Source organism: Lissotriton helveticus, chromosome 2_1, assembly GCF_964261635.1.
Source record: "Lissotriton helveticus chromosome 2_1, aLisHel1.1, whole genome shotgun sequence".
In the NCBI taxonomy this organism is placed as follows: Eukaryota; Metazoa; Chordata; class Amphibia; order Caudata; family Salamandridae; genus Lissotriton; species Lissotriton helveticus.
The window spans coordinates 19,864,359-20,008,537 of NC_136059.1; the positions used below are offsets into that span (position 1 = coordinate 19,864,359).

General features: G+C 46.2%; 1 protein-coding gene across 2 annotated transcripts; it reads right to left on the reverse strand.

The window, feature by feature from the left end:
- Positions 1-4,945: 4,945 nt before the first annotated feature.
- Positions 4,946-115,043, reverse strand: LOC144819183 (avidin-like). Of its 2 annotated transcripts, none has more exons than XM_078677156.1 (4): positions 114,886-115,043; positions 45,415-45,610; positions 32,484-32,598; positions 4,946-5,197 (listed from the first exon to the last, which is right to left on the reverse strand). In XM_078677156.1, the coding sequence occupies exons 1-4, from the start codon at positions 114,955-114,957 to the stop codon at positions 5,158-5,160; spliced, it is 423 nt and encodes a 140-aa protein (XP_078533282.1). In that variant the 5' UTR covers positions 114,958-115,043; the 3' UTR covers positions 4,946-5,157. The 2 variants fall into 2 exon arrangements, with proteins under 2 accessions (XP_078533282.1, XP_078533281.1); XM_078677155.1 differs by having other exon boundaries at positions 32,484-32,601; positions 114,886-115,042.
- Positions 115,044-144,179: the final 29,136 nt, after the last annotated feature.

The window sequence follows — 144,179 nt, forward strand, 5'->3', positions numbered from 1 at the left end:
GTTTCAAAACACTGACACACGAGTGTAAATGCCACAAACCTGGTGATCCGCATCATCGCAGGAACATACGGGAATCCATATGTCACGCTACCTATAGCATATAAAGCAAATTTAGACACCAATGCTGAAATACATTTTACATCTACTGAAAAAATTGTCACAGCAGTACAGACTGCTGTAGTGAGAGAGAGAGCCCTGGCTCAGGGTAAACGCATAATTGTCATGACCCCAGTGCCGATCTTAGAGGCTGTCATCAAAGCAAGAATTCCAAATGCTAAAGCTACATTCAAGATGGATAAGGTAGGCTAATTCTCTCACTGCAACAGATGTAGACTACAAATGTGATTCTACACTTCAAACGGAAGCATTTCTGCAATATGAACAAGAATATCCTCTGCCTACTTAAATATTGCCTCTAAACAACCATGATTCATCATTTATACTGATGGGTCAGCCCAGCCTCCTTAGCAACAAAGCATCAATGCTCTGCGATGTGCTCAATTTTAAAAGGGTGAATGCACGATGGAGAATTCCATCCTGAAAAGACCTACACACAGTCACTAGGCGACTGCACATTGAACATGGCAGAACTGTTCTGCTGGCACTGGAGAATACGGATAATGGATTCCCCACACTCACAGTGTGTGATACGTATGACTGTGTGCAGCCCCAAAATGAACATCTGCATTATTGCAGCCAGAATGGATTCAGAGATTCAGAGGGTTGCACAATAAAGCACTAGTTGATTTGAAAAAGAGTGGCAAAGCTGAATGAAGGCTTGCGACAAACTCATGTCATTCACATTGAGTCATCAATATGTTGGCATTCACGTTGTAGGTAATTCCATGGCTGATGAAGCCACAAAGCTAAAAAAAATGTAGAGTTTTATATTAGGCGAACTAGACCCAAGACATCAGGTATCAGAGCGCTTTACATAGCACCAGTTTTGTTACAGAAAGACACTTTCATGTTTGTTAGGCACAGGGAGATTAAGTGAATTGCCCAGAATCACAGGATGATTCTCATTGCAGAGACTCGAGCCCGGTTCCTCAGCTTCGAGGTCGACCGCTCTAGCTGTAAGGCTTCATGCTCTCACAGTTCATACTGCTGTGGTAGCTACAATCACTTGTTCTAGCACCAGGGCAGACAGAGACATTATGGTAGCCGTCAGTACTGCTCTCAATGATGCTCACCTGCCAAAAGGTTTTCGATTTGAGTAATACTACAAGTTAGATTACCAAAATATACCATACGGATGTATGACATTACAACGCATGCATTTACATCGCATGCCTTTGCAACGCATTTATTACAACGCAGTCCATTACAACGCATAGTGCTTTGGGGGCTGGATAGTGAATAGTTTAATTTACTATTCCAACTCCAGTCCCCGTGGACACTAGGGAAGGTTATTGGATAGTAAATTAACCTATTCCCTATGCTAGAGCGCCCCCCAGAGCAATGCGTTGTAATAGTTTTCGTTGTAATGGTTGCGTTGTAAAGGCTCTGCGATGTAAAAGTTGCTTTGTAAGTGTTGTTCACCATACCATACACTCATATTACAGGAGTGAGGGTAGAGTAATACCAAACATGGATTGCAGACTGGGATGGATTCTAGCTGCACACGAGGATCTGTGTTCTGTACATGTGGGGTGGGGGCTACAATTTCACTATTACAGCAGCACTATTGGTGGCCTGATCTCCATAAACAGACCAAGGACTTTGTCCTTAAATGCAACATCTGCCAGCAGATGATGTGCTCTACCATGGCGCGCCCATCACAGACATCTCTACTGATTTCAAACAAGCCATTGGCTTGCGTCTATTTGGATCACTCTGGCCCCTACAATCAGCTGGTGTTTACAAGTACATCTTGGTGGCAGTGGATTCCTGTGCTCGATTCCTGTGTGTATGGTCACAGCAGTTGGCTGACACCAGAACTGTTATAAAGGATCTGCGAGTCTTCATCGTGACATATGCAATTGGCAATTGAATTACAATCAGGGTCCGGAGATTAGCACGCTGGATCACCAAAAAGTCCAAGGGAAGTTTGGGTGGGACCTTTTGTTATTTTTCACCTTATCATCCTGAGGGAAATTTGGTGGTGGAGAAGAAATACTGTGTCTTAAAGCAGGCTTTAATAGCAAGGGTACTAGGCTCAGGTCTCAGTTGGGTCTATCACCTACAAGGGGCCCAGAGAGCTTTCATTAACATAACAATAAAATCTCTGGGTGGTCGGACTCCCTATGAACTCCTATTTGGGGTAAAGGTGTGGGTCCCAGACCTCGCCACTTTAAGCACAGTGTGGGCAGAAACAACATTTGACATCAATGAATATTTGGCTGTTTTACAGAGAAATTAATGATTTCCAGGCCAAACAAAGCAATGTCCAAGTGAAACACAGCACAACTGGGGAAGTGAAGCTAGTACCGGCAAGACCTGGCTGGGTCCTCAATGTTGTGCCGCCCTACAGAGAGCCTGTACCTGTCTTGGATGTTGAAGGTACCAGAACTATACTACTTCTGCCCCTTGCCGCCCACCGAGTCAAAAGGTTTAGCTCCATTGATCTGATCAAACCACACTATATGGCCAATTATCAATAGTAAGCCTTGTGGGCTCCTGGATAGCTACCTGCCTCCTCTCACTATAGTTCAGGAAGTTCAGATGGAAAATTTGATATAGTGAGAAGCTTCCTCTCTCCAACGAGAGACAACAACCAACAACAGCAAAGATTATCTTCTACCTATTGGAACACAAACAACTGTACAGTCAACTAGTACAGAAACACAAATTCCAATTTGAAAACCAGACAAAATTAAAGTCTATGTCAAGGTACCACAAATAGAACCATCTCCCAGTTCTACAAAACCTGCGGAAATGCCAAAAAGGAGATTGGACCGCCTCTAGCTATCTTATCGACCTTAAATAACTTCTCATCAGATTTAATTGAGCCACCACTGCCACCGCCCCTCCCCTTCAGACTGAAAGTGTGTGCTTTCTGTCTTTGGCTGAAAAGGACATATTTTGTTCCTCCTTGGTTAAATCTTTAGATTACATTTGGGTTACTTTGCCTGCTCCTATGGATTGGTTTGGTGACAGTCTTTTTCTTGCTTTGAAATGGACACTATTTTCCAGAATACTCTGCAGTACAACTGGTGAAATTGGTATTTGTCCACATGCATCATCACACTGTGAACAAAGAGACCTTTCCCTGTTGTTTGGGACAGGGTACCGTATGATATATACGGCCCAAATGAACTTTTACCAATTCCCTATTTGCTCAGAATTTCTTTTGTAAGATGCCATTACTCCCAGTGCTGTTTCTGAAGATTGGGACATTAATACAGTGCATGGGCTGCTAGAACATCTAAAGCATTCAAATGTGGTTTCCTCTGATGAATTGCACGAGCATACATCTATTTATGATGACATGTTTTGCTTTCAACATTATAGTCATAATTTCCTGCATAAAGCCAGTGTTCCCAGTGCTGTTTGCAATTACACTCAATGGGAACATTGCCTTACATCACCATGGGGTCGTTCACAAACTTTTGCACTGAAATCTGCTTATTTTTCTGGGTATGACACATCTGACCCAGCCCCATATTTTTATTGCCGTGCACCAACACCTGCAAAGAAAAACATGCTAACTAACACCAGGCTGATGTATTCTTCTTCTTTTCTTTCCCAATTGTCTGTCAAGGTTTTGACTTTTGGAAAGAAACTATAGAAGTAAAATATGTTTAGGGGACAAGAGACGGGCAGGTTCAGGGAACTGAGGCTTTGTGTAGAGCATGTCTAATACCACAACAAATGATTTTCCTTAACAAAACTGTGCAGCAAACATCATCTCTGGGAATAGCCAAGATGAAAGATTTGATCACACCCCAAATTTCCACATTCGCATGTTTTGAAAATTGGCAACAATGTACACACTACAATGAGGATACACTGGATGCCATGCTACGTAATGGCACACGCAGTTCCTCTGACTCAAACTTGAAGGGAAGGTTAGTTTGGCCACTGGACTCTAACAGGTGGTAGGCACGATTCCTGGGTAACACCAAGGGTTTCATGCTTAATAGACCTGATGTGTGTTATATGCAGTCTGAACACTTTGGAGTTGCGACAACTTACAGTGCTGGGAAGTTGTGCCTTGATTGGCTACATACCTCACCACTGTCTCTGGTGAAACAACACTTATCCCTTTAGTCTGATGACCTGGATCTCAGGTACTTTCTATTGGGTCCCCCAAAGCCACATCAAAAGGGCTTCCTGCATGTAATATTCAACAACATATGGAAGGATTCTCAGCAGGATGCTGCTGAGAGACTGCAAAAAATGGAGTTAATTTACACTAGGCATTGCCATGGTGAACAATGGTACTACAACCTTATCCTCTATTAGAACATTGGAATGTTGGGAGCTCCATTGCAGACCATGGAGTGCTCCCTGCTTCTACGGGCCGGTAAAGGCCTGCAGAGCAACATTCCAATATTCTACAAAGGCTTATCGAAGTTCGAGGGGATTTATATCCCCTCGAGCTTCGAGAACCCTTTGTTTAATTTGTTAGAACATTCTGCCCTCTAGTGGCAGAATGTTCTAATAGCCTTATATCCCTTCGTAGCAGGGCTATACCGGCTATTAAAGTCCCTCTGTCTCTTTAAAGTCCCTCGCCTTCGGCTCGGGCCTTTAACGATTCAGCGGGCCTTTAATAGCCGGTATAGCCCGCTACGGCGGGCTATAAGGCTATAGAATATACTCTTTGGGATACACAGTGTCATCTGCAAAAGACATGTCCGCTTTGCAACAAGGGCAGTCACATGTGAGGTCTATTATGCTTTTGAGCTGGACACTTCTAACACTATGTGCCTACAGCTATTTTCAGCTCTTTCCTGCTTCCCATCGCACCACATAAACTGAAAGAACTCAGGAACCATGCATCTTCTGGAATAAAAGTATTTAATAATGAATTAATATCTGAATAAAGTGGGCGTGACAGCGCACATGTGCGGACAGTAAATACAGGCTCGAGGCGGAGACGACAGGCAGGCGAGGCACAGGGTTGTGGTTTCTAGCCTGGATTGTGAGGTGACTGCTCGCCTCTGCAGCGCCTTCTTCTGCTGGTAGCCCGTCTTCTAGGCGCCCTCCAGATCTTCATGCAACATAGATTCTGGTGAAGTTTACTGCGGTGGCCCTGGGAGAGAGAGAAAGCAAAAAAAGACATGACGAATGCAACTCTCAGTCCAACTATCAATGGGACGTGAACAAGTGCAGAGCACTTACAATGATGCATGTCAGCCTCACAGGTGCATCCTGAAAAGACAAGCATTGTCAAAGCCAACATGTCTTGCTTTTATGTGGTAACTCGTGCAAACACAGGCACGCAATAATGACGTGTGCACGCACCATCAGGTTAAAGCCCGACCTCTTGGTTTTGCCATTGTTTGTGTGTATATTTCTTCCACATGCTTTACTCAACAAAGCAAGGTTTTCAGCTGCTCTACTTAAACATACACAGCATGAGAAGACAACAGCAGTCTCACCGAAGTGTTCTATTATTTACTCTCTATAGGGCTGTAAACAGTGAAACGTCATCAAGAAAAGACAAGGTTATGTTTGCCAGTAAAAGCATGCAAACAATTGAGATTTTTCAAAGCAATACTAACACATGTCATTTATGCAGAAATGCAATACTTCTCTTTAAATGCTCGTATTAATAACATAAAAATCTGAAAAAAATCTGCAGAATAGAAAAATGCACAGCTGCAGAGAGCGCAAGAGGTAGGAAGACAGATAGAGGGCTGTGAGACAGAGGGGGTGAGCTAGAAGGAATGAGATTGAGAAAGAGACAGACATGAGGGGGAGAGTGGGAGGGAGAAAGAGACAGAAGGAGAGAGAGGGTGCTGTAAGAAACCTCGCTTCATCGAACATAAGCCCGCGTGTCCACTGTCCTCCATCTTGACCCACGTGACAATCGTTATTGTTGTTTACCTGTTCTAAATAAGGAGTTTCAAACTACAAAAAGTAACAAACTGAGAGCTTTCCCAGAGACTTTACCCACAGTGTTCCTAATGAAGGACACGTGGCAGAAGCGTGGCTCAGGGGTTAGAGGCGGCAGACCCGGAAGCTGAGATCGGCCGTGGACCAGGGTTCGATTCCCCGCTTCGGTGGGTCTCGGGCTCAAAAATTCCACGGATTCGACAATTCTCGCACTGGTGCCTACTCAACTCACGGGGTCACACTCTGCGACTCTGGGCAATAGCTTGCTTAATCTCCACAACGGCCCCTCGCGGTGGGATGCCTGGCTTTCACCTTGTGGATACCCTGCCGGGGGTATCTCACAGGGGAATACCAGGACGGGTTCCCTAAGCAAGCGCTTAGATACTGTGTGAAATCAGTGATTTGCGCTATATAAATACATTTACATTTACATTTACCCCAACTGTCCCAGGCAAATATTGAACAATGTCATGTCATGGCATGTGATGCCATTATGGATAATCACGCAGGGGGTATCCACGCGCGAAGGGAGGAAGCAGACAGCATGCCTGTTTTGTCTGGAAGCGCCTTGTCTTGAGCTTCCTTTGGATGTCCATGATGGGGCGGGGGGGCTTCTGAGGTGATTCAGGGAGTCATTCCCGGTCTTGGCTGTGAAGAATGAAGAGAAGCGTCCTCTGCTTTAACCCGTTTACTGCGCCCACGATTTTGCAGAAGTACAGCACTTACGCAAAACAGACGGGGCCGCGTCGGCCATTGGCCAACGGCAGCATGGAAGGGGTTAAGTCTTCTTGATGTGAGGGAGGTGTGCTCTCGCCTGGGAGATCAAAGGTGTCTGGTGGTTGGTAGAAGTTTAGGTGGTGGATGAGGTAAGCTGGACTGGTGCTGTGGAGAGCTTTGTAGGCGTGGGTGAGTAGTAGGGGTGGTGGCAAACTCCTCTCTGCCTGCAGACTTAATAGAGTTTTGGACAGCTTGGAGCACAGAGTTCAGCAAAAAAAACTCTGACAACCGGACAGAGTTTCCAGACACGCTCAGCTCACCCTAGTGTGTTTGTGTGTTTCACTTGCACTCTCTTAGTAGAGACCTGCAAACAGACAATAGACTCAGCTAGGTGTTTTTGGGAAGTTTACCATGCAACATCTCATACAGAGCAGGGGCAGCTCCTTCCAGTGGGCAGAGGGCGTCACCTCATTGCTTTCCTGCAGTGCGAGAAGCAGAAACATAAAATATATTATGAATACCATTTTATGTTTCTGCTTCTCGCACTGCAGGAAAGCAGAATGGTTTGGTTGGGGGTGGGCAGGTAGGTGGTCCTGCTCCAGGCAGGGCAGGAGTGGCTTGCCCACTGTTGTTGGCGCTGACCAAACCAGTCATGTACTCTCTCCATTTTCTCCATGTTAGCTGCATGCACCCTGCATAGAGAAAACAGCCTCCGCATAGACGCCTGTGCGGTCAGAGTTGCCAGCCAATCACAACGCTGCCATTGCAGCATTGCGATTGGCTTAGGGGAGGGGACTGATGCTGCCTGCTTGACTGCTTCCTGTGTGGAGGAGAAGACGCAGGATGAGACCGAAGCAGGCCACTAAGGTTATTTACACTAAAAAACGATATATATTTGTATTACGACATGCGGTCAGCCTCCTCACATTCACAACTGAGAACAATGAAGCCGGCGCGGGCCAGAGTCATTGCGTGTTGTTCTGTTTCCACAGAGCTTTGCTGCTGACTTTGGTGGTTCATAAATGGTATTATTGTAATGTAGAACACGGCAGTAAACCTCTCTGGAAACAACAAATCTAGAAAGAGCCGCAATGCAGCTGAAAGCCAAGGTACAGGCTGGGGCAGGGGACTGTGGCTGGCACTGTAGGCACAGCCAGCTGGCACTGACAGCCCTGCGCTTCTCCAAGTCCCCACCCAGGTTCATCCATGTTCACCCAGTAGCCGCTTTGCCCCACCTACAGTGATAGGCCTGCAGGCTGAAGAGTCCGGCCCAGTGGCGGATTTCGAGGTTAGTCACAAATTCTGAATTCCACAAGGAGCCCGAGACATGAGCTGAAAAGCCACCCACCGCAAATGCAGCCTTGTGGGTGCACCTTTTACACCCCCCTCAAATGCAGCCTTGTGGGTGCACCTTTTACAGACACCATCAAATGCAGCCTTGTGGGTGCACCTTTTACACCCCCCCTTGTGGGTGCATTTTGGACTTGACCCTTTTGGCATGTCCACCCCTGAAATTTTTGCCTTTAATAAGGACATGATGTTAGTTCTGGTCTCTGTGCACTTTAGCACTCTTGCCCAGTGTAAAGTGCGTGCACTCTCTGAGTGTATGTGGTGAGATTGACCTGCCCTCCCATTGGAATGCATGGGGAATATGTGTGTCCATGGTAGTTCCTGATGTGTGGGGAGTGCAGGGGCGAGTTTGGTATGTGCAAACTCGTGAGATTAAATGCTTCGCGATGGTGTGCGTAGATTTAATGTGTCTAATGGAGAAGTGACACTTTTATAACTTGGCATGGCTGTGCAGTGAATGTAAATTGACTGTCTAGCTTGTGATTGGCTGGAGCTGGCTGGTGTGCTTGGCTGGAGGAGTCAGGATGGGTCTGCCCGGTGGTGAATGGGGAGATCTGCATGTAGATGGCAGAGAGGAGTTGCACCTCGGACCTGAATAGGGCTGGGCCTTCCCTCCACAATGCTGGCTCCACCCCCTGTGGTGCGTCTGATGTCCCTGGCCTGTACTGTGAATAGGGAGAGGGGCTGAGCACAAAAAAGTGCTCCAGAACCAGTTGCATCTGGTTCGCCACTTGCCTGCACCTTTCGAAACAAAGGAAATATGTGTATAAAAAGGGGGTGTGACCCCATGGCAAATGTTCTTGTTTTTTGCAACTTAAAACTACCAGGGGCGTGCTGCTGCTGAGGCCCAGGGGAAGGCTTGCCTCCCTGGGCCCTGTCCTGCCCCTGGATGCCTTGGGACCCTTCTGCTTTGCCCAGGATCCCTTCTTTACCTTTGAGGACCTTTTGTTGTAGCACCCTGGGAGTGCTTTATTTTCCCTACCGCCAATCACTGTAATTGCCAGGAGGAGTGTTTTGTATTTGCTTATGGGCAGAGCGCTGTCATATCCCTGGAGGGAAGCGCTCCTGCCTTTTGTTCGCAGTGCCGGGCTGCCATCACTTTTGGAGGATTCCCTGCCCTTCTGCCCATTGCGGGTGCCACTCCGGTTATGTAATTATGTACCTGCACGGGTGCCCACCACGCGACTTTGCTTCTGTTTTATTTTAAAAAAGAGCGGGTGCCCACCCCGCAATGTGACTCTGATTCCGAGGGAGCCTACCTCTCATTTCCTTCCATGAAGGAATTGCCGCGGTCCGCCGCCCGCCTGACTGTGGGCGGGGTCGCCGGACAGAAGAGGAAGTGCGAACGGGGGAGGAAGTCCCAGAGCCTCGTAGGCTCCATTTGAAAAGTCCCGGTCCCGAGACGGGGGACCGGGTGAAGACTGGCGCATCATAATGGCGGGGCTATCGTGGGAAGAGAGAGCCTTGCAAAGCCCCATCGCCTGTGTCCTGCGGAAGGGGGGCGCGAGGCACATTGCTGGAGCCTGCCCCCCCGCCGCATTATGTGAAGAGGAAGGCAGGGCTCTCGTACGGAGAGAGAGTCCCACACGCACCGCCGCCCGGAGGAGCCCCCGCCAGACGAAAAGCAGCCCGTGAGTGAGAAGGGTTGGGGGGCTCTGTAGGGGTTAATGTTGGTGCCTGAGAAAGGCATAGTGGCAGGGGCATTCAGGGTGGCCCAGGATGGCATTGCACCACCCCAACGTTTCATTATTGATTTTCTGAGCCCCGTGGCTCCCACATTTGGAGGTACGTTTTTTGATAGAGCCAGATGGCTCCAAAGCTCTTAAGTTGTTCTAGGAGCCTGTGTGCTCCACCAAGGAGGCAAGTTCCTCGTTATTCGGGGGCATGATTATTTGCAGAGCGATAGTGCGCTCCATAAGGGCATTATTTGTTTCAGAGCCAGATGGCTCCAACAATGGCCCAAATTGCTTCCAGAGCCCTGAGTGGCTCCACCAATGGGCATGTCCTGTTTTGAAGAGCCAGATGGTTCCAGGGGCCACAATCAGTTGTTCCTATGGGCTAGTGAGAGCCCACTTGCCTTTGCTGATTTACAGCTGCCCAGCAAGTAGTGGGCAGCTGCACCGTTTAGGCTTTTCTTTCAGGGGATATGTCCTTTTTAAACTTAGGAGTGAGACTCACTCCTTCACTCTATCTTGGCCTTCCACAGCTGCGCAGTACTTAGTGCCAGCGGCAGCGTTTAGGCCTCCAGTTTATTGTTCTCAGCTGGCCAGCAAGTAGTGGGCAGCTGCAACGTTTAGGTTTTGGTGCAGTGGCGCAACCATGACTTTCGTTGCCTAGGCAGCAGCCCTGACTTTATGGACATAGGGCATTTGAGCCCCCCTATCTGAGATGCCCAGTTGGCCAGGGGGATGTTTACATTTATAGTGCGCAGGCCCTAATGTGATTTATGTGATAAAGTGATTTGTGTGCTAGTGCTTTTGGGTGCTAGGAAATGTCTTGTGTATAGTATGTTTTGCGCACCCTTCTTGATACCTCTACATATGGTTTACGCATAGGAGGCTGTTTAACCTGTTTAGGTTTGTGTTAGGGACATTATACTTCCCTGTGTGCTTTACCCCCCTAGTGTAAGTTTTACTTAGGTAGTAAGGGTCTAAGGTATTTAGATTTATGGGATACTATGTATGATGATGTGTACGTTTTATGGCCTTTTACCAAGTTATCTATTTTACTATGTCTTTTCCAAGTGCGAATTCTGACAGTCGTCCAGGAGGCCCTGTCAGATGTAAATAATCCCTTGTAAATATTGCCCAGTGCCTGTTGGCACAGTGTACATAATGTGTTTACTATTCTAATGTGTTTTGAGAATACAAAGGCTATTTGTGATATAACCTTGTGTGGAGTTCCTTTTTTGGGGGGCCTGGGATGTTGTTGCTGGTGGGTGCGTGCGCAAATGCTTTACACATTGCCTCCAGGATAAGCCTTACTGCTTGTGTCACGTTACCAAGGGGGTGAACAGGGGTTATTCTTGGCGTGTAACTCCCTTGCCCTGACTAGAGTGGTGGTTTCTGCCTGGCTTTGGCGCAAGCCTCAGCCAGCCAGAAATCCCATTTCAAACAGTGCACCTTTTACACCCCCCCTAAAATGCAGCCTTGTGGGTGCACCTTTTACACCCCCCCTTCAATGCAGCCTTGTGGGTGCACCTTTTACACACCCCTCAAATGCAGCCTTGCGGGTTCACCTTTTACATCCCTCTCAAATGCAGCCTTGCGGGTGCACCTTTTACACCCCCCTCAAATGCAGCCTTCTGGGTGCACCTTTTACACCCCCCCTCAAATGCAGCCAGTGAACCTTGCACCCCCTTGTGTGCACCATTTACCCATGCCAGGCGCTAGCAGAATTAGCTCCTCATTACAAGACTACCGCTGTGCAGCGCATCACAGGGCTCTCGGTAAGATTCTGCGCCTTGGGCGAGGTGCATGTGGCAGGCACTATTCAGGGGCAGGGGTGAGCTTCATGCAGCTCAACAGATGGATGTGTACGGATGAGACATTATAGGGTGAGTGCCATGCCAGGTGCTAGCGATTCAGAAAAGGGGGTGGTGATGAACAGAGTGTCTGAATTAAGCAGACCACTCTTACCCAGTCCAAAGATCAGGGCTTGATCCATCACCGTTATTTAGCTCACTGCCCCATCCCAGCTCAGAACCTGGCTATATGCAAATTAGTCTGTCCCTGGCCCAGTGCATCATGGGAACAGGGCAGACCAAACTACCAAGCCAATTCTTCACCAGAAAGGAGACAAGCTACCAGGGACCGGTTTCTTGCATTTCAGCCGTCGTCGGCCCGGCTTGCTTGAATCCTGATGGAGCAGTGAGCAAGGGACTCATGTCTGAGTATACCCTGCCACACCTATAGTGGCCAAAAATGATTCAGAAAAGGGGGTGGTGATGAACAGAGTGTCTGAATTAAGCAGACCACTCTTACCCAGTCCAAAGATCAGGGCTTGATCCATCACCGTTATTTAGCTCACTGCCCCATCCCAGCTCAGAACCTGGCTATATGCAAATTAGTCTGTCCCTGGCCCAGTGCATCATGGGAACAGGGCAGACCAAACTACCAAGCCAATTCTTCACCAGAAAGGAGACAAGCTACCGGGGACCGGTTTCTGGCATTTCAGCCTCGTCGGCCCGGCTTGCTTGAATCCTGATGGAGCAGTGAGCAAGGGACTCATGTCTGAGTATACCCTGCCACACCTATAGTGGCCAAAAACGATTCAGAAAAGGGGGTGGTGATGAACAGAGTGTCTGAATTAAGCAGACCACTCTTACCCAGTCCAAAGATCAGGGCTTGATCCATCACCGTTATTTAGCTCACTGCCCTATCCCAGCTCAGAACCTGGCTATATGCAAATTAGTCTGTCCCTGGCCCAGTGCATCATGGGAACAGGGCAGACCAAACTACCAAGCCAATTCTTCACCAGAAAGGAGACAAGCTACCGGGGACCGGTTTCTGGCATTTCAGCCTCGTCGGCCCGGCTTGCTTGAATCCTGATGGAGCAGTGAGCAAGGGACTCATGTCTGAGTATACCCTGCCACACCTATAGTGGCCAAAAACGATTCAGAAAAGGGGGTGGTGATGAACAGAGTGTCTGAATTAAGCAGACCACTCTTACCCAGTCCAAAGATCAGGGCTTGATCCATCACCGTTATTTAGCTCACTGCCCCATCCCAGCTCAGAACCTGGCTATATGCAAATTAGTCTGTCCCTGGCCCAGTGCATCATGGGAACAGGGCAGACCAAACTACCAAGCCAATTCTTCACCAGAAAGGAGACAAGCTACCGGGGACCGGTTTCTGGAATTTCAGCCTCGTCGGCCCGGCTTGCTTGAATCCTGATGGAGCAGTGAGCAAGGGACTCATGTCTGAGTATACCCTGCCACACCTATAGTGGCCAAAAACGATTCAGAAAAGGGGGTGGTGATGAACAGAGTGTCTGAATTAAGCAGACCACTCTTACCCAGTCCAAAGATCAGGGCTTGATCCATCACCGTTATTTAGCTCACTGCCCCATCCCAGCTCAGAACCTGGCTATATGCAAATTAGTCTGTCCCTGGCCCAGTGCATCATGGGAACAGGGCAGACCAAACTACCAAGCCAATTCTTCACCAGAAAGGAGACAAGCTACCGGGGACCGGTTTCTGGCATTTCAGCCTCATCGGCCCGGCTTGCTTGAATCCTGATGGAGCAGTGAGCAAGGGACTCATGTCTGAGTATACCCTGCCACACCTATAGTGGCCAAAAACGATTCAGAAAAGGGGGTGGTGATGAACAGAGTGTCTGAATTAAGCAGACCACTCTTACCCAGTCCAAAGATCAGGGCTTGATCCATCACCGTTATTTAGCTCACTGCCCCATCCCAGCTCAGAACCTGGCTATATGCAAATTAGTCTGTCCCTGGCCCAGTGCATCATGGGAACAGGGCAGACCAAACTACCAAGCCAATTCTTCACCAGAAAGGAGACAAGCTACCGGGGACCGGTTTCTGGAATTTCAGCCTCGTCGGCCCGGCTTGCTTGAATCCTGATGGAGCAGTGAGCAAGGGACTCATGTCTGAGTATACCCTGCCACACCTATAGTGGCCAAAAACGATTCAGAAAAGGGGGTGGTGATGAACAGAGTGTCTGAATTAAGCAGACCACTCTTACCCAGTCCAAAGATCAGGGCTTGATCCATCACCGTTATTTAGCTCACTGCCCCATCCCAGCTCAGAACCTGGCTATATGCAAATTAGTCTGTCCCTGGCCCAGTGCATCATGGGAACAGGGCAGACCAAACTACCAAGCCAATTCTTCACCAGAAAGGAGACAAGCTACCGGGGACCGGTTTCTGGCATTTCAGCCTCATCGGCCCGGCTTGCTTGAATCCTGATGGAGCAGTGAGCAAGGGACTCATGTCTGAGTATACCCTGCCACACCTATAGTGGCCAAAAACGATTCAGAAAAGGGGGTGGTGATGAACAAAGTGCTAGCAGCATCAGCTCCTCATTACTAGACTACCGTCGTGCAGCGCAGGGCTCTCAGCCAGATTCTGAGCCTTTGAGGCGCTGTGGAAAGTTCAAGGGCCAAAAAGCCTGGCTGCATGTGACCTGCATCTCTCCTGTCAGCGCACAGTGACATGGCACTGTGAGGCATATTAGCAAGGAATTGCGATATTTATCGCAAAACACGTTTAGCGTGTTTATTGTTATCGCTGCCTATCGCTGGATATGTTAGCGGCGAAAACATGATATTAGCAACGTTTATCTCCATTGTGCTCATATATCCAGCGATAGCGGCGAAATACCTGAATATGGCTGGAAATCCAGCAATATTCACGCAATAACGCCAATGGGGACTTAACCTGACAATCCACCTCAAATTGGATAAACAGGTAAGTCATGTTTTTGGCAGGTGTTAGATTCTAGCGATAATCGCACACATTTTTTATCGCTTCGCCTGCGTTGCTAATAGGAGATAGCTGTGTTAGCGACTGCTTTCAGTCGCTAACATGTTGGGTACGCCCACTTTGCATCTCATTAGCGATAAATGTCGCTGACATGAACCGGTCGCTATCGCCTTAAAGCTGTCGCTAACTGCTGTTAGCGACAGCTTGCTGATAGGGCGATAAAAATATTGCCGCTTTAGTGGCAAAAAGTGCCGCTAAAGTGGCGATATTGCCCTTGCTAATATGCCCCCGTGTTTTCCATGCAGGGCAAAGCAGTCAACGGGAAAGGAGAGTTTGCCTGTCTGATGGGGAGCTGAGAGACTTGGCCATTCCACACGCAGTGTTTGTTTGGATACTTGTTCAGCAGGTTCAAGGGTCAGCATTACTTGAGCTCTGGTGTTTTGATTTGTTGGCCACCTGGGAAGATGTATCTAGTTGTATCCCTTAAATTCACACAGCAGAGCAAGGTGGCTTTTTCCGGGTAATATTTAAAACAAGCCGCTTTGTTCCTGGCTCTCACACATTCACCGCTTGGGGCACGCTTTCCAAGATATTGTATCTTTTTTTGTAGATTGATGCCAAATCAATATTTGATTTTGGATTAAGAAACACTTAAAAGCCATTGCTTTGCCACAAGTTTTAATTTTGATCAAGAATTCAGAATGTATGTCCAGTGTAACACTGCCACCTGGTGGAGTACCAAAGTAACTGTTACATTTCTTTTGCAACTTCATTTGTGTAAATAAAACATTACAAACATGCAATGCTCCGCCTGCTCACGGAACTCTGCGGAATTTGCCAGAGCTTTCCAGAAACTCCCTGGAGCTCCTCCCAGATCCAGTGAGAAACTTGAAATTACATCTTTCCTGGACTGGGAGCCAGAGGAAATTGTTGAGGTGTGGAGAGATGTGGTTATTTTATGGTATGTTCAGGATGAGTCTGGCGGCGGCGTTCTGGGTGGTTTGGAGTTGGCGTAAGACACGTGCTGGGATTCCGATGTAGAGGGCTGTGCTGTAATCTAGTCTACGTGCGACAAGAGCCTGGGTGACCGTGCGCCTGGCGTTTAGTGGGATCCAACTGAAATCTTGTGCGGCATTCACAGAAAGTGGAAACATGATGAGGATGGATCAGCTTTTATGCTCAGATAACCGTGAGATCAGTTGTGAAGGTAGAGGTGGACACTTTTACGAGGTTTTAATTTTTTTTTTATTTAGAAATTTTAGGTGGTGACACTTTTCGACCCTTTTTAAAATGTAAGTCATTTACTCTCTGTTTTTACCCTCATTTGCAGTGAAAGCACAGATGATTGGCTGACTCCAGTATCCCAGGCACCAGTTTTAATTCACACCAGTTTGGCAAAAGAGTGGGGTACCCCCTGCAACAGCAGACAGACAGGGATCATAGGGGCCGATTCACAGAATTAACTTAAGACAAAATCCTAAACTTACTACTTTTGGTATTCACAGAATGAACTTACTACTTTTGGTATTCACAGAAGTTAGGATTTTGTCTTAAGTTTATCTTAAGACAGACTTAAGACAGACTTAAGACAAAATCCTAACTTAAGTCTGTCTTAAGTCTGTCTTAAGTTTGTCTTAGGACAAACTTAAGACAAAATCCTAACTTCTGTGAATACCAAAAGTAGTAAGTTCATTCTGTGAATACCAAAAGTAGTAAGTTTAAGATTTTGTCTTAAGTTAGTTCTGTGAATCAGGCCCATAGAGTGCGGTAGAGAGGTAAAGTTACCCCTTTCTACCATAGAGTGGACTCGGAGGCAGCAACACTGGTCAGCAGCCTAGTCGTTGGCCCAACACCATTACATGTAGTCCGGGCAGCGGGCGCACGGCTGGCGCGTCAAAGTCAAGCCTGTCTGCACCCAAACGGGCCCAGGGGCCAGGAACTCTGGCCAAACCACACAGCTGACGTACTCTGGTAAACGACTATACAGTTTCAGCCCCCACATAGCAGGATGTAGAAAGGCCTGGCAACTTCAGCAAACGCAAGCCCAGTTCTGCAGACATTTTAACTTCGAGTTCAGAGCACCGGTCACACCCATGAAATCCAAGCACAGCGTGTACAGGAAAGCGCAAGCATGGAAGCTAGGCCTAATCAATAGCCGCTCACTACCATTGTATGGGATTTAAATTTACTCTTTGAGGACAAGGACCTCCGTAGTGTCAAAAGGCTGCAGCTGGATCTTGAGGGCCTTCAACTCTCACAGCTGGCTCCATCTGCCACACACATCAAGGGCCATATACTTGACGCAGTTATATCAAATTACCCTGATATCGCAGACGCCCTGCCAATACCAGTGCCCTGGTCAGATCACCACCTTATTCTATTCAAATAAGATAACAGACAAAGACAGAAGGGAAAGGGCAGGGAACATCGCTAGAAAAACAGCGATGTTCCGTGCAAAACGCCGATAACCTCGCTATCTCTGGAATTCTTATCGCCCTGGAGTAACTCGTTGTTAATAAAGCGCTACCAGAGCTATAAATTCCAGAGATAGCCTGCGATAATATAATTATCGCTAAGCATGCCCAGCAATAATTATCGCTGGCCGTTGTTATTATGCCCCAAAGTAAGTGAGTGACGCAGAGGAGGGTAGAGAGATGGAGAACGAGGCAACATGGGAGCAGTAGATTGGGAAAGAGAAATGCAGAAAGAAACAGTGAGATGGGAAAATAAAAAGGAGAAAGAGAAAAAGAGGGAGTGCTGCAAATCCAAATATATATATATGAGCTATATCAATTTATAGGGGTGAAGTTATGTAAGGTTGTTGTTATTGAGTTACTCAATATGAATAAGAAAAGCCAATATGTCTGGCATTTTTGTTGCCAATCCACATCTATTGGTTTTACCATTGCTTGTTGCTGCTGCTCTTCATCATCAGCAAAAAGTAATGTTTTGCCAATGCTGCAGAACATTAGAAGTGCATTGATGTGAATGTGTGCATGCTTCCTCGCTCGTGCACGTCGATGCATCGTGACGCTATGCTGGGCAAGTGTGATGACGAATACACACCACGCATGCGCCCACACACAGCATGATGCTGGGGCCTCTTCATTTTTTATTTTTTTATATTTTATTTAATGTATCGGGATGGCAGCAGTCTTGGAACGGTAAATAAGAAAACAATAAATTGTGTACTGAAGGAATGGTCTATCAGCAAATTACAGGTACCAGGTCACCCAAAAAATATCGAACATATATTATTTTTGTATAGAAGACCACACCTGGATCGGTGGGGAGAAATTACGGGGGAGGTGGTGGAACAGCCAATCAAGGGGAGCAATGAAGGGGGAGGTGGGGACCAGCCAATCAAGGGGATCAATGAAGGGGGGGTGGGGAAAAGCCAATCAAGGGGATCAATGAAGGGGGGGTGGGGACCAGCCAATCAAGGGGATCAATGAAGGAGGAGGTGGGGGAACAGCCAATCAATGAAAGGGGAGATGGGGGACCAGCCAATCAAAGGGATCAATGAAGGGGGAGGTGGGGGTGCAGCCAATGCAAGTGGAGCAATGAAGATGGAGGTTGTGGAGCTGCCAATGCAAGGGGAGCAATAAAGGGGGAGGTTGGGGAGCAGCCAATGCAAAGGGAGCAATGAAGGGGGAGGTTGGGGAGCAGCCAATGCAAAGGGAGCAATGAAGGGGGAGGTTGGGGAGCAGCCAATGCAAAGGGAGCAATGAAGGGGGAGGTTGGGGAGCAGCCAATGCAAAGGGAGCAATGACGGGGAGGTTGGGGAGGAGCCAATGCAAAGGGAGCAATGAAGGGGGAGGTTGGGGAGCAGCCAATGCAAAGGGAGCAATAAAGGGGGAGGTGGGGGAACAGCCAATCAAGGGGAGCAATGAAGGGGGAGGTTGGGGAACAGCCAATGCAAGGGGAGCAATGAAGGGGGAGGTTGGGGAGCAGCCAATGCAAAGGGAGCAATAAAGGGGGAGGTGGGGGAACAGCCAATCAAGGGGAGCAATGAAGGGGGAGGTTGGGGAGCAGCCAATGCAAAGGGAGCAATGAATTTGGAGGCGTGGGAACAGCCAATCAAGGGGAGCGATGAAGGGGGAGGTAGGAGAACAGCCAATACAAAGGGAGCAATGAAGGGGAAGGTGTGGGAATAGCCAATCATGGGAAGCAATGAAGGGGGAGGTCGGAGAGCAGCCAATACAAAGGGAGTAATGAAGGGGGAGGTTGGGGAGCAGCCAATGCAAAGGGAGCAATGAAGGGGGAGGTTGGGGAACAGCCAATGAAGGGGAGCAATGAAGGGGGAGGTTGGGGAACAGCCAATGAAGGGGAGCAATGAAGGGGGAGGTTGAGGAGCAGCCAATGCAAAGGGAGCAATGAAGGGGGCGGTTGGGGAGCAGCCAATGCAAAGGGAGCAATGAAGGGGGAGATTGGGGAGCAGCCAATGCAAAGGGAGCAATAAAGGGGGAGGTTGGGGAGCAGCCAATGCAAAGGGAGCAATGAAGGGGGAGGTGGGGGAATAGCCAATCAAGGGGAGCAATGAAGGGGGAGGTTGGGGAGCAGCCAATGCAAAGGGAGCAATGAAGGGGGAGGTGGGGGAATAGCCAATCAAGGGGAGCAATGAAGGGGGCGGTTGGGGAGCAGCCAATGCAAAGGGAGCAATGATGGGGGAGGTTGTGGATCAGCCAATGCAAAGGGATCAATGAAGGGGGAGGTCGGAGAGCCGCCAATGCAAAGGGAACAATGACGGGGAAGGTGTGGGAACAGCCAATCATGAGAAGCAATGAAGGGGGAGGTTGGGGAGCAGCCAATGCAAGGGGAGCAATGAAGGGGAAGGTGTGGGAACAGCCAATCATGAGAAGCAATGAAGGGGGAGGTCGGAGAGCAGCCAATACAAAGGGAGCAATGACGGGGAGGTTGGGGAGCAGCCAATGCGAAGGGAGCAATGAAGGGGGAGGTTGGGGAACAGCCAATGAAGGGGAGCAATGAAGGGGGAGGTTGGGGAACAGCCAATGAAGGGGAGCAATGAAGGGGGAGGTTGGGGAACAGCCAATCATGAGAAGCAATGAAGGGGTGAGGTGAGGGAGCAGCCAATGCAAGGGGAGCAATGAAGGTGGAGGTTGGGGAGCAGCCAATGCAAAGGGAGCAGTGAAGGGGGAGGTTGGGGAGCAGCCAATACAAAGAGAGCAATGAAGGGGGCGGTTGGGGAGCAGCCAATGCAAAGGGAGCAATGAAGAGGGAGGTGGAAGAACATCCAATCAAGGGGAGCAATGAAGGGGGAGGTTGGGGAGCAGCCAATTTAAGGAGAACAAACAGGAGTGGGGTTAGTAGAGCAACATAATAGCTTGAGATGGGAAGGGAATATTAAAAAAAAAGCCAGGCAGGGAGGAGTAAAGGAAGCAATGGACGAGGTGTGGGGGAGAGAGGGAGCAACACAGAGCCCTTGGCAGTTTTGAAGCAACACGAGAGAGAGCAAGAAAAATCACGCACCCCCGTGGAGTAATATCGGCAAAAAGTAGTTCCATGAGAGAGCACTGGAAAGATAGAAGCCATCCAATCAAAAAGATGATAAAGAATTTGTGCTAAAGCTGAGGGATAAACACATAAAGAGAATAAAAGACATCACATAAAAAATAAGCAAATTATGCTGTCAAGAAAGGAAACCAATAACGCCAGCGCTGGGCACTGTTACGGTGAAGCCCACTATTAGGTTTGGGATTGCCCACTAGAGGTGCCTGACAACAGGGAGCTAAAAGCTGTCTGCTAATAAGCCCTAAATAAAACTGGGGAATCTCAGCAAACCACAAACCCTAAAATCAGGTCCCGGTTCTGTGTTCTGAATGTGGCCTTCACGATGTGCAGTAAAGACTGCACGCGCCAGGGCAGGCCGGACACAGCACGTGACCACAGATGGAAGCGCCAGTTCTGCCACGGGCACCTCTGGAGAGGTAAGAGGCAGTTCTAGTGGCCACTCTGACTACAAACAACAGACGTAGCTTTCAAAATGCCTCCTAATGGAATGAACAAGGCCAGCCAGCATTGCAAAGCAAACTCCAAGCAACAAGCACTTCTGGCTCCAGCTCCACCTGTGTCACTGCATGAGAAGCACCAGATCAGCTATTTCAACGTACACACATACGCCAAAAGGCACAACACCTGAATGACACCAAAATATATACCGACTCACAAGATACAGGTAAATATACCAATTACATAACATAAGTGCTTCATTTGTTACAGGGTGAGTGCCCGGGCAGTTCACGGGAGCCTGCACCACGCATCCCCCCTGCCAGCACCGCCAATAGCAGAACCATTGCAACTACTAACCACCGCACGACGGCACGTGTGAAGGGTCACTCTTTTCTAGGCCGTCTACAGCTATGATATTGTGAGTGGCCAGCAAGTCTCTTCTTTAATGTATATTGACTTATTAAACCCTGCTGTTGTGCTCATCTCAATATCAGGCAGACAGCTCCACCATGTGGTAAACTGTCACTAGAGCCGGGGCTGACAGTTAAGTGCCGGTGCCAAGGACCGGAAGCCACTGGCTCAAATTAAGCACTGCATAACATGCGGTCATCACTAAAAGCTGTAGCCATTATACCAAATGCAAATTAGAGATGTAAGTCTGCCAGCCACTTATGGAGAAAGAGGAATTATCAACTCTCCTAACAAGACAGCAGAAGGACAGTGCACTAAATCAACAGAAGTGCTGGGGGTTCCAGGTCACTGGGACTATTCGACTACAAGCACCTGAAGATTGTAAAACCAAAAAACACAAACAACCAATTGATTATCCAACTATAAGCAGCAAGTAATAGGAGATACCAAGCATTGCCAAAGCAAATAGTTGTGCCCTTTGCAAATTAGTGCAATGGTTAAATAATTTTTTGGGTTTTTTGCAAGCATATAATATGAAAAGAAAAGAAATAGATTGCAGCTTAAATACGGTAGTCATATGTTTGCAAACAAAACATGTAAGTTTCAAAATAAATTAACCATCACATGTATTTTTAATGGAGCCGTTTACATGCTTCCCAGCAGGCAGGTGTATCCAGAACACATGTAGGAATTATTTTAGCTTTAATGCAGATCACAGGAAAATATGATTCTTACAGGTACAAATGAGGGACTATTGGATTTGAATAATTCTAACTTGAACACATAGTTCATACACATAACGGTTACTATAAAAAAATATTTTAAAATGATGTAAAATCGAAACAAAACAAACCTTGGCAAAGTCAAGCATTTGCCCCACCATCCAAGGTACTAAAGTGCACTTCCTTTTAGGCAGCGTTTTGATTTGTAATGTACCCTAATATAGTCCTGGGTAGTCACCTAACCTTTCTCCTACATTTATCGTGCAATTGTACTACATAACGGGTTTGTGCTGAACTTTTACCTAGTTAGGTGCAGCATAAATGTTGTGTGGTTATCTCCGAAAACTAGCCTCATTTATTATGCATGAGGATTTTCAGAAAAGCAGCAGGACCACCGTCTACTGCATAATAATTATATATAAGAGTTATCCCTTTCATCATCTTCGGCCAACATGACACAGCAAGATAGAACCCCTGAGGGTACCTTTTGGGTATATAAACACCATATCTTTACTGGGGCAGGCGGAGGAGGAAACTTCCATGCTGACACACTGACCCGAGCTGCTGAGGTTCCTGCTCGCAGACATCCCAGCATGCAGTGGTCTGTCATCCCTCATTGTGTGTCCATCTCAAGACCAAGACAGGGTCCTTCATTCTCTCACACAAAGTAATGTGGTTGGTTATATCCTAGGGGGATTCTTGGCTATACGCATACATACATGCTAGCTACATTTACATACTTCTAGTTAGGGTTAGCATCCTAGGAGTATGCATCATCACTGTCATATGCCTTCATATGTTCATTGTTTTAGCACTATGGTAGGAATCTACCATCCATTTACTCTGTTGGTGCTTATAATATATATCTGTTTCTGTCTTATGGTTGTTGCAGCACACATATTTTATACTAGAACGACGCTGGTTCAATAAATGCTTATTGAAAACGTCCCACCGTTCATTCTGTTGATCTCTTTGAGACAAAGTGAGCACGAGTGACTGAGCGGAGAGTCCTGAACTGTTTCCACGATCCCTGAGGGGACAGGGTTGTCCTGTTCGATAGTTGCCAGAAACTATTTGCTCCCTGGTAAGTGGAGTTCATAGTAGCTCTGTGAGCCAGCTGGTATACAGGTGGACATATCTGGTGGGGGAGTCTGTAATGAGTCTGGACACCACTTCCACAGTATATGTTGTCTTAATGCGCAGGTCCTATACAGGTTGAAAGAAACTACATGACAGCAGAGGTGCACAAGCGATCAGGCCAAATCCTTTTACTGACAAAGGTCAGTGGCTGGAGTGGACTGACCCATTTCTCCATACTGTACACTGTGGCGGGCAAAAACAAAACATGACTGCAAGCTGAATGGAACTATGGATAAAGCGGATTGACCTAAAAATACTCCATCCATGCATTAACATAAGCATTTTATTGATCATTTTTTATCACATGAGACTTGCGTGTAATTACCTGAAAACATCACAAAAATCTCTACCCGCGACACAATACAAAAAGGTTAAGAACGATTTTCAAAACAGGTAAATGCCATGAACTCCAATAACAACCACACCACATCACAGGTAAATGTTGTGAAGTCCAGTACCAGCAATAATATACAACAGGTGAATGACATGCACTCCACTACCAACCACACCGCAGGTGAATGACATGCACTCCACTACCAACCACACCGCAGGTGAATGTCATGAACTTCTTTACCTCCCACACCACATCACAGGTAAATGTCATGAACTCAAGTACCAACAATACTACAACACAGGTGAATGACATGCACTCCACTACCAACCACACCACAGGTGATTGACAAGAATTTCAATATCAACCACACCACACCACATAAGAATGACATGAACTCCACTACCAACCACACCACTGCACAGGTGGATGACATGAACTCCACTACACACCATACCACAGCATGGGTGACTGCTATGAACTCCAATACTGACTACACTCACACTACATGTGAATGCCAAGAACACACTACCAACCACACCACACCACAGGTGAATTATATGAACTCTGCTACAAACCACACCACGCCACAAGTAAATGTCATGAACTCTATAACCATCTACACCACAGGTGAATGACTTGAACTCCAGAACCAATCACACCACAGGTGAATGCCATGAACACCACTACCAACCACACCACAGGTGAATGCCATGAACACCACTACCAACCACACCACAGGTGAATGACATGAAGTCAACTACCAACCACACCATACAATATCACAGGTAAATGCCTTAAACTCCATTACCAACCACCCCGCAGGTGAATGGCATGAACTGCACTATCAACCACACCACCGATGAATTACATGAACACTACCAACCACACCCAAGATGAATTACAGAAACTTCACTACTAAAAACACCACACTACAGTTAAATGACAGGAGCATCTTTCCCAATAAAAGAAAAGGAGCAACTATAACAACCACCTGCATTACAAGAACCGGACTCATTCTCCTCCTTCACTAATTGTAGGATTCACTCTGTCAATCATGTCAGATGAAAATTGTGAGCAGTATCGCAAACTATCAACCACATTTTAAGTACACCACAATAAGCCCCCGTAATCTACGCCCAGGGAAAGCCCTTCCCACTACATCAGAACGAAGACTAGACAAAATGCAAAGGATATAGTTTGTTCCTCATGATCACCAAATGAAGGTCTGTAGATACATTGAGTGCAAAACATGTCCAAAACGTTTAGCTGACCGATCAAATGCACACGCACAAATATAACAGCTTTGCCTACACAGCACATGCATAACACACCAAAAGACCATTAATAACTTCACATAAATCCCTGCATTGAAGTAAAGAGTGTGCAATATGCAACCTCGGATTGTGCAATTCAACAATACCACACACAATTTGAAATGGCACCTCTTGTAAGAAGACCACAATCATGTGACCGAGAAGAACGCAATAGAACAAAGAGGCAAGGATGGGTTGGTCATCTATAGTAAACACGCACAATGAAGGAAGGTGGGCAAAACCCAGTGGCTGGATTGAGCATATACATGGATGTTATCCAACCACAACATAGAGCCAGAAACAGTGTTGGCCAATGCGCACATGAATGTTATCCAACCACAGCACACAGCTAGTAGCTTTGCTGGACAATGCACTAGGATACTATCAACCTCTTCATGAAGCCATAAGCAGTGCTGACCAATGTACAATGATGTTATCCAACTGCAGCATAGAGCCAGAAACAGAGTTACACCAATGCCAAGGCACGTCCAATGTCAGTCCAAGTCTATAGAGTAGGCACTAACCATCATCATAAAAAAGGATGTCCTCAAGATGAGTGGACTTCCTTTTTTATGATAACGGTAAATGCCTGCTCTACAGACTTGACTGACATTGGATATGCCTCGGCATTTGTGTAACATATTTGGGGACATCAAAGGGGATTTTGTCTCCTTGGAGAATCAGTTTGGTCTCCTAAAGGCGGAGGGAGACTTAATGCTTGGAGAGCACCAAAATGTACTAAGTAACTGTAAATTATTTTCCGACGGATGAAATGTGTGGATGTGCATTCGCAATTTGGCAGCTCTACCTTGGTTCTTTGTGCAATAATTCTAGAGCCAGAAACAGTGGGCCCGATTCACAGAACTAACTAAAGACAAAATCCTAAACTTACTACCATTTTGGTATTCACAAAAGGCACTTACTCATTTTGGTATTCACAGAAGGCACTAACTCATTTCGGTATTCACTGAAGGCACTTACTCATTTCGGTATTCACAGAAGGTAGGAGTCCTAACTTTAGGACTCCTAAATGCCTTCTGTGAATACCAAAAGTCTTAAAATTAGTATTTCAAGTTCAAGTTCAGAAATTTATATAGCCACTACTCACCCAGAGGGTCTCAAGGCGCTTGGGGGATGGTGGGGAGCTTTACTTATCGAATATCCAAGTTTTTAGCTGCTTCTGAAGGAGAGATGGTTCTGTGTAAGGCGGATGTGGGTGGAGAGGGAATTCCAGGTTTTGGCCGCTAGGTAGGAGAAGGATCTTCCTCCCATGGTGGATCTATGGATGCGTGGGATTGCTGCGAGGGCTTGGTTGGACGATCGTAATTGGCGGGTGGGGGTGTAGAAGGACAGTCGCGTGTTGAGGCATTCGGGTCCTAGGTCGTAGAGGGCTTTGTGCGCGTGGGTGAGGAGACGGAACGTTATTCTCTTGTTGACGGGGAGCCAGTGGAGGTCTTTCAGGTGAGCGGAAATGTGAGCTTGACGGGGGATCTCCAGTATGAGTCTGGCCGAGGCGTTTTGGATACGTTGGAGTTTTTCTGTAATTTGGCTGTGGTTCCGGCGTAAAGGGTGTTTCCGTAATCCAGTCGGCTTGTGACTAGTGCGTGGGTGACAGTCTTTCTTGTTTCGATGGGGATCCAGCGGAAGATTTTTTTGAGCATGCGTAGGATGTTGAAGCATGATGATGAGACGGCGTTGACTTGTCTGGTCATCGAAAGGGAGGAGTCCAGGATGAAGCCCAGGTTGCGTGCGTGATCCGTGGGTATGGGTGCGGTTCCCAGGGCTGGAGGCCACCATGAGTCGTCCCAGGCAGAGGGGGATGAACCTAAGATGAGTACTTCCGTTTTGTCCGAGTTTAGTTTTAGACGGCTGTTCTTCATCCACTCGGCTACTTCTTTCATTCCTTCATGTAGGTTGGTTTTGGCGGTGTTTGGGTCTTTGGTGAGGGAGAGGATCAGTTGGGTGTCGTCTGCGTAGGAGATAATGTTGAGGTTGTGTTGGCGCACGATGGATGCGAGGGGACTCATGTATACGTTGAAGAGGGTGGGACTGAGTGATGATCCTTGAGGTACTCCGCAGGTGACTTCGGTGGCTTCTGAACTAAAAGGGGGGAGGCGGACTCTCTGGGTTCTTCCGGCGAGGAATGAGATGATCCAGTCCAGTGCTTTTCCTTGTATTCCGACATTGCTGAGGCGTTGTATTAGGGTGCTATGACAGACTGTGTCGAAGGCAGCGGAGAGGTCAAGTAGGATGAGGGCTGCTGTTTCTCCGTTGTCAAATAGAGTTTGAATGTCATCTGTTGCTGCGATGAGGGCGGTTTCGGTGCTGTGTTTGGCTCGGAAGCCGGACTGTGAAGGGTCGAGGGATTTGTTGGATTCAAGGAAGGTGGCAAGCTGAATATTGATGGCTTTCTCAATGACTTTGGCTGGGAATGGGAGGAGCGAGATGGGGCGGTAGTTCTTAAGTTCAGAGGGGTCTGCTGTGGGCTTCTTCAGAAGGGCGCTGAGTTTGGCGTGTTTCCAGCTTTCCGGGAAGGTGGCGGAGTTGAAGGAGCAATTGATGATGTCGCGGAGATGGGGTGCGATAATGGAGTCTGCTTTGTTGAAAATGTGGTGGGGACATGGGTCGGTTGGCGATCCTGAATGGATGGAGTTCATCAGACGGATGGTGTCTTCAGTGGTGATTGGGTTTCAGTCGCAAAGGTTGTTCGAGTGTGGTTTTGGTTCGGTGGTGGGTGGAGTGGGCTAGTCTTCGGACTGGTTTTTAAAGCTGTTATGTATGTCGGCGATTTTGTTGTGGATGAAAGAGCATAGAGAGTCACAGAGGTCTTGGGAGGGAGTGATGTCGTTGGTGCCGGAGGTTGGGTTGGTAAATTCTTTGACGATGTTGAATAGTTCCTTGCTGTTTTGGGCGTTGTTATTAAGGCGATCCTTGAATGCTGATTTCTTGGTGGATCGGATCAGTTGGTGGTGTTTGCGGGTGGCGTTCTTGAAGGTGACCATGTTGTCGGTGGTTGGGTTTTTTCTCCAGGCTTTCTCGAGGGTGCGACAGAGCTTCTTTGATTTCTTAAGCTCATCGTTGAACCAGGGGGCTTTTTTGCTACCTTGTTTGATCTGGTGGTTTTTCAGGAGTGCTAGTTCGTCGGCGGTGTTGGTGATCCATTGTGTGAGGTTGGTGGCTGCTTGGTTAGGGTCCGATGATTTATCAGGAGGGTTCTGATGGAGCGATGTGAAGAGCTGGTCAGTGGTAATTTTGTTCCAATTTCTTCGGGGAATAGGTTGTGGGGGGTTGTGAGTCGTGGTCTTTTTGCAGTTGAAGTGAACGCAGCTGTGGTCCATCCAATGGAGAGCTGTGGTGTGATCGAAGGATATGTGCTTGCTGGAGGTAAAGATTGGGTCGAGCGTGTGTTCGGCAACGTGGGTGGGGGTATCAACCAGTTGTTCGAGTCCGAGGTTGGCCTGGTTGTCTAGGAGGGTGGTGGTGTTGCTGTCGTTTTTCTTTTCCAGGTGGAAGTTGAGGTCTCCTAGTAGAATGTAGTCCTCGGAGGGGAGGGCGTGTGGGCTGATGAAGTCGGTGATGTCTTCGCTGAATTGTGTGCGGGGACCTGGTGGTCTGTAGATGAGGGTGCCTCTGAGTGTGGTCTTGGGGTCGGTGTGGATTTGGAAGTGAAGGTGTTCGGCGTTAGCGAGGTTATCGTCGAAACTGGTCGTGATGCGGATGGTGTTCTTATGGACGATGGCGATGCCTCCTCCTATTTGGTTGGTGCGATCCTTTCGGATGATTTTGTAGGCGTCCGGGATGGCTATGGCGATGGCAGGCGCTGATGAAGCGTTCATCCAGGTTTCTGTAAGGAAGGCGACGTCCGGTGACGTAGTGTCGAGTAGATCCCAGAGTTCAATGGAGTGTCTGTGGACCGAACGGGTGTTGAGTAGGATGCACTTTAGGTGGTTGGTGTCAGAGTTCTGTTTGGAGTTCGTGGATTTGGTGTGGGGTCTGATGCAGTCGAACTTGCAGTAGTGGCATGTGAAGGGACCATGGGTTTGTCCTGGGGCGGCTAGGTAGCAGTTTTGGAGTCTGCCGGGATTAAGTGCTGATAGGGATGCGGCGGCGTACGTGCAGCGGGGGAAGTGGGGTTTGCGGAGGCCAGAGGGTCTGGCGCTGGGTGCGGTCCAGGCGCGGACGGGCGTAGACGGGCTTACCTTAGGCGCACCCTCGGCGCGCATAGGGCGCGTCCGCTGCGCGTGGACGCTGCGCGCGACGGCATCTGTCATATGTGGATAGTCGAGGGGGGAGGGGCGAGGGAGGGTCAGCTGGGAGGCGGGAGGCGGGATGGAGAGGCTGTGAGGCAACAAACAACAACAAAATGGCAGCAGAACTAGATCGAAGCAGGACGAGATTGGGGCACAGGCAGAAATATTGCCAGCAATGCAAGCCTTCACACAAAGCGCCACGAAGTCACAGAGGCACAAACACACAGTGCGCGCGATGTGGGATATGCGCTAACAGCGTTACAGAAAATACAATCAGGCAAATAAATGGTATTGATGCGATCAGATGTCGAAATCAGCAGAGGGAATCAAAGCGCTACGATACCACAGTGCAGCAAAGCACCACGAAACCAGAGAGCAGCAAAGCGCCACGACACCAGTAGTGGAGCAGGGAGCGTGGGGAGCGACCGCTTCAGAGCGAGTCAGGACGGTCACTCAATTTTCAATATTTCTCTCAATTTAGGAGTAGTGAAGTTAGTACTCCTAACTTTAGGACTCCTAAATGCCTTCTGTGAATACCGAAAGTCTTAAAATGAGGATTTTTCTCAGTTTAGGAGTAGTAAAGTTAGGGCTCCTAAATGCCTTCTGTGAATACCGAAAGTCTTAAAATTTTGATTTTCTCAATTTAGTATTAGTACAGTTAGGACTCCTAACTTTAGGACTCCTAAATTCCTTATGTGAATACCGAAAGTCTTAAAATTAGGATTTTTCTCAGTTTTTTCTCAGTTTAGGAGTAGTAAAGTTAAGACTCCAAACTGTAGGACTCCTAAATGCCTTCTGTGAATACCGAAAGTCTTAAAATTAGGATTTTTCCCAGTTTAGTAGTAGTAAAGTTAGGACTCCTAATCTCTTAACTTAACGACTTCTACACTGAGAAAAATCCTAATTTTAAGAATTTCGGTATTCACATAAGGAATTTAGGATTCCTAAAATTAGGAGTCCTAACTTTACTACTACTAAACTGGGAAAATCCTAATGTTAAGACTTTCGGTACTCACAGAAGGCATTTAGGAGTCCTACAGTTAGGAGTTCTAACTTTACTACTCCTAAACTGAAAAAAATCCTAATTGTAAGACTTTTGGTATTTACAGAAGGCATTTAGGAGTCATAAAGTTAGTATTCCTAATTTAACAACTACTACACTGAGAAAAATCCTAATTTTAAGACTTTCGGTATTCTCATAAGGAATTTAGGAGTCCTAAAGTTAAGAGTCCTAATTGTACTAATACTAAACTGAGAAAATCGAAATTTTAAGACTTTCGGTATTCACAGAAGGCATTTAGGAGTCCTAAAGTTAGGAGTACTAACTTCACTACTAATAAACTGAGAAAAATCCAAATGTTATGACTTTCGGTATTCACAGAAGGCATTTAGGAGTCATAAAGTTAGGACTCCTAACGTCTGTGAATACCGAAACGAGTAAGTGCCTTCTGTGAATACCGAAATGGTAGTACGTTTAGGACTTTGTCTTAAGTTAGTTCTGTGAATAGGGCCCAGTGTTAGCTAAATCACATTGATGTTGGCTAGCCGCAGCATTGAGCCAGAAACAGTGCTGCCCAATGAACATGGATGTTATCCAACTGCAGCATAGAGCCAGAAGCAGTGCTGGCCAATGAGCATGGATGTTATCCAACTGCTGCATAGAGCCAGATGCAGTGCTGGCCAATGAACATGGATGTTATCCAACTGCAGCATAGAGCCAGAAGCAGTGCAGACCAATGAACATGGATGTTATCCAACTGCAGCATAGAGCCAGAAGCAGTGCTGGCCAATGAACATGGATGTTATCCAACTGCAGCATAGAGCCAGAAGCAGTGCTGACCAATGAACATGGATGTTATCCAATTGCAGCATAGAGCCAGAAGCAGTGCTGGCCAAAGAACATGGATGTTATCCAACTGCAGCATAGAGCCAGAAGCAGTGCTGGCCAATGAACATGGATGTTATCCTACTGCAGCATAGAGCCAGAAGCAGTGCTGGCCAATGAACATGGATGTTATCCAACTGCAGCATAGAGCCAGAAGCAGTGCAGACCAATGAACATGGATGTTATCCAACTGCAGCATAGAGCCAGAAGCAGTGCAGACCAATGAACATGGATGTTATCCAACTGCAGCATAGAGCCAGAAGCAGTGCAGACCAATGAACATGGACGTTATCCAACTGCAGCATAGAGACAGAAGCAGTGCTGGCCAATGAACATGGATGTTGGCTAGTCACAGCTTAGTGTGACAGCCATGGAGCTAGAAGCTGTGCCAGCCAATGTACAAGGACCTTATACAACTGCAGCATAGAGCCAGAAACAGAGTTACACCAATGCCAAGGCACATCCAATGTCAGTCCAAGTCTATAGAGTAGGCACTAACCATCATCATAAAAAAAGGATGTCCTCAAGATGAGTGGACTTCCTTTTTTATGATAACGGTAAATGCCTGCTCTACAGACTTGACTGACATTGGATATGCCTCGGCATTTGTGTAACATATGTGGGGACATCAACGGGGATTTTGTCTCCTTGGAGAATCAGTTTGGTCTCCTAAAGGCGGAGGGAGACTTAAATTATTTTCCGATGGATGAAATGGGTGGATGTGCATTCACAATTGTGCAGCTCTACCTTGGTTCTTTGTGCAATAATTCTAGAGCCAGAAACAGTGGGCCCGATTCACAGAACTAACTTAAGACAAAATCCTAAATTTACTCATTTTGGTATTCACAGAAGGCACTTACTCATTTCGGTATTCACTGAAGGCAATTACTCATTTCGGTATTCACAGAAGGTAGGAGTCCTAACTTTAGGACTTTCGGTATTTACAGAAGGCATTTAGGAGTCCTAAAGTTAGTATTCCTAACTTTACTACTCCTAAACTGAGAAAAATCCAAATGTTATGACTTTCGGTATTCACAGAAGGCATTTGGGAGTCTTAAAGTTAGGACTCCTAACTTCTGTGAATACCGAAATGAGTAAGTGCCTTCTGTGAATACCAAAATGGTAGTAAGTTTAGGACTTTGTCTTAAGTTAGTTCTGTGAATAGGGCCCAGAGTTAGCTAAAGCATATTGATGTTGGCTAGCCGCAGCATAGAGCCAGAAACAGTGCTGACCAAAGAATATGGGTGTTTGCCAATCACAGCACAGAGCCAGAAACAGTGCTGGTTACTGTACATGGATGTTATCCCACCTCCTCATAGAGCCCAAAGCATTGATGGTCAATGTACATAAATTGTATCCAACCACAGCATAGAGCCAGAAACAGTGCTGGCCAATGCACATTGATGATATCCAACTGCAGCACAGGGCCAGAAATAGTGTTAGCCAAATGACATTGATATTGGATAGCCACAGCATGGAGCAGAATCAATGATGGTTGATACATATTGATGTTTCTACACATAGCATAGAGCAGAAGCAATGATGGCTGACACATATTGATGTTTCTAGACATAGCATAGCCCCAGAAGCAATGACGGCCAATGCACCTTGCTGTTGACTAGCCTCAGACGCAGGGCTGGCCAATGCACATGGACGTTAACCAACTGCAGGATAAAGGCCGAAGCAGTGCTGGCCAGAGCACATGGGAGTTGGCTAACTACAACATAGAGTAAGAGGCAGCACTGGTCACTGCAAATGTATGTTGGCCAACATGCACAGAATGAGGACAGAACAGATGCCCCAATGCCATTCCTTGCAAAGATCAGGGTCAAAACACCAAGAACAGGAAGAATGTGCAAATTACATCACACATCACCACAAGCACCACAATAAAGCCTCCTTCCCTTGTGCTGCAGTGTTTTTTATACTTTCCTCCTGCCACTTACGTGTATTTTGGGAAGTCCTTAGGGTATGTAGAGGGCTCCTTCACAAACTTTGTTGTGATGAGAATGGATTCTCCATCTGGCGACACGTAGCAGTGCCCCATGTGCACAATGGTGGCTGCTGAAAGATAAAGATTAGAAACATAATGTTTATTGATGACACAAAGTGGGATGTGTACTAAGAGGCGATCATGTGTACGATGGGAATGGGAAGCAGCTGCACGTCTGCTGGGAGGCAGTTTGTTGGGGTTTGCAGGGTATCCCTCTTCACAAACAGAAGCCAATTTCCAGAAAACAGTCTACAGTGTCATTTTTGTTAAAGAAACTAACATTTATGCTAACCAGTTTAAAGTTTAAACCTTTATTAACTGATAAAACCCCACTTAATGGGAATTGGAATATAAACACTGACAAACACCTCTTAGATAGCAAGGTTATACTGAGAGAGGTCATGTCTTGTGGTGCACCTCATACTGTGTAAATGCTGCCTCTGATGGTCTCCACTATTTTGTTTTGGTGGAAGGATTACAGTGAAACCTATATTCTGGATACGTTGAAAGACCTTTAAAGCGTCCCATGCACCATATGAGCCTATGCTGGGCACCAGAGGATCCATATTCACAATGTCAGGCTGCACTGGACAGTTGCATCTGCATGCGAGTATCTGCAGCTACAGCTGCACATTTTGAGGGTTCACTTAAAGCTATATATTACCATCACGATTATCGCTGGAGAGTATCCCATGCATTATGAGGCACAGGAGCATTGTGAAACTTCACTGAGTAGTGGATCCTGTGCATGAGTCTCGCAAGACTTCACTGGGCAGTGGAGCCTGTGCATGAGCCTTGCGAGACTTCACTGGGCAGTAGAGCCTGTGCATGAGCCGTGCGAGACTTCACTGGGCAGTAGAGCCTGTGCATGAGCTTTGCGAGACTTTACTGGGCAGTAGAGCCCGTGCATGAGTCTCGCGAGACTTCACTGGGCAGTAGAGCCTGTGCATGAGCCTTGCGAGACTTTACTGGGCAGTAGAGCCTGTGCATGAGCCGTGCGAGACTTCACTGGGCAGTAGAGCCTGTGCATGAGCTTTGCGAGACTTTACTGGGCAGTAGAGCCCGTGCATGAGTCTCGCGAGACTTCACTGGGCAGTAGAGCCTGTGCATGAGCTTTGCGAGACTTTACTGGGCAGTAGAGCCCGTGCATGAGTCTCGCGAGACTTCACTGGGCAGTGGAGCCTGTGCATGAGCCTCACAAGACTTCACTGGGCAGCTGAGCCTGTGCATGAGCCTCGCGAGACTTCACCGGGCAGTGGAGCCTGTGCATAAGCCTCGCAAGACTTCACTGGGCAGCGGAGCCTGTGCAGGAGCCTCGCAAGACTTCACTGGTCAGAGGAGCCTGTGCAGGAGCCTCGCAAGACTTCACTGGGCAGTGGAGCCGGTGCATAAGCCTCGCAAGACTTCACTGGGCAGTAGAGCCCGTGCATAAGCCTCGCAAGACTTCACTGGGCAGCGGAGCCTGTGCAGGAGCCTCGCAAGACTTCACTGGTCAGAGGAGCCTGTGCATGAGCCTTGCGAGACTTCACTGGGCAGTAGAGCCTGTGCATGAGCCTCGCAAGACTTCACTGGGCAGTGGAGCCTGTGCATGAGCCTCACAAGACTTCACTGGGCAGTAGAGCCCGTGCATGAGCCTCGCAAGACTTCACTGGTCAGAGGAGCCTGTGCATGAGCCTTGCGAGACTTCACTGGGCAGCGGAGCCTGTGCATGAGCCTCGCAAGACTTTACTGGGCAGTGGAGACTGTGCATGAGCTTTGTGAGACTTCACCGGGCAGTGGAGCCTGTGCACGAGCCTCGCAAGACTTCACTCCGCAGGCCACACTCAAGGGACCACGGATGCTGCGCCTTTCCAAACAGTAAGACCTCCGTATTCATGTTACTCAGTCGAAGACAGTTCCTGGACAGGAATATCTCTCAATTTGGAAGCAATACTTGGTTTCAAAGTGATGCTTAGCTGAGCCTGACATCTGACTTTAGTCTTTGAAGTGCAGCAAATTTGACAAGAAAAATATTAAATTTAAAAGCATCTTTATAACTTGGACATTCGTGACCCACCAAAAATCGACTTGCGACCAAACCACGGGTTAGGAAACTGCCCTTAACTTGCAAGAAGCACAAACTTCAAAATTCTTAATCTGCACCTAAGGTAACTGGTCCCTGCTCCTTCAAGGCACAAGTTGTGGTGGCTTCCTAAGGCCAGATTGGAGGGCAGATGATGGAGTAAAGACAGTCTGGGTGTTGGAGAAGGTATCTTTGCCACCCTGCCTTTTACTCCAGCTACCAAATTTAGAGTTCACTTTCGGTCCTGCAGTGAAATTTAGAGTTTTAGAGTTTCATGTGCATCCATCATTGGTGACAGAAACTTACACCAAACTTTTCAAAACTTTTTCTTTTCCAAAAGCAAACTCCCAAGGCAGGTGTTCGTTTTTGGAAAAGAAAAAAAGACTAATCGCCCTAACACAGTGGGAGTTTTCTCCCATGATGTGGGTCATTTTTAGGTCTTGCCTACGTGTGTGCATGCGCTATTAGGAGAAAGACCTTCAGTCATCGATTCGCCTTTTCAGACAAAAAGGAGCACTTGTTGCATTGCTTTTAATCGCAATGCGTGCATGTTTGGCGATTCCCTTGCGGAAGCAAGCTTCAAAACCATATGTTTGTAATTAACTTGCAAACATATGGTGCCCCTGCTCGCTCGCGCAATTGTTTTTCTCACCTATCTCTGCTTTCTTCAGTTGCTTCTTGTTCTTTCTTTTGTTACTTATTTATATGATGTATTTTCATTTCCCAGGGCACTTTGTCTTCTCCATGAACCCGGAGAACCAAAAGAAATCCTTAATTGAAGAAATAAAAGGTAAATCCACTCAAAGCCCGGAGCTGCCCTTGAGGTCGCCGGAGCACCGGAGAGCTGTGTGCGCAGTTGTGCGTGGCACCCCTCGCTGCACAGGAAGCTGTCTCGTGCCGACGTGCGCTAGTACCACTCGTCCCGCACCCTCTCACGGCTTACTCTGTGTACGGCTCGTAGGGAGCGTGCTTGCGGTGTGCAACCCTGGGGTGCTTCGTGTGCGCCCCTGGCCTGGACTGTGAGCGCAGGCACCATCAGGATCCTCTGCTTGCTCCCGCAGGCACAGAGTGCTGCCCCATACAGCCCCGGGAGGGCACGTGCGCAGTCCTTCAGATGATTTGTACTGTGTGCCATGCCTCGTGTATAATAGGGTGCTCTCTATTTTATATTTGTTCAAGGGGTGTGAGAGAACGGGTTAGGTTAAGTGGAGGAGCAGTGACCATCGGTCATGTTTATTCAAAATTGTTTGTAGAAGCCTGGCTACCATTGGTCTATAAATACATGTTAATGCTTCTACTGAACATTACCCAAAGACATGATATTTAACGATCTCTTTACATCACACAAGAATTCAAATTAAATATATACACCATGCTATGTGTAAAACATTCAGATACATTTCACAGAGATAAGATTTTAAGTTTCATGCTCTATTTATGGATATTTCAAGAAGGTATTATTAGTCAAACCTCTGCTGATAATAATATTCATGTATGGAGTACCCATTGGTCTTCTTAAATATAACCCATGTTTCTGGAACCCGTTACTATCAAATATTTTTAACAGTTTAGGATAATGTCATGTACCAAGAACATTGGCAACTTCAATAATAGTACCAGTTTTTTAAAAAGGGAAGCCGATTGGAGCCACAATGTTACAGACCTATCTCATTAATTGACACATCACGTAAAATTCTGGGAAGAACCCATTAAAATCGGATTAAAGATTGGGCAACTGGAAAAAAAAATGTTATCCATGTCAATATGGCTTTAGATCAAAAATTGGTATTCGAAAGCTATGTCTCTATCTTAATCTTTTGATTGGCAAATGTACAATAGCACAAAACTCCCCAATATATCTGGCATTCATGGGCCTGACCACAGCGTTCAACAGTAGAAAGCATTCGAAGCTGTGGTCTATTCTTTTAACCCTTGGAATAGATGCAGCACTGGTGCACTTTGTAGCCTATTGGCACAGTGCCATGATAGCTAGACTAAGAATAAATACCAAAGGGGCAGTGTCAGGGGAAATCAGAATCTTCAGGGGCGTAAGACAGGGATGTGCTTTAGCCCCACTTTTAACTTTTTTATATATAAAGGATCTTCATCCATTTTTACTTACAACTACCCCTGACGTCCCCAAAGTTAAGGGATGTTTCCTTCCCTCATTGTTGCATGCTAACAACGCAGGTTTCATGACATGCACCCCAAGGGCTCTATGACAGGTAGTGCTTGCATTTGTACATTTTATGAATCCCTAGATCTACACACCAATTTTAATAAATCTTGTATAGTGTTTTGTGGCCTGAAGAAACTGAGCCTGGAATCACTTAAGTGTCCACCACCACCACGTCCACCATGTACACTACCACCACTTCCACCACCATGTCTACCACCAACACCTCCACCACCACGTCCACCACCACCACGTCCACCATCTCCACCACCACCACATCCACCACCACGTCCACCACCACCACCAATGTCCACCACCTCCATCAATATCTCTACCACCTCCACCATGTCCACCACCACCACCTTCACTGCCACCACTACACATCCACCAAAACTACCACCATGTCCACCACCACATCCACCACCACCACATCCACCACCACCACCAACACCTCCACCACCACCACCACATCCACCACCACCACATCCACCACCACCACATCCACCACCACAACCTCCACCACCACCACGTCCACCAACACCATGTCCACCACCACCACCACCACCACCGTCTACCACCACCACCACTATCACCACCTCCATCACCACAACCGCATCCACCACCATGTCCAGCACCATGTCCACCACATCCACCACCACGCCCACCAGGTACACTACCATGTCCACCACCACATCCACCACCATGTCCACCACAATGTCCACCAAATCCACCATCACGTCCAGCACCACTACCACATCCACCACCACGTCCACCACCATGTTCACCACCAACACCACATCCACCACCATGTCCACCAACATGTCCACTACATCCACCACCATGTCCATCACCACTTCCACTACCACCACCACATCCACCACAATGTCCCTCCATGTCCACCACATCCACCAACACATCCACCACCATATCCACCACCATGTCTACTTCCACCACCACATCCACCACCATGTCCACCTCCATGTCCACCACATCCACCACCATGTCCACCATCATGTCCACCCCATCCACCACCACCACCACCATGTCCACGTCCACCACCACCACCACCACGTCCTCCACCACCACGTCCTCCACCACCTCCACCACCACATCCACCACCACATCTTCCATCAGCACATCCACCACCACATCCACGACCATGTCCACCACCACTACCACATCCACCACTACGTCCACCATCACCAACACATCCACCACCATGTCCACCACCACATCCTCCACCACCACCACCACGTCCACCACCATGTCCACCATCACATCCACCACCACGTCCACCACCACATCCACCACTATCACATCAACCACCACGTCCACCACCACATCAACCACCATGTCCACCACTCCACATCCACCACGTCGTCCACCACCACCACGTCCACCACCACCATGTCCACCACCACCACCATGTCCACCACCACCTCCATATCCACCACATCCACCACTACGTCCACCACCACTACCACATCCACCATCACATGCACCATCATGTCCACCCCATCCACCATCACCACCGCCATGTCCACGTCCACCACCACCACCACCACGTCCTCCACCACCATGTCCTCCACCACCTGCACCACCACATCCACCACCACATCTTCCACCACCACATCCACCACCACATTCATGACAATGTCCACCATCACTACCACATCCACCACTACGTCCACCACCACCAACACATCCACCACCATGTCCACCACCACGTCCTCCACCACCACCACCACATCCACCACCATGTCCACCACCACATCCACCACCATCACGTCCACCACCACGTCCACCACCACATCCACCACCATGTCCACCACTACCACATCCACCACGTCGTCCACCACCACCACGGCCACCACCACCATGTCCGCCACCACCACCATGTCCACCACCACCACCACTTACACCACCACTACGTCCACCACCATGTCCATCACCACCACATCCACGACCACCCCCACCAACCGTGACAGGTAAAGTAGCACTGGAGGGCAGGAGTAATAGGAGTGTCAACCCCGGGTGTACATGGGACATTTAAGGATGCATTGGGTGTGGGAATAGGGGCTAGAAGTATTACACCAGATCCAAGATACATTTTGAAGAGGCGCAATGTCACAGGGGCTCCTGTAAAATCATTCGCAGCATCTCTACCTCACAGTGGCATACCTGCACTAGCCATTCACTCAAAACAAGCATTGGCATAGCCAATAGGTCTCACTTTTGGGACCATTTATGTGTTTAGCCATGCAACACTTGATGTTGTTGAACAATGATATTGTGCTGGATTGTTGTATAGCATTTTAGGACCCTAGTGTAATTTTCCCGATTCATTTCCTCATATAGGTATTGTTGGACTTGGCCCTTTTCACTGATTTTTTTTTGCTTTTCGCTCTCCTAATTCTGGAAGTCCCCCCTTGTAATGTAGTTGTATAGGCCCTGTGAGGTTCAAATGCCCTGGGTAATGTTAAGATCAATGCTAGGTGCAGGTGCTCTCTACCCTCAACATGGCTGCCATAGGCCCCTGCTACTGCAGCGTGGTCTTGTTAAGGTGCATTCTAGTTGCCAGGAGCTGGCAGGAACCCCAAACATTGTTGCAATTCCAGCCTGCCTTGCCTGCCCACAGTTAGAGTACGGAAGCTCCTGGCACCTTCTAGAATAGGGGCGGAGCCTAGTTTTGCCACCTTAGAGGGTGGTCACCTGACCTGGGCCTATAAAAGGAAAGGGAGGGAAACTTTCCAGTCAGTTGGGGCATCACTGACCTGGGGAACCCACGCAGGAGATTTAGGCGGTAGGGCCTAGTCAAGGACTTATGCCACTGGGAGTGACAGGGCTTAGGTGCTGGCTTCCAAGTTGAGTGAGGTACCCTGAGCTAGCCCACTGATCAGGCCCGGCGGGAGGGGAACCCAGGGACCATCTACAGTGACCTGCTGAGGAATACTGTCAGCAGCCCTCAACTCAACCCCCCCTTCAAGAAACAAGAAACTGCTATTTACAAGGGCGCCAAAACCATCAAGCGCCAAGAAGAAACATAACTACCACAGGACTGCTGGGGATCAACCAGGTACTGGGCTGTGTTAGCTCTGCGCACCTTAATTCTGTCCTGGACCCCCTTTGCTGATCTGCCACTGTCGTGTGGCCTGTCCTGTTTGAACTGTGATCTACCTCCAACTTAAATAAACTACCTTTGAAGCGCTATTGCTGAAACTGCCCAAGTGCTAAAATCGCCAAGTGCTGCTCTGCTTTGTGCCCTGGCGTGGAGTACCGGAAGAACTATTAAAGAAGCTGCCTTACAAGCGCTAAAACTGCCCCAGGTGCTGGACTGCCACGAGCTACTGTGGCCTGTACTGTTTTGCCCCCCCCGCACCTGAAGCGCTGTGGCGCCCAAGACTGTGGAGCTCTGTGAAGCGCTGTTCCTGCAAGTGCCGTAATTTCCTCTCAAGCGCTCACCTGTGGTTTTGTGTGAAGCACGGTGATTGCCCCCAGGCGGCCCTCGGTGCCAGGAGAGGGCCACCGCCGTGTCGTGGTGGGCCGCGCCTGGCCCGATTGTGTGCCGTCCTCGCGGCGCCCCCCGGAGCCTTGGGGAGGCCGCCGCGATTTCCAGCAGGCCAGCGCCGTCCATAGTGCCCCCCTCGGCGGCTCCCGGTACCAGGAGGGGGCCGCCGCTACTTCAGTGAGGGCCGCGCTAGGCCCGGTGAAGCCGCCTACCAGCCTCACGTGAAGGGGGGTGCCCGGCCGCATCATTGGCCGCACCCCCGCCTGTCGCCGGGCAGGCATTGGCTGCTGTTGACCCGCCCCTGGGATCCGCTCCATGATTCGTCGCTGAGGGCGGGTCCCTTCACCAGCCTTCTCCCTAGTGGTTCCCGGGCCGGAAAGCCAGTGAAGGCCCGGGAACAGCCTGCCAGCACCGGAGGGCTCTCTGAGGAGAGCGAGAGCCCCTCCCTTCCAACGCCACCGCTGGAGGGCCCCGAATGAAGCCTGGGCCCTTCCCTCACTGGAAACATGTTGAATACTTCCTACGCCAGTGCTTTGTATCCCTGCACAACAAGATGGTTACTCTTGGGTAATGGGAATGGTTTAATGGTTGTGTTGCCTAAGGAAAGGTTGATTAAATGCTCATAGTTCCATAATGAGCGGATTATTCTTGTCTGAGTAAATGCTCATTTTACCTGGACGCATTGGTTATTAATGCCTAAGGGAATACCTAGGGAGGAGCCCTGAAATAGTTGGGAACCTGTGGAAATGGTTATGCCCAAGGAAATGTCCTATGCTCGTTTAATGCCGTACTGATAAAATGAAATGCTAAATGAAAGCCCGCAGTTAGTCCATGAAGTGGTTACCCCATGCATGGCTTTCCGATGCTGAACTAACTGTTCTTCCTGCCCCAGTGTTCTAACTTCTACCTCCCAACAGGATCACTCTTGGGTGCTGAAATGTGTGCGCCTGCGTAGTGTGGGTATGGTAAGGTTGATTCTGACCTACTGACCTGGGGATGGAAAGGCCTACAGTTCTATAACGGAGAAGTTGCCTTCCATAATGAGATGGTCATGTTTGCCTAAGGAGGTGTTCCCTCTGATTGAGGACATGTTTTATCTTCAATGACCTGTTTTACTCCTACTCAGGGAAGTGTATATACTCCTGCCCAATGCAGGGTTTCCAGAGAGCCTCCAGTTGAGCCATGAAAGCTGTATTACCGATTGAGGAGTCATTCATCCTGGCATAAGGAGGTGTCTAGTTCTTTGCAAAGTGTTTACCGAAAGGGTTACTTTTGATTGCTGAAATGTTTTACTCCTGATACAGGGAAAGAGTTATTCTAACCGAAGGCAGAGGCTAAGGAAATGTTCTACATTTAATGAAATGTTTTATCCTCATTTAATGCCCTGCTTATTCCTGCTGAAGGAAATGTTTTACTCTTGCATAAGTAACTTTATTCTTATCTAATGAGATGCTTGTTCTCTTGTAATGAGATGTTGCCGATGAATTAATTACTTATGCTTATTCGGAAAGTTTATTCCTGCTAAAGAGTTGTATGTAATGTTCACCCTTGCTTGGTGAGAAGTTAATTGATTTGCCTACTGAACAGGTTACTTACCTGATGCCATGTGGACCTTTGCTACATGATATGCTCATCCTTGCCTGATGAGCTGGTTGTCCATGCTACTCCTTTAATGAAATGTTTATTGCAACGTGTTAAATTGGATATTGAACTGCTCCCTTTACTCCCCTCCGATGAAATGCTTTGATGAGTAATTGATACTGCAATTTTTGATTACCCTGAACCTTGATCTTACATAAAAGCTAATTCTTTCATGAAATGTTCTATTCTGGTTTAAGCCATGTTGATTTCTAATGCAATGAAATGTTTGTTGTGAAGTAATGGAATGCTAATTCTCTAATTAAATGTTACTGCAACATGTTAAATTGGATATTGAACTGCTCCCTTTACTCCACTTTGATGAAATGCTTTGATGAGTAACTGATACTGTGATTTTCCACTCCTGAACCTTGAGCTTGGATAAAAGTTATTTGATTTTTAATCAAAACTCACTGGAGTGGCGTCAGTCATTGCGTGCATTTTATTGTCTCAGTGGTTGCGTGTGCTGTGTAGTCACTTAACACCTAAGCTTTCGGGTGCCTACCTGCTCGTGCCAGGCTACCCCAGGGGAACTGGTGACCCCAGTTCCTACAGGTATAAATCACCTTGTCCTTATATAGGCATAGAAATCATAACCATATTTAGACATTGCCCATGCAGTCCAAATACAGGCATGGATACTTCCACTAGTTCCGAAAAGCCACAACGATTTCTTGGAAAACTCAGCTTCAGCTGTTAGGGACTTCCCCTTGCTTGAATATTGATTTGTCCAAGAACTCATGGAGTTTTCAAAGAACTGTGACTCTTTGATGACGTTATTATGTCCATCTTTTCGTCAAACTCTGCACCTTCAAGGTATAAATATGCCCACACTTGCCCTAACAAACACACGGCAGTTCGACTATCCACTTGCCCGACTCATCTCCCTACAGCAAGTGCCGAAGGAAGCCACCCTCCAGCTGACGCAATGAGAGAGACGCTCTCTTTTCTCATGCCAAGAAATCCAGCTCCAGTGTTTCCAAGCTCCCCTTGAGGGGTGTTGGGAAATCGAGTCCTGAGACCGAGAGATACCAGACCTCCTTCATTCTAAACCAAGGTACGGAGCTGATTAGACTCTAGGAGAAATCTTGGATAGATTCTTGGCAAACAAATACTTAACTTATGCTACACCGCACTTACTCCTTCCCTCGTACTAGATTAAGGTTAAGTACATCGGGGTAGGCGTATTTTAGAAGCACCAGTTGAGTACGTTTAGTCTTTATATATGTATGTATTTTATGGCTTAGAAACCATACCATGCTTTTACAGTATTATTTTATAATTCTCTTCTTGCTGTATGCATTATACTTTACAGCCAGTATTACGATTGTAGCAGGTCATTTCTTCTGCATGAGAAAGAAGACTGTTCAATAAATACTTTTATTGGAAACGCCCGTCTCTCTATTTCTCTGCACCTCTGGTGAAACAAAGCATGCACGAATGACTGAGTGAAATATCTATCTATTGTTTCCACGACTCTGAAGATACATTTTATCTTGGGGAAACAAAGTTGTCATGTTAATGCGGTTATCAGAAACTAATCCCTTCTTGTTTATTCGAGAAAGTTTCTAGTGACCTCTGAGCTAGCTGGCACTCACAATTAAGTCTAATATATTCAATAGACACCCAGTCGACCTAAGTCCTACGCCACATCTATAGGATATATTATTCCAATGCGCAGAGCCTATTGGGAATATAGGAACTACACTACACTAAACACTTATAAGGTTCCAAAGGCGAGAGCTATTGGCTATGCCAATGCTTGTTTTTATGTTGACTGTCATTCACTGCAAGGATATTCTTGGCGCTGAGTGTGGTAAAAGAGTTGTTCCCACTGCCAACTCAAGATTGAGCTAACAGTTAGGCGCGTTACCTCCGATGGCCCATACTCCCTCGGACATTTACACAGATGGAGTACATTTTATTCCATCAGCATAAACCTACCAATCTGCACGACTCAAAATAGGGACGGCAGACATACTGCATCACCGTTGAAGTGGAATACCCTCTCCACCAAAGTCTTAATTGCCCCCCTAGGCTTTACTTTTTTTTAAAAACTGTTTCGCTTTAACATTTTAACATTGGCTGCTAAGGTCTAGTGAGACGGAGCTGCTTTCCAACCATGTCATATATTTCCAAAAAGCCCATATTTGGATGGCCACATGGCACACTTACCAGGCCATTGGGGCACTCTTTCCACACTCTGACTGCGGGCTTGTCTAAATGTCAAAGAAGCCAATCAGCATTCACCATTTATACCCCAAGATAGAGGAGCAGAGCAAATGCAACGGGGCTCTGTAGCAGCCTCTGAATGCCATGCCTTGTCAGCAGATCCAGAAATCTCATCTCTGAAAAGCAAAGATCCCAAGGAGAGCACACAAGAAGCACAGAGGAGAGCACACGGGAGAGCACACAGGAGAGCACACAGGAGAGCACACAGGAGAGTACACAGGAGAGCAAGCAAGAGAGCACACAGGAGAGCACACAGGAGAGCACACAGGAGAGCAAGCAAGAGAGCACACAGGAGAGCACACAGAAGAGCACACAGGAGAGCACACAGGAGAGCACACAGGAGAGCACACAGGAGAGCATACAGGAGAGCATACAGGAGCGCACACAGGAGAGCACACTGGAGAGCACACTGGAGAGCACACAGAAGTGCACCCAGGTGGCACACAGAAGAGCACACAGGAGAGCACACAGAAGCACACACAGGAGAGCACACAAGAGAGCAAGCAAGAGAGCACACAGGAGAGCACACAGAAGAGCACACAGGAGAGCACACAGGAGAGCACACAGGAGAGCACACAGGAGAGCATACAGGAGAGCATACAGGAGCGCACACAGGAGAGCACACTGGAGAGCACACAGAAGTGCACGCAGGTAGCACACAGAAGAGCACACAGGAGAGCACACAGAAGCACACACAGGAGAGCACACAGGAGAGCAAGCAAGAGAGCACACAGGAGATCACACAGGAGAGCACACAGGAGAGCATACAGGAGAGAAAACAGGATTGCACACAGGAGAGCACACAGGAAGAACACAAGAGCGCACACAGGCGAGCACTCAGGAGAGGAGAGCACACAGAAGAGCACACAGCAGAGTGCACACAGGAGAGCAAACAGAAGAGCACACAGGAAGCACACAGAAGAGCACACAGGAGCGCACACAGAAGAGCACACAGGAACGCACACAGGATGCAAAGATCCTGAATAGATGCAAAGAGGGAGAATGGAAAGGCCAAGGCAAGGGCAGATGGGCAAGGGGAGACCTGAAAGGTGGAGAGGGGAGAAACTAAGAAAGAATACAAGGGCAGGGAGTGTGAGGGTAAACAGTTGAAGAGACAATGGACAGAAAGAGAGAGGAGAACCACAGAGGTGCCTGGTGACTGGATGAGCAGAAGGAAGGCAGAGCAAGAGCCCTATAGACTGAGGTGCATGTGAGGAGGAAGGGGTCAAATAAAAGTTAAAGTAGAGCTAATGTTGTCGGTGCGATACCTGAGGTGCTCGACTTCACAGTGAATCCGAAGGTTGGCTGCTGCCCGGCCTGCTGGTACCCAGTCAGATTGGACTCGGTGCTGGCTCCTGCATCAAAGTAGGTGCCGCTAAATAAGCCATCTTCTTGCGGACGAATGTTGATTCTGATGCCTTTGTTTGAGTTTTTTATTGTCTCCCATGGTCCAGACACCCTGCACTGAAGAAAGAAACACACAACAGATGTTCACACTGAACACTAGACACCTTCAGTGAAGGAAAGAACAGACAACAGATCATAACACTCAACACAAGACGCCTCCAGTGAAGGAAAGAACAGACAACAGATATTCACACTCAACACAAGACACATCCAGAGAAGGAAAGAACAGACATCAGATGTTCACACTCAACACAAGACACCTCCAGTGAAGGAAAGAACAGACAACAGATGTTCACACCAAACACAAGACACATCCAGTGAAGGAAGAACAGACAACAGATGTTCACACTCAACACAAGACACCTCCAGTGAAAGAAAGAACAGACAACAGATGTTCACACTCAACACAAGACACCTCCAGTGAAAGAAAGAACAGACAACAGATGTTCACACCAAACACAAGACACATCCAGTGAAGGAAAGAACAGACAACAGATGCTCACACTAGGCACAAGACACCTTCAGTGAAGGGAAGAACAGACATCAGATGTTCACACTGAACACGTGGCACCACCAGTGAAGGAAAGAACAGACAACAGATGTTCACACCAAACACAAGACACATCCAGTGAAGGAAAGAACAGACAACAGATGTTCACACTCAACACAAGACACCTCCAGTGAAAGAAAGAACAGACAACAGATGTTCACACCAAACACAAGACACATCCAGTGAAGGAAAGAACAGACAACAGATGCTCACACTAGGCACAAGACACCTTCAGTGAAGGGAAGAACAGACATCAGATGTTCACACCAAACACAAGACACATCCAGTGAAGGAAGAACAGACAACAGATGTTCACACTCAACACAAGACACCTCCAGTGAAAGAAAGAACAGACAACAGATGTTCACACCAAACACAAGACACATCCAGTGAAGGAAGAACAGACAACAGATGCTCACACTAGGCACAAGACACCTTCAGTGAAGGGAAGAACAGACATCAGATGTTCACACTGAACACGTGGCACCACCAGTGAAGGAAAGAACAGACAAGGGATGTTCACACTTAACACAAGACACCTCCATTGAAGGAAAAAACAGACAACAGATGTTCAAACTGAATACAAGACACCTGCAGTAAAGGAAATATGACAAGGGATGTTCACAATGAACACAAGACATCTCAAGTGAAGGAAGAACAGACAACAGATGCTCATACTGAACACAAGACATCTCAAGTGAAGGAAGAACAGACAACAGATGCTCATACTGAACACAAGACACCTCCAGTGAAGGAAAGAACAGACAAGGGATGTTCACACTCAATACAAGACATCTCCAGGGAAGGATAGAATAGACAACAGATGTTCATACTGAACACAAGACACCTCCAGTGAAGGAAAGAATAGACAACAGATCCTAACACTAGACACTCATTCACTCATTAATAACATTATTCGGTTATTGAACTCAGAACAACCATAAAAGTACAATTACTAAATCACTTTTAAGATATAGAAAAGAGCAATAGTAACACAATAAAATATGATTATCACATATCGTTAATGAATTGTCTTTCGAGATCTAAAAACATTTTTAAAAAACTCAGAGACAGATGCAACAGGTAATATATTGTCCAGTTTTTGAATAGCTAATAATGCATGGACACACTGATTAAATTCCATGATCTTCAGTATGGGCACAATCAATATTTTCCTAGGAATTGTATAAAATTTACAAATAAACAAGATATGGATGTCTGACTGTTCAGACTGATCATCACAAGGGCATTTACTAAGTTGTTTTGACCAATTATTCATAACAGGGAAACTAAAAAGTCTGAATAAAAGGTTTAACCTAAATGCATTAATATAAACCTTTCAAAATCGCTCATGTGTAGCTTAACGTATGGTTGCATTTTAGTGGGGTTCATTATTAATTGATGAGCAACCACAGTCTTTTTTGTCATGTCTACATTGATTCTCCGCTCTCCCAAATGTCTCATGCAAATATTCCTAAGATCTTTTCTCGTAACGTGGCACAGTGATGCGGGATCATCATAATAAGCATGGTGGTCCATGTTTATGAAAAACAACTTTATATAACTTAGCCATCTTATCTGGGCACCGTTATCGAGACTCATCGCGTCCCTCATAATCGCGCGGTTAAAAACACACTCCTCGTGGTCCAAACCCTATGCCACAAAAGAACCGGTGCAACCATAATGATGTCTTCTATAGATGGTTGCCCTAGTTCAGCATGACAGACATATGTAGAAACAATGTCCACGACCGCTAGGAGATATTTCATAAAAGTGTTTTCCACCACCTGCAGCGATTTCACGTTTACGTTTCCCCATATTCCTGTGCCATATATAGCTATTGCTACACAAGTCGCTCTATACACAGTTAAAAGTTCCCCAATAGGTGTTTTGCCCATCCTCTTACAAAAAATTTTCAGGGCTATTATGGATCTACAAAACAACAGCCTCCTTGTTTTTATTGCACTATTCCATAGGCCTGATTGATCAAACAATACACCAAGATATGGGAAAGTTGGGGTAAAATCTAATGGTTTAGAATCAATGTACATGACTTTTTTCTTTTTGTCTGCCCCAATTCCACAATTCATGCAGAAGGTTTTAGTACAATTGATTCTCAAGTACAGGTTGGTCATAAATTGTGTAAAAGATGTAACCATCCTTTGCAAGGCCAGGGGCGTCCTAGCCATAAGGACCGCGTCATCCGCGTATAACAGAGCAGGAACAGGTCTTTTAGCAATCGGCGGCATGTCCTTGCACTCCCCTAACAATATACTCTCCAGATCGGTAATGTAAATTGTAAAAAGAAAAGGAGCAAGGACACAGCCTTGCCTCACTCCTCTTGCCACAACGAATGACTCGGTACACTCTCCGTTCTTACCGTACCTAACTCTGGCTGAAGCCCCCAAATAAAGCTCCCTAAGGAAAAGAATTATATTTTCATCTACCCCTAGTTTCTCAAGGATCAGCCATAATGTATTGTGGGTGACGCAATCAAAAGCTGACGTTAAGTCAACCAAAGTTAAATATATGCGACTCCTCTTGGCTTTGGTGTATTTTTATAGCAGCATGTGCAAGTTAAGGCACTGGTCAATAGTGCCCAGGCCTTTCCTAAAGCCTTATTGCAGATCACTAATTATTGAATATTCATCAGCCCATAACTGTAATCTATTTAAAATCACACGGGAAAAAATCTTAATGGTTGAGTCTAATAGTGATATAGGGCGATAGCATAAACAGCTAGCTCAAACTGCCTTTTTAAATATTGGTACAATTATAGACTCAAACCATGAGGGTAGCAAACCATTAGAACAGGTTGCATTAAACAGTTGGGTTAGGAGAGGACCCCATAAGTCCATGTTATTTTTGTACAGGTCGACCGGAACCCCATCAGGGCCTGGGGCTTTTCCTCCTGAGCTTGCTTTTATACTTAAGATTACTTCGCTCAGTTTAACACCCAGGTCCATTTTAATGTTAATGTCTGGGGTCTCCTCGAACATTACATTCTCAGATGATGTTAACTCTACTGGGCTCGGGGTACTATATTAATCTGCATAATTATTTATCCAGTCGTTTTCAGAAATGGCTATCTCTACCCCTGCCTTAGTTTTATAGTTTAAAAAAGTAGCATTAACCGCTTGCCAAAAAGCTGCCGTTTCCTTTTTAGGAATGTCCTTCCTCTTTTGCAAGGTCCTCTTATAGACCTTACGTAACTCTCTAATTAAAATCCGATCTTTAAGACGGGCATTTTCTTTCTACCCAAAGGCTATCTTTAACATTTGAGACAATAAACAGAAAATTTTTAATAATGACAAAATCTCCTGCGTTACCGTCCAAGCAAGCGTCAATACTGGGTTTACATTTCCTAATTAAATTGTAAAGAAAGTCCTCAGGGACCACTTTAGTCCACTTTAGGGAGTAACCATTTTGTCTATTCAAAGCAAAACTTTCTATATTATTCCTTGACGTTCTATTTTTACCATGATTACTGTATAAATCTAAAATTTACAAGCTTAGAGGAAAATGGTCACTTAAAGGAATATCCAAAGTATTAAATGTTTGAACCACTCCTCTATATCTGGCCGATATCAATATAAAATCTATCATTGAATCAGCACCTCTGCCATTAAAGGTGGGGCGAAAAGGAGCTCAGTTCGACAAGTTCTATTCGCGAATCCCATGTCACACGAAAAAATTATTTCATTTAAGAGGTCCCCACATGTAGTATGTTCAAAATGACTTAGACTATTCTCATTGCTCAACATTATAAAACATGTTCCATTTTCTCCTCTTTTACATAAACAACAGTTAAAATCCCCTCCCCAAATAACACAAGCTTCTTTAAATTTCCCTTCCAACAGTGTTTCTACCATAGCCTCTGCAGGAACATTATTATAAAAATTAACAATAATCAAGGAAAACAGTTTATCCATATGCATCCTATTCCTAACCACATGGTAATACCTATTATTAGAACATTGGAATGTTGGAGCTCCATTGAAAACCATGGAGTGCTCTGGGCTTATAATGGCTGGTATAAGCCTGGAGCTTCAACATTCCAATGTTTCTTTGTTCTCAGCTCTGGCTGTGAACAAAGGCTTCAGGGAGCCTGAGGGGATTCCAATCCCCTCGCGCTCCCAAAAGGCTTTGTTCTTATGTTAGAACATTCTGTCCTCTAGTGACAGAATGTTCTAATAGCCTTATAGCCCTTCGTAGATGGGCTATACCGGTAGTAAAGTCCCTCTCCCTTGTTAAAGGCCCTCGCCTTCGGCTCGGGGCCTTTAACGCTGGAGAGGGCCTTTAATAGCCGGTATAGCCCTCTACGGCGGGCTATAAGGCTATATTAAATACTAACTCAATTTTATTATATTTAAGCAGGTTTGATACATATGTACACAACCCCCCTTTGGCCCTACCATGTACTGAGCTTACTGCTGGTGAATACAAAGTTTTAAAACCACGGAAATGATCAGCCTCTTAGCCCAGGTTTCTTGCAAGCTCACTATGTCGTGCTGATTGACACTATTGACCCAGTTTTGATTGGACAGTTTTGTTTTTAAGCCTGCTACCTTCCAAAATATTATAGACCACCTATGCGTATTGGCTGAATTATACACTGTGCCAGTAAGACCAGGAATTTCCTGGTTATTCTCTGCCTATATGTTCACATCAATGCCACTTTCCTTCGTTACACCCAGCTCTCCAGAGTTAATTAACCCCAATTTTACCCCACAATCCACCCGTATACAATGTACTCCTTGATGGTCATTCTCAACTGGCGATCTTACATTTACAGGGGTAGGCACCGAATTAAAAGTAGGAAAACCTACTTCAAGTCAATCAACCCCCTCCAGCCCATAAAGCATATCAAAACGGGTAAAAGTAGGAACATTAAACTTATCTCTATGAGTACCCCTAAACCTGCCGCGCTGTGTCTCAAAGGGATCTAATGGAGCAAGTAGTGCGGACGGATAGAAATAGCCTAAATCAAATGATTGTATTCCGCCATCTCCTCTTCGATAGAACTACTTACAAATGTGCCTTACCACCCATGTATCTCTAAAATTAACAATAATACAGTCACCGGCTAGGTCTTTCAATCTATGACCCACCCAGCTTACCCTTCTCACATGCAAGATTTCACCATGCATGTAAGCCGGGAGGGGCTTATTCTTATTCATCCAGTAGGTGACTTTATTTTTTAGTTCCGGGTAGGTTTCAGTTTTATAATTACACAACTCAGGCACCCCAGTCAACACCACTGTGTATGGTGCAGAATCTGGCGGCAAATCAATGTGTGGGTTAATACTCTTTGATTTAATAGCGTTTAGAATCCCCTTGTCTTCGTATTTAGCTTTTCTATTCCGCCCCACTACCCCAGAATCCTTTACAACCTCCCCCTCACCCCCCCTTCGACCTTCCTCTTCGGGAATTGATATCCTGATATCCTTAATTCTACCATCTTGATTAATTCCATTTATCAACATGGCCGATGTATTCGATATTATTAGGGCCGGTACTGGGGTGATAATGCATGTGGATTCTCTAGTTGCTATATGACCTACTGTACCTTGCTACTGAATACTGGGACGCGTGATTACAGACTGCAGCGGACAGAACTAGGTTATGTAAGTCTGGGTGTGCCTCTCTACTCAGCCGTAATCGCCTAATACCACCTGCTCTCTGAAATTTTGTATTCCTCTTTTAAAAGCTAACCTATTGCTATTTTGGACATTTCTTCTGTGCTGTCACAATTTTATTGTGCTTACTTGCCCTGTCCTGCCGCCTGCACCCCAGTCCACCACGGGTTATACCGATTGTTGTGGAGGGTGCAGGCTGACACTGGCAGCAGTATCTCTTCAGTGGCAGTTGGTGGCGGAGCTCCGCGACTAGCGCCGGGCTTGTAGCCTACATCTCCCTATGTGCTTCCCGTCACGCAGCGGAGGTGCGCACTGGGCCCGCCGGCGTGTCAAGTGCAAGCCGTCTGCGCCAGTCCGCGGCCGACCGGGGCCAGGGGCCACGTACCCTTGCCGTTTTCCCCTACGCTATTCCCGAGCAGACCTACTCTCCTCTTGGTCACCCCAGGCCATCCCCCCCCGGAAATCATCAGGACTCTGAAGACATTCAGGCTGTTCTCCCCCAGGACCACGATTGGGAATACCAATCCCCCTCTCTCTCATCCCCCTCCACCCGCTAAGCCCCAAAAAGATATCCTCCACTCACATTCTCCCTCCCTCAGAACGCAGACCCTTAACGGCTTGTCCATTTGGTATATCAACAGCCGGTCAATGGTCAAGCACCAAGTAGAGATCTTCTACCTCCTAGACACCCACAAGCCTGATATTTCACTCTTATCTGAACCCTAGTTGACAGCCGAATCAACCCCAGATATGCTAGCAGCCATCCCTGATAACTACTATGCCCTTCAGGCCAATAGATCTGAGCCCAAGGCTGGTGGCGGGGTGGTGGCTATAATCTCAAAAGCCCATAAATTCACCTCTCTATCTGCCTCACAAATCCCCTCGGTAGATTGCCTTCTCTTTAAACTCGAGTCCATCTCTTCCCCTTTTGTCTGCGCGTTAGTCTACAGACCCCCCACCCACATGCCCACGTTTCCGCAAGCATTTGCTAACACCATTGCGGAACTTGCCATAAATCATGCCAGGTTGCTAATAATTGGGGACTCCAACTACTGGCCATTTGACGAACTTGAAAGCCCCCTTTCAGTGGCCTGTACGGAATCACTGACTGGGATGAATCTTACCCATCACATTTAAGTAGCCACTCACTCCAAAGGGCACATACTGGACCAGGTCTGGACATCCAACCTGGAGATCTCAAACCTACAGGTCACCCCCTGCACCTGGTCGGACCACCAATTTATCTCCTTCTCCATTCCGATCTCTCCCTTCATTAAACCCCCTCCCCCAGGGACCGGCCAGGCAAGGAACTGGAGTCAGGTTGACATTTCCGAGCTCTGCTCCATCCTAGACACCTCTAAACCCCCCTATCCTCTTCCCGATGATCCACAGGTCTCCCCCCATACTCAGGCAGACAACATCAATACCTGACTGGCCACAGTCAGAGGCAGATTGGCCCCCCTTAGGAAGGTCAAATGTAGAAGACCACATGACGCCCAGTGCTGGTTCACCACAAACCTCAAGGAAATGAAACTTTCCCTGAGTCAATTTGAGCAAAGGTGGAGACAGGATTACTGCCCTGAAAAAAAAGCTATCTTTGTGCTCACACTCAAAGAATATAAAGGTGCCCTTTTAAAAGCCAAAACAGACTACTTTTCATTAAAAGTTCTTAACTCCACCAATAAAGCCAAAGACATTTTCCACATTGTAGACGAACTCGTCAAACCAGATCGCATTACCACCAAACCAATCCCCTCACAACAGCTCTGTGACTCCCTTAACACCTATTTTTTTGACAAAATATCTAAAATAAAAGCCAGCATCCCAAGGAACCTCCCCCCACCAGAGCCTACCCCGATACACCGAAACCCACTTTCCTTTGATCTATTTCCACCTATCACGGAGGAAACTTTTTTTCCCTTCTCAAAAGAGTCCGTTCTGGCTCCCCCACAGACAGCTGTCCCCCCCACATTGCCCGGGAGATCTTCCTTCAGCTTCCCGATCCCCCACTATCCCTCCTTAACAACTCCCTAGCTACTGGCATTGTCCCCAACTGTTTCAAAATGGCAGAAGTCAGACCTATCCTGAAAAAAATAGGGGCTGACCCGCTTGTTCCCAGCAACTTCCGACCTATCTCGCTTTTACCCTATCTGGGTAAAATTTTTGAGGCCCATGTTGCAAGCTGCCTTAGCACTTTCGTGGAACATTCACATTATCTAGACCCACACCAAGCTGGTTTCAGACCAGAACACTCCACTGAATCGATTATGCTGGCAGTTCACGATGAACTTAGAAAGGGAGCAGAGCAGACCGAAACATCTCGCAGGCCCTAGTGCTCCTGGATTTGTCGGCGGCTTTCGACACCGTCGACCACAACCTACTAGTTGAACGGGTCAAGAGCGCGGCATCCAGGGCATCCCCCTAAAATGGATCTCCTCCTTCCTCAGCGATCGCCACCAAGCTGTTCGCCTCTCCGATTTCTACTCCGAAAGAAAGAGACTCACTTGTGGGGTTCCCCAGGGGTCCTCTCTTTCCCTGCTCCTATTCAACCTTTACATCCTTCCATTATTTCTGATCTACAGAAGAGAGACGTAGCTATCTTTAACTACGCCGATGACATCCAGCTGGTCTTAACCATCGACTCATGCTCTCACGCAATTGAAACCTTCTAATCTACCATGACCTACATCAGAAATTGAATGAACCTGAGCCAATTAAAATTAAATCCAGATAAGACCGAGCTGGTTCTCACTAGGTCCTCGGTTAACCCTTGGAATCTCAACTTCTGGACACCCTCTGTGGGTCCTCATCCTTCCCCAGTCAGCGCGGTCAAAAGTCTCGGCGTCACAATTAGCAGCGGTCTCACCCTAAAGACTCAGGTCAACACAGTAGTCTCTTCCTGCTTTTTCCATTTACGCAGGATTCGGAAAATAAGCAGATTTCTCTCCCTTGAGGCCCTTGTTCAGGTCACTTTGGCCTTAGTTATGTCGCGCATAGATTATGCCAAATCACTGTACGCAGGAATCCCCGCCTACCAACTACAAAGGCTTCAAATGGTGCAGAACCAAGCGGCCAGACTGATACACGGGTGTTGGACTTGGCCCTTTTCACTGAAATTTTTGGCTTTTTGCTTCCCCGAATTCAGGATGTCCCCCCTTTATAATGTAGTTGTATAGGCCCTGGGAGGTTAAAATGCCCTGGGTAATGTTAAAACCCATGCTAGCTGCAGGTGCCCTCTACCCTCAATATGGCTGCCCTAGGCCCCTGCTACTGCAGTGTGGTCTTGTTAAGGCGCATTCTAGTTGCCAGGAGCTGGCAGGGACTCCAAACATTGTTGCCATTCCAGCCTGCCTTGCCTGCCCACAGTTAGAGTAGGGAAGCTGCTGGCACCTTCTAGAATAAGGGCGGAGCTTAGTTTTGCCGCCTTAGAGGGTCGTCACCTGACCTCGGCCTATATAGGCAAGGGAGGGAAAACTTTCCAGTCAGTTGGGGCATCACTGACCTGGGGAACCCACGCAGGAGTTTTATGCGGGAGGGCCTAGTTAGGAACCTATGCTACTGGGAGTGACAGGATTTAGGTGCTGCCTCTTAAGCTGGGTGAGGTGTCCTAGACTAGCCCCCTGATCTGGCCCAGCGGTAGGGAACCCCAGGGTCCATCTGCTTTGACTGAGGAAAACTCATCAAGCCTTCAACTCAACCCCCACCCCCCTTTTCAAGAAACAAACACCTAAGGGCGCAGAACCATCCAAGCGCCAAGAACATTACTTGCTTTGACCAGAGACTGCTGAGGGATCGACCAGGTACTGGACTGTGCTTCCCTGCACACTCCCTGCCTTCATCTGGGCCCCTCTGGCCCTACCTGTCTCCCCCTGACTGAACTGCCTGCAGTCCCTGCTGAACTGTGTGAAAAGCGCTATATCCTGCTCCCCCTGTTAAGCGCTGTATTCGAGACTGCCTGTCCTGTCAGGGATTATTAAAATTGCCTTCCCTCCTGCCGGCATTATTTGCTGACTGACTGGCCAAGCGCTGTACTCTGTGCCCCTAACTAGTGCTGTGAAGCATCACCCCCAAGCGCTGGATTGCCCCCTTCAAGCGCTCACCTGATTCGGCGCCGGGCGCTGTGCTGTGCCCCCCCTTGAGGCACCTGAGGAGGCCCCCTCGTCATCGCGGCGTCAGCGCCGCCCACGCGACGCCTCTGAGGCGCTTGTGGAAAAGTAAATTTTGCCATGTTGTATGTGCCTACGTGTTCCCCATCTTATGTCATATGTGCATGATCGATATGCATGTATCCCCCTTATGATCGATTAAAGATGCAATTACAGTTGTGTCCATCTCTAGTATGCCAGTTTCCAGTTCTCGTGAATACAACGAATATTGGGCCCATGTAAACCTACGTTGCCACATTTTACAGTGTGCACGTTAATTCATTGAATTGTCCCCGTTTCTAGGCCTCAAAAGGGCCCGGACTCAGATTCAGCTCCTGTCTCCTGAACCCTCTCCGAGGAGCGATACAGCCCCCACCTGTATCCCTGACCCTTAGCTTACTTTCATGCCTCGCAGTGCCCGGCTCGGCCTGGCTCTGCCTCTTAGTCTGCCAAGAGTATGTTATGATTCTAGTTATCAGTCCAGCCCTCCTTCTCTGCATTCCTAAGCTACTGAATTGCATCAATAGTTTCCGTCATGGTCTAGCCTTTATGTCTCCATGTAAGAGAAATACTGTATTAATATTCATAGAATATTCCTCACACACGTCTCACATATAGAATTATGCATGCACCAGTCTTAATGTCTGTTAGCCTTTGCCCTGATAACTTTTGGATTCTATCAACATGTTCTCTAAACACTAGATACTAGATAGGCTTAGGTACATGTCGCTCTGACACTCCAGACTTTCGTCTCCTCTTCTAGCGCAGAAGTCATAGCCCCCCAGTTCTCCCTAGTAACACGTCATTGTCAGTTTGCGCGCACCACTAGGTTAAAGGTCCCAGCTGCTCAGGTAGCCCCCTCCATGTTTCCGCCCCTTTTTTATGACATATTCTGTTACGTTTGCATCACATGTCAATGTATACGCCCTGTACACACCTCTTGTTACACCTACTTTATGCCTTATCTTTCGCGACTGCTACAAACTCCGCCTACTGCTACGCCTACTGTATTGAATACAATGTATTTGTTTAACTATAAATATTGTGCACTGTTATTAAAGTTTGCTAGCCATTCCCAGATCCTGCCCCGGCAGCTGCCGGGCCCTGCCATCTCATTCCCATGCAGGCTGTCCTGTTCCAGTCCTTTTATGCTTAATTAAAGCCTGTACACTCTAGCTACCTCGTATCTTGACTCTTATTTATTGAGCTAACCATTTATTGAATATAGTCAAAAATAGAACCGGTAATTAATTATTTATTTACCACATAATGGCGCCCGAATAGGGACTTGCCCTTTCCCCACGCGCCGGAGAAGCCACGCAGGCCCCCTGATCCTCTGCAGCCGTGACGGAACCATACCGTGCACGTGCAGATATTTCTGCTTCAAGTATCCCTCAGGCCCACGGAAGAGACGGAGGTTGCGGTCCAGCATCCAGACGAGGCGGTGGAGGAACGCGGCGAGTCCCGACCAGAGCCCAAGCCGAGAGTCCAAGGTCCGAGGTATCCGGAGGCCCACCTGTAACTGAAGTCCGAAGTTCGTCCGTCCGTCGTCGTAGCAGTCCAGTCCAGTCTGAGGCCTTCCGTTCTTGCTGCCCGGTGAGTACCGTTGCTGGGGTAGTATCTAGACAGGGTCAATTAATTTGTCTCTGGTCCGTGGGTTTGGGTACACAGATCCAACACGAAGTGTCCACCTAGGTGGATGCGGGTCCTGACGTGTCTCTTTATGAGACCGGTAAGTTTCGTACTGTTTTAGCAGTGCATCTAGTCATTCCAGTAAGATCTGTTCTGTTCTCGAGAAATTCATGTGTTTCTGTTCTCAGTATTCCAGGTAGTATTTTGTCCGAACCGTTATTTTTAAATGTTATTTCATGTGTTTTCAATGTCGTGGTATGAGTGATTTGTTTTCTTAAAGTTATTATTGTGTTTATTGTGTATTGTATTGTTTCTAGACTCCAGTCTAGTCATGCCTCTGTTCTCTAAGTTACGTCAGTTAAAAACTAGAAAAGGTCTGCTCGAGGAAGCAGTTCCTGTCCCGCCTAGGGACAGTCCAGGTCATTTTATGTATCATAAGCATGGCATAAGTGCCATATTATATCTAGACTTATGGGTCGAGTATACTAAAGATCTAGAAGAGAAATATAGATGGCCTGTATCAGGTACATGGGATGCCGAGTGCATCATGCGAGTAGAAGAAGTATTATGGAAAAAGAAATCCAGACAGTCCCAGAAAGATGCCATCGAGTTATGGCGCAAAGAATCTCACAAAAGAACAGAGAAAGAAATCAGAAAGTCAGAGTTAAGTAGAGAATCCTCAGAAAGAGCCCAAGAAAGGGAATTAATCGAAATAGGTGAACGAGTTAAAGCCGAACAGTCAGACAGACAGAGAAATGCCCTCATTAAGGGTATGTATCCTCTTCTTGCCGAGGGCTTGCCAAAAGCAACCCCGGAAGCACCATGTAATTTTCCGCCGCCATTAGTTCCGATTAAGCTACGTCACAAACCGACCGCAGCTGATATTTTTCTCTCGTCCTACTTGGACGACACAGTCCCAGAATATGCAAATCCTGTTCCGCCAGCTCCCGTAAATAATGTAATTCCTGTTCCTCCAGCCACCGGGGCACCTGTTACAGCACCTGTTACGGTACCCCCAGTCCAGCCCGTAGTACAAGTTCCCGCTACATCAGTCACTCTGCCAGCACGAAGAGTATCAGTCGACGATTCCAGTTTAGGGGCCGCGGGGGGAGGTCCTCCTGGTACCCCGCCGCCACACAAACGTGTAACATTAGTCGAGTTACATGAACGTGCGTTACAGCGTACGCCCAAATATCAGTCCATTGCAGATATCAAGCGAGCTCTTACCGAATGCCGTTATGATCCAGTCCCAGGCGATGATAATATGGTTATATATTCATTGCGCGTAAGACGGGTGACCGAGTATTTGGACACCCTACCGAATATGAAAGAAGATCTAGACAGAATATATCGTTTCATCCGTACAGGAGAAGATTCAGAAAGTATTGGCGAAATCATGTCTCTAAGGAAAGCTGAGACCCAGCTCATGCTATTAAAATTTCTAATTAATTGTTTAATAAGGGAACAAGATTGTCCGACTAAAGATCTGACCGAAATGAAAGTCCTGACAAGGTGGAGTGATAATATAGCCGAGGGTAGACACAGGACACTCAGTAGTATAGAGAGTATGTACAAGAAAATACGTAAGGAAATAATAAGGTTACACGACAATCGTAAAGCAGCACAAGTAAGCGAGAAAGAAAACGACTCTTCTACTGAAGAGGTAGAAGACGAGAATCCCGCCAGAATAGCGTATGTAGGTAGATCTAGACTTCCAGACCGACATTCACGCCTAGAACACAAGAAAGTTTCTCACCTTCCAGCACCAGAACAAGGTTCTCTTGAGCAAGTATTTCAAGCTACCGATCACATTCTGAAATCACGAATCGGTTATAGTGAACTTAGTACCATGCATGAACAAGAACTAGCCCGATCAGCAGTTCGATGGATTACTGATTCTACCACTTTTCCAGACGAAATAGTGGCACAAATGTTTCTGAAACTGCCCCCAGCCGAGCAGCGACTGGTGGGTATGTATATGATCCAGCACCTCATTACACTGTATGAGGGTCAACATTCTGATCCAGGTCCGGTACATGATGTCCTGAACGAGTTACTCCAGTATAAATGGAAAGGTTAAGGTACTGATTTAATTAGCGTCATTCTAGAACAGCGCCACAAATATCGAACGTTTTTGAATCCGCATTTTGTTCACGTCTCACCTCCAGAAAGTAAACCATTTTACATGGATAGACAGCATCCGTTACGAGAAGTACATCCAGTTAGGACACCGGATGGTGAAATGCAACGAGTATTTGTTTACACCCCTATCACCAAGATGGAACTCTTAGAGATGAAGAAATTAATTCCCTGTCACGACAAAGACCCAGCAGGGTTCCATCGAGAATTAAAAGACATGCTCCGTATGGGAGAGTACACGTATCCAGATATCATTAAAATGCTAAAAGTCCTGTTGCCCGCAGGGGTATATGAAAAACTCAAGGAAAAAGAATGGGAGGTGGGAGAGAAAAAGATTGATTGGACAGCTCTAGAAGCTGAAGATAAAATACGAGTACCAGGTACCGGTCTTGGGGAGAAATGTAAAGAATTACCAGAGTTATTGATTCAGGTTTTGCCAAGATTATTAGCCATGAAAAAGGAAGATTGGGATGCAATTTCAGCATGCAAACAGAAACAGGATGAGGACAATAGTGATTTTTATTCTAGATTTGAGAAATGTTTCCTTATCAACAATGGTTTGAAGACAGGTAGCGAGTCATACCCTCATCTTTTTGTTACTAAACTAGTCGAGAATTCAAGTCCACAAGTTAAAAATCGAGTTTTGAAAGTCGAAAGTACCTGGCAAGCTAGTACCCCGTCACAGATGCTCCAGATGCTCCAGTATCACCAGAATAGAATCAGGGAAGAGCAAGAACACGAAAAGAGACGTATGAAATACACGAAAATGAAGGTACTAGTTGCACAATCTGTTCCACAAGACAGTCAGAAGAGAGGTCCGAACCAAGCCAGTCATCCTGCAGCTCCCGTTAAAGGGACATGCAATTATTGTAAACAGCCAGGTCATTTTATAAACGAGTGTGCAGTTCTGAAACACAACATAGCCACTGGTAAGACTAAAGAAAGACCACGTCCGCCTAGACAAGAACAAGTTTCGCAGACTTCTCAGTCACCACAGAATGCACAACAGACAGCTCCAGCACCGCAGCCTATCGCTGCAACACAGCATGTTACACAGCAGATGTACCAGTATGCCCAGTCAGAGTATCCAGAGTATCAACCGTATTCATGAAACAGCCTAGAGAGGGAGGTAGGCTTGCCTCTCATCGAGATACCTGTAGATCAAGAGGGTCCCTATGTACACAGTCAAGTATTAGGGAAAGACAGAAAGTTTCTGATTGATACAGGGGCAAGTAGGACTACTATCAGTCATGACGAGGTTCCAGGGGCTCCGCTCTCAGGCTCAAGAAATGTTTCCCTTGGATTTTCAGGAAAGCCTATTGTAAACGAGATTTCAAAGCCAGTTACTCTAGAAGTAGGTCCATTGTCCCGAACTACTGATTTGTTACTTACGAAGTCATGTCCAGAAAATTTGTTAGGCATTAAAACATTGAAAGAATTAGGTGCAGTAATTTGCTGTACCCCAGAAGGAATACGCTTGTTTTTAAGGGATTTTAAAGGTCACTATGTATTACGTGATTTTGATCCAAGATTGTCCAATGTACCGCAGCATTTATGGGCGCAAGGTCCAACTGATGTAGGTTTTATGCAAATCACACCCCATCGTGTGACTCTCAAGCAAGGTATAGTCTTGCCACGGATCAGACAGTACAGATTGCCACCTGAGGCTGTAGCAGCCTTATCCAAAATTATTGACGAGCTCATTGCTCAAGGAGTGGTTGTAGAAACTGACTCCAATGTATGTAATTCTCCTATCATTCCAGTCATGAAACGTACTGATCCAAATGCACCTCCAGTATATCGATTAGTGATTGACCTTCGAGAACTTAATAAATGTATCATACCCCAGTATCCAGTAGTCCCAGATATTTCATCTCTATTGACAGCTATTGATTCTGAAGCTATATTTTTTAGTGTAATCGACCTCAAGAATGCATTTTTCAGTGTTCCGATTCATCCAGACAGCCAGTACCTTTTTGGTTTTTGATTAAATGGAAGGAGCTATAAATTCACACGAGCTCCTCAAGGTTTCACAGAAAGTCCTAGTATTTACAGTCAAGCACTTAAGAGACAACTAGACAACATTCACATGCCAGCTGACACTGCCCTGCTCCAGTATGTCGATGATCTACTGATCACAGCCCGTTCTGAACGTGATTGCGAACGTGCGTCACTTACAGTTCTGTATTTCCTAGCCGAGATGGGGCACAAGGTGTCCCCTTCGAAGCTTCAGTTCTGTGTCCAGCAAGTGATCTACTTAGGCCACTTACTGTCCAAGTGGGGTAGGCAGTTGACACCAGACCGTATCCAGTTGATAGCGAGTCTTCCACAGCCCAAGACACAGAAGGAGGTACGTGCTTTTATTGGCCTCACTTCTTGCTGCAGACAATGGATTCCTCAGTATGCATTTCTAGCCAAGCCACTGATACAGTTAACGACACAGGAGGCAGCCGTATCGACTGTCCTCCCTTGGACATCTGAACATACACTTAGTTTTAATGAATTAAAGAAAGCCTTATGCCGAGCACCTGTTCTAGCTACACCGAACTACAGTAAGCCTTTTACACTTTTTGTCACAGAACGTAATGGTACTGCATTATCTGTTCTCACACAAGATCAAGCAGGACAGTACAAGCCCTGTGCTTATTTTTCAAGCACACTAGATCCAGTAGCCCAGGCTCTGCCTGCGTGCCTCAAGTCAGTTGCAGCAACAGCTCTAGCAATCAGACAAAGTGATTCCATAGTATTAGGACACTCCCTGACAGTACAAGTTCCACACTCCGTGGAAGTTCTTTTAAACCGAAAAACAGACTCAGCACTTGACCATTGCACGTTTAACAGGTTATGAACTGACACTGTTCCAGCCACACATAGAAATCAGATGCTGCAACGTTTCAAATCCTGCTACTCTGTTACCGTCAGTTACTTCAAATCCTGTCACACATGACTGTGTGGAAGTTGTTAACACCATGACTAAGACAAGACAAGACCTGACAGACATTGCATTACCTAATCCCGACCTGACACTTTATGTGGATGGTTCATGTATGAGAACAAGTACAGGAGATCTAGTAGCCGCGTATGCAGTGACTACTGAAACTGAAGTTATTGAAACACACCGTATTGACACCCTGTCTGCTCAAGCAGCAGAGCTAGTTGCTCTGACCCAAGCCTGCATACGTGCCAAGGACCTGAAAGTAAACATATATACAGACTCACGTTACGCATTCGGAGTTGTACACGACTTCGGAGTGCTCTGGCAGGAGAGAGGTTTCATGACTTCTCATGGAACCAAGAATTAGCATGGTCTCCTCATTCAAGCTCTGTTAGATGCAATACATTTACCGACAGCTATCGCTATCATGAAGTGCAAGGCACATACGAAAGTCACTGATATTATTTCCCAAGGTAATGATCTAGCCGATCGAACAGCCAAGCTTACAGCTCAGACACCAGACATTCCAGTTAACAAGACACAGACATCCATTCCAGAACAGACTACTTGTATGACAGTTAAGGACCCTACACAAGATGTCATAGACATACAGTTACATGCTACTCCCAAAGAAATCAAGAAATGGTCCGAACAAGGAGGGGTCCAGACAGATCAGGGATGGTTGACGAAGGGAAAAGCCACATGGGTTCTCCCCGACTCTATGGTTCAAGTCATTATTAATACCGCACATAGTCCAGCACATCTAGGAGAAAAAGCCATGTTAGACAGTATCCAGAACCTTTGGTTCAACAAGCACTTACGAGCTGCAGCCAAGCAGAAAGTCCGTACTTGTATGATATGTTGTCAGTTCAATCCAGGTAAAAGTGTCCCGGTGGAACAAGGTGGATTCCAGCCCCCTGACCACCCTTTTGAAGTCCTCCAGATGGATTATATTCAGATGGAGCGATGTCGAGGTTTCAAGTATGTCCTTGTAGTTGTATGCGCTTTGTCCAGGTGGACAGAAGCATATCCAGTTCCAGATTACACAGCCGCGACCACTGCCAAACAGCTGGTTCGTGAATTCTTCCCCCGTTATGGACTCCCTAGGGTCGTGTATTCTGATAACGGCCAGCCATTCTCATCTGAGTTAATGAAGCATGTTTCCCTTTTGTTAGGGTACCAGTGGAAGTTCCATTGTGTGCGCCATCCAGAAGCAGCCGGTCTCGTAGAGAGACATAATCAGACCCTGAAAATCCGTATTGCCAAAGTATGCAATGAGAAAGGTGTAGACTGGCTAGTTGCCCTGCCAGTTGCTTTATTCTTTATGCGCATGGTCGCACATTCCAGATCAGGTCTGTCCCCTTATGAGGTCGTATTCGGCCGCCCCCCAAACATGTGGGGTACACCTAGACCCCGCAGTATTACAGATGTTTCCAGCAATATGTTGACAGATTACCTAGCTTCCTTGATGTCTGCCCTACACTCTTGTCGTTCACAGGTTGCCGCTGCATTTCCAGACAATACCGAGGTGAAACCGCATGAAATCGTTCCAGGAAACCTCGTATTGGTCCGGAATTTTGATCGTTCAAGTCCGCTGGAGTCTCGCTGGAAGGAGCCGAGACTAGTCCTTCTGACCACCCGTACGGCCGTGAAGTTGGAAGGCCGCAAGGGTTGGGTCCATCTGTCGCATATCAAGAAATTTCATGGACTCCGTGATAAAACATTTGCCAAGAACATTTCCAAGGACTGTTCCATCATTAAAGACTGCCTGAATCCAGACTCTAAATCAGACATTAACACAAATCCAGAACTGAAAGTTCCTCTGTTTGAGAAAACTCCGCAGCAGGAGTATAAAAAGAAACTCAGGTCTAGTAAAATAAGTCAGCCAGTTTAATTGTCTAAGTCCCTCTCGGGTGAAACGGTTAGACAGGTATCTGACATGTATGAGATAGACCCCCATAGTGAGAGAGTTAGTCAAAACTCTATCCGATGTATCGTTTTTCTAAGTTTCTTATTGTTTCTAAGTTTGATGGTTACCTGCACAAGTTATGCATTACATTTATGTTTTCCAATTTCTCATGTAAATAAGTTTTCTAATGCTACAGTAGAGCACACATTTAGTGATCTGCCTCCTCACGAGCTATCCTATCGTCTTGCTATGCGTAATAATACATTCATCCGAATGTTACACTATTCACACCAGACCAGCAATGCCACTAATTGTTGGGTGTGTGGTCGACTCCCCCCTTTCCAGACACCGAAGGGAGTTCTGCCACTCTTCCCTTATCCGTTTTCACATAATGGTTCGTGTGGAGCATGGTCCATGTTAACATCATCCTCCAATGATATGTCCCTTCTGAATAGAACATGTTTTCCAGACAAGCAAGGTCTCCCCCATAGAACAGGGTTAGATCTAGAAAATGAAGTATATGATTTAGGTAATTATTCTTCGAATTTTATGGTCCTGAATGTTCAGTCCGATACTACTCCAGACTTACCTGCTATTTCAGTTTTACCAGTCAAAGGCGAATTATGTGTCAGAAAGAATGGTTCCGCACATGTAGGACATAGTGATTGCACTACTACTGTCGAGTATAGTGACAGTGGGAAATCTATTTTCAAAGCCTCACGTCATTCTTATTTCGTTTGTGGTCAGACCGCATATGTTCGTCTGCCCCTCGATTGGGATGGAACATGTTACATTGCCTTCCTACTGCCACCAGTTTTTCTAGCCCCATCTGATTATCACAGAAACACACATCTAGTACACGTCAGACATAGAAGGGAGATTGAGTCCCCAATTGTCGATCAAACTGAAACTGCTCTAGAACAGTATACAGATTTCAATAAAGGTTTCTTCTTCTTTATAGGACCTATCCAGAATAGTAAGTTAATACGTAGACTAACCAGAACCCTTGAAGCAGTAGTGAATGAGACTACTTCTGCTCTAGGTAACTTAACCGAAGAGCAATCTGCTATGAGATTTGTCGTGCTCCAAAATCGTCTCGTTCTTGACGTCATACTGGCCGATAGAGGAGGAGCATGTAGAGTCATCGGATCTAGTTGCTGCATTTTCATTCCTAATAACGCGCCGTCTGTTTATTCAGCTATAACCAGACTTCATAAAATTGCCCATCAGTTACACCAGAATCCAGGCACCTGGACATGGTCCGGTTGGCTCTGGAGTATCATATCTGCCTGGGGATGGAAAGTATTGTCATTCCTAGGTATTGCAGTAATGATCATTTTCAGTTGCTGCCTCTGTATACAATGTGGCCCTGCGATTTGCGGCATGTGCGCTACCTCTTGTATTCCTAGTCCTAAGTCCCGTTCCAAGACAATTCGAGACGAGCAAATGATGATATATGAAATGATAGATGGTATCATGAATATAGATGTTTCCTGATGGAAACGTAGGGCACAAGGAGGGAATGTGGAAAAGTAAATTTTGCCATGTTGTATGTGCCTACGTGTTCCCCATCTTATGTCATATGTGCATGATCGATATGCATGTATTCCCCTCTGATCAATTACGGACGCAAATACAGTTGTGTCCATCTCTAGTATGCCAGTTTCCAGTTCTCGTGAATACAACGAATATTGGGCCCATGTAAACCTACGTTGCCACATTTTACAGTGTGCACGTTAATTCATTGAATTGTCCCCGTTTCTAGGCCTCAAAAGGGCCCGGACTCAGATTCAGCTCCTGTCTCCTGAACCTTCTCCAAGGAGCGATACAGCCCCCACCTGTATCCCTGACCCTTAGCTTACTTTCATGCCTCGCAGTGCCCGGCTCGGCCTGGCTCTGCCTCTTAGTCTGCCAAGAGTATGTTATGATTCTAGTTATCAGTCCAGCCCTCCTTCTCTGCATTCCTAAGCTACTGAATCGCATCAATAGTTTCCGTCATGGTCTAGCCTTTATGTCTCCATGTAAGAGAAATACTGTATTAATATTCATAGAATATTCCTCACACACGTCTCACATATAGAATTATGCATGCACCAGTCTTAATGTCTGTTAGCCTTTGCCCTGATAACTTTTGGATTCTATCAACATGTTCTCTAAACACTAGATACTAGATAGGCTTAGGTACATGTCGCTCTGACACTCCAGACTTTCGTCTCCTCTTCTAGCGCAGAAGTCATAGCCCCCCAGTTCTCCCTAGTAACACGTCATTGTCAGTTTGCGCGCACCACTAGGTTAAAGGTCCCAGCTGCTCAGGTAGCCCCCTCCATGTTTCCGCCCCTTTTTTATGACATATTCTGTTACGTTTGCATCACATGTCTATGTATACGCCCTGTACACACCTCTTGTTACACCCACTTTATGCCTTATCTTTCGCGACTGCTACAAACTCCGCCTACTGCTACGCCTACTGTATTGAATACAATGTATTTGTTTAACTATAAATATTGTGCACTGTTATTAAAGTTTGCTAGCCATTCCCAGATCCTGCCCCGGCAGCTGCCGGGCCCTGCCATCTCATTCCCATGCAGGCTGTCCTGTTCCAGTCCTTTTATGCTTAATTAAAGCCTGTACACTCTAGCTACCTCGTATCTTGACTCTTATTTATTGAGCTAACCATTTATTGATTATAGTCAAAAATAGAACCGGTAATTAATTATTTATTTACCACACGCTGCCGGCCTGTCCTGTGGCCGCCTGCCTTCACGCTGTGTCCAGCGCCGTTATTGACCCCCCTCGGCGGCCCCCGATGCCAGGAGAGGGCCACCACATCGAATCCGCCAGGCCGCACTAGGTCTGAAGCCTGCCTGGGCCGGTGTCACGTGACGGGGGGTGCGCCGCCGCGTCATCGGCCGCGCCCCCCGTCCTAGCCGTGCAGCTATTGGCTGCCGGGTACGAGCCTCTGCCCGAGACCCGGCACCCGGGGAAGTTCCGATTTACCGCGGAGGGGGTGGAGGACCACAAGAGCCCCCCTCCGCTTCACCGCACACCGTGCCTGACCCCCTGTGGGCGCCCAAGAGCCACCACTGCCCCGTTGCTGCCGCGGTCCGAGTGAGGCCCCCGAGAGGGTTGGAACCCCTCTCCTTCACCAGTATCTCCGCAAGGGCCCTGATCGGGCCGAAGACGCAAGGTAACCCCCGGGGAGGAGGGCGGAAGGCCGGGTGAGGCCCCGAGGTCGCCCCTCCCCTGGGGAGAACTGAGACTGGGCCCCGTTGGCCCCCCCCTAATGTGCCTCGAGTGTCTGGGAGGTCTGGGGACAGACTTTGTCCATACTTCATCGTACTGCCTTACTGACAGTTTTAGGCCTGAAGCCTGTTAATTGACCTGTGGGTATATTTGGTAATCAGATAATCCACCGCAGTGACGGTTGGTGTTTAGTGGCATCTTAGGTGGCCTGCATTGTTCATGCCTGCATTGTTCTTGCCTGCTAATGGAATGGTGATATTTTTCACCGTACTGAATTTCTTGCAGGGGCGGGCTTCTACAGTTCCTGATGGGGCCGAACTGTGACACTTATTGATTCATTCCAGTATTATTTTGATGGTCTGGTTTTGGTTGCAAGACTGTTGATATTTACAAGAGGAAATGCTTATGATTGCTTCCTACAGGTTAATCCATGGTTTATGAAACTACCTTCTAGCCTCCTAAATAGTATAACGCGACAGGCTGTGTTATTTGGAGTTTTCTGCTGTACTGAAAGTACTTAATTACATGTTTTACCATTTTACAGGAAATGCATTTTGAAAGGCGTTCATGAAATGTTTTAATGAGGTACTTTAATGAAATGCTAATGATTTGCTAATGCATTATTAGCCTTGATCTAAAGCCTACATAAAAGATCTTGATTTTCAAACACAACTACTGGTGTGGTCTCCATTATTGCGCCCACTTCGTGTCTCAGTGGATGCGTGTGTTGAGTAGCTGCTTTACACATAAGCCCCTGGCTGCCTTCCTGCTCGAGCCAAGCTACCCCCCGGAGAACTGGTGGTCCCAGTTCTTACAACGGGCAACCCAGGTCGCATCACGTAAAACCCCTGCTTAAAAGCCTTCACTGGCTCCCAGTCGCCCAACGCTGTCTTTTCAAATTAGGCTGTCTGACTCACAGAGCCATGTCCTCACACGGGCCTGTCTTCATTGCCAACAGAATTCAGCGCTATGTCCCACGCCGCGCCCTTCGCTCTGCCAGTTCTAATCTGTTGACCCCCCACTCCTTCAAACGGAAGAAACTGGGCGGACTCTGTTTTACTTTTTTGCCACCTCAGTTCTGGAATACACTTCCCCCCGAACTACGTCAAATTGACTCATACTCCATGTTCAGAAAATCTCTCAAAACCTGGCTATTCTCTCAGGCCTACGATCAATAGCTCATCCACTGCACCTGTCCACCCACCTCCCGCTCAGCGCCAAAAAACCGTTGGTGAACGAGCGCTCTACAAACACCCGTTATCATATCATATCATATCAATACTGGTAGCAAGTTTTTCCAACGTATCAGAGCTAGCTAATGCTACCTGTTCCAGGATCCCGAGTTTCTCTGTTAGGAGTTTGATTCTCTCCAGTAGCGACAGCATTAGTGATTTCATTAAATGCTCAACTTTCACCATAAGGCCATCTAGATTGTGAGAAATAGGCATCAGAGGCTCGGACACCTGTGCTAACTGTGCGTTTGGGACAGAGATTAGTGTCAGGGGAGGGACACTAGTTGGTAATTGCTGCATTAATAATACTGGATTGTCAGCTTTTTTTGATCTTCTAGTTATTTTTGGGCACCTTCCCTTCTGCGGCCCCCCACCACGTTTCCTCTTACCAGTTGATCCCAATACTGGCAGTTGTTTTTTGGCCTGTAATCTAGCCTCAGGATTAACAGTACTTTTGACTGTGGACCTTTTTGGGAAACGCGGGGGGATTTCTTTAAAAGAATTAGCCGATAGACCATCATCAGTCTCACTGACCTCTGTTGTCATGGATTTCCTGGTCTGCACCTGTGGCTGTCGATCATTACTATCTCCTTCGTTAGTATCACAGTTAGGCATTTGTATTCCTGGCTGTTCTGGTGTAATGGCTAGCATAATTGGACCCAGAAATGAGTGTTTGTTATACAGGGGTTCTAGGGATAGAGGTTGTTCCGTCAGGGAAATTTCATGTTCCAGAACTGATGTGGCCCTAGTTATAAATTGGTCCAATGTCCCAGAAACACTTCTAACCTGTTACACATATTGCTCCCTTCCTCCCTTTCCATGCGCAATGCGCCATTGATCTAGGATACTGCAATATGTCACTATTTCCAGACTATGATATTCAAAAGGTTAAACAAATATATCAAATTACAGTATCAAAATAAGAACAACCTAATGGGTAGATGGATAATAGTCTTACAGATACAGCGAGGTTCGAGGGGTGGCCCAGCCCAGCCTCCGTCAATCTCCGATGGGCTCAGACGGGCCCGCCCTTGGCTCAGGCTTTACCCGGCGTGCGCCCGCGCGCGTACCGCCCAGCGGAAATGCTTGAGTTCTTTTACAGGCCACGGGCAATGTAGCTAAGTATTGTCAAAATTCACGCGAAATGGCAAAAAAATTCTGCGAGTTCGCGAATTTTCCCGCGAACTCGTGGATTTTTTTGCCATTTGCACAAATATGTAACCACGTGTGCCTGTAACTTTGCCAGCGCGCCAAAAGGCGCTGAGGTCCCTGAGGTCCCTTGAGTGAGCTGGCCATTATAGTGGGGACAGACGGGAAGACGTTTCATACCGCTAGTGTGTGGTGGATGGGGCCAAACAGGCGGGGCTTCTATGCGAGTTCACATGCATCTTGTTTATAAAGGGTCAGAGACTGAGCAGAGCAGCCGATGAGGAGAAAGCAGCCTCCTTGTCACAGGAGCTACACGGGGATGGCGCTCGGGAAACTCATGGATGCAAAAATACGTTTGGCACAGGACCCCAGAATCCTTCAGGTGTCCAAGATATTTCTGCTGCGTGTGTTGGTGCAAAGCCATTCTGATCCTGCTCAGTGGGGTCAGGCACATGCAGCTGCTGCTGCTGGACAATGTCCCATCTCATATTAAACTGCCCCATACAGGCATATGCTGGCGCAGGGCAGTAGGGTGCAGTGGCATGCGGGTGCTGCACGCCTGGTACATGCGCATACCGGTTCCAGGGGTGACACGTGTTTATTGGTGCTGTGTAGCAAGTTATGACTTTACATTTTGACTGCACCAGACGGCGGTACCACCTACACAGATCAGGAGCATCCAGGCACCAGACTTCAGGGTGCAAGAGCATAATGGTGCTGTTCGGTACAGGTATATATGTACTGGGGGCAGGGGGGCACTTAGCACAATGTGTGCTCACACTCAGAGGGCTCCCAGGCAATTGAGCATGAATGATTTTCACACTGAGAGAGCTCCGGGGCAGTTCAGCAGCGCGGGGGCTCACACCCACTGGGCCCCGGGGCAGTTCAGTAGCGCGGGGGCTCACAACCCCTGGGCAGCTCAGCAGCTCTGGGGCTCACACCCACAGGGCTCCCGGGCAGTTTAGCAGCACTACCCTCCGGTTCATCACTGCCACCCTCTGGTTCATCACTGCCTCCCTCTGGTTCATCACTGTCACCCTCTGGTTCACCACTGCCACCCTCTGGTTCATCACTGCCACCCTCTGGTTCATCACCACCACCCTCTGGTTCATCACTGCCACCCTCTGGTTCACCACTGCCACCCTCTGTTTCACCACTGCCACCCTCTGGTTCATCACTGTCACCCTCTGGTTCATCACTGTCACCCTCTGGTTCATCACTGCCACCCCCTGGTTCATCACAGCACCCTCTGGTTCATCACTGTCACCCTCTGGTTCATCACAGCACCCTCTGGTTCACCACTGCCACCCTCTGGTTCACCACTGCCACCCTCTGGTTCACCACTGCCACCCTCTGGTTCATCACTGCCACCCTCTGGTTCACCACTGCCACCCTCTGGTTCACCACTGCCACCCTCTGGTTCATCACTGCCACCCTCTGGTTCACCACTGCCACCCTCTGGTTCATCACTGCCACCCTCTGGTTCACCACTTCCACCCTCTGGTTCATCACTGCCACCCTCTGGTTCACCACTGCCACCCTCTGGTTTATCACTGCCACCCCCCGGTTCATCACTGCCACCCTCTGGTTCACCACTGCCACCCTCTGGTTCATCACTGCCACACTCTGGTTCACCACTGCCACCCTATGGTTCATCACTGCCACCCTCTGGTTCACCACTGCCACCCTCTGGTTCATCACTGCCACCCTCTGGTTCATCACCGCCACCCTCTGGTTCACCACTGCCACCCTCTGGTTCACCACTGCCACCCTCTGGTTCATCACTGCCACCCTCTGGTTCACCACTGCCACCCTCTGGTTCACCACTGCCACCCTCTGGTTTATCACTGCCACCCTCTGGTTCATCACTGCCACCGTCTGGTTCATCACAGCACCCTGTGGTTCATCACAGCACCCTGTGGTTCACCACTGCTTCACCACTGCCACCATCTGGTTCATCACTGTCACCCTCAGGGTCCCTCCCACGGGTCCTAGGGAGTCAGTAAGTCCCTGAGCCCTGTAATGGCTGCCAGCAACACTTTTCTCATGTTGCTGGCAGACCAATCACCCTTAATTTCTACCTAGTGGTTAAATAAATATATATATATATATATATATAGATATAGATATAGATATATTGCAGCATGTTGTTCGTTACTACTGTTCGTTTAAAGTTTCCATAGGAAGAAAATTTTTTTTTTTTGCTAACAACTTTGAAGCAGCGTTAATTCTGAATGAAAACTTGCAAAGCAAAAGTCATGTGCCTTGGCTCCTTCAGGGAAAGTTTCACGCGGATCTGTCAAGTGTAAGGGCAAAGAAAAAGAGAGGGTTATAAATTTGTTATTTCCCATGATAATTCCATTAGTAAACGTTGTTCTTCGATACAGAAAACAGTTGCTGAATGGAATACACCAAATATGGCAAAAAGTTGGTACTTTAATCAACCAGTGTGTTTTTATGACTTGATGTAAATCCATTCAGCCGTTTTCAAGAAATTGGGGGCATATTAGCAAGGAGTAGCGATATTTATCGCTAAATGCGCTTAGTGCATTAATATTAATTGCTCCCTATCGCCGGATATTATCTCAGAGATAGCGTGCTATTAGCAACGTTCATCTCCAATGCAATAAAATATTCAGCGATAGCGGCTCAATGCGAGAATTTCGCTGGAAATGCAGCGATATTCTCGCATTAACGTCAATGGTGGCTAAATCTGATAATCCATTCCCCATTGACTATACAGGTAAGTCAACTTTTTAGCAGGCGTTAGATTCTAGCGATAATCGCGCTAAGTGCAATTTGTTTTATTGCTTCGCCTGCCTTGCTAATAGGCAATAGCTGTCAGTCGCTAAAAGTTTGGGTACGCCCACTTTGCATGTCATTAGCGATAAATATAGCTGACACGCAAAGCGGGCCCCAAACCGGTCACCGTCCCCTGGAAGCTGTCGCTAACTGCTGTTAGCGACAGCTCGCTAATAGGGCAGTAAAAATATCGCCGCTTTAGCGGTAAAAAGTCCAGCTAAAGCACTGATATCGCCCTTGCTAATATGCCTCCCGGTGTTTAAAAGGGGACTCTGTTAGTGCCGAGATATGTTATGATATGTCATGATTGGCTTCTTCAAAGGGGGCTAGTCATTCCTGATTGGCTGGCCACAACATGAATAATATATAGTAGTAGCCATTACAGGACTCAGGATATGGTACCAATTCCCAGAGAATGAGTAAAAATTTTTTTTAAATGCAGTGTGAGCACACCTTGAACCCCAGGGGCACGTGTAAGGGGTCACAAAGGGACCCCTCCCCCTTGATTGATGGGATACAGCATGGTCACCATGGTGTGGCAGACAACAAGGAACTCAAGGGCACGGTCCCCATTGAAATGCAATGTTTTGAAAGCCTGTTTTTGAGTGTCACAAGTTGGAGCAGCTATTAAGGGAGATAACAGATTTCAGTCACAATATAAATCCTTGTGGGTTGTGGTGCATCTAAGGAGATTTTTCCCTGCATAAAAATGCGGACCCTCTGGAGGGATATGATTACCATGTTTAAGAGAAAACAATTGTTCTCATGATTTTCTCTTAGTTGAAGGTGCTCCAGAGCTAAAGTGAGAGAGTATTTTCCTTGAATTCACACTAGCTTCCCCGGCCATGTGTGAATAAAGTCGGGAAAACTGAGTAAAACATGTACTCTCCGCCATACATGCCAACCCTTACGATTCAGGCAGAAACCCAACTCAGAGTGGCCAAAATTGACATGTTGATGCCGCTCATCGCAATCTCCAAACTCCCCTTGCAGAGGAGATTACAGCGTGTGACCGGCCTCAACGTTTTATTTTTGGCAGTTTTACACAGCACAAACAAAAACAGAGTTTGGATCAATATGGAGGTAAAAGACTGCTGGTACACACGTACCATACATATCATACATGTCAGGCCTATATGGAGGTAAAAGACTGCTGGTGCACACATACCATACATATCATACATGTCAGGCCTATATGGAGGTAAAAGACTGCTGGTACACACATACCATACATGTCATACATGTGGAGCCTATATGGAGGTAAAAGACTGCTGGTGCACACATACCATACATATCATACATGTCAGGCCTATATGGAGGTAAAAGACTGCTGGTACACACATACCATACATGTCATACATGTGGAGCCTATATGGAGGTAAAAGACTGCTGGCACACACGTACCATACATATCATACATGTCAGGCCTATATGGAGGTAAAAGACTGCTGGCACACACATACCATACATATCATACATGTGGAGCCTATATGGAGGTAAAAGACTGCTGGTGCACACATACCATACATATCATACATGTCAGGCCTATATGGAGGTAAAAGACTGCTGGTGCACACATACCATACATATCATACATGTCAGGCCTATATGGAGGTAAAAGACTGCTGGTGCACACATACCATACATATCATACATGTCAGGCCTATATGGAGGTAAAAGACTGCTGGTACACACATACCATACATATCATACATGTCAGGCCTATATGGAGGTAAAAGACTGCTGGTACACACATACCATACATATCATACATGTTGAGCCTATATGGAGGTAAAAGACTGCTGGTGCACACATACCATACATATCATACATGTCAGGCCTATATGGAGGTAAAAGACTGCTGGCACACACGTACCATACATATCATACATGTCAGGCCTATATGGAGGTAAAAGACTGCTGGCACACACGTACCATACATATCATACATGTCAGGCCTATATGGAGGTAAAAGACTGCTGGTGCACACATACCATACATATCATACATGTTGAGCCTATATGGAGGTAAAAGACTGCTGGTACACACATACCATACATATCATACATGTGGAGCCTATATGGAGGTAAAAGACTGCTGGCACACACATACCATACATATCATACATGTGGAGCCTATATGGAGGTAAAAGACTGCTGGCACACACATACCATACATATCATACATGTTGAGCCTATATGGAGGTAAAAGACTGCTGGCACACACATACCATACATATCATACATGTTGAGCCTATATGGAGGTAAAAGACTGCTGGTGCACATATACCATATGTTGGACTTTGGCCCTTAGGGCAGGTTCACCCCTAGACTTTTTGCGTGAAATGGTGACCTGGCAATGGTGATTTTTGGGATTCTGCGCACTTTCACTGTGTCCCAGTGGAAAGTGCGTGCGCACTCTGAGTGCATGTGCTGAGCTAGGCCTGCCCGCCCATAGGAATGCATGGGGAATGTATGTGTCCCTGGTAGTTCCTGATGCGTGGGGTGTACAGGCTTGAGTCTGGTATGTGTGAACTCGTGTGAGTGAATGCTGCGCAACGGTGTATGCAGCATGTATGTGTCTAGTAGAGAAGCGCCATTTCTAGACATGGCTGTACGTGTGCTGTGAGGGTGCTGGCGTGTGATTGGCTGGAGCTGGCTGGCATCCCAGGCTCCAGGAAGTCTGGATGGGTCTGCCCGGTGGTGAGTGGGAGATCTGCATGAGTAATGTGTGGGAGGAGTGTACCTGTGTCCTGGATGGGCTGGGTTTTCCCCACACAATGCTGGCTCCGCCCCCCTGTGGAGAGTCTAATGACCCAAGCCCTGCCAGTGAATAGAATGGGTGGTTGGGCCATCAGAGTACTCAAGAACCAGCTGCGACTGGTTCCGCCCCCACTCTGCACCCTCAGACAAAGGGAAATGGTGTATAAAAATGGGGCTGTGTCCCCACAGAAGCTGTTCTCTTCTAGGATCCTTGCCAGAGGGGGCTGCTGCTGCTGCTGGGGCCAGGAGAACCGCCACTTGGACTGTCTCCCTGCCTGGAGACCCAGTGTGCTGGCTCTGGCCCTGCCTTGCCCCTCTGCCTGCCTCCAGACCTTGCTGGAGCTTTTGCTGTGCTTGGAAGCGCTTTTATTGGATTTATAGCGCTAGGAGCGCTTTCCTGGTGCCCCAGCGCCCAATAGCGCTTTGCTTGTCTTTCTAGCGCTGAGCGCGCTGATCCTGTGCTCCCAGAGCGCTTGGGAGCGCTCTGTCGATATTGCCGGTGCCTACCCGGCATTGGCGCCGATTTGCCGATTTTTGGAGCGAGCGAGTGCCCACCTCGCTTTATTTTTAATTTTAAGGCCGGTGCCACCCGGCATTGCCCCATACTTGGATTTTGTAAATTACCACGAGGGAGCCCACTCCTCGGGTACTTAGAGCCCGCCTGCCTGCCTAGTACGAGCCGCCGCGCTGCCCGCGACGACCCGGAAGTGCCGCCTCCACGTCTCCAGGGCCGCGCTACTACTGGCTGCCCTCAGTAGCGCGACCCGGAAGTGCCCGCGACTCGCCTGGTTGTAGGCGGGGCTTCAGGCAAAGGAAGGAGGAAGCCCGAGGCTGCCGGGAGCCGACCCCGGGATCCGGAAAGCGAGGAGGAGTGAAGCCGGCGTCTGCTACGAGGCTCCCTGAGTGAAGGGAGAGCCCCCCAGCCAGCAAGGAAGCCGAGGAGGAGCCCACACCCCCCAGAGTCCCGGTGAGTGCTGCGCTGTGTCTCCGGTGCTGGGGGGGGGCGTCCTCTGCTTTTCGAGTCCCCCGGAGGGACTCCAACGTGTGGGGCATATCTGTTCTGAGCCCTGAGAGGCTCCATGGGCCCCTTTTGTCACGAGCCCTGAGAGGCTCCAACGTCGTGGGGGCAAGTCTTGCTGCAGAGCCCTGAGAGGCTCTGGGAGGGCCATAATTGCTTCGAGTCCCCAGGAGGGGGGCTCCAACGAAGGGGCAGGCCTTTGGTTTAGAGCCCCGAGGCCCTTGAGTGCCTTTTTATTTGTTGGTTGAGCCAGAGAGGCTCGAGGGGGCAGTCCATTTGTTTAGAGCCACGAGGGCTCTAAGGCCATCAGTATTTTGAGCCCAGAGAGGCTCTGAGGGTGCCATTGGCTTTGAGAGCCCACGAGGGGCTCAAGTGCCACAAGTATCTTTAAGAGCCCAGCGAGGCTCCCCCATTGGCCCCATTGTTGTTCTTGAGCCCTGGCCGGCTCAAACATTGTTGCAACAGTTGCCCAGCACTTTGTGGGCAACTGCCACGTTTAGGACCCTGACACTTTGGACACAGGGCGTCCTAGCCCCAACAAGGCCAGAGGGCCTAGGGACAGTCACAGGTGGTGACTTACGTGAGTTTGGCACAATTGTACTTTCTATGCACCTCTGAATGAATGTCATGCATTGCATCATGTGTATGTTCTTACACCCCTACAGGTATTGTGATACATAGGTGGTTGTTTTCTCCCTAGTACAGGTGGTGCTAGTGAGGTCCTGTTACCAGTAGTGACTGGTTGTGTGCTCTATTTTTATTGTCTGCTACAGTGATTTTTTATGTACTAAGTGCTATTTCTGAAAGTGCTACTTCTGATTCCTGACAGTGGTCCAGGTGGCCCTGTCTTGTACATATCCCCTGTAAATTCTGCCCGTGCCTCTGGCACATTGTAAAGTGTGTGTTTTATCTAATGTGTTTTAGTGTAATACAAAGGCTATTTTTATATAACCTTGTGTGGAGTTTCCTTTGTGGTGGGCCTTTGGTTGTTGTTGCTTGGGTGCGTGCGCAAATGCTTAGCCTACATCGCCTCCAAGTTTAGCCTTGCTGCTCGCGCCACGTTACCTAGAGGGTGAGTAGGGGTTATCTTGGCGTGTAACTCCCTTGCCCTGACTTGGGAGTGGTGGTCTCTGACTGACTTTGGCGAAAGCCCTGGCCAGCCGGGGATCCCATTTCCAACATTGGCGGCAAGCGGCGGGATAAGGATTTGTGTTTGCCTTGTACCTTGGTAGCAGCTGGCTGCACCACAAAACTCTGCATTTTAGATGACCACATTTTAGGGGATTGTTTTTTTGGAAGTTTCATATTTTCTTCTCCTGAAGGTATCATTGTGCAATTGTGTCAGTACATTTGTCCCCTACCCTGCGCCCAGAGTCGGTACCTGTGTCACTTGTGGTCAGGTTGAGGAATCAGGGGTGGTAGAAACTGCCTTACCAGTCCGAGGGGAGGGTTGTGTGTGGATGAATGGTGTGTGGCACTAGGCAAGTGAGTGTGAGTTCTCTGGGGTAGAGAGCTTGCTGAGACCTTGTGAATTGTGTACTCCTGTGTTAGCTCAGACCCCTAGGTTCCCTGTGTGATCTCTTCTCTAGAACGTCTGCCAGAATGGATCCTGTTTTTGATTTCAGTGATCTAGATACCTACAGTACGTGGGAGCTGGTAAGGTTCTGTGAGGAGAGAGACCTAGGGAGGGGTGAGTCAAACTGGTACGACCTTAGGGACCGCCTGGTCAGATGGCAAGAGGGTCACTGGGATCGTGAGCGCAGTGAGGAAAGGGCCTGGGCCCCACACCAGGAGGGTGGTGGGTCTGTGGGGAGCCCTGAAGATTCAGAAGAGGAGGAAGAAGATGACAGCACCTGGACGCCAGTAGAGAGTGAGGACCCCATAGATAGGGAGTCCCTTGCTGGGTCCAGCGTAGGAGGCAGCGCCTCATCCCTTTCCCTGTCCCCAGAGGAGCTGGAAGATAGGAGGAGAGAAAGGGAGCACCAGCTGGCTTTAGAAAAGCTCAGGTTGGAGCATGCCCAGGCTATGGCGCAGCTGGAGCTTAGGAAGCAACAGCTAGAGACCGAGATGGTCTTAGCGCAGGAAAGGATAGAGGAGGCTGAGAGGGCCTCCACCAGAGGCAAAGTAGCTCTGGAGGATAGACTGTCCCCTGCGCGCAGTTTTAATTTTCTGGATTCCCCAGGGAGGGCTGAGTCCAGTGGTGGCAGCTATTTAGACTTCAGTGCAGAAAGTCCCCTACCCCGTGCCCAACGTATGGTCCCTTGTTCCCAAGAGGAGGAGTTAAGGTTAAAGTTCAGGGGCAGTAGGAAACCGCCTCAACAGAAGTGGGGTTTTTTTGTGGACGACTGTTCTGATGCAATGTGGGATTGGCTGGCGGCTAGCTCGGATGATGAGAAAGACGGAGTACTGAATATGTTTCTCAAGGAGCAGTTGCTCAGTGTTGTTTGTCCAGAGTTGCGCCAGCACCTGTTGAAGTCTGAATCCCTTAATCCTTGGGCGCTTGCTGAGGAAGCAGAGCGCTGGGAGAGTGATAAAGGTTCTCTAGGGTCATTAGGGAGTGACTCCAAAAGTAGTGGTTCAGGTATCTTCCAGCCCAGCGTGGTGGAAGAGGCTCAGTGTAGCCCAGCTAGGTCCCAGGATAGCGAGGAGGGTGTAGGGGCTCACTGCCTGGCTCAGTGGAGCAGGAGTGAGGGGGAGACCGAGGTTCCCCGGACGCCCGAAGCCCTGCCTCAGGACTTGGATGGTTTCTGTAGGGAACACCAGGTTGGGGACCTAGGCTGTCCTGTTAGTCCACTTGAGGAAGATCTCCTAGTGAGTAGAGGACCTGGAGCGTCTGTAACCAGAGCTCCTATGGTTCTAGAGTCTGGCAGTACCGCTCCGGTAGGGAGGGTACAGGAGTCCAGAGTGAGGAGTGATTGGGGGAGTTCCCCAGTGGAAGGACCAGTGGGTCAGGGACTACCCAGTTGGGCTAGGTTCCCGTGTAGTGACCATGGTAACACCACTTCTGGTCTGGGGGATCGTCACGCACTGTCAGGTGGACAGAGGGCGGGAGATCTGCGCCAGACAGACAGTCACACAACATATGTCTCATTTGTTAGCCTCAGGGGGATGGAGTGTAAGTCCCCAGAAGTCCTGGAGTGCCAGGCAATTGTTCCACCGAAGGTTGTAGACCAGAGGTTGGAAGGCCAGGTTCAGGATCAGCCTGACCTGAAGGGTAGGACGACTGTAACCAGTGTCCTGACCGGTTCTTCTTCCAGAGGAACTTCTCCAGGTGGGAGAGGGCAGACCTCTGGAAGGGGGTGCAGAGGGTGGGAGAGCCCACCTCTGACCCCGGTGCAACCTGAGTGGATAAGTCCTGGGTTGGAATGGCGTTCTAGGGGTACCCCTCGCAGAGGGAGGAGGAACCCTAGAAGAAGAGGTAAGGGGAGGAGAGCCTTCCCTGAGACTCCTGGTCCGCCTGAGGTTGTAGGCCTTAGGCTGGAGAACCAGTGGCAGTCTAGTCCTGTCTTGCAGACAGGAAGAGTGGAAAATGGCCGCTATGTGCCAGGGGTTACTACCCCCCGCTCTGCGAATTGGCAAGGACCAGTGGCACCTGGGTGGCCCAGGGCCTGGTCCTGGCCGCGGACAGCTCGGGAGTACCAGTGGGGTAGCCCAGTTGGTCCGGATAGTGGTTCTAGAAGGAATCCCATGGGTTCACCGTGGCGTAGAACAGGAGGGTGTCCCTGCAGTTGCGGGCCTGCGTCCGTGTTCTATCGCCCCAAGCAGGGAAGTCCATCACGGTGGTGATTGGTCTCCCCTGCGTTTTGGCTGGAAGGGGGTTATGTTGGACTTTGGCCCTTAGGGCAGGTTCACCCCTAGACTTTTTGCGTGAAATGGTGACCTGGCAATGGTGATTTTTGGGATTCTGCGCACTTTCACTGTGTCCCATTGGAAAGTGCGTGCGCACTCTGAGTGCATGTGCTGAGCTAGGCCTGCCCGCCCATAGGAATGCATGGGGAATGTATGTGTCCCTGGTAGTTCCTGATGCGTGGGGTGTACAGGCTTGAGTCTGATATGTGTGAACTCGTGTGAGTGAATGCTGCGCAACGGTGTATGCAGCATGTATGTGTCTAGTAGAGAAGCGCCATTTCTAGACATGGCTGTACGTGTGCTGTGAGGGTGCTGGCGTGTGATTGGCTGGAGCTGGCTGGCATGCCAGGCTCCAGGAAGTCTGGATGGGTCTGCCCGGTGGTGAGTGGGAGATCTGCATGAGTAATGTGTGGGAGGAGTGTACCTGTGTCCTGGATGGGCTGGGTTTTCCCCACACAATGCTGGCTCCGCCCCCCTGTGGAGAGTCTAATGACCCAAGCCCTGCCAGTGAATAGAATGGGTGGTTGGGCCATCAGAGTACTCAAGAACCAGCTGCGACTGGTTCCGCCCCCACTCTGCACCCTCAGACAAAGGGAAATGGTGTATAAAAATGGGGCTGTGTCCCCACAGAAGCTGTTCTCTTCTAGGATCCTTGCCAGAGGGGGCTGCTGCTGCTGCTGGGGCCAGGAGAACCGCCACTTGGACTGTCTCCCTGCCTGGAGACCCAGTGTGCTGGCTCTGGCCCTGCCTTGCCCCTCTGCCTGCCTCCAGACCTTGCTGGAGCTTTTGCTGTGCTTGGAAGCGCTTTTATTGGATTTATAGCGCTAGGAGCGCTTTCCTGGTGCCCCAGCGCCCAATAGCGCTTTGCTTGTCTTTCTAGCGCTGAGCGCGCTGATCCTGTGCTCCCAGAGCGCTTGGGAGCGCTCTGTCGATATTGCCGGTGCCTACCCGGCATTGGCGCCGATTTGCCGATTTTTGGAGCGAGCGAGTGCCCACCTCGCTTTATTTTTAATTTTAAGGCCGGTGCCACCCGGCATTGCCCCATACTTGGATTTTGTAAATTACCACGAGGGAGCCCACTCCTCGGGTACTTAGAGCCCGCCTGCCTGCCTAGTACGAGCCGCCGCGCTGCCCGCGACGACCCGGAAGTGCCGCCTCCACGTCTCCAGGGCCGCGCTACTACTGGCTGCCCTCAGTAGCGCGACCCGGAAGTGCCCGCGACTCGCCTGGTTGTAGGCGGGGCTTCAGGCAAAGGAAGGAGGAAGCCCGAGGCTGCCGGGAGCCGACCCCGGGATCCGGAAAGCGAGGAGGAGTGAAGCCGGCGTCTGCTACGAGGCTCCCTGAGTGAAGGGAGAGCCCCCCAGCCAGCAAGGAAGCCGAGGAGGAGCCCACACCCCCCAGAGTCCCGGTGAGTGCTGCGCTGTGTCTCCGGTGCTGGGGGGGGGCGTCCTCTGCTTTTCGAGTCCCCCGGAGGGACTCCAACGTGTGGGGCATATCTGTTCTGAGCCCTGAGAGGCTCCACGGGCCCCTTTTGTCACGAGCCCTGAGAGGCTCCAACGTCGTGGGGGCAAGTCTTGCTGCAGAGCCCTGAGAGGCTCTGGGAGGGCCATAATTGCTTCGAGTCCCCAGGAGGGGGGCTCCAACGAAGGGGCAGGCCTTTGGTTTAGAGCCCCGAGGCCCTTGAGTGCCTTTTTATTTGTTGGTTGAGCCAGAGAGGCTCGAGGGGGCAGTCCATTTGTTTAGAGCCACGAGGGCTCTAAGGCCATCAGTATTTTGAGCCCAGAGAGGCTCTGAGGGTGCCATTGGCTTTGAGAGCCCACGAGGGGCTCAAGTGCCACAAGTATCTTTAAGAGCCCAGCGAGGCTCCCCCATTGGCCCCATTGTTGTTCTTGAGCCCTGGCCGGCTCAAACATTGTTGCAACAGTTGCCCAGCACTTTGTGGGCAACTGCCACGTTTAGGACCCTGACACTTTGGACACAGGGCGTCCTAGCCCCAACAAGGCCAGAGGGCCTAGGGACAGTCACAGGTGGTGACTTACGTGAGTTTGGCACAATTGTACTTTCTATGCACCTCTGAATGAATGTCATGCATTGCATCATGTGTATGTTCTTACACCCCTACAGGTATTGTGATACATAGGTGGTTGTTTTCTCCCTAGTACAGGTGGTGCTAGTGAGGTCCTGTTACCAGTAGTGACTGGTTGTGTGCTCTATTTTTATTGTCTGCTACAGTGATTTTTTATGTACTAAGTGCTATTTCTGAAAGTGCTACTTCTGATTCCTGACAGTGGTCCAGGTGGCCCTGTCTTGTACATATCCCCTGTAAATTCTGCCCGTGCCTCTGGCACATTGTAAAGTGTGTGTTTTATCTAATGTGTTTTAGTGTAATACAAAGGCTATTTTTATATAACCTTGTGTGGAGTTTCCTTTGTGGTGGGCCTTTGGTTGTTGTTGCTTGGGTGCGTGCGCAAATGCTTAGCCTACATCGCCTCCAAGTTTAGCCTTGCTGCTCGCGCCACGTTACCTAGAGGGTGAGTAGGGGTTATCTTGGCGTGTAACTCCCTTGCCCTGACTTGGGAGTGGTGGTCTCTGACTGACTTTGGCGAAAGCCCTGGCCAGCCGGGGATCCCATTTCCAACACCATACATATCATACATGTCAGGCCTATATGGAGGTAAAAGACTGCTGGTACACACATACCATACATATCATACATGTCAGGCCTATATGGAGGTAAAAGACTGCTGGTGCACACATACCATACATATCATACATGTCAGGCCTATATGGAGGTAAAAGACTGCTGGTACACACATACCATACATATCATACATGTGGAGCCTATATGGAGGTAAAAGACTGCTGGCACACACGTACCATACATATCATACATGTCAGGCCTATATGGAGGTAAAAGACTGCTGGTACACACATACCATACATATCATACATGTTGAGCCTATATGGAGGTAAAAGACTGCTGGTGCACACATACCATACATATCATACATGTGGAGCCTATATGGAGGTAAAAGACTGCTGGCACACACATACCATACATATCATACATGTTGAGCCTATATGGAGGTAAAAGACTGCTGGCACACACGTACCATACATATCATACATGTCAGGCCTATATGGAGGTAAAAGACTGCTGGTGCACACATACCATACATATCATACATGTCAGGCCTATATGGAGGTAAAAGACTGCTGGTACACACATACCATACATATCATACATGTGGAGCCTATATGGAGGTAAAAGACTGCTGGCACACACGTACCATACATATCATACATGTCAGGCCTATATGGAGGTAAAAGACTGCTGGTACACACATACCATACATATCATACATGTTGAGCCTATATGGAGGTAAAAGACTGCTGGTGCACACATACCATACATATCATACATGTCAGGCCTATATGGAGGTAAAAGACTGCTGGCACACACGTACCATACATATCATACATGTCAGGCCTATATGGAGGTAAAAGACTGCTGGTGCACACATACCATACATATCATACATGTTGAGCCTATATGGAGGTAAAAGACTGCTGGCACACACATACCATACATATCATACATGTTGAGCCTATATGGAGGTAAAAGACTGCTGGCACACACATACCATACATATCATACATGTCAGGCCTATATGGAGGTAAAAGACTGCTGGCACACACATACCATACATATCATACATGTGGAGCCTATATGGAGGTAAAAGACTGCTGGCACACACATACCATACATATCATACATGTTGAGCCTATATGGAGGTAAAAGACTGCTGGCACACACATACCATACATATCATACATGTTGAGCCTATATGGAGGTAAAAGACTGCTGGTGCACACATACCATAAATATCATACATGTCAGGCCTATATGGAGGTAAAAGACTGCTGGTACACACATACCATACATATCATACATGTTGAGCCTATATGGAGGTAAAAGACTGCTGGTGCACACATACCATACATATCATACATGTTGAGCCTATATGGAGGTAAAAGCCTGCTGGCACACACATACCATACATATCATACATGTTGAGCCTATATGGAGGTAAAAGACTGCTGGCACACACATACCATACATATCATACATGTCAGGCCTATATGGAGGTAAAAGACTGCTGGCACACACATACCATACATATCATACATGTGGAGCCTATATGGAGGTAAAAGACTGCTGGCACACACATACCATACATATCATACATGTTGAGCCTATATGGAGGTAAAAGACTGCTGGCACACACATACCATACATATCATACATGTTGAGCCTATATGGAGGTAAAAGACTGCTGGTGCACACATACCATAAATATCATACATGTCAGGCCTATATGGAGGTAAAAGACTGCTGGTACACACATACCATACATATCATACATGTTGAGCCTATATGGAGGTAAAAGACTGCTGGTGCATACATACCATACATATCATACATGTCAGGCCTATATGGAGGTAAAAGACTGCTGGTACACACATACCATACATATCATACATGTCAGGCCTATATGGAGGTAAAAGACTGCTGCTACACACATACCATACATATCATACATGTGGAGCCTATATGGAGGTAAAAGACTGCTGGCACACACGTACCATACATATCATACATGTCAGGCCTATATGGAGGTAAAAGACTGCTGGTACACACATACCATACATATCATACATGTTGAGCCTATATGGAGGTAAAAGACTGCTGGTGCACACATACCATACATATCATACATGTCAGGCCTATATGGAGGTAAAAGACTGCTGGCACACACGTACCATACATATCATACATGTCAGGCCTATATGGAGGTAAAAGACTGCTGGTGCACACATACCATACATATCATACATGTTGAGCCTATATGGAGGTAAAAGACTGCTGGTACACACGTACCATACATATCATACATGTCAGGCCTATATGGAGGTAAAAGACTGCTGGTACACACATACCATACATATCATACATGTTGAGCCTATATGGAGGTAAAAGACTGCTGGTGCACACATACCATACATATCATACATGTCAGGCCTATATGGAGGTAAAAGACTGCTGGTACACACATACCATACATATCATACATGTTGAGCCTATATGGAGGTAAAAGACTGCTGGTGCACACATACCATACATATCATACATGTCAGGCCTATATGGAGGTAAAAGACTGCTGGCACACACGTACCATACATATCATACATGTCAGGCCTATATGGAGGTAAAAGACTGCTGGTACACACATACCATACATATCATACATGTTGAGCCTATATGGAGGTAAAAGACTGCTGGTGCACACATACCATACATATCATACATGTCAGGCCTATATGGAGGTAAAAGACTGCTGGTGCACACATACCATACATATCATACATGTCAGGCCTATATGGAGGTAAAAGACTGCTGGTACACACATACCATACATATCATACATGTTGAGCCTATATGGAGGTAAAAGACTGCTGGCACACACATACCATACATATCATACATGTGGAGCTTATTTGGAGGTAAAAGACTGCTGGCACACACATACCATACATATCATACATGTGGAGCCTATATGGAGGTAAAAGACTGCTGGCACACACATACCATACATATCATACATGTTGAGCCTATATGGAGGTAAAAGACTGCTGGCACACACATACCATACATATCATACATGTTGAGCCTATATGGAGGTAAAAGACTGCTGGTGCACACATACCATACATATCATACATGTCAGGCCTATATGGAGGTAAAAGACTGCTGGTACACACATACCATACATATCATACATGTCAGGCCTATATGGAGGTAAAAGACTGCTGGTACACACATACCATACATATCATACATGTGGAGCCTATATGGAGGTAAAAGACTGCTGGCACACACGTACCATACATATCATACATGTCAGGCCTATATGGAGGTAAAAGACTGCTGGTACACACATACCATACATATCATACATGTTGAGCCTATATGGAGGTAAAAGACTGCTGGTGCACACATACCATACATATCATACATGTCAGGCCTATATGGAGGTAAAAGACTGCTGGCACACACGTACCATACATATCATACATGTCAGGCCTATATGGAGGTAAAAGACTGCTGGTGCACACATACCATACATATCATACATGTTGAGCCTATATGGAGGTAAAAGACTGCTGGCACACACATACCATACATATCATACATGTGGAGCCTATATGGAGGTAAAAGACTGCTGGCACACACATACCATACATATCATACATGTTGAGCCTATATGGAGGTAAAAGACTGCTGGCACACACATACCATACATATCATACATGTTGAGCCTATATGGAGGTAAAAGACTGCTGGTGCACACATACCATACATATCATACATGTCAGGCCTATATGGAGGTAAAAGACTGCTGGTACACACATACCATACATATCATACATGTCAGGCCTATATGGAGGTAAAAGACTGCTGGTGCACACATACCATACATATCATACATGTTGAGCCTATATGGAGGTAAAAGACTGCTGGTACACACATACCATACATATCATACATGTGGAGCCTATATGGAGGTAAAAGACTGCTGGCACACACATACCATACATATCATACATGTGGAGCCTATATGGAGGTAAAAGACTGCTGGCACACACATACCATACATATCATACATGTTGAGCCTATATGGAGGTAAAAGACTGCTGGTGTCGTGTATTTCTATAGGTTCTGAATCGATCCCCCTATTCCTGGCCCTATTCTGGTTAAACTAACTAGCTAGTTAACTAACAGTCAGCCCATGAGGCAAGAAAGCCCCCATGATGCAGATACCGTTATCTGACGCAGTCACACTACGGCACAGGAACGTGTTATCTGATTAGGTCATAACGCTTGAGATCTAATTAGACAAGCGACATTCCTCCAGCCCCTGATAAGGCATACGACGTTCTCATAACAAATCAAACCTATGACAACCTGGACAATCCGTGCGGCCATTGTTTTGATTTCACAGAGAACTTTTGCAAAAGAATGTGCTAACGAGCAAGTCGTATGACATCTTTATTGACGTACCTATGTCCATCCTTACGTCAATCCCGGCACCTTTAAGGTATAAATATTGCCGACCTTGCCCTATGCAAACACACGCGTGGTGACAAGACGGAGCAGCCATACTTGCCGAAGCCGAGAGCAGAAGCAGACCCCGCAGGCAGCAGCCCCGCCTTCCTGACGCGCTGAGAGACGCGCTGCTATCTCAAGCCGAGAGACCCAGCACCGGCGCTTCCGGGTAGCCCTCGCAGGCAGCCTGGAATATCGAGAGCAGAGAAAGAGATACCATTCCTCATCCATCCTAAATTCCAGGTACAGAACTGAATAACCCCTCCTAGAGAATTCTTTAGTTTATTCACTTGGCAAAAACAAACTTAACTTAAACTGTAACTTTCTATTCCCGCCCACGTATTAGACTTAGGTCAGGTACACGGGGTAGGCGTATTTAGAAACACCAGTTGAGCGCGTTTAGTCAAATGTATATGTGTATGTAAATATATTTTAATCATTTTAAAACATCATATGGCTAAGAAACCATATCAATGTTTTTACAGTATTATTTTGTACTATTGCTTTTAACGTATGCACTTTACTTAACTATAAGTATTGCAATAATATCGATCCATTTCTCTTGTACGAGAAAAGAGACTGATCAATAAATAACATCTTTTATTGAACACGCCCGTCTCCTCCTTTTCTCTACATTCTGATGAGACTAAGAATGCACGTACTGACTGAGTAAAATAATTTGCCTTGTGCTCACACGACTCTGGAGATTGACTCTTGATTAGGGGAGAGCAAAGTTGTCATGTTCTATGGTTGTCAGAAACTAAATCCCTTCTTGTCTAATCAGAGGAGTTAATCCTTCCTTGAACATTCGAGAAAGTTTCTAGCGAACTCTGAGCTTAGCTGGCAAACCCAAAAATTAAGTCTAGTAACGACAGTAGTAGACCTAGTTAACGTCTGGCCTAGGCCTTTACTACTGTAGGTACTATTCCAATGCGCAGAGCCTATTGGGAAAATAGGAACTACACTACACTGGCACACACATACCATACATATCATACATGTTGAGCCTATATGGAGGTAAAAGACTGCTGGTGCACATATACCATACATATCATACATGTCAGGCCTATATGGAGGTAAAAGACTGCTGGTACACACATACCATACATATCATACATGTCAGGCCTATATGGAGGTAAAAGACTGCTGGTGCACACATACCATACATATCATACATGTCAGGCCTATATGGAGGTAAAAGACTGCTGGTACACACATACCATACATATCATACATGTGGAGCCTATATGGAGGTAAAAGACTGCTGGCACACACGTACCATACATATCATACATGTCAGGCCTATATGGAGGTAAAAGACTGCTGGTACACACATACCATACATATCATACATGTTGAGCCTATATGGAGGTAAAAGACTGCTGGTGCACACATACCATACATATCATACATGTTGAGCCTATATGGAGGTAAAAGACTGCTGGCACACACATACCATACATATCATACATGTTGAGCCTATATGGAGGTAAAAGACTGCTGGCACACACGTACCATACATATCATACATGTCAGGCCTATATGGAGGTAAAAGACTGCTGGTGCACACATACCATACATATCATACATGTCAGGCCTATATGGAGGTAAAAGACTGCTGGTACACACATACCATACATATCATACATGTGGAGCCTATATGGAGGTAAAAGACTGCTGGCACACACGTACCATACATATCATACATGTCAGGCCTATATGGAGGTAAAAGACTGCTGGTACACACATACCATACATATCATACATGTTGAGCCTATATGGAGGTAAAAGACTGCTGGTGCACACATACCATACATATCATACATGTCAGGCCTATATGGAGGTAAAAGACTGCTGGCACACACGTACCATACATATCATACATGTCAGGCCTATATGGAGGTAAAAGACTGCTGGTGCACACATACCATACATATCATACATGTTGAGCCTATATGGAGGTAAAAGACTGCTGGCACACACATACCATACATATCATACATGTGGAGCCTATATGGAGGTAAAAGACTGCTGGCACACACATACCATACATATCATACATGTTGAGCCTATATGGAGGTAAAAGACTGCTGGCACACACATACCATACATATCATACATGTTGAGCCTATATGGAGGTAAAAGACTGCTGGTGCACACATACCATAAATATCATACATGTCAGGCCTATATGGAGGTAAAAGACTGCTGGTACACACATACCATACATATCATACATGTTGAGCCTATATGGAGGTAAAAGACTGCTGGTGCACACATACCATACATATCATACATGTCAGGCCTATATGGAGGTAAAAGACTGCTGGTACACACATACCATACATATCATACATGTCAGGCCTATATGGAGGTAAAAGACTGCTGGTACACACATACCATACATATCATACATGTAGAGCCTATATGGAGGTAAAAGACTGCTGGCACACACGTACCATACATATCATACATGTCAGGCCTATATGGAGGTAAAAGACTGCTGGTACACACATACCATACATATCATACATGTTGAGCCTATATGGAGGTAAAAGACTGCTGGTGCACACATACCATACATATCATACATGTCAGGCCTATATGGAGGTAAAAGACTGCTGGCACACACGTACCATACATATCATACATGTCAGGCCTATATGGAGGTAAAAGACTGCTGGTGCACACATACCATACATATCATACATGTTGAGCCTATATGGAGGTAAAAGACTGCTGGTACACACGTACCATACATATCATACATGTCAGGCCTATATGGAGGTAAAAGACTGCTGGTACACACATACCATACATATCATACATGTTGAGCCTATATGGAGGTAAAAGACTGCTGGTGCACACATACCATACATATCATACATGTCAGGCCTATATGGAGGTAAAAGACTGCTGGTACACACATACCATACATATCATACATGTTGAGCCTATATGGAGGTAAAAGACTGCTGGTGCACACATACCATACATATCATACATGTCAGGCCTATATGGAGGTAAAAGACTGCTGGCACACACGTACCATACATATCATACATGTCAGGCCTATATGGAGGTAAAAGACTGCTGGTACACACATACCATACATATCATACATGTTGAGCCTATATGGAGGTAAAAGACTGCTGGTGCACACATACCATACATATCATACATGTCAGGCCTATATGGAGGTAAAAGACTGCTGGTGCACACATACCATACATATCATACATGTCAGGCCTATATGGAGGTAAAAGACTGCTGGTACACACATACCATACATATCATACATGTTGAGCCTATATGGAGGTAAAAGACTGCTGGCACACACATACCATACATATCATACATGTGGAGCCTATATGGAGGTAAAAGACTGCTGGCACACACATACCATACATATCATACATGTGGAGCCTATATGGAGGTAAAAGACTGCTGGCACACACATACCATACATATCATACATGTTGAGCCTATATGGAGGTAAAAGACTGCTGGCACACACATACCATACATATCATACATGTTGAGCCTATATGGAGGTAAAAGACTGCTGGTGCACACATACCATACATATCATACATGTCAGGCCTATATGGAGGTAAAAGACTGCTGGTACACACATACCATACATATCATACATGTCAGGCCTATATGGAGGTAAAAGACTGCTGGTACACACATACCATACATATCATACATGTGGAGCCTATATGGAGGTAAAAGACTGCTGGCACACACGTACCATACATATCATACATGTCAGGCCTATATGGAGGTAAAAGACTGCTGGTACACACATACCATACATATCATACATGTTGAGCCTATATGGAGGTAAAAGACTGCTGGTGCACACATACCATACATATCATACATGTCAGGCCTATATGGAGGTAAAAGACTGCTGGCACACACGTACCATACATATCATACATGTCAGGCCTATATGGAGGTAAAAGACTGCTGGTGCACACATACCATACATATCATACATGTTGAGCCTATATGGAGGTAAAAGACTGCTGGCACACACATACCATACATATCATACATGTGGAGCCTATATGGAGGTAAAAGACTGCTGGCACACACATACCATACATATCATACATGTTGAGCCTATATGGAGGTAAAAGACTGCTGGCACACACATACCATACATATCATACATGTTGAGCCTATATGGAGGTAAAAGACTGCTGGTGCACACATACCATACATATCATACATGTCAGGCCTATATGGAGGTAAAAGACTGCTGGTACACACATACCATACATATCATACATGTCAGGCCTATATGGAGGTAAAAGACTGCTGGTACACACATACCATACATATCATACATGTGGAGCCTATATGGAGGTAAAAGACTGCTGGCACACACGTACCATACATATCATACATGTCAGGCCTATATGGAGGTAAAAGACTGCTGGTACACACATACCATACATATCATACATGTTGAGCCTATATGGAGGTAAAAGACTGCTGGTGCACACATACCATACATATCATACATGTCAGGCCTATATGGAGGTAAAAGACTGCTGGCACACACGTACCATACATATCATACATGTCAGGCCTATATGGAGGTAAAAGACTGCTGGTGCACACATACCATACATATCATACATGTTGAGCCTATATGGAGGTAAAAGACTGCTGGCACACACATACCATACATATCATACAGGTGGAGCCTATATGGAGGTAAAAGACTGCTGGCACACACATACCATACATATCATACATGTTGAGCCTATATGGAGGTAAAAGACTGCTGGCACACACATACCATACATATCATACATGTTGAGCCTATATGGAGGTAAAAGACTGCTGGTGCACACATACCATAAATATCATACATGTCAGGCCTATATGGAGGTAAAAGACTGCTGGTACACACATACCATACATATCATACATGTTGAGCCTATATGGAGGTAAAAGACTGCTGGTGCACACATACCATACATATCATACATGTCAGGCCTATATGGAGGTAAAAGACTGCTGGTACACACATACCATACATATCATACATGTCAGGCCTATATGGAGGTAAAAGACTGCTGGTACACACATACCATACATATCATACATGTGGAGCCTATATGGAGGTAAAAGACTGCTGGCACACACGTACCATACATATCATACATGTCAGGCCTATATGGAGGTAAAAGACTGCTGGTACACACATACCATACATATCATACATGTTGAGCCTATATGGAGGTAAAAGACTGCTGGTGCACACATACCATACATATCATACATGTCAGGCCTATATGGAGGTAAAAGACTGCTGGCACACACGTACCATACATATCATACATGTCAGGCCTATATGGAGGTAAAAGACTGCTGGTGCACACATACCATACATATCATACATGTTGAGCCTATATGGAGGTAAAAGACTGCTGGTACACACGTACCATACATATCATACATGTCAGGCCTATATGGAGGTAAAAGACTGCTGGTACACACATACCATACATATCATACATGTTGAGCCTATATGGAGGTAAAAGACTGCTGGTGCACACATACCATACATATCATACATGTCAGGCCTATATGGAGGTAAAAGACTGCTGGTACACACATACCATACATATCATACATGTTGAGCCTATATGGAGGTAAAAGACTGCTGGTGCACACATACCATACATATCATACATGTCAGGCCTATATGGAGGTAAAAGACTGCTGGCACACACGTACCATACATATCATACATGTCAGGCCTATATGGAGGTAAAAGACTGCTGGTACACACATACCATACATATCATACATGTTGAGCCTATATGGAGGTAAAAGACTGCTGGTGCACACATACCATACATATCATACATGTCAGGCCTATATGGAGGTAAAAGACTGCTGGTGCACACATACCATACATATCATACATGTCAGGCCTATATGGAGGTAAAAGACTGCTGGTACACACATACCATACATATCATACATGTTGAGCCTATATGGAGGTAAAAGACTGCTGGCACACACATACCATACATATCATACATGTGGAGCCTATATGGAGGTAAAAGACTGCTGGCACACACATACCATACATATCATACATGTGGAGCCTATATGGAGGTAAAAGACTGCTGGCACACACATACCATACATATCATACATGTTGAGCCTATATGGAGGTAAAAGACTGCTGGCACACACATACCATACATATCATACATGTTGAGCCTATATGGAGGTAAAAGACTGCTGGTGCACACATACCATACATATCATACATGTCAGGCCTATATGGAGGTAAAAGACTGCTGGTACACACATACCATACATATCATACATGTCAGGCCTATATGGAGGTAAAAGACTGCTGGTACACACATACCATACATATCATACATGTGGAGCCTATATGGAGGTAAAAGACTGCTGGCACACACGTACCATACATATCATACATGTCAGGCCTATATGGAGGTAAAAGACTGCTGGTACACACATACCATACATATCATACATGTTGAGCCTATATGGAGGTAAAAGACTGCTGGTGCACACATACCATACATATCATACATGTCAGGCCTATATGGAGGTAAAAGACTGCTGGCACACACGTACCATACATATCATACATGTCAGGCCTATATGGAGGTAAAAGACTGCTGGTGCACACATACCATACATATCATACATGTTGAGCCTATATGGAGGTAAAAGACTGCTGGCACACACATACCATACATATCATACATGTGGAGCCTATATGGAGGTAAAAGACTGCTGGCACACACATACCATACATATCATACATGTTGAGCCTATATGGAGGTAAAAGACTGCTGGCACACACATACCATACATATCATACATGTTGAGCCTATATGGAGGTAAAAGACTGCTGGTGCACACATACCATACATATCATACATGTCAGGCCTATATGGAGGTAAAAGACTGCTGGTACACACATACCATACATATCATACATGTCAGGCCTATATGGAGGTAAAAGACTGCTGGTACACACATACCATACATATCATACATGTGGAGCCTATATGGAGGTAAAAGACTGCTGGCACACACGTACCATACATATCATACATGTCAGGCCTATATGGAGGTAAAAGACTGCTGGTACACACATACCATACATATCATACATGTTGAGCCTATATGGAGGTAAAAGACTGCTGGTGCACACATACCATACATATCATACATGTCAGGCCTATATGGAGGTAAAAGACTGCTGGCACACACGTACCATACATATCATACATGTCAGGCCTATATGGAGGTAAAAGACTGCTGGTGCACACATACCATACATATCATACATGTTGAGCCTATATGGAGGTAAAAGACTGCTGGTACACACGTACCATACATATCATACATGTCAGGCCTATATGGAGGTAAAAGACTGCTGGTACACACATACCATACATATCATACATGTTGAGCCTATATGGAGGTAAAAGACTGCTGGTGCACACATACCATACATATCCTACATGTCAGGCCTATATGGAGGTAAAAGACTGCTGGTACACACATACCATACATATCATACATGTTGAGCCTATATGGAGGTAAAAGACTGCTGGTGCACACATACCATACATATCATACATGTCAGGCCTATATGGAGGTAAAAGACTGCTGGCACACACGTACCATACATATCATACATGTCAGGCCTATATGGAGGTAAAAGACTGCTGGTACACACATACCATACATATCATACATGTTGAGCCTATATGGAGGTAAAAGACTGCTGGTGCACACATACCATACATATCATACATGGCAGGCCTATATGGAGGTAAAAGACTGCTGGTGCACACATACCATACATATCATACATGTCAGGCCTATATGGAGGTAAAAGACTGCTGGTACACACATACCATACATATCATACATGTTGAGCCTATATGGAGGTAAAAGACTGCTGGCACACACATACCATACATATCATACATGTGGAGCTTATATGGAGGTAAAAGACTGCTGGCACACACATACCCTACATATCATACATGTGGAGCCTATATGGAGGTAAAAGACTGCTGGCACACACATACCATACATATCATACATGTTGAGCCTATATGGAGGTAAAAGACTGCTGGCACACACATACCATACATATCATACATGTTGAGCCTATATGGAGGTAAAAGACTGCTGGTGCACACATACCATACATATCATACATGTCAGGCCTATATGGAGGTAAAAGACAGCTGGTACACACATACCATACATATCATACATGTCAGGCCTATATGGAGGTAAAAGACTGCTGGTACACACATACCATACATATCATACATGTGGAGCCTATATGGAGGTAAAAGACTGCTGGCACACACGTACCATACATATCATACATGTCAGGCCTATATGGAGGTAAAAGACTGCTGGTACACACATACCATACATATCATACATGTTGAGCCTATATGGAGGTAAAAGACTGCTGGTGCACACATACCATACATATCATACATGTCAGGCCTATATGGAGGTAAAAGACTGCTGGCACACACGTACCATACATATCATACATGTCAGGCCTATATGGAGGTAAAAGACTGCTGGTGCACACATACCATACATATCATACATGTTGAGCCTATATGGAGGTAAAAGACTGCTGGCACACACATACCATACATATCATACATGTGGAGCCTATATGGAGGTAAAAGACTGCTGGCACACACATACCATACATATCATACATGTTGAGCCTATATGGAGGTAAAAGACTGCTGGCACACACATACCATACATATCATACATGTTGAGCCTATATGGAGGTAAAAGACTGCTGGTGCACACATACCATACATATCATACATGTCAGGCCTATATGGAGGTAAAAGACTGCTGGTACACACATACCATACATATCATACATGTCAGGCCTATATGGAGGTAAAAGACTGCTGGTGCACACATACCATACATATCATACATGTTGAGCCTATATGGAGGTAAAAGACTGCTGGTACACACATACCATACATATCATACATGTGGAGCCTATATGGAGGTAAAAGACTGCTGGCACACACATACCATACATATCATACATGTGGAGCCTATATGGAGGTAAAAGACTGCTGGCACACACATACCATACATATCATACATGTTGAGCCTATATGGAGGTAAAAGACTGCTGGTGTCGTGTATTTCTATAGGTTCTGAATCGATCCCCCTATTCCTGGCCCTATTCTGGTTAAACTAACTAGCTAGTTAACTAACAGTCAGCCCATGAGGCAAGAAAGCCCCCATGATGCAGATACCGTTATCTGACGCAGTCACACTACGGCACAGGAACGTGTTATCTGATTAGGTCATAACGCTTGAGATCTAATTAGACAAGCGACATTCCTCCAGCCCCTGATAAGGCATACGACGTTCTCATAACAAATCAAACCTATGACAACCTGGACAATCCGTGCGGCCATTGTTTTGATTTCACAGAGAACTTTTGCAAAAGAATGTGCTAACGAGCAAGTCGTATGACATCTTTATTGACGTACCTATGTCCATCCTTACGTCAATCCCGGCACCTTTAAGGTATAAATATTGCTGACCTTGCCCTATGCAAACACACGCGTGGTGACAAGACGGAGCAGCCATACTTGCCGAAGCCGAGAGCAGAAGCAGACCCCGCAGGCAGCAGCCCCGCCTTCCTGACGCGCTGAGAGACGCGCTGCTATCTCAAGCCGAGAGACCCAGCACCGGCGCTTCCGGGTCACCCTCGCAGGCAGCCTGGAATATCGAGAGCAGAGAAAGAGATACCATTCCTCATCCATCCTAAATTCCAGGTACAGAACTGAATAACCCCTCCTAGAGAATTCTTTAGTTTATTCACTTGGCAAAAACAAACTTAACTTAAACTGTAACTTTCTATTCCCGCCCACGTATTAGACTTAGGTCAGGTACACGGGGTAGGCGTATTTAGAAACACCAGTTGAGCGCGTTTAGTCAAATGTATATGTGTATGTAAATATATTTTAATCATTTTAAAACATCATATGGCTCAGAAACCATATCAATGTTTTTACAGTATTATTTTGTACTATTGCTTTTAACGTATGCACTTTACTTAACTATAAGTATTGCAATAATATCGATCCATTTCTCTTGTACGAGAAAAGAGACTGATCAATAAATAACATCTTTTTTTGAACACGCCCGTCTCCTCCTTTTCTCTACATTCTGATGAGACTAAGAATGCACGTACTGACTGAGTAAAATAATTTGCCTTGTGCTCACACGACTCTGGAGATTGACTCTTGATTAGGGGAGAGCAAAGTTGTCATGTTCTATGGTTGTCAGAAACTAAATCCCTTCTTGTCTAATCAGGGGAGTTAATCCTTCCTTGAACATTCGAGAAAGTTTCTAGCGAACTCTGAGCTTAGCTGGCAAACCCAAAAATTAAGTCTAGTAACGACAGTAGTAGATCTAGTTAACGTCTGGCCTAGGCCTTTACTGCTGTAGGTACTATTCCAATGCGCAGAGCCTATTGGGAAAATAGGAGCTACACTACACTGGCACACACATACCATACATATCATACATGTTGAGCCTATATGGAGGTAAAAGACTGCTGGTGCACATATACCATACATATCATACATGTCAGGCCTATATGGAGGTAAAAGACTGCTGGTACACACATACCATACATATCATACATGTCAGGCCTATATGGAGGTAAAAGACTGCTGGTGCACACATACCATACATATCATACATGTCAGGCCTATATGGAGGTAAAAGACTGCTGGTACACACATACCATACATATCATACATGTGGAGCCTATATGGAGGTAAAAGACTGCTGGCACACACGTACCATACATATCATACATGTCAGGCCTATATGGAGGTAAAAGACTGCTGGTACACACATACCATACATATCATACATGTTGAGCCTATATGGAGGTAAAAGACTGCTGGTGCACACATACCATACATATCATACATGTTGAGCCTATATGGAGGTAAAAGACTGCTGGCACACACATACCATACATATCATACATGTTGAGCCTATATGGAGGTAAAAGACTGCTGGCACACACGTACCATACATATCATACATGTCAGGCCTATATGGAGGTAAAAGACTGCTGGTGCACACATACCATACATATCATACATGTCAGGCCTATATGGAGGTAAAAGACTGCTGGTACACACATACCATACATATCATACATGTGGAGCCTATATGGAGGTAAAAGACTGCTGGCACACACGTACCATACATATCATACATGTCAGGCCTATATGGAGGTAAAAGACTGCTGGTACACACATACCATACATATCATACATGTTGAGCCTATATGGAGGTAAAAGACTGCTGGTGCACACATACCATACATATCATACATGTCAGGCCTATATGGAGGTAAAAGACTGCTGGCACACACGTACCATACATATCATACATGTCAGGCCTATATGGAGGTAAAAGACTGCTGGTGCACACATACCATACATATCATACATGTTGAGCCTATATGGAGGTAAAAGACTGCTGGCACACACATACCATACATATGATACATGTGGAGCCTATATGGAGGTAAAAGACTGCTGGCACACACATACCATACATATCATACATGTGGAGCCTATATGGAGGTAAAAGACTGCTGGCACACACATACCATACATATCATACATGTTGAGCCTATATGGAGGTAAAAGACTGCTGGCACACACATACCATACATATCATACATGTTGAGCCTATATGGGGGTAAAAGACTGCTGGTGCACACATACCATACATATCATACATGTCAGGCCTATATGGAGGTAAAAGACTGCTGGTACACACATACCATACATATCATACATGTCAGGCCTATATGGAGGTAAAAGACTGCTGGTGCACACATACCATACATATCATACATGTTGAGCCTATATGGAGGTAAAAGACTGCTGGTACACACATACCATACATATCATACATGTGGAGCCTATATGGAGGTAAAAGACTGCTGGCACACACATACCATACATATCATACATGTGGAGCCTATATGGAGGTAAAAGACTGCTGGCACACACATACCATACATATCATACATGTTGAGCCTATATGGAGGTAAAAGACTGCTGGTGTCGTGTATTTCTATAGGTTCTGAATCGATCCCCCTATTCCTGGCCCTATTCTGGTTAAACTAACTAGCTAGTTAACTAACAGTCAGCCCATGAGGCAAGAAAGCCCCCATGATGCAGATACCGTTATCTGACGCAGTCACACTACGGCACAGGAACGTGTTATCTGATTAGGTCATAACGCTTGAGATCTAATTAGACAAGCGACATTCCTCCAGCCCCTGATAAGGCATACGACGTTCTCATAACAAATCAAACCTATGACAACCTGGACAATCCGTGCGGCCATTGTTTTGATTTCACAGAGAACTTTTGCAAAAGAATGTGCTAACGAGCAAGTCGTATGACATCTTTATTGACGTACCTATGTCCATCCTTACGTCAATCCCGGCACCTTTAAGGTATAAATATTGCCGACCTTGCCCTATGCAAACACACGCGTGGTGACAAGACGGAGCAGCCATACTTGCCGAAGCCGAGAGCAGAAGCAGACCCCGCAGGCAGCAGCCCCGCCTTCCTGACGCGCTGAGAGACGCGCTGCTATCTCAAGCCGAGAGACCCAGCACCGGCGCTTCCGGGTAGCCCTCGCAGGCAGCCTGGAATATCGAGAGCAGAGAAAGAGATACCATTCCTCATCCATCCTAAATTCCAGGTACAGAACTGAATAACCCCTCCTAGAGAATTCTTTAGTTTATTCACTTGGCAAAAACAAACTTAACTTAAACTGTAACTTTCTATTCCCGCCCACGTATTAGACTTAGGTCAGGTACACGGGGTAGGCGTATTTAGAAACACCAGTTGAGCGCGTTTAGTCAAATGTATATGTGTATGTAAATATATTTTAATCATTTTAAAACATCATATGGCTCAGAAACCATATCAATGTTTTTACAGTATTATTTTGTACTATTGCTTTTAACGTATGCACTTTACTTAACTATAAGTATTGCAATAATATCGATCCATTTCTCTTGTACGAGAAAAGAGACTGATCAATAAATAACATCTTTTATTGAACACGCCCGTCTCCTCCTTTTCTCTACATTCTGATGAGACTAAGAATGCACGTACTGACTGAGTAAAATAATTTGCCTTGTGCTCACACGACTCTGGAGATTGACTCTTGATTAGGGGAGAGCAAAGTTGTCATGTTCTATGGTTGTCAGAAACTAAATCCCTTCTTGTCTAATCAGGGGAGTTAATCCTTCCTTGAACATTCGAGAAAGTTTCTAGCGAACTCTGAGCTTAGCTGGCAAACCCAAAAATTAAGTCTAGTAACGACAGTAGTAGACCTAGTTAACGTTTGGCCTAGGCCTTTACTACTGTAGGTACTATTCCAATGCGCAGAGCCTATTGGGAAAATAGGAACTACACTACACTGGCACACACATACCATACATATCATACATGTTGAGCCTATATGGAGGTAAAAGACTGCTGGTGCACATATACCATACATATCATACATGTCAGGCCTATATGGAGGTAAAAGACTGCTGGTACACACATACCATACATATCATACATGTCAGGCCTATATGGAGGTAAAAGACTGCTGGTGCACACATACCATACATATCATACATGTCAGGCCTATATGGAGGTAAAAGACTGCTGGTACACACATACCATACATATCATACATGTGGAGCCTATATGGAGGTAAAAGACTGCTGGCACACACGTACCATACATATCATACATGTCAGGCCTATATGGAGGTAAAAGACTGCTGGTACACACATACCATACATATCATACATGTTGAGCCTATATGGAGGTAAAAGACTGCTGGTGCACACATACCATACATATCATACATGTTGAGCCTATATGGAGGTAAAAGACTGCTGGCACACACATACCATACATATCATACATGTTGAGCCTATATGGAGGTAAAAGACTGCTGGCACACACGTACCATACATATCATACATGTCAGGCCTATATGGAGGTAAAAGACTGCTGGTGCACACATACCATACATATCATACATGTCAGGCCTATATGGAGGTAAAAGACTGCTGGTACACACATACCATACATATCATACATGTGGAGCCTATATGGAGGTAAAAGACTGCTGGCACACACGTACCATACATATCATACATGTCAGGCCTATATGGAGGTAAAAGACTGCTGGTACACACATACCATACATATCATACATGTTGAGCCTATATGGAGGTAAAAGACTGCTGGTGCACACATACCATACATATCATACATGTCAGGCCTATATGGAGGTAAAAGACTGCTGGCACACACGTACCATACATATCATACATGTCAGGCCTATATGGAGGTAAAAGACTGCTGGTGCACACATACCATACATATCATACATGTTGAGCCTATATGGAGGTAAAAGACTGCTGGCACACACATACCATACATATGATACATGTGGAGCCTATATGGAGGTAAAAGACTGCTGGCACACACATACCATACATATCATACATGTTGAGCCTATATGGAGGTAAAAGACTGCTGGCACACACATACCATACATATCATACATGTTGAGCCTATATGGAGGTAAAAGACTGCTGGTGCACACATACCATAAATATCATACATGTCAGGCCTATATGGAGGTAAAAGACTGCTGGTACACACATACCATACATATCATACATGTTGAGCCTATATGGAGGTAAAAGACTGCTGGTGCACACATACCATACATATCATACATGTCAGGCCTATATGGAGGTAAAAGACTGCTGGTACACACATACCATACATATCATACATGTCAGGCCTATATGGAGGTAAAAGACTGCTGGTACACACATACCATACATATCATACATGTGGAGCCTATATGGAGGTAAAAGACTGCTGGCACACACGTACCATACATATCATACATGTCAGGCCTATATGGAGGTAAAAGACTGCTGGTACACACATACCATACATATCATACATGTTGAGCCTATATGGAGGTAAAAGACTGCTGGTGCACACATACCATACATATCATACATGTCAGGCCTATATGGAGGTAAAAGACTGCTGGCACACACGTACCATACATATCATACATGTCAGGCCTATATGGAGGTAAAAGACTGCTGGTGCACACATACCATACATATCATACATGTTGAGCCTATATGGAGGTAAAAGACTGCTGGTACACACGTACCATACATATCATACATGTCAGGCCTATATGGAGGTAAAAGACTGCTGGTACACACATACCATACATATCATACATGTTGAGCCTATATGGAGGTAAAAGACTGCTGGTGCACACATACCATACATATCATACATGTCAGGCCTATATGGAGGTAAAAGACTGCTGGTACACACATACCATACATATCATACATGTTGAGCCTATATGGAGGTAAAAGACTGCTGGTGCACACATACCATACATATCATACATGTCAGGCCTATATGGAGGTAAAAGACTGCTGGCACACACGTACCATACATATCATACATGTCAGGCCTATATGGAGGTAAAAGACTGCTGGTACACACATACCATACATATCATACATGTTGAGCCTATATGGAGGTAAAAGACTGCTGGTGCACACATACCATACATATCATACATGTCAGGCCTATATGGAGGTAAAAGACTGCTGGTGCACACATACCATACATATCATACATGTCAGGCCTATATGGAGGTAAAAGACTGCTGGTACACACATACCATACATATCATACATGTTGAGCCTATATGGAGGTAAAAGACTGCTGGCACACACATACCATACATATCATACATGTGGAGCCTATATGGAGGTAAAAGACTGCTGGCACACACATACCATACATATCATACATGTGGAGCCTATATGGAGGTAAAAGACTGCTGGCACACACATACCATACATATCATACATGTTGAGCCTATATGGAGGTAAAAGACTGCTGGCACACACATACCATACATATCATACATGTTGAGCCTATATGGAGGTAAAAGACTGCTGGTGCACACATACCATACATATCATACATGTCAGGCCTATATGGAGGTAAAAGACTGCTGGTACACACATACCATACATATCATACATGTCAGGCCTATATGGAGGTAAAAGACTGCTGGTACACACATACCATACATATCATACATGTGGAGCCTATATGGAGGTAAAAGACTGCTGGCACACACGTACCATACATATCATACATGTCAGGCCTATATGGAGGTAAAAGACTGCTGGTACACACATACCATACATATCATACATGTTGAGCCTATATGGAGGTAAAAGACTGCTGGTGCACACATACCATACATATCATACATGTCAGGCCTATATGGAGGTAAAAGACTGCTGGCACACACGTACCATACATATCATACATGTCAGGCCTATATGGAGGTAAAAGACTGCTGGTGCACACATACCATACATATCATACATGTTGAGCCTATATGGAGGTAAAAGACTGCTGGCACACACATACCATACATATCATACATGTGGAGCCTATATGGAGGTAAAAGACTGCTGGCACACACATACCATACATATCATACATGTTGAGCCTATATGGAGGTAAAAGACTGCTGGCACACACATACCATACATATCATACATGTTGAGCCTATATGGAGGTAAAAGACTGCTGGTGCACACATACCATACATATCATACATGTCAGGCCTATATGGAGGTAAAAGACTGCTGGTACACACATACCATACATATCATACATGTCAGGCCTATATGGAGGTAAAAGACTGCTGGTACACACATACCATACATATCATACATGTGGAGCCTATATGGAGGTAAAAGACTGCTGGCACACACATACCATACATATCATACATGTCAGGCCTATATGGAGGTAAAAGACTGCTGGTACACACATACCATACATATCATACATGTTGAGCCTATATGGAGGTAAAAGACTGCTGGTGCACACATACCATACATATCATACATGTCAGGCCTATATGGAGGTAAAAGACTGCTGGCACACACGTACCATACATATCATACATGTCAGGCCTATATGGAGGTAAAAGACTGCTGGTGCACACATACCATACATATCATACATGTTGAGCCTATATGGAGGTAAAAGACTGCTGGTACACACGTACCATACATATCATACATGTCAGGCCTATATGGAGGTAAAAGACTGCTGGTACACACATACCATACATATCATACATGTTGAGCCTATATGGAGGTAAAAGACTGCTGGTGCACACATACCATACATATCATACATGTCAGGCCTATATGGAGGTAAAAGACTGCTGGTACACACATACCATACATATCATACATGTGGAGCCTATATGGAGGTAAAAGACTGCTGGCACACACGTACCATACATATCATACATGTCAGGCCTATATGGAGGTAAAAGACTGCTGGTACACACATACCATACATATCATACATGTTGAGCCTATATGGAGGTAAAAGACTGCTGGTGCACACATACCATACATATCATACATGTCAGGCCTATATGGAGGTAAAAGACTGCTGGCACACACGTACCATACATATCATACATGTCAGGCCTATATGGAGGTAAAAGACTGCTGGTACACACATACCATACATATCATACATGTTGAGCCTATATGGAGGTAAAAGACTGCTGGTGCACACATACCATACATATCATACATGTCAGGCCTATATGGAGGTAAAAGAATGCTGGTACACACATACCATACATATCATACATGTGGCGCCTATATGGAGGTAAAAGACTGCTGGCACACACGTACCATACATATCATACATGTCAGGCCTATATGGAGGTAAAAGACTGCTGGTACACACATACCATACATATCATACATGTTGAGCCTATATGGAGGTAAAAGACTGCTGGTGCACACATACCATACATATCATACATGTCAGGCCTATATGGAGGTAAAAGACTGCTGGCACACACGTACCATACATATCATACATGTGAGGCCTATATGGAGGTAAAAGACTGCTGGTGCACACATACCATACATATCATACATGTTGAGCCTATATGGAGGTAAAAGACTGCTGGTACACACGTACCATACATATCATACATGTCAGGCCTATATGGAGGTAAAAGACTGCTGGTACACACATACCATACATATCATACATGTTGAGCCTATATGGAGGTAAAAGACTGCTGGTGCACACATACCATACATATCATACATGTCAGGCCTATATGGAGGTAAAAGACTGCTGGTACACACATACCATACATATCATACATGTGGAGCCTATATGGAGGTAAAAGACTGCTGGTGCACACATACCATACATATAATACATGTCAGGCCTATATGGAGGTAAAAGACTGCTGGTACACACATACCATACATATCATACATGTCAGGCCTATATGGAGGTAAAAGACTGCTGGTACACACATACCATACATATCATACATGTCAGGCCTATATGGAGGTAAAAGACTGCTGGTACACACATACCATACATATCATACATGTTGAGCCTATATGGAGGTAAAAGACTGCTGGTACACACGTACCATACATATCATACATGTCAGGCCTATATGGAGGTAAAAGACTGCTGGTGCACACATACCATACATATCATACATGTCAGGCCTATATGGAGGTAAAAGACTGCTGGTACACACATACCATACATATCATACATGTTGAGCCTATATGGAGGTAAAAGACTGCTGGTGCACACATACCATACATGTCATACATGTGGAGCCTATATGGAGGTAAAAGACTGCTGGCACACACGTACCATACATATCATACATGTCAGGCCTATATGGAGGTAAAAGACTGCTGGTACACACATACCATACATATCATACATGTTGAGCCTATATGGAGGTAAAAGACTGCTGGTGCACACATACCATACATATCATACATGTCAGGCCTATATGGAGGTAAAAGACTGCTGGCACACACGTACCATACATATCATACATGTCAGGCCTATATGGAGGTAAAAGACTGCTGGTGCACACATACCATACATATCATACATGTTGAGCCTATATGGAGGTAAAAGACTGCTGGTACACACGTACCATACATATCATACATGTCAGGCCTATATGGAGGTAAAAGACTGCTGGTACACACATACCATACATATCATACATGTTGAGCCTATATGGAGGTAAAAGACTGCTGGTGCACACATACCATACATATCATACATGTCAGGCCTATATGGAGGTAAAAGACTGCTGGTACACACATACCATACATATCATACATGTCAGGCCTATATGGAGGTAAAAGACTGCTGGTGCACACATACCATACATATCATACATGTTGAGCCTATATGGAGGTAAAAGACTGCTGGTACACACGTACCATACATATCATACATGTCAGGCCTATATGGAGGTAAAAGACTGCTGGTACACACATACCATACATATCATACATGTTGAGCCTATATGGAGGTAAAAGACTGCTGGTGCACACATACCATACATATCATACATGTCAGGCCTATATGGAGGTAAAAGACTGCTGGCACACACGTACCATACATATCATACATGTCAGGCCTATATGGAGGTAAAAGACTGCTGGTGCACACATACCATACATATCATACATGTTGAGCCTATATGGAGGTAAAAGACTGCTGGTACACACGTACCATACATATCATACATGTCAGGCCTATATGGAGGTAAAAGACTGCTGGTACACACATACCATACATATCATACATGTTGAGCCTATATGGAGGTAAAAGACTGCTGGTGCACACATACCATACATATCATACATGTCAGGCCTATATGGAGGTAAAAGACTGCTGGTACACACATACCATACATATCATACATGTGGAGCCTATATGGAGGTAAAAGACTGCTGGCACACACGTACCATACATATCATACATGTCAGGCCTATATGGAGGTAAAAGACTGCTGGTACACACATACCATACATATCATACATGTTGAGCCTATATGGAGGTAAAAGACTGCTGGTGCACACATACCATACATATCATACATGTCAGGCCTATATGGAGGTAAAAGACTGCTGGCACACACGTACCATACATATCATACATGTCAGGCCTATATGGAGGTAAAAGACTGCTGGTACACACATACCATACATATCATACATGTTGAGCCTATATGGAGGTAAAAGACTGCTGGTGCACACATACCATACATATCATACATGTCAGGCCTATATGGAGGTAAAAGACTGCTGGTACACACATACCATACATATCATACATGTGGAGCCTATATGGAGGTAAAAGACTGCTGGCACACACGTACCATACATATCATACATGTCAGGCCTATATGGAGGTAAAAGACTGCTGGTACACACATACCATACATATCATACATGTTGAGCCTATATGGAGGTAAAAGACTGCTGGTGCACACATACCATACATATCATACATGTCAGGCCTATATGGAGGTAAAAGACTGCTGGTACACACATACCATACATATCATACATGTTGAGCCTATATGGAGGTAAAAGACTGCTGGTGCACACATACCATACATATCATACATGTCAGGCCTATATGGAGGTAAAAGACTGCTGGTACACACATACCATACATATCATACATGTGGAGCCTATATGGAGGTAAAAGACTGCTGGCACACACGTACCATACATATCATACATGTCAGGCCTATATGGAGGTAAAAGACTGCTGGTGCACACATACCATACATATCATACATGTTGAGCCTATATGGAGGTAAAAGACTGCTGGTACACACGTACCATACATATCATACATGTCAGGCCTATATGGAGGTAAAAGACTGCTGGTACACACATACCATACATATCATACATGTTGAGCCTATATGGAGGTAAAAGACTGCTGGTGCACACATACCATACATATCATACATGTCAGGCCTATATGGAGGTAAAAGACTGCTGGTACACACATACCATACATATCATACATGTGGAGCCTATATGGAGGTAAAAGACTGCTGGCACACACGTACCATACATATCATACATGTTGAGCCTATATGGAGGAAAAAGACTGCTAGTACACACATGCCATACATATCATACATGTCAGGCCTACATGGAGATAAAAGACTGCTAGTACACACATACCATACATGTCATACATGTGGAGCCTATATGGAGGTAAAAGACTGCTGGTGCACACATACCATACATATCATACATGTCAGGCCTATATGGAGGTAAAAGACTGCTGGTACACACATACCATACATGTCATACATGTCAGGCCTATATGGAGGTAAAAGACTCCTGGCACACACGTACCATACATGTCATACATGTCAGGCCTATATGGAGGTAAAAGACTTCTGGCACACACATACCATACATGTCGTACATGTCAGGCCTATATGGAGGTAAAAGACTGCTGGCACACACGTACCATACATGTCATACATGTCAGGCCTATATGGAGGTAAAAGACTTCTGGCACACACATACCATACATGTCGTACATGTCAGGCCTATATGGAGGTAAAAGACTGCTGGTGCACACATACCATACATATCATACATGTCAGGCCTATATGGAGGTAAAAGACTGCTGGTACACACATACCATACATATCATACATGTCAGGCCTATATGGAGGTAAAAGACTGCTGGTACACACATACCATACATATCATACATGTTGAGCCTATATGGAGGTAAAAGACTGCTGGTACACACGTACCATACATATCATACATGTCAGGCCTATATGGAGGTAAAAGACTGCTGGTGCACACATACCATACATATCATACATGTCAGGCCTATATGGAGGTAAAAGACTGCTGGTACACACATACCATACATATCATACATGTTGAGCCTATATGGAGGTAAAAGACTGCTGGTGCACACATACCATACATGTCATACATGTCAGGCCTATATGGAGGTAAAAGACTGCTGGTACACACATACCATACATATCATACATGTTGAGCCTATATGGAGGTAAAAGACTGCTGGTACACACATACCATACATATCATACATGTCAGACCTATATGGAGATAAAAGACTGCTGGCACACACATACCATACATATCATACATGTTGAGCCTATATGGAGGAAAAAGACTGCTAGTACACACATGCCATACATATCATACATGTCAGGCCTACATGGAGATAAAAGACTGCTAGTACACACATACCATACATGTCATACATGTTGAGCCTATATGGAGGTAAAAGACTGCTGGTGCACACATACCATACATATCATACATGTAAGGCCTATATGGAGATAAAAGACTGCTAGTATACACATGCCATACATATCATACATGTCAGGTCTATATGGAGATAAAAGACTGCTGGCACACACATACCATACATATCATACATGTTGAGCCTATATGGAGGAAAAAGACTGCTAGTACACACATGCCATACATATCATACATGTCAGGCCTACATGGAGATAAAAGACTGCTAGTACACACATACCATACATGTCATACATGTTGAGCCTATATGGAGGTAAAGGACTGCTGGTGCACACATACCATACATATCATACATGTCAGGCCTATATGGAGATAAAAGACTGCTAGTATACACATGCCATACATATCATACATGTCAGGCCTATATGGAGATAAAAGACTGCTAGTACACACATACCATACATATCATACATGTGGAGCCTATATGGAGATAAAAGACTGCTGGCACACACATACCATACATATCATACATGTGGAGCCTATATGGAGAAAAAAGACTGCTGGCACACACATACCATACATATCATACATGTTGAGCCTATATGGAGGTAAAAGACTGCTGGTACACACATAACATACATATCATACATGTTGAGCCTATATGGAGGTAAAAGGCTGCTTGTACACACATACCATACATATCATACATGTTAAGCCTATATGGAGATAGAAGACTGCTTTTACACACATACCATACATATCATACATGTTGAGCCTATATGGAGGTAAAAGACTGTTAGTACACACATACCATACATGTCATACATGGTGAGCCTATATGGAGGTAAAAGACTGCTGGTGCACACATACCATACATATCATACATGTCAGGCCTATATGGAGATAAAAGACTGCTGGCACACACATACCATACATATCATACATGTTGAGCCTATATGGAGGAAAAAGACTGCTAGTATACACATGCCATACATATCATACATGTCAGGCCTATATGGAGATAAAAGACTGCTGGCACACACATACCATACATATCATACATGTTGAGCCTATATGGAGGAAAAAGACTGCTAGTACACACATGCCATACATATCATACATGTCAGGCCTACATGGAGATAAAAGACTGCTAGTACACACATACCATACATGTCATACATGTGGAGCCTATATGGAGGTAAAAGACTGCTGGCACACACATACCATACATGTCATACATGTTGATCCTATATGGAGGTAAAAGACTGCTGGTGCACACATACCATACATGTCATACATGTTGATCCTATATGGAGGTAAAAGACTGCTGGTGCACACATACCATACATGTCATACATGTTGATCCTATATGGAGGTAAAAGACTGCTGGTGCACACATACCATACATGTCATACATGTTGAGCCTATATGGAGGTAAAAGACTGCTGGTGCACACATACCATACATGTCATACATGTTGATCCTATATGGAGGTAAAAGACTGCTGGTGCACACATACCATACATATCATACATGTCAGGCCTATATGGAGATAAAAGACTGCTAGTATACACATGCCATACATATCATACATGTCAGGCCTATATGGAGATAGAAGACTGCTAGTACACACATACCATACATGTCATACACGTTGAGCCTATATGGAGGTAAAAGACTGCTGGTGCACACATACCATACATATCATACATGTCAGGCCTATATGGAGATAAAAGACTGCTAGTACACACATACCATACATATCATACATGTCAGGCCTATATGGAGATAAAAGACTGCTAGTACACACATACCATACATGTCATACATGTTGAGCCTATATGGAGGTAAAAGACTGCTAGTACACACATACCATACATATCATACATGTGGAGCCTATATGGAGATAAAAGACTGCTGGCACACACATACCATACATATCATACATGTGGAGCCTATATGGAGGAAAAAGACTGCTAGTACACACATACCATACATATCATACATGTCAGGCCTATATGGAGAAAAAAGACTGCTGGCACACACATACCATACATATCATACATGTTGAGCCTATATGGAGGTAAAAGACTGCTGGTACACACATAACATACATATCATACATGTTGAGCCTATATGGAGGTAAAAGGCTGCTGGTACACACCTACCATACATATCATACATGTTAAGCCTATATGGAGATAGAAGACTGCTAGTACACACATACCATACATATCATACATGTGGAGCCTATATGGAGATAAAAGACTGCTGGCACACACATACCATACATATCATACATGTGGAGCCTATATGGAGGAAAAAGACTGCTAGTACACACATACCATACATATCATACATGTCAGGCATATATGGAGAAAATAAGACTGCTGGCACACACATACCATACATATCATACATGTTGAGCCTATATGGAGGTAAAAGACTGCTGGTACACACATACCATACATATCATACATGTTGAGCCTATATGGAGGTAAAAGACTGCTGGTACACACATACCATACATATCAAACATGTTAAGCCTATATGGAGATAAAAGACTGCTAGTACACACACACCATACATATCATACATGTTGAGCCTATATGGAGGTAAAAGACTGTTAGTACACACATACCATACATGTCATACATGTTGAGCCTATATGGAGGTAAAAGACTGCTGGTACACACATACCATACATATCATACATGTCAGGCCTATATGGAGATAAAAGACTGCTAGTACACACATACCATACATATCATACATGTTGAGCCTATATGGAGGTAAAAGTCTGCTGGTACACACATACCACACATATCATACATGTTGAGCCTATATGAAGGTAAAAGACTGCTGGTACACACATAACATACTTATCGTTGATGTCACACCCATTTGAAGATAAACTTCTCTGAAAAAGGCGTACCATACATATCACATCAATATAAAGGTAAGACCTTTTTGGAGGTAAAAGATATTTAATATATACCATACGTATCATACATGTAAGACATATTTGCAGGTGAAGGATTGCAGGTAGACACATAACACACGTCATACATGTCAGGCCAATATGATGTTAAAAGATTACTGGTACACACATACCATGTATGTCATACATGTCAAAGCTATGTGGAGGTAAAAGATTACTGGTACACACATACCATGTATGTCATACATGTCAAAGCTATATGGAGGTAAACGACTGCTGGTACACACATACCATACATGTCAAACATGTCAAAACGATATGGAGGTAAAGGGATGTTGGTACACACATACCATGTATGTCATATATGTCTGACCTATTTGGAGGTAAAAGACTGCTGGTAAACACATAGCATACATGGCATATATTTCGGACTTATATGGAAACAAAAGACTACTAGTATACACATACCATGCATGTCATACGTGTTGGACCTATTAGGAGGTAAAAGTCTGCTGTTAAACACATAGCATACATGCCATATATGTCAGACCTATATGGGTGTAAAGACTGCTGGTACACACATACCATAAATGTTATACATCCTAGACCTATATGGAGGTAAAAGACTGCTGGTATACACGTCACATGTGTCGGACCTAAATGGAGGAAAAAGACTGATGGTACATGTTGGACAATATGGAGGTAAAAGACTGTTAGACACACATACATGTCATACGTGTCAGAGCTATATGGAGGTAAAAGACTGTCATAAGACCATACTTGTCATATAAGTTGAACCTATATGGAGGTAATAGACTACTGTATACTCATACCATACAAGTTATACGTGGCAGACTGATATAAAGGTAAAATACTGCTAGTACACACATACCATACATGTCATACGTGTTGGATCTGTTGGGACAGAAAGACTGCTGGTACACACAGAGCATATGTCATACGTGTCAAACCTATATGGAGGTAAAAGGCTGATGTTGCACACATAAAATACGTCATACGTGTTGAACCTATATGGAGATAAAAGACTGCTGGTAAATACATTCAATATATGTCATACGTGCTGGGCTGATATGGAGAAAAAAGAATGCTGGTACACACATAGCATACATGTAAGACTTATAAGGAAGTAAAAGTCTGCCGGTACCCACATACTATACATGTCAAACCTGTATGGAGGTAAAAGACTGCTGGTATATGTTGGGCCAATAAGAAGGGAAAAGTCTGCTGGTACAAAAATACCATACATACCATTGGTGCTTTACCCATTTGAAGATAAACATCTCTGGTACACGCATACCATATGTATCATAAGTTTCACATCCATTTGAAGGAAAGACATATATGGAGGTAAAAGATCTTTGATGCATTCCATACGTATCATACATGTGAGACACATTTGGAGGTAAAAGACTGCTGGTACACACACGCCATGCATATCATACATGTGAGACACATTTGGAGGTAAAAGACTGCTGGTACACACACGCCATGCATATCATACATGTGAGACACATTTGGAGGTCAAAGACTGCTGGTACACACACGCCATGCATATCATACATGTTAGACCCATATAGAAGTAAAGACACACATATCATGCATGTGAGACGTCATATAGAAGTAAAAGATCTCTGACAGGAGTAAACGGACAGGCCTTTTGCACAGTGAGGCCAGCAGGCGGCCCCCCCTGGTAGGACAGTGACATGGACTCACCCGGAAGCCCCAGTCAGGCGCTGCCCTTTCATCAAGCATTGCTACCAGCTCACATTATTCAGGCATTAAGGCCCTCTTACCGCATCAGAGAGGGGGGCGGCGAAGAGCCCCAGGAGAAGGAGGGCGACCCCAGAGACAGCGCCAAGACCCATGGTGCCAGATGCAGGTCCAGAGAGCTCCCAGACGTCTGCCTCTGGGCGCTAGAGCTGCTGATATTTATACCGGGGGCCCCTCCCGCGCAGGGGGGGGGGGGCTGCTGGGAACCGAGATGGGGAAAGAACAGGCTTAGAAGCACAAACGCCCTTCTTCTGGGAATGGAGGGACCTGTCTAACCGGTCCTGACCTACTTCTGGGAGAGCAGCTCTGGCGCCAGCAGCTGTGCAGGGAGACACACCGGAGCACCAGAGGTGCCCCTCACCCCAGCTTTTACACAACCCTTCCATCATTACACAACTGCGACCCGCCCACGCTCCTGGCAAGCCTCTCTACTCATCACTGCAGAGAAGCCCCGGGGGCAGATGTGGAAACACCTGCACGTCCTTTAGAAAGAGTAAACTCCTAGTTAAATGGCAGTAAACTACGTTTTTTTTTGTTATACATTTTTATTAACCCCTTCCGTGCTCATGACGTGAGTTGCGCCGCTCGCATGCTCATGACGTCATGTAACGCGGCTTTTGCAAAAAAAAAAAGCCGCACAGCGCAAAAATAGCGGCCGCATGCATGCGGTTAACAGTCATTGACATATGAGCAATCATAAAATCAGATCAATATCAATATAGCCATGACAATTTCGGGCAATAATCTCTCACATTTTACACAGTAAAGACGTTTCAAGGTGGGAGCCGGTCACCCAGATCAATACCCTGCGGGGGGTACGAATGCCTCCTCGAGACGAGTTCCACGGCACCCGTATGCGGGACCACTTTCTGGGGAAGCCTCGGGCAACATATACTGTCTTTTCCCTGAACATACACCGGTCCATACTCGTCTCCCAGCCCCCAGTGCGGGGGGGGGTTCCGATCCCAGGCCTGAGCGATGTTACTTTCGGCAAGCATGAACCCCAAAGTGGCCCTCTGTGTCTGCTGGGTGGTCAAGTCTGTGGGAGAGGTGTGGCGCCGCGGCCAGGGCGACTGACGTTGGAATCTGGGGACCACGGTTCGATCCCCGGCTCCGGCGGCAGGTTAGCCCAGCACCATGTGACTCTGGGCAATAGCTCGCTTAATCTTCCCGACGGCCCCCAGCGCCTAGAGACCCTTACGGGTGATTGTGCGCTTTACAAATGTGGACTTTCTTTCTTTCTTTCTTTCTGTAGGTTCCCATATGTTCAGCAGGCCTCTACGTGCTTCATGGTGAATACCAATAGTGAGTCCGGCCCCCATTGCTTCATGTATCTCCCCCCAGAATGCCTGCATGTGTGTGCACTCCCATGTGAGGTGCATAAAGGTGCCTTTTTGTCACACCCTCGGCGACAGTCTCCTGTTCCCGCTTTGCCCATCTGTACTAGCCGGCGGCCGGTCGCAATGAACGAAGTTTAGTGGATGAATGAAGCAGTGAAAGAAATGCAAAGTCTCAATACTGCTGGACAGTGCACTTAGAATGAGCACTGTGCTAGTGAACACGTGCCATGCCCAATAAACACATTTGTAAGACAGGCCCCTGCTACCTTCAGGGAGCTCGCCTCCCTCCAGACCATTCAGAGCACTCACTCTAGCACTGGACGTCTGTATGACCGTCTAATGCATTCTGGGACTTGTAGTCCTGTTTAGCTTGCATTGAACTAAATAGACCAGGTGTATCCAATCTATCCTACAGCGAGAGATGCTTTGATTGGGGGAAACCAGCTGCTGTCTAATAGGAAATTTGATGACTATACACAGAGGCCAAACAATTTAAACACTGCTCCTACTGCACCCCAGACCTGCTGCAGGGAGCATACAGCATCAACGGCACATGAGCAGTGTCACAAAACCTTCACATATGGGGTCACTGTGGATAGGTTTGTCCTTTTGCTCTTGAGACATCAAATGGGAGAAAGAGAAAGATAGAGAAATATAGAAAGAGTAAGAAAGATTTTGAACGTGAGAGAAAAGGGGAAGGAAAAGAAAGAACAGAGAAGAAAAGGAAACAAAAGCACAGGAATGTAGAGAAAGAAAGAGAAAACAGCAAAGAGAGAAAGTATAAGGAAAAATAAAAAGGAAAAGAAATTAGCAAAAGAAAGAATATGAAGGAAGGAAGAGGGAAATTAAGATGAAAATAAAAGAGGGAGTAAAAGGGAGAAACAGTGAAAGGAATAAAGGAAAAGAGAGGAAAAAAGAAAGCATAACTGAGAAAAAAGTAAAAATAGAAGGAGGAGCACAACAGAGAAAGTGAATTGAAATAAACTAAGAGAAGGAAAAAGAGAACTAGAAAAGGATGAAAAGTAAGGAAAGGAACACATTGGATAAAGAGGGAAAAAAAGAGTAGAAGAAAAAAGAAAATAATAAAGAAACGTATAGAAGGAGTTACATGACTAAAAGGACAATAGTGGAGGAGAAAAGGAAAGGAAAATGTATAATAAATGAATACAAGACAAAAAAGAATGGATGAATAATGGAGAGGAGGAAAGATAAAGACTGATAAAGAAAGGCGCCAAAGAAAGACAGAAGAATAAAACCAAAAGAAAGAATGAAAGGATAAAGGAAAGAATAATTGAGAAAAAGCAGGAGAAAAAGAAAGTTGAAGAGGAAAAATCTAGAGAGAAAAAGAAAGAAGGGCAAAATTTAGGAGAAATTATCAGAATGAAAGGAGAAGCCAGTAAACAGGAAACAAAAACGGGGAAATGTTGGATAATTACAAAAGTACAAGAAGAAATAAGTAAATAAGTAGGAAAATAAGGAGTAAAATAGAGACAAAAACAAAAAAGAGAAAAAACTGAAAAAGAGCACATACCAAAGAAGGTGAGAACAAAAAAAAGGAGCAGGGAAAGAAGTAAGCAGTTTAAAAAGATTGGGGGAAAAGGAGTAACAAAAAGGAAATGCGAGAAATAGGGGATTAAAAAACTGAGAAAGCGATAAAAGCAACAAACAAAAAAGTAGGAAGGAAAGGTAAAAAAGAGAGGAAAAAAAAGAAATAAAGAAACAATTTCCGAAGATGAAGGCTGCATCATCCTGTACTGTCAGCTTTTGAGCCTCACGGAAGTGGAGAGAGTGTTTTATATAGCTGCCTTATTTGGTGGGCAGCTGTATATTTCCAGGCCTGCAGGCAGGCAGTGGCAGCCTGCGAGCCACTGACAGTCATGATAGAGCAGCCTTCGTACTCACTCTCATCAGTGTTCGGATAGGCACCCTCCAGCTACAGGAATGCAGGTAATACACTTAAACTGTCTGGAAAGCTCTACGCGTCCTCAACTTCTTGCTCTGCTAAAAGCAGGGGACCTCCAACGTCCACCCAAGACCACAGTGCTCAGACTTTCACCCACAGGGAGTTTTACTACCTCACACCTTACACACCACACTCGATATGCATACTGGATGTCAGCGCAATGTTTGGAGTCACTCTGGTGCAAGAATAGACCCTGATTTACAGCAGCATATATCTTCCACGAAGACGGTCAGGGTACAGCCACAGCACAGGGCTGCACTCGAACCTCTGGAGTCCCCTCAGAAAGTCTTCAAGGAGTATTAGAGCCATTCCAAGCAAGGAAGGCAGACTCGGTGGACTCCCAGAAGAAGAACAAAGCAGCAGCAGCAGCCCCCTGCTAGAAGGAGTGACCTGGAAGACATTAGACTGCAGAGGGACGAGGAAGAGGAGAAAGGCTCAGGCTCCTCCTCAAACCGTCATGGGTGACAGTGACGCCACTACAGGCTCACCTCCCACCGCTGTGCCCAGTGTCGGATTGGTAACGCGGGCACTCGGGCAATGCCCAAGGGGCCGGTGTCCAAGTTCCAGCTGTGGGCTGCTTTTTGAGCAGTCTGGGGGCCATTTGGGCGCAGTGTCTATTGTTCGAATACAGCCAGCGGCCGGTGGGTGCCAGAGTGGCCTCCTGGAGGCGGATGGCGCTCATTACCCAGTGCATTTAGCAACAGGCAAAGGTATCACTCCCTTTGTCTCGCGGGTCGGCCCATTACTGTGCGCACATACTGAGCGGGGGCAGGGGGCCGAGCAGAAGCGGCCTCACTTGTTTCCAGGTGTACTTCACCAGTGTGAACTAATCCCTGCATTTTATTGTATCCCCCCTTTTTTTATATACATTTTGCGGAAGCAGTGCTTTGAGTAGGGTGACCAGGCGTCCCCGTTTTGCCAGGACGGTCCCTGTTTTTAACCAGCTGTCCCAGCAAATTTCAAGAAATTTAGCTCATGTCCCCGTTTTTGGAGAGGGTCGACTGAAAACAGTGGGAGGTGTTTTTTATGTTTTACAAAGCAGGAATAGTTAGCAGTTGATTCATGAAAGCAATTTAATTAACAGGCAAGCTACTGGGCTTAAAAATTGCATTTTATGTTTGTTCTTACTGCCTGTTCTGTAATTCTCTGCTGAGGAACGCTCTCATCGCTTTAAGTAAAATTGTAGTCCTTCTTCTATTTTTGTGAAATGTCCCGGTTTTGGCTTTAAAATTCTGGTCACCCTAGCTTTGAGGAAACGCAATATGGAAATGTGGGCCCTTTTTTTAGCGTGCCCGGCCTATTTTTAATCCCAACCCATCCCTGGCAGTGCACTAGGCGCGTCGATGGAAGCGAGCATGTTGTTCGTCACTCCTTGGTTGTGGCAATGAGGCGGTGACTGCAGCCATGGGCTCGAGCTGGCCCCACCTGGCCTGGACCCTGAGGACTGTAAGCGAGGCTGCCGTGGGATGCTTCGAACTCACACGCGACAGTCCCCGCAGCCACTCACACTAGACAGAGGTGGGCCCTGAGTGTGTGCTTGAGCGCTCATGTATGGCCCTTCTGAAGCCCAGCCAATGATGGGCAGATTTACCAATATCTCACGAAATGCAGCAAAGCGTCCTATGCTGCGCGCTGTACTGCACGAGAGGGAGCGCAGGGCAGCGCCATATATAAGTATTGCACGAGAGGGGCAGTGCAGGACAGCGCCATATATAAGTACTGCACGAGAGGGAGAGTGCAGGGCAGCACCTTATATAAGTACTGCACGAGAGGAAGCGCAGGGCAGCGCCATATATAAGTACTGCACAAGAGGGGCAGTGCAGGACAGCGCCATATATAAGTACTGCACGAGAGGGAGAGTGCAGGGCAGCACCTTATATAAGTACTGCACGAGAGGGAGCGCAGGACAGCGCCATATATGAGTACTGCCCAAGAGGGAGCGCAGGACAGCGCCATATGTAATTACTGCACGAGAGGGAGCGCAGGGCAGCGCCATATATGAGTACTGCACGAGAGGGAGAGTGCAGGGCAGTGCCATATATGAGTACTGCACGAGAGGGGCAGTGCAGGACAGCACCTTATATAAGTACTGCACGAGAGGGAGAGTGCAGGGCAGTGCCATATATGAGTACTGCACAAGAGCGAGAGCAGGACAGTGCCTTATATAAGTACTGCACGAGAGGGAGAGTGCAGGACAGCGCCATATATGAGTACTGCACAAGAGCGAGAGCAGGACAGTGCCTTATATAAGTACTGCACGAGAGGGAGAGTAGGACAGCGCCATATATGAGTACTGCACAAGAGCGAGAGCAGGACAGTGCCTTATATAAGTACTGCACGAGAGGGAGAGTGCAGGACAGCGCCATATATAAGTACTGCACGAGAGGGAGAGTGCAGGACAGCGCCATATATAAGTACTGCACGAGAGGGAGAGTGCAGGACAGCGCCATATATAAGTACTGCACGAGAGGGAGAGTGCAGGACAGCGCCATATATAAGTACTGCACGAGAGGGACAGTGCAGGACAGCGCCATATATAAGTACTGCACGAGAGGGACAGTGCAGGGCAGCACCTTATATAAGTACTGCACGAGAGGAAGCGCAGGGCAGCGCCATATATAAGTACTGCACAAGAGGGGCAGTGCAGGACAGCGCCATATATAAGTACTGCACGAGAGGGAGAGTGCAGGGCAGCACCTTATATAAGTACTGCACGAGAGGGAGCGCAGGACAGCGCCATATATGAGTACTGCACGAGAGGGAGCGCAGGGCAGCGCCATATATAAGTACTGCACGAGAGGGACAGTGCAGGACAGCGCCATATATAAGTACTGCACGAGAGGGACAGTGCAGGGCAGCACCTTATATAAGTACTGCACGAGAGGAAGCGCAGGGCAGCGCCATATATAAGTACTGCACGAGAGGGAGAGTGCAGGACAGCGCCATATATAAGTACTGCACGAGAGGGAGAGTGCAGGACAGCGCCATATATAAGTACTGCACGAGAGGGAGAGTGCAGGACAGCGCCATATATAAGTACTGCACGAGAGGGAGAGTGCAGGACAGCGCCATATATAAGTACTGCACGAGAGGGAGAGTGCAGGACAGCGCCATATATAAGTACTGCACGAGAGGGAGAGTGCAGGACAGCGCCATATATAAGTACTGCACGAGAGGGACAGTGCAGGACAGCGCCATATATAAGTACTGCACGAGAGGGACAGTGCAGGGCAGCACCTTATATAAGTACTGCACGAGAGGAAGCGCAGGGCAGCGCCATATATAAGTACTGCACAAGAGGGGCAGTGCAGGACAGCGCCATATATAAGTACTGCACGAGAGGGAGAGTGCAGGGCAGCACCTTATATAAGTACTGCACGAGAGGGAGCGCAGGACAGCGCCATATATGAGTACTGCACGAGAGGGAGCGCAGGGCAGCGCCATATATAAGTACTGCACGAGAGGGACAGTGCAGGACAGCGCCATATATAAGTACTGCACGAGAGGGACAGTGCAGGGCAGCACCTTATATAAGTACTGCACGAGAGGAAGCGCAGGGCAGCGCCATATATAAGTACTGCACAAGAGGGGCAGTGCAGGACAGCGCCATATATAAGTACTGCACGAGAGGGAGAGTGCAGGGCAGCACCTTATATAAGTACTGCACGAGAGGGAGCGCAGGGCAGCGCCATATATAAGTATTGCACGAGAGGGGCAGTGCAGGACAGCACCTTATATAAGTACTGCACGAGAGGGAGCGCAGGACAGCGCCATATATGAGTACTGCACGAGAGGAAGTGCAGGGCAGCGCCATATATGAGTACTGCACGAGAGGGGCAGTGCAGGACAGCACCTTATATAAGTACTGCACGAGAGGGAGCACAGGACAGCGCCATATATGAGTACTGCACGAGAGGGGCAGTGCAGGACAGCACCTTATATAAGTACTGCACGAGAGGAAGCGCAGGGCAGCGCCATATATAAGTACTGCACAAGAGGGGCAGTGCAGGGCAGCGCCATATATGAGTACTGCAGGAGAGGGGCAGTGCAGGACAGCGCCATATATAGGTACTGCACGAGAGGAAGCGCAGGGCAGCGCCATATATGAGTACTGCACGAGAGGAAGTGCAGGGCAGCACCATATATATGTACTGCACGAGAGGGGCAGTGCAGGACAGCACCATATATAAGTACTGCACGAGAGGGAGCGCAGGGCAGCGCCATATATGAGTACTGCACGAGAGGGGCAGTGCAGGACAGCGCCATATATAAGTACTGCACGAGAGGAAGTGCAGGACAGCGCCATATATGAGTACTGCACGAGAGGGGCAGTGCAGGACAGCGCCATATATAAGTACTGCACGAGAGGAAGTGCAGGGCAGCGCCATATATAAGTACTGCACGAGAGGGGCAGTGCAGGACAGCGCCATATATAAGTACTGCACGAGAGGGAGCGCAGGGCAGCGCCATATATGAGTACTGCACAAGAGAGAGAGCAGGACAGCGCCATATATAAGTACTGCACGAGAGGGGCAGTGCAGGACAGCGCCATATATAAGTACTGCACGAGAGGAAGTGCAGGGGAGCGCCATATATGAGTACTGCACGAGAGGGGCAGTGCAGGACAGCGCCATATATGAGTACTGCACGAGAGGGAGCGCAGGGCAGCGCCATATATGAGTACTGCACGAGAGGGGCAGTGCAGGACAGCGCCATATATAAGTACTGCACGAGAGGGAGCGCAGGGCAGCGCCATATATGAGTACTGCACGAGAGGGGCAGTGCAGGACAGCACCATATGTAAGTACTGCACGAGAGGGGCAGTGCAGGACAGCGCCATATATCAGTACTGCACGAGAGGGGCAGTGCAGGACAGCGCCATATATAAGTACTGCACGAGAGGAAGTGCAGGGCAGCGCCATATATGAGTACTGCACGAGAGGGGCAGTGCAGGACAGCACCATATATAAGTACTGCACGAGAGGGGCAGTGCAGGACAGCGCAATATAGGAGTACTGCACGAGAGGGGCAGTGCAGGACAGCGCCATATATAAGTACTGCACGAGAGGAAGTGCAGGGCAGCGCCATATATAAGTACTGCACGAGAGGGAGCGCAGGGCAGCGCCATATATGAGTACTGCACGAGAGGGGCAGTGCAGGACAGCGCCATATATAAGTACTGCACGAGAGGGACAGTGCAGGACAGCGCCATATATAAGTACTGCACGAGAGGGGCAGTGCAGGACAGCGCCATATATAAGTACTGCACGAGAGGGAGCGCAGGGCAGCGCCATATATGAGTACTGCACGAGAGGGGCAGTGCAGGACAGCACCATATATAAGTACTGCACGAGAAGGGCAGTGCAGGACAGCGCCATATATAAGTACTGCACAAGAGGAAGTGCAGGGCAGCGCCATATATGAGTACTGCACGAGAGGGAGCGCAGGGCAGCGCCATATATGAGTACTGCACGAGAGGGGCAGTGCAGGACAGCACCATATATAAGTACTGCACGAGAGGGGCAGTGCAGGACAGCGCTATATATAAGTACTGCACGAGAGGAAGTGCAGGGCAGCGCCATATATGAGTACTGCCCGAGAGGGGCAGTGCAGGACAGCGCCATATATAAGTACTGCACGAGAGGAAGTGCAGCGCAGCGCCATATATGAGTACTGCACAAGAGAGAGAGCAGGACAGCGCCATATATAAGTACTGCACGAGAGGGAGCGCAGGGCAGCGCCACATATAAGTACTGCACGAGATGGGCATTGCAGGACAGCGCCATATATAAGTACTGCACGAGAGGAAGTGCAGGGCAGCGCCATATAGGAGTACTGCACAAGAGAGAGAGCAGGACAGTGCCATATATAAGTACTGCACGAGAGGGAGCGCAGGGCAGCGCCATTGTAGTGTGTTTATCTAGGTACCTGAATCGATATTCCTATTCTCTGCCCTTGTCCGGTTATAAATCAATAATATGCCTACAACGGCATAGAAACACATTTCATAATTCAGTCAGAGCGCATGCTGTCACATTAAGCAAGCACTATACCTCCAGCCCCCTAGAAAGCACACTGAGTTCTTAAACAAATCCAAGCCTCCAGCAACCTGGGAAATCCCCGCCTGCTATTGTTTTGATTTCGTCCAAGAACTCCTGTAAAGCACTGTAAGAACGACCAGTTCTTAGTGACATCTTTATTGACGTCTTATGTCCATCCTTACGTCAAACCCGGCACCTTTCAGGTATAAATATACCAACGCTGCCTTAAGCAAGGACACGGTGGTGGTGAATCTGGAGCAGCGACTACTTGCCCGAGAGCCCAGCTGATGCGAGAGCCCACGGACGCTGCCCCTCCCTTTTGACGCGCTGAGAAAGACGCTGTCTTTTCTCTTGCCGAGAAATCCAGCCTCCGGCGTTTACAGCTTACCCTTGCGGGTGACTGGGATATCGAGTCCTGAGAGAGAGATACCAGCCCCCCTGCCTTCTAATACCCAGGTACTGAACTGACTAAACCCTTACAGAGAATTCTTGAGTCAGATTCTTGGCAAAACAAACTTAACTTAAACTGCTACTTACTTACTCCCTCCCACGTATTAGGCTTAGGTCAGGTACACCGGGGTAGGCATAGTTAGAAGCACCAGTTGAGTACGATTAGTCAATGTATATATGTATGTATCTATTTTATCCATTTTAAAGTATCATATGGCTAAGAAACCATATCCATGCTTTTACAGTATTATTTCATAATCCTGCTTTTACTGTATGCACTTTACTTTACTACAAGTATTGCAACTGTAGCAATTCATTTCTCTTGTATGAGGAAAGAGACTGCTCAATAAATAACATCTTTTATTGAAAACGCCCGTCTCTCTTTTTCTCTGCAATCTGGTGAAACTAAGTACGCACTTATTGACTGAGTGAAATAACTGCCTTATGTTTTCACACGACTCTAGAGATACACTCTTATTCAGGGAGTGCAAAGTTGTCATGTTTTATGGTTGTCAGAAACTAAATCCCTTCTTGTCTATCCAGGGAGGTTAAACCCCTCCTCGCTTATTCGAGAAAGTTTCTAGTGAACTCTGAGCTAGCTGGCAAACACTTAAGTCTAATATAGTCAGTAGAGACCTAGATAACCTCAGTCCTACGTCTACACTACTGAAGATATTATTCCAATGCACAGAGCCTATTGGGACTATAGGAACTACACTACATGGCTCCCAAACGTTTGGTTAGGTGATAAATCTAACTCAAGACATTAGAGTAACTCAGTCGTGCTTTTTCACACAGACCCTTTCTCCCGAAATACTCCAAAGACGTCTGGAGTGGGTCAAAGGTTAAAATCCGCCGGAACTTAGTAGGAGGAGACTTCTATGCACAGTTTTTGGTTTATTCAACGTTGAAGGATACAGTGTTCCAAAATATTGTGCACCTAATCTTTGTTTCCTAGAAACATGATCTGCAATAAAAACCTTCCTGCCAGTAAAATGTCAGACGGTGAAGAAGATAGGGAGGCAGCTAGAATAGCAGCTCGACTCCTAGAGGAGGTCAATAGTCTCCTGCAGACAGATCTGGATGCAATACTCATCCTGGTCAACATAAGAAAAACTATAACTCTTAAACTTATAGAAAATGGACTAACATCGAGAGGTGGTACAGTCATATTCGTAATTGAGGCACATGAATATCGGCAGACAGAGGTATTCTATTCATGGATAAACTTTCCAGCAGCAAACGCTGTCACACGTGAGTTTCACTATTACAAAATAGAGGAACCTCCGGATGACTACACTCCGTTCGAGGAGGTGGAAATCCCATTAAAATACCAAGAGCACCTGCTCTGGTCTAAAGGCGCCCTAAAACATAATGCTCACATCACCAGGCTCGGTCCACTAGGTAGACCAGGAGCAACATGGCCGGTTCTAGCCAGCTACACACCACATCCAGACATCGAAAAAATGTCAATACCAGAACTTTTAGCACAGCTAAAACAACTGATTAAAATACATAGACAATTAGTCCAATATGTAATGCGGACTTCAACAGTCCAACCAGCTATTAACATTCCACAGCTGACCCCTCATCAGGGGAACACAAATAAAATTACACCACAGAACATACAGTCATGTCTGGGTAAAGTACCCATAAAACGGCAACAAATTCCATTCTGGTTAGCACAAAAATAACTCAAATAGAGGCGGTATTTCCGGATACTACCCCTGCTGAGAAACACAGAATTCTGACTATCTGTCTTCCAATGGGGATCGCACCACATGTGGAGGACTGTGACACTTGGGGCACAGTCTTTGCTTCCATTTACACAAAAACGCATGGTGTTCCGTCCATGGCGGTAATACCAGATGTGCTAAGACAGATTCAAAATGAATACGGTCCAGAGCCTGCTTTAACTCTGGGTATAAAACTACTGAAAGACTTCAAGCAGGTCTCAGCTTTATTATTATCAAACATAAAAGGAGAAGCAGCATCTGTGGCGATCCGCCAGAAACTGAAGGAAACAGATATAGCAGAACAACCATTTGAACTTGCCAGAATCATAGAAAAATCCTATGAAGAGCTAGGAAGAGATAGTTTGGGTGGGAAACCAGTAAAACCCCAACTAACTGAAAATCCTGAAAAGATATTTATTAAAAATAATCTAAACACTCCAAAAAAGAGCTGGGATGGAAATAAACAATCCACTCCCAAAGAAAAAAGATTCCAGTCCAGAGGAAGGTCTCCTCGGCGGAGAGAAAGTTTTCCGGACCAAGGACACAAGTCTCCCCAGAGGGAGCCCTCTGAGAAAAGATACAACCTTAGAAATAGGGATAATCTAAAAAAACCTGATAGATATCAAGATATTGATACACGTCCCTCTCGATCTTTTCAGACTTCCTCGCAGAAATCTGAAAGAAGAGGACGGTCAGAACAAAGGGAAGAGCACGTCAAGTCCAAAGACAAGGAACCTGCTCATCAAAGTAAAAAATTACAATTTCCAAAAAAGAAGGTAGCCAGCATTAAAGTAATCAAACATGCCGAGGATCCTGAGGACACAGCTGAAAAACGGAGAGTGAGCTCAGACAATGCTAGACAGCGCAGCAGAAGTGAGCATAGCTCGCAAGATCCTGATGAATCATCTGGAGACAGTGGACACAAATGAATATATTCGGGTGGAAACTGCAGATACCAGAGTTAGCAAACCTCATAAAATATACGAAATAACATTACGTATAGAGGGAGATAAGATTAGGAAAATAAGGGGTCTATTTTGGGATAACCTCTCCAAAGGCTATGACATCCTTTTAGCTGAAAAAGACTGGCCACCAGAGTTTGTCAGGGAGTGCCCTCATGGCGAAGAAATGATTATGCCTGCCTTCTCAAATCACATTCCAATTCATAAAAAATATACACTTGCAAGAAAGTGGGTAGTAGCCCAAGCTCCTGCATTATATAAAAACCATGTAGGATGGGATGAGGACTCTCCTCCTCACAAAATCCAGTTAAAATCTCAACCAACTGCACAGAGGCAGTACCCAATTAAGCAAGAAGCTAAAAAACAGGTCAGGGAGATCTTAGATCAACTTGAATACCAGGGGGTGATTGAAACTTGCACCTCACAAATGAACAATCCTTTGTTTCCTGTCTCCAAGCCAGACAATTCATATCGTCTAGTTTTGGACTACAGTCACCTTAACTCATGCTGCAAGACATTTGCAGTACAAAACTCACACAGTGCAGCACTAATGAATAGCATAGTGCGCAAAAAATACAAAACAACATTAGACATCTCTAATGGATTCTTTTGTCAAAACATAGCACCTGAAAGCAGGTATTTGACCGCTTTCTCAATAATGGGCTCGCAGAAAAAAAAAATTCGACTCCCACAGGGGTTCAAGAACAGCCCAGGATTATTCTCAGCAAGAGTAACAGAGTTACTACAAATGTATGATGACGAGGCATTATCTTATGTCGATGACATCTATCTAACAGATGATGACTTGGATACTCACTTGAAAAGAGTGAATACCATAATACTTGGGTTCGCAGCAGAGGGTTACAAATTCAACTTTAAAAAGTCACGAATTGCCCATCTAACTGTCCTGTTTTTAGAATATGAATTATCAAGTGAAGGCAAAAGCCTGGCAGACAATTTCTTAGAGAAATGTGCTGTAATCCAAGCACCAAGAACGCTGAAAAACTTACAATCAATTCTAGGTTTCCTGAATTTCGGAAGAACTTACATTCTAAATTATGCAGAGAGGGTTAAACCTCTCTATGAACTAATAAAACCAGATTTTAAAACAGTCAATTGGACTCAAAAACACACAGAAATTTTGAGATCATTGCAAACAGACATGTTAGCTAAAACAAAATTGCAAACACGCGATAACACTCGCAACCTTGTGATCCGGGTCATCCCAGGAAGATGCGGATTCACATACCTAACCTCTAATGAGGGAGAAACGGTACCAATAGCATACAAATCACATTTGTACACAGAAGCTGAAAAAACATTCAGTATTAAGGAAAACATAGTACATGCGGTTCAAACAGCTGTAGCAAAAGAAAGAGCCCAGGCCGAAGGCAGACGAATTACTGTTATAACAGCAGAATCAGCCTTTGAGGCATTAACAAGCCCATGTAATTTAACTACCGTGGCATTAAATCCAAAATGGATTTAATGGGAAATTCTCTTGCTACAGACAAAGTGAAATACTATTTTGGTCCAAACTTGAAAAGAGTAAAAAAATCTAGAATATGAAAGAGAATATCCTCTGCCAATCGACATTCTGCCCATACGACAGTACGCCTGTGTAATATATACAAACGGATATGCACAACCCTCAGTTTGGGGAGAACGAGCCTATAACGCCACATGCGAAATTGTTAAAAACGTGTGGTGAGGAGGTAAATTGAGACCTCTGGTAACAATATCACACTCTGTAGAGAACAATTCGGAACAACAAACTGAAATAATAGCGTTAAAAATGGCGCTAGATAATGCCGATCGCGAATTCCCGACACTAATAGTGTGCGATTCGTATTACTGCGTCAAATCATACAATAACGACTTGCAGAAATGGGTTCAAAACGGTTACAAAGATGACACAGGTGCCACAATAAAGCAAAAATCGCTTTGGGAACAAGTAGTTCTCTCACAGAAAGAACTACCAAAGACTCACGTGATATATTCATTGAGTCATGAACGTGATGGCGTTCACGTTTCAGGGAATTCATTGGCTGAGACAGCCACAGCGGAAGCAACTAAACCGGCTTCCATAGCTACAAAAAAGCGTTCAGAAAAATACATAGACGGGGAAACCATGCTGGCAGTAAAAACGTCATCAAAAGGCGACTGTGCAGCGCTACCCGTCAACTATCCACTCAATTATACACACGTAATCGATGCAAACTCCGTTCCTTTTGCTCAAATCCCTGGAGTAGGGGATAGGGTAATTCCAAACACGAACAGGAGAAACTTGTTAATAGCAGACGCACATATGGGTGAGGGTCTAAGACACCTTAAAATTAAGGAATCTCTGAAAGAATTACAATCAATATACTGGTGGCCGGGAATGAGCCTGCAAAACTACAAATTTGCATTTTACTGTCAAAACTGCAACATAGATCGCAGTGGCGAAGTGCCCGGAGTATTACCAATGCCCTTCTTTTAGATATCACAAGAATATCAATAAGAAATACCCAGAAAAAATGCGCCCTATTAATATTAATTAAGAGACTAGTTTCACTTAAAATGTAGACCCCAGCTCTCGGCTGACGCCAGAACTGTTATAAAAAGATTTGCGAGTCTATATCAGCACATACGCAATTGGCTTGCTACACTCTGACCAGGGTCCTGCTTTTAGCTCACGAGCTTGGAGGGAGGCCATGACCAGAATGGGCATTGCATTGCGGTAATCTTGTCACTTCCTTCCTGAGGGAAACGGGATGGTGGAAAGAAAAAACGGAGACATATAGCAATCTATAACGGCAAAGGTATTAGGTTCGGGGGTTGGGTGGGTCAAACATTTAACAAGTGTCCAACGTAGTCGTAATAATCTGCCAAGAAATTCTCTAAAAGGTTTCAGTCCGTACGAACTATTGTTTGGGACTAGAATGCATATCCAGGATCTCGATAGTCAAACTTCAGTGGTGGAAGGAAAATGCTTTGATATCAAAGATCGTTTGGCTATTTTACAGGACTTAAATGAAACAAGAAAAGACCTGAGCAACATAAAGTTGAAATAACAGCCAACAGCCACTGATGAGAAATCACCTGTCCCAGCAAGGCCTGTCTGGATTCCAAAACTTGGGGATCTGGTCAGAGAGAAAATCGCGGTGAAGAAGGAATTTGGGCCTTCTTACAGAAAAGCAGTACCTGTCTTAGCTGTCAACGGAACAAGGTCAGTTGTACTACCGCCCCTTGCTGGTAAAAAGGAGAACCGAGTTGTATCCATTGACCTGGTTAAACCACAATCATGTGGCCATTAATAAGTAGTAGGCCAAGTGGACTCCCAAGAAATAGCAGAACACCAAAGTTTGCTACAAATCAAGAGGTTCAAACTGAGAGATTAATCACATTTGATAAACCTACAGTGATTCAACAAGGACTATGCAACAAAGCCATGGAACTTATGCCTCTTGAAACCCAAATTGCAACAATTCGTCAAGAAACACTAGTCTACAACGATGTAACCACAGACTATGCTAATGAAACAAAGAAAATTCCAAAAGCAAAGAAAAATCCAGAAGCAATTCCAACAATTGACAGAACTGCATCAGGCTACTTCATCAATTTCGATGACTTTTCTGAGGATCCGAGCGAACCTGAAGAACAACCAACAACAAAAACATTTAAAGACAAAGCAAAAGAACTCTTTCGTCAACTACAAGAAACCTATCTGATTTCCCCATGGATTGAATTTTGGGTGTTGCTAGGTGTACTTTTCCTCCTGCTTTGGCTCATCACGGTGCTATGCTTGGGACACTTCATTGAGGGAAAATATATTACAATGGACACAGCAAGTCAGAATATCAACTTGGTCCTAAAGCCACACAACTCTTCACACGTCGAGAAAAGAGAACTTTCTTCAGTAAACTTCACAGCCAATCCAATATCCGGTGGGGTAGCTTGGGACAAAACAGATTACGAAATATATGGCCCGGTCGAGCTCTTGAAGTATCCTCACCAATTTAAGGTTTCATTAAGTGACTTTGTAAAACCGAGTACATTCTCCGATGATTGGGACTTTGGAAGTATTAATGATATGATGTCAGACTTAGTTATGTCAGCAAAATTTAAAGAACATGATTATTTACAAGGTTCATCAAATTATGAACACATGTACTGCTACAACCACTATGCTAACCATTATTTGCATAAATCTGCTCAACCTAGAAATGTTTTAAATTATAATCAATGGGAACATTGTGCAACTCCGCCAAAAGGTTGTTCAAAAATATTTTTGGAGAAATTCCCATACTTCTCAGGGTTTAACACAAGTAAAGCAGAAACATTTTATTTCAAACTGTTAAATAAGACAGGAATGAAAACCATGCTGACAAATACAAAATTAATCTATTCAGAAACATTTTTTGAAAACATGAATACATTTGGTTTTGATTTTTGGAATAACAGCATTGAAACGAAAACCATCTGGGGTACCAGAGACTGGCAAGTCCAAGGTATAGAATCATTATTCAGAGCCTGCATGATCCCAGGACAAATTATATTTTTGAATGACACAATTCAACAAACAACCTGTTTTGGCCTAGCCAAAATTAAAGACTTAAACAAACCGTCTATTCCAAAGCCGACACCTGACAGTAATAGCACTACAGATGTTGAGATAAACGTATCCCATATTTTAAACCAAAACAGAACACATCCTGATTGGTAAAAATGGTTGATCTGGCCCACAGACACAAATAACTGTCAAGACAGATTCCTGAACAAAATACAAGGGTTCAAATTGACCAGGCCAGACCCTAGATACTCCCAGACACAACATCCAGGGATAGTAACAACATACAGTGTAGGAAAACTCTGCCTCGAATGGCTACATACATCCACACTGGCAGAAATTAAGCAACACTTGACTTTACTTAAAGCAGGTGCTGACTTGCGTGATTTCATTATGGGACCGCGCAAACAGCGTCAAAAACGTTTCGTAGCGGCCTCTATATATGCAGCTTATAACGAAGCTTGGAAAGTAACTCAAATTGAAACAGCAGAGAAAATACGGGAAATTGACCGTATTAATTTGGAAAAATCCCTTTCTGTTGTGGACAATGGGTTAATGACTCTGTCTTCCAGAATATATTCACTGGACAGTATTGTATCATCTGCAATCGATATAATAGAGCAGGACTAACTAATGTTACAACATGGTCAGTCCCAATTGCGTTCTATTGTACAGCTTGCTGGACGTTACAAAATCTGCGTTCAGGCTACGTGCCTTGGCGTTTAATCAACACAATGTCACTGTTCTCTATCTTTAACCTTACTGATATATAAATCAGTTTGGCACAAAAAGGAGCGATTATACAATTCTGAGCATTGAAAAACTTGAGAGATTACCATTGACAATGTCAGAACGACCTGTCATTGAATGGATAATACACGGAATCATAACTATTCCGATAACAACTTTCCAATTTCGATACTGCCAAAAGTATATACAGGCAGGCCAGTATGAAAGGTTGGGTAAAGGATACATTAAGTCATCATGGCAATTACCATACACACACACATGTTATAGTGAAAAAGGACAGAATGTATTTCTTAGTGGTGATAATTGTGAAAAATCACTAAGTGGTATACTTCTGTGTCAGGGTATAAATTTGCATGGAGCCTGTGAGGGGACTTCAAATAACCTTTCATGTCACCAGCTTGGCACACCTGCAACTCGAATAGAGCCATTCTTTAGACGGCTTTCTAACGGGAGCTACATTCTAATTGTGGACCACAGATTTTGTGGCTCGGTTCCAGGAAAAGCTTATCTCGTAAGCGTTACGTCCATGGTCACTTGTTGTATGCATGTATTGTATCCGAACGACACTCCAGACAGGGAGGGTAGAATTTGGCCCAGTCTGAAAATCTATTCTATTCGAATTGATACTTTAAGCAGAATGAAGTCTGTTCTTCTACAGACGCCTGTGCCCTTGACGTCATCGAAAGAAACGTATGATCTCCAAGTTGCAAGGACAACGACAGAGATACATGCATTATTATCAACAAATTGCCCCCTACACTTCGCAGAAATGCTAAACGAAATCTTAAACATTTCTGATACGAATGGTATCGCGAGTGTATTTAAGTACATTTTTTCGGGACTGTTGACACCTTTCAAAGCAGTCCTGGGCATTTTTCCTAATTTTGTCCATTCGATCTTTGGTGGCCTTCCACTCCTGTTAGGACTTGTAGCATGGATTTTATTTTTGATTCTCCTGCTTCGCTATGGCAAGCCAAAACGCAGACAAGTCTCCAGCAACAATGGAAGAAACGATCCTGACTATACGCTATCGGGACCGCATAACTAAATTCCTTGGATTAGCCCGGCTAAGAGATCTGAATATGACCTGGTTGCTTTCGTTCAGACCCATCTGGCAGAATTGTATCTTACCTGTGTTAAGATGTATGCTGTGCGGAGAAGAATGCGTGTTAGACGTCTGTCTTACACTACAATCAGAAGTACCAATGGATACAGATACTTTGCTCAGTCCAGTAACGTCTCATGCATCGTGTTGTCCCCAGCGGTTACCCATCCTGATGACGGCATTCGTGGAAACTTCACCACTGCGATTAAAGGGTAGTGAAGTACAAGATGAGAGCAGCATCAACCAGGTACGACCTTCTGTGAGCAATGCTGATCAGTACATCGATGATAGCAATCATTCTCACGACTGCACAGTTGCGGCATTTTCCAACTTGGTCGAACTTTCACCTAAAGCGGTAAACTGCTTTTTTGAAAGTCTGTCTGAAATGATGTTTTCCCCCGAACAAAAAGAATAACTTTAAGCATACGAGCACACAGCGTTCCCTGAACTCTGAATTTGGCCATCAGCTTTGTAAAACAAAAGCTTCTGAAAATATTTGGAACTGTTTTGACTTTTTTCCCCTGAAGAACGAAATTATTTTTCCCAGATTCCATAATATTTACTTTTTTTTGGCACTCATCCTCTGCTTAAAGTAGACCTATTCTTCGAGAACAGAGCTTCTATTTATAGGAACTCTAGAGACAATATATTACCTCAGCCTCTAGCATATTTACAAATAACTGTATTTATATGTGATGGAATGATCTTGCACTTTTCTTTTCTCTATTAAGAGACATTTCATGTGTAATTTTCGCAAATCATTCATGCTGATATATATATGCATCCTCTTAATGAATGATTACACTGCTTGATAGCATACAGTAACTATACTCATTTTCGTGTATTTCGCATATGCCATTTCAGATGCAAAAAATGTATTTTGGGGTGGATCAGTATACACATGCACCGTTTGATATGTTTACTATTGCTTAGTTTAGTAATTATGGACATGAATTCGTGGAGTGGGTGTAGTGTGTTTATCTAGGTACCTGAATCGATATTCCTATTCTCTGCCCTTGTCCGGTTATAAATCAATAATATCCCTACAACGGCATAGAAACCCATTTCAGAATTCAGTCATAGCGCATGCTGTCACATTAAGCAAGCACTATTCCTCCAGCCCCCTAGAAAGCACACCGAGTTCTTAAACAAATCCAAGCCTCCAGCAACCTGGGAAATCCCCGCCTGCTATTGTTTTGATTTCGTCCGAGAACTCCTGTAAAGCACTGTAAGAACGACCAGTTCTTAGTGACATCTTTATTGACGTCTTAGGTCCATCCTTACGTCAAACCCGGCACCTTTCAGGTATAAATATACCAACGCTGCCTTAAGCAAGGACACGGAGGTAGTGAATCTGGAGCAGCGACTACTTGCCCGAGAGCCCAGCTGATGCGAGAGCCCACGGACGCTGCCCCTCCCTTTTGACGCGCTGAGAAAGACGCTGTCTTTTCTCTTGCCGAGAAATCCAGCCTCCGGCGTTTCCAGCTTACCCTTGCGGGTGACTGGGATACCGAGTCCTGAGAGAGAGATACCAGCCCTCCTGCCTTCTAATACCCAGGTACTGAACTGACTAAACCCTTACAGAGAATTCTTGAGTCAGATTCTTGGCAAAACAAACTTAACTTAAACTGCTACTTACTTACTCCTCCCACGTATTAGGCTTAGGTCAGGTACACCAGGGTAGGCGTAGTTAGAAGCACCAGTTGAGTACGATTAGTCAATGTATATATGTATGTATCTATTTTATCCATTTTAAAGTATCATATGGCTAAGAAACCATATCCATGCTTTTACAGTATTATTTCATAATCCTGCTTTTACTGTATGCACTTTACTTTACTACAAGTATTGCAATTGTAGCAATTCATTTCTCTTGTATGCGGAAAGAGACTGCTCAATAAATAACATCTTTTATTGAAAACGCCCGTCTCTCTTTTTCTCTGCAATCTGGTGAAACTAAGTACGCACGATTGACTGAGTGAAATAACTGCCTTTTGTTTTCACACGACTCTAGAGATACGCTCTTATTCTGGGAGAGCAAAGTTGTCATGTTCTATGGTTGTCAGAAACTAAATCCCTTCTTTTCTATCCAGGGAGGTTAAACTCCTCCTCGCTTATTCGAGAAAGTTTCTAGTGAACTCTGAGCTAGCTGGCAAAAAACCTAAGTCTAATATAGTCAGTAGGAACCTAGATAACCTCAGTCCTTCGTCTACACTACTGAAGATATTATTCCAATGCGCAGACCCTATTGGGACTATAGGAACTACACTACACCATATATAAGTACTGCACAAGAGGGGCACTGCAGGACAGCGCCATATATAAGTACTGCACAAGAGGGAGAGCAGGACAGCGCCTTATATAAGTACTGCACGAGAGGGAGCGTAGGACAGCGCCATGTATAAATACTGCAAGAGAGGGACAGTGCAGGACAGCGCCATACATAAGTACTGCACGAGAGGGACAGTGCAGGACAGTGCCATATGTAATTACTGCCAAAGAGGGAGCGCACAGGACAGCGCCATATATGAGTACTGCACGAGAGGGAAAGCAGGACAGCGCCATATATGAGTACTGCACAAGAGGGAGCGCAGAACAGCGCCATATATGAGTACTGCCCGAGAGGGGCAGTGCAGGACAGTGCCTTATATAAGTACTGCACGAGAGGAAGTGCAGGGCAGCGCCATATATAAGTGCTGCACAAGAGGGAGAGCAGGACAGTGCCTTATATAAGTACTGCACGAGAGGGAGAGTAGGACAGCGCCATACATAAGTACTGCACGAGAGGGAGCGTGCAGGACAGCGCCATGTATAAGTACTGCCCGAGAGGGACAGTGCAGGACAGCACCATATATAAGTACTGCACGAGAGGGAGCGCGCAGGACAGCGCCATATACAAGTACTGAACGAGAGGGAGCGCGCAGGACATCGCCATATATAAGTACTGCACGAGAGGGAGCGCGTAGGACAGCGCCATATATAAATACTGAACGAGAGGGAGCGCATGACAGCGCCATATATGAGTACTGCACGAGAGGGGCAGTGCAGGACAGCGCCATATATAAGTACTGCACGAGAGGGAGCGCGCAGGACATCGCCATATATAAGTACTGCACGAGAGGGAGCGCGTAGGACAGCGCCATATATAAATACTGAACGAGAGGGAGCGCATGACAGCGCCATATATGAGTACTGCACGAGAGGGGCAGTGCAGGACAGCGCAATATATAAGTACTGCACGAGAGGGGCAGTGCAGGACAGTGCCTTATATAAGTACTGCACGAGAGGATTACAGGACAGCGCCATATATAAGTACTGCACGAGAGGGAGCGCAGAACAGCGCCATATATGAGTACTGCACGAGAGGGGCAGTGCAGGACAGCACCATATATAAGTACTGCACGAGAGGGAGCGCAGAACAGCGCCATATATGAGTACTGCACGAGAGGGGCAGTGCAGGACAGCACCATATATAAGTACTGCACGAGAGGGAGCGCAGAACAGCGCCATATATAAGTACTGCACGAGAGGGAGCGCAGGGCAGCGCCATATATGAGTACCGCACGAGACGGGCAGTGCAGGACAGCGCCAAATATAAGTACTGCACGAGAGGGAGCGCAGGGCAGCGCCATATATGAGTACTGCACGAGAGGGGCAGTGCAGGACAGCGCCATATGTGAGTACTGCACGAGAGGGGCAGTGCAGGACAGCACCATATATAAGTACTGCACGAGATGGAGCGCAGGGCAGTGCCATATATGAGTACTGCACAAGAGCGAGAGCAGGACAGTGCCTTATATAAGTACTGCACGAGAGGGAGAGTAGGACAGCGCCATATATGAGTACTGCACGAGAGGGGCAGTGCAGGACAGCGCTATATATAAGTACTGCACGAGAGGGAGCGCAGGACAGCGCCATGTATAAGTACTGCCCGAGAGGGACAGTGCAGGACAGCGCCATGTGTAAGTACTGCACGAGAGGGACAGTGCACGACAGCGCCATATATAAATACTGCATGAGAGGGACAGTGCAGGACAGCACCATATATAAGTACTGCACGAGAGGGAGCGCAGGGCAGCGCCATATATAAGTACTGCACGAGAGGGAGCGCAGGTCAGCGCCATATATGAGTACTGTACAAGAGGGAGAGCAGGACAGTGCCTTATATAAGTACTGCACGAGAGGGACAGTGCAGGACAGCGCCATATATAAGTACTGCACGAGATGAAGTGCAGGACAGCGCCTTATATAAGTACTGCACGAGAGGGAGCGCGCAGGACATCGCCATATATAAGTACTGCACGAGAGGGAGCGCGTAGGACAGCGCCATATATAAATACTGAACGAGAGGGAGCGCATGACAGCGCCATATATGAGTACTGCACGAGAGGGGCAGTGCAGGACAGCGCAATATATAAGTACTGCACGAGAGGGGCAGTGCAGGACAGTGCCTTATATAAGTACTGCACGAGAGGATTACAGGACAGCGCCATATATAAGTACTGCACGAGAGGGAGCGCAGAACAGCGCCATATATGAGTACTGCACGAGAGGGGCAGTGCAGGACAGCACCATATATAAGTACTGCACGAGAGGGAGCGCAGAACAGCGCCATATATAAGTACTGCACGAGAGGGAGCGCAGGGCAGCGCCATATATGAGTACTGCACGAGAGGGGCAGTGCAGGACAGCGCCATATATAAGTACTGCACGAGAGGGAGCGCAGGGCAGCTCCATATATGAGTACTGCACGAGAGGGGCAGTGCAGGACAGCGCCATATGTGAGTACTGCACGAGAGGGGCAGTGCAGGACAGCACCATATATAAGTACTGCACGAGATGGAGCGCAGGGCAGTGCCATATATGAGTACTGCACAAGAGCGAGAGCAGGACAGTGCCTTATATAAGTACTGCACGAGAGGGAGAGTAGGACAGCGCCATATATGAGTACTGCACGAGAGGGGCAGTGCAGGACAGCGCCATATATAAGTACTGCACGAGAGGGAGCGCAGGACAGCGCCATGTATAAGTACTGCCCGAGAGGGACAGTGCAGGACAGCGCCATGTGTAAGTACTGCACGAGAGGGACAGTGCACGACAGCGCCATATATAAATACTGCATGAGAGGGACAGTGCAGGACAGCACCATATATAAGTACTGCACGAGAGGGAGCGCAGGGCAGCGCCATATATAAGTACTGCACGAGAGGGAGCGCAGGTCAGCGCCATATATGAGTACTGTACAAGAGGGAGAGCAGGACAGTGCCTTATATAAGTACTGCACGAGAGGGACAGTGCAGGACAGCGCCATATATAAGTACTGCACGAGAGGAAGTGCAGGACAGCGCCTTATATGAGTACTGCACGAGAGGGAGAGCAGGACAGTGCCTTATATAAGTACTGCACGAGAGGGACAGTGCAGGACAGCGCCATATATAAATACTACACGAGAGGGACAGTGCAGGACAGCGCCATATATGAGTACTGCACGAGCCGGAATGTGCAGGACAGCGCCATATATGAGTACTGCACGAGAGGGAGAGCAGGACAGTGCCTTATATAAGTACTGCACGAGAGGGGCAGTGCAGGACAGTGCCTTATATAAGTACTGCACGAGAGGATTACAGGACAGCGCCATATATAAGTACTGCACGAGAGGGAGCGCAGAACAGCGCCATATATGAGTACTGCACGAGAGGGGCAGTGCAGGACAGCACCATATATAAGTACTGCACGAGAGGGAGCGCAGAACAGCGCCATATATGAGTACTGCACGAGAGGGGCAGTGCAGGACAGCACCATATATAAGTACTGCACGAGAGGGAGCGCAGGGCAGCGCCATATATGAGTACTGCACGAGAGGGGCAGTGCAGGACAGCGCCATATATAAGTACTGCACGAGAGGGAGCGCAGGGCAGCGCCATATATGAGTACTGCACGAGAGGGGCAGTGCAGGACAGTGCCATATGTGAGTACTGCACGAGAGGGGCAGTGCAGGACAGCACCATATATAAGTACTGCACGAGATGGAGCGCAGGGCAGTGCCATATATGAGTACTGCACAAGAGCGAGAGCAGGACAGTGCCTTATATAAGTACTGCACGAGAGGGAGAGTAGGACAGCGCCATATACGAGTACTGCACGAGAGGGGCAGTGCAGGACAGCGCCATATATAAGTACTGCACGAGAGGGAGCGCAGGACAGCGCCATGTATAAGTACTGCCCGAGAGGGACAGTGCAGGACAGCGCCATGTGTAAGTACTGCACGAGAGGGACAGTGCACGACAGCGCCATATATAAATACTGCATGAGAGGGACAGTGCAGGACAGCACCATATATAAGTACTGCACGAGAGGGAGCGCAGGGCAGCGCCATATATAAGTACTGCACGAGAGGGAGCGCAGGTCAGCGCCATATATGAGTACTGTACAAGAGGGAGAGCAGGACAGTGCCTTATATAAGTACTGCACGAGAGGGACAGTGCAGGACAGCGCCATATATAAGTACTGCACGAGAGGAAGTGCAGGACAGCGCCTTATATGAGTACTGCACGAGAGGGAGCGCAGGGCAGCGCCATATATGAGTACTGCACGAGAGGGGCAGTGCAGGACAGCGCCATATATAAGTACTGCACGAGAGGGAGCGCAGGGCAGCGCCATATATGAGTACTGCACGAGAGGGGCAGTGCAGGACAGCGCCATATGTGAGTACTGCACGAGAGGGGCAGTGCAGGACAGCACCATATATAAGTACTGCACGAGATGGAGCGCAGGGCAGTGCCATATATGAGTACTGCACAAGAGCGAGAGCAGGACAGTGCCTTATATAAGTACTGCACGAGAGGGAGAGTAGGACAGCGCCATATATGACTACTGCACGAGAGGGAGCGCAGGACAGCGCCATGTATAAGTACTGCCCGAGAGGGACAGTGCAGGACAGCGCCATGTGTAAGTACTGCACGAGAGGGACAGTGCACGACAGCGCCATATATAAATACTGCATGAGAGGGACAGTGCAGGACAGCACCATATATAAGTACTGCACGAGAGGGAGCGCAGGGCAGCGCCATATATAAGTACTGCACGAGAGGGAGCGCAGGTCAGCGCCATATATGAGTACTGTACAAGAGGGAGAGCAGGACAGTGCCTTATATAAGTACTGCACGAGAGGGACAGTGCAGGACAGCGCCATATATAAGTACTGCACGAGAGGAAGTGCAGGACAGCGCCTTATATGAGTACTGCACGAGAGGGAGAGCAGGACAGTGCCTTATATAAGTACTGCACGAGAGGGACAGTGCAGGACAGCGCCATATATAAGTACTGCACGAGAGGGACAGTGCAGGACAGCGCCATATATGAGTACTGCACGAGCCGGAATGTGCAGGACAGCGCCATATATGAGTACTGCACGAGAGGGAGAGCAGGACAGTGCCTTATATAAGTACTGCACGAGAGGGACAGTACAGGACAGCGCCATATATAAGTACTGCACGAGAGGGACAGTGCAGGACAGCGCCATATATGAGTACTGCACGAGCCGGAATGTGCAGGACAGCGCCATATATGAGTACTGCACAAGAGGGAGAGCAGGACAGTGCCTTATATAAGTACTGCACGAGAGGGACAGTGCAGGATAGCGCCATATATAAGTACTGCACGAGAGGGACAGTGCAGGACAGCGCCATATATAAGTACTGCACGAGAGGGACAGTGCAGGACAGCGCCATATATAAGTACTGCACGAGAGGGACAGTGCAGGACAGCGCCATATATAAGTACTGCACGAGAGGGACAGTGCAGGACAGCGCCATATATAAGTACTGCACGAGAGGGACAGTGCAGGACAGCGCCATATATGAGTACTGCACGAGAGGGAGCGCAGGACAGCGCCATATATGAGTACTGCACAAGCCGGAATGTGCAGGACAGCGCCATATATGAGTACTGCACGAGCCGGAATGTGCAGGACAGCGCCATATATGAGTACTGCACGAGCCGGAATGTGCAGGACAGCGCCATATATGAGTACTCAGGGCACAAGTCCTAAAAACAGAAGTGGGGGGACTAATCTAGTTAATCAGTAAGCAAGTGGCACCACAGCGTGTGACATCATGGTGCGTGACGCACGTGACATCAGAGGAAGTGGCATCACAAGAAGTGACATCAGATCTTAAGCCCTCGCATACATGTAATTGAAGTTTTATCATTGTTTTAGCTGTAATATGTTGATTGTTTTTCTGTAATGATTTTAATGAATTGTACAGTTAATAAAAAAGTTCATGTGTACCAGTTGTATCATGAGTACATTTGAGCACATTTTGAGTATACTTGCAAACCCTCCTGATTCAGGCAGGAGATTCACACTGTTTTATGCTCCACATAAAACAAGGTTGCCTTTTGTCAGCGTAAAGCTTGCTCTAGCCATTGTGCTTTAAAGAAAAAAGTTGTGATATTTAAATTATTACAGCGCCTCTTCAGGGGTAGTAAGTACTATATAACTGCTATTTATTTTGTGCAAATACTGGAAAGATCAACACATCTGACGTGCTTACAGTGAATGCATATCTCATAAATAGCGACTGAACAAGGTGAAACGTTGCCTCTCTGAAGTACTAACAAAGTGTGAGCCTTTGTTTCCCCTCTGCTGCGTTTGCATCAGGTGTGAGGCTCCTGATGGCTCCCAGCCAGGAGACTCAACAAAAGGAGGCCTGATGACCTCTTAGATTCGGCCTTTGTTAAGGGCCCAAATAATTACAAAAAGGGGGTGGTGATGGACAGAGTATATGAGTTAATCAGAACACTCCTACCCAGTCAACAGATCAGGGCTTGATCCATCACCGTTTTTTAGCTCACTGCACCACCCCAGTTCAGAACCTGGCTATATGCAAATGAGTCTGTCCCTGGCCCAGTGCATCATGGGAACAGGGCAGACCAAACTACCAAGCCAATTCTTCACTGGAAAGGAAACAAGCTTCTGGGGACCGGTTTCTGGCATTACAGCCGTCTTCGGCCCGGCTTGCTTGAATCCTGATGGTGCAATGAGCAAGGGACTCATGTCTGAGCATACCCTGCCACACTCATGGTGGCCAAAATAATTACAAAAAGTTGTTAAGGGCCCAGCAGGAGTCCAAAATAAGAGAGCCCCGTCCCCGCCTGCACCTTGTTGTGATCGAAAGCAGCCAACAACGTGCAGGCGCTGCTGAATGGGCCCAGTGTATGGAAATGACACCGGGAGGGATTCAGCATCTTTTTCAGTGGGGCCCATCTTCTTGGCAGGGTGGACGACGTCCACCTGGTGAAAACAGTGGGTGGACGCCGTCCACCCCCCTGTACCCCCGACTCGAGCCCTGTTAGTACTACTGCTCAGTTCCCAAGTGCTGACATATTTCGACTGCCTTGTGCACTCACACACCTTTGCACCATAGACACCTGTATGACATTAGCATATGTTTTATTATAGAAGGGTGCACAAAATACTATGCTTAGACTTACTTTCAAATATTTCCAACTCCATGTTTGTGTTGTGTAGTACAGCTCACATGCAAAGTTAGAAATGTTCAGAGATAAGAAAACTCCTTTCCTTTTTTTGCTACACATGAAGGACGTGTAATTTGTTTGGGAGCCATGCATTGTTTACAAATGTTAGAAGATAAAGCTTGGTGTAAAAAAAAACTGTGGGGCATATATACAAGGACTGGCAAAAACTACAGCTAGTTAGCAGCAGTTTTCTTACCGCTGTGTATCCGCTGAAAACTATTGCCTTGTTAGCGATGCATGTACATGACATCGACACATGGCCATAGCTTCAGGGATCAGGGGTGAAAACTGCTGCTGACATTAGCGTGATGGCGATAGGAATGCCGGCGTTAGGGGCAAAAACCAACAAAAGGCCCATTAGCGGCAAAAACCGCATGTTAGTCAGCCCAACATGAGTTTTTTTGCCTCTAACGGAAAAAATAGCCTATCAGTCGACCTCCAATAGAAAATAGGCACAAAAAATTAAATGCAGAATGGAGCAGCCAGGGCCAAGTGCAGCACACATCAACAACCCCCTCAAGCCACCCAACATCCAGGATGACCCGGACGAGAGCTTAGAAGTCTCGCAGGACCTGCACCTGGAGCCTGGATGCCTCGTTGGACCAGTGTCTGGAGCCTGGAGTGGGATGCGGAGGAGCTGTGGAGTCGATGACCTGTGGTGGTAGACATCGAGGCACGGCGATCGCCCGTACCTAGTGGTGAAGTCTGGCCGGTCGCATGGAGACACGTTGCTGACCTGTGAGAGAAGAACGCCCTGTGCACCTTTGAGCTGTGAATGGTAGAGGCGCTCCTGCGCTCCAATGCAGGGAGGTCTGCATCGCATGCTACGATCCACCACTACACCAGGGTGCACAGAGAGGATTACCAATGGTGGGAGG

Excerpts from the sequence above, each read along its gene's own strand:
- LOC144819183 (XM_078677155.1), bottom strand. The coding sequence starts at position 114,957 with ATGGGTCTTGGCGCTGTCTCTGGGGTCGCCCTCCTTCTCCTGGGGCTC. Across the intron at positions 45,611-114,885 it reads CCGCCCCCCTCTCTGATGCG|TGCAGGGTGTCTGGACCATG; the intron begins GTAAGAGGGCCT and ends TTCTTTCTTCAG. Across the intron at positions 32,602-45,414 it reads TGTGAAGTCGAGCACCTCAG|CAGCCACCATTGTGCACATG; the intron begins GTATCGCACCGA and ends TTTATCTTTCAG.